The sequence below is a fragment of the Denticeps clupeoides genome, chromosome 16 (genome assembly GCF_900700375.1).
Source record: "Denticeps clupeoides chromosome 16, fDenClu1.1, whole genome shotgun sequence".
In the NCBI taxonomy this organism is placed as follows: domain Eukaryota; kingdom Metazoa; phylum Chordata; class Actinopteri; order Clupeiformes; family Denticipitidae; genus Denticeps; species Denticeps clupeoides.
In genome coordinates this window covers 777355-910268 of record NC_041722.1, presented here as the reverse complement: position 1 = coordinate 910268, position 132914 = coordinate 777355, and the positions used below count along the sequence as shown (strand labels likewise).

The 132914-nt window shown below is 41.6% G+C and overlaps 5 protein-coding genes and 1 pseudogene across 13 annotated transcripts in view; 2 read left to right on the top strand and 4 right to left on the bottom strand.

The window, feature by feature from the left end:
- pdpr (pyruvate dehydrogenase phosphatase regulatory subunit) overlaps positions 1–2873 on the top strand; it is a 13019-nt gene extending 10146 nt beyond the window's left edge. For both annotated transcript variants that reach the window (XM_028956962.1, XM_028956963.1), the window contains exons 18-19: positions 851–1247; positions 1347–2873. In XM_028956962.1, coding sequence (XP_028812795.1) covers positions 851–1243 — 393 coding nt within the window. In that variant the 3' untranslated portion in view covers positions 1244–1247; positions 1347–2873. The remainder of the gene's footprint in view (positions 1–850; positions 1248–1346) is intronic.
- Positions 2874–3982: 1109 nt separating this feature from the next.
- Positions 3983–13118, bottom strand: LOC114766238 (fibulin-7). 2 transcript variants are annotated; one of them, XM_028956903.1, is made up of 8 exons: positions 12771–13118; positions 7488–7626; positions 7024–7194; positions 6244–6369; positions 5042–5209; positions 4705–4842; positions 4493–4628; positions 3983–4379 (listed from the first exon to the last, which is right to left on the bottom strand). In XM_028956903.1, exons 1-8 carry the CDS (start codon positions 12837–12839, stop codon positions 4019–4021), a joined length of 1308 nt encoding a protein of 435 aa, XP_028812736.1. In that variant the 5' UTR covers positions 12840–13118; the 3' UTR covers positions 3983–4018. The 2 variants fall into 2 exon arrangements, with proteins under 2 accessions (XP_028812736.1, XP_028812737.1); XM_028956904.1 differs by lacking the exon at positions 7024–7194 and having other exon boundaries at positions 12771–13116.
- A 7840-nt stretch (positions 13119–20958) lies between these two features.
- On the bottom strand, positions 20959–26829 carry LOC114765880 (BTB/POZ domain-containing protein 10-like). 2 transcript variants are annotated; one of them, XM_028956385.1, is made up of 10 exons: positions 26490–26829; positions 25886–25906; positions 25675–25807; positions 24546–24742; positions 23257–23539; positions 23075–23177; positions 22337–22457; positions 22025–22222; positions 21816–21926; positions 20959–21739 (listed from the first exon to the last, which is right to left on the bottom strand). In XM_028956385.1, the coding sequence occupies exons 3-10, from the start codon at positions 25767–25769 to the stop codon at positions 21408–21410; spliced, it is 1440 nt and encodes a 479-aa protein (XP_028812218.1). In that variant the 5' UTR covers positions 25770–25807; positions 25886–25906; positions 26490–26829; the 3' UTR covers positions 20959–21407. The 2 variants fall into 2 exon arrangements, with proteins under 2 accessions (XP_028812218.1, XP_028812219.1); XM_028956386.1 differs by lacking the exons at positions 25886–25906; positions 26490–26829 and having other exon boundaries at positions 25665–25798.
- A 9533-nt stretch (positions 26830–36362) lies between these two features.
- Positions 36363–77826, bottom strand: LOC114766108 (transcriptional enhancer factor TEF-1-like). Of its 3 annotated transcripts, none has more exons than XM_028956723.1 (12): positions 77701–77826; positions 67793–68045; positions 62519–62583; positions 61415–61477; positions 60522–60656; positions 60253–60299; positions 59743–59789; positions 59545–59663; positions 59061–59234; positions 46768–46908; positions 46535–46687; positions 36363–39737 (listed from the first exon to the last, which is right to left on the bottom strand). In XM_028956723.1, exons 2-12 carry the CDS (start codon positions 67938–67940, stop codon positions 39624–39626), a joined length of 1206 nt encoding a protein of 401 aa, XP_028812556.1. In that variant the 5' UTR covers positions 67941–68045; positions 77701–77826; the 3' UTR covers positions 36363–39623. The 3 variants fall into 3 exon arrangements, with proteins under 3 accessions (XP_028812556.1, XP_028812555.1, XP_028812557.1); XM_028956722.1 differs by lacking the exon at positions 77701–77826 and adding an exon at positions 68178–68439 and having other exon boundaries at positions 39604–39737; XM_028956724.1 differs by lacking the exons at positions 67793–68045; positions 77701–77826 and adding an exon at positions 62877–62956 and having other exon boundaries at positions 39604–39737.
- Positions 77827–79923: 2097 nt separating this feature from the next.
- cnep1r1 (CTD nuclear envelope phosphatase 1 regulatory subunit 1) lies at positions 79924–81839 on the bottom strand. Of its 4 annotated transcripts, none has more exons than XM_028956763.1 (6): positions 81766–81839; positions 81160–81231; positions 80949–81022; positions 80457–80566; positions 80327–80381; positions 79924–80247 (listed from the first exon to the last, which is right to left on the bottom strand). In XM_028956763.1, exons 1-6 carry the CDS (start codon positions 81788–81790, stop codon positions 80206–80208), a joined length of 378 nt encoding a protein of 125 aa, XP_028812596.1. In that variant the 5' UTR covers positions 81791–81839; the 3' UTR covers positions 79924–80205. The 4 variants fall into 4 exon arrangements, with proteins under 4 accessions (XP_028812596.1, XP_028812595.1, XP_028812597.1 ...); XM_028956762.1 differs by lacking the exon at positions 81766–81839 and adding an exon at positions 81534–81756; XM_028956764.1 differs by lacking the exon at positions 81766–81839 and adding an exon at positions 81534–81756 and having other exon boundaries at positions 79924–80243.
- An 870-nt stretch (positions 81840–82709) lies between these two features.
- On the top strand, positions 82710–103944 carry LOC114766347 (uncharacterized; annotated as a pseudogene).
- The last annotated feature ends 28970 nt before the right edge of the window (positions 103945–132914 follow it).

Below are 132914 nucleotides of genomic sequence, written 5' to 3'. Positions count from 1 at the left end.
GGTATCCCCTAGATTGTTTGTGATTATTTATCAGTTGACCGCAATGTTTCTTCGAGAGCATGGGTTGACTTATGAGGACATATCATGTAGAGGTGTGAACCTTCACTGGTCTCACATTTCGATTTGATTCGCTTATGATTATCAGTGTCTCAATATGACCGAAGGTAAAGAACTGACTGACATTACAGTGACCTGTTCTATTGTAATAAAAATCAACAGTGAATAAGTAAATGTCAGGTTTTCTGTTTTTTTATCAACTCAGTCACAGCAAAGAAATTAGACGCTTTCTTTTGAAAAAGGTTACAGGTAATCACTTTGAAAGATCTAACTATAGACCTAATTTATATAGCAATAAATTATTTTATACCTTGCTGTAAATATTGTTTTATTATTAATTTTCCAATCAAAAATTGGAAAACAAATGCATATCAAAACAGTGAACAGCAATACTTCAGGATGGATGCTGATTATTAGAAATCATAGAGGCTCATGCCTCTTAATGGAGTCATTGAAATGTTGACTAAGAGGAACTCAACACTAAGAGAAACACAACACTTCTGTTTCAGTTGGGAAACGTGTTACTCTGTACGCAACAGTCATTGTCACTTTACTTGATCAAATTTTTTTGTGGCTGGGATGTTTCACACTCACTGAACCATCCTGCTCTGTTTTTCATGGTTTTATTAATAAAGCTCATCATTGGATATTTATTGTGATTTTATTATCAGTGTCTCTTTATTAGGAATACTGATGTTTTTGGATATGTATTGAAGTATAGGAAAATGTGTTATGCTAGTAATGTCCACTAGTGTTCTAAACATGTGTGTGTCCTGTTCATCCTATCATAAAGGATACAGACTTCCTGGGCTGTGACGCACTGGTACAGCAGCGCCAGGTGGGCGTGTCACGGCGGTTCATCATGCTGGTGCTGGAGGACCATGACACAGAGCTGGACTTGTGGCCTTGGTGGGGTGAGCCCATCTACCGTAATGGTCAGCTGGTGGGGGTGACAACCAGCAGCGCCTACAGCTACACCCTGGAGCGCCATGTCTGTCTGGGCTTTGTGAGTGCACCCTCAGGAGAGGTAGTCACCCCTGACTTTGTAAATCGTGGTGATTACGAGGTGGACATTGCTGGGCAGCGGTACCCAGCCAAGGCTAAGCTCTACCCCTTCAGCTCCCTCTTTGCCCAGCAACGGCGGCGCAAGGATGATATGGAACTCAGCAATTTTCAGGGAAAATGAACAGGTGTGTTCAGTTTTTCTCAGTGCAATAAGTACATAAGCAAATGATGGTGCTTTCGTCTCACTCCTGTCTCCACTTTTACTCTTGCATTTGTTTTTACAGAGGAAGATCAACTCCTCTCTTCATTACTGAGTATTTCACTTTTTAATAAACTCGAATAGAAGGGGACCTTTCTGAAAGGATGACAAGCCTAGCAGCGGCCCTCACTCACACAATCAGTTTGTTTCAGTTTAGGTTTTACATGTTGCTGAATACCGAAGATCATATCATATCATAGATTTCTGTTACTAGCCCTGACTGTTTTTGTGGCTCCTGTAAATTAATGGTGAGTGCAGAGTTGACCTCACCCTGATATACTGGATGTGATCATCACCAAAAAACATCTGCGACTAAATAGTTCTTCTCTGACCCTGTGATTCCTGAGCAGAACACAGTTTGAGAGCTCACTGTGGTGTATTAATTTCTTAGTCACACGATGGAAATAATTGATCAGTGTGGTAGTGATTCAGTTGAGGAACTGCTTATTCTCCCAAACCTGTTACCTTAATGGTTTGAGGATGCGGCCATAGCATCTGATCAGCTTTACACTACTACAGGATCTGCAGATCTTCTGCAACTCATGACTTTTACTACAAAGTTTCCATTGGGCTCTTCCTGGTTCTCTGGAGATTACCACAGGGACTGTACAAAGGGGATGTTCCCTTTTGCTTGAAATGTCTTTGTGCAATGATTTTGTGAGCATATGCAGATGATCATTGGGTAAACCCTGCTGGATCTGGATCTGTAGATGTGCCTGTTCTTTATGAACACCTTGCTGATGGTGGTGGTGGAGTCAGCTGTGGACTAATGCACGTGTATGCTAATTCTAACTGACTGCACCAGACTCATTGTTGCCCAGCAATTAACACAGATCTATACACACCTGTGTGTGTATGTGTGTGTGTGTGTGTGTGTGTGTGTGTGTGTGTATGTGTCATCTTTCCTGTAAGGACTTCTTGTCACAGCTTTAATGACTACAGTATGTTTGAAAGAACATCTGAAAGAACATCTGAAGTTCTCACACAATGGAGAGAATGCTTATTTTGTCTTGTATTTCTTCCCGCTAATGTTAACACTCCATGTTTTTTGATCTGTTGATAAAACAGGCATTGTGTTTTATATTATATTTCTCAGTTCAGTATACCCTGTACATGCAGTCCATTATAATGGATTCTGTGATATTTTTTAAATTTATTTATGAGATGATATTATTCACTCCTAGTTATGCTAGTGCTACAATAAGGCTTTTCTTGCACATCACTAATCTTTTCAAATTCAAATTGACTCCTTCCTTCAGCATGAATTAAAGTTGCACCTTGAACAAACTTGATTTTGTGCCTTAATTTGGAAAATGCACATGATTGCTGTGTAATCAGACTAAATTTTGTGCATCACAAATATGAATACTAAATAGATAGGAAGTCCTTATTCCAATATTTGATGTCATTGAAAACCGAATGCCCACTTTTACATGTTTAGTCTGACCATCTCTTTCCTGTAAGGTGTGTGACTGAACTCTTGTCTTGAACTCTTTGTAAATGTTCTCCTGTTGTGCAGGTGTGTTTTATTAAGAATAAATCTGAGACTAAACCCACAGGCTTCAGTGTTTCTGTGTACCACATGATGGTACTGTTGCTGCACTACATTCACACTTCTGTCATGTGGTCCATGTCCACAACCAGTGTCCTCCCCTTTTCCATTTATGCCCACTGACTCATGCTGTTGTTGTGAAGGTGGGAGAGGCTCTGGTTCTGTGCACTGGGAGGTGCGTAAAAGGCCTGGATGCCCACCATCACCACATCCTGTTTGCTTCATGCGGTGGGAGTACCTGTACCCCCTTTGAGAAGTAGGTGGGCACAACTGGTGCATTGTAGGTGCAGTGGTGGTTCTCACAAGCCTCCCATTGTGGCCCTCTCCCCCACAACCCACAATCACTGCCTATACCGACCATGACCAGTCCTGTCCTGCTTCTCACAGCCATCAGATCTTGCAGTCACCTCTGGTCATTCAGGGATTGATGGAGGTGTGACTGATTTGAGAACATTTCCATGCTTTTCCATGCTGATATCATGCCAGGTGGGATCACAAACCCTGGCTTGCAAGGATACAAATCTCTCAGTTCTTCTGACGCCTGAGAGGAAATGTGGTAGAGGGAGAGTGACGAACCTGATGAATAACTATTAACAGTGTTTGTGCAGGATGAAGACAGCAGCAACTTCATTCACTAATCTGGCTCCCACCTTCCCCCAGAAGCTGTGATGAAAAGGCTCTGCTGTTGAAAACTGAAAATGTGAAGAGCTAATTATGAAATAGTTGGAGCTGGAACTCTGTGCTACAGGTTTTTACATCAGACGAGCCCCATTAATTGAGAAGATAAATGTAAATTTGCATTTAAGGACTATCAGCAGTAATTTGCAGGGCAATCATGAAGATAAAACCACGTTTTTGTGAAATTATATACTAATGGATTCATCAGGCAGTTATAGTAACGTTTATTGTTTTTGAGATAAAGTGCCTGATCAGCAAGCACAAGCTCTAAACTGCTATTCTCAGGTCCCTGATCAGTAAAGCGCCTTGGTCCGATCCGGGCTTTCATAATATGATTAAGCTCTCAAAATGCCCCAAACACAGTCCTCCATTTCTGGCAGCATACGCATTCACAGACATATAGAAATAGAAATCTAGATCAGTCAAACAGAAAACCTACAGCTGCTTTTATTTTTTCTGAACTTCAATTAGAAGTCATACTGTGAAACAAAAACTGTGACCTTGGTGATGTAACGGGCCAGCTGGACCCGCTTCTCCAGCTCTGTCATCTCCACCTCAGCCTCAACCATGGCAGGACCTTGTATGGGACTGACCAGCAGCAGCTGGCCGGTCAGGCGGTCTGACCGCTGCACAGTGAAGTGACGGCGTGCGTGGCTGCCCAGCAGTGAAAATCGAAGTGTGTCACCAATCACGCGTACCGCTGACACGCGGAACATGACTCGTGGGGCCGACATGTTGGACACCACAGAGAGAAAGTGATGGGACACCGAGTTTGGGGCCTGGGAACAGGCCCTGCTATCCACTGGGCAGGGATTCCTCTCGCAGCGCCTATAGGACAGTAGGATAGCAGAGATGTACAAAGTCAGACTGTAATGTAACAATGCTGTATTGTGGTATTTTGACTAAATGAACATCAGTTATGATGATTGCTGCTCACTCACAAGGGGGAGGTTTTTGCGTAGGTGGCATTGCGAATACGTGGACAATACACACGGACGCACTGGAAGCCCCCATAGGTATTGATGCAGAGCTGATCCCTGGAGCAGTTGTGCTGTCTGGTCGCGCACTCATCAACATCTGGTTACCAGAGAGAGCAGAAGAGGTCAGTTCAACTGCTGTAATACCCTGACTATTTTATTCTCGCTGAATTCACCTTTGCAGTTGCGCCCATCGCGAGTCACGTTGTATCCAGAGGGGCAGCTACAGCGGTATCCCCCAGCCATATTCACACATGTGTGTAAGCACAAGCGGCCAGCCTGCCCCGTGTGGAAGAGCTCACATTCATCAATGTCTGAAATAAAACAGCTTCTGGGTGAAGAAGATCTTCACAGTGTGGGAATTCTCAGTTTAGCCGAATCCAGTGGTCCTGAATTTCTGACATACCTCTGATAATAACATCCACTCAATTTTACTAATGGTATCATGGCAGGTCACAATCTTAAGTAACTGCATTAAGAGTAGGATCGATTGAGACAGACTCATGGTCTGACCTGTACAGACAGTGGTGTCCCTTCCTGAGATGGTATAGCCGGGGTCACAGGTGCAGTGGGTTGTTCCCTGCACCTGGCTGCAGTGGGATGGGCGAATAGCTGGACTCAAAGTTGCCTGGGGAGATGAGGAGGCAGCTGACGAAGAGGTGTTTGTTATGGTGATGAAAACTGAAGGCAGAACAAAGACATGTTATGGAAAACGTACACACTGTTCCATGTGTATGTACACACCTACAGAGTTACGGAGACTAAGATGATGCCATTTTGAAGAATCCAATGCAAGAAACATATTTGTGAAGTGAAGTGAAGTTTGATGAATCTGGTTTTTCAGAGTCGCCTCATTTTACTTTCACAGCTGCACAGTCATCATCAAAAGCTGCTTCATGAGATTTTTATTTACATGAGTGAATGATAAGAGTTCAGCATAAACCTTCAGGACTGTTCGAAACCAACCCTGTTGTCAAACTTAAGGTGATCCAGGGAAGCCAAGAGTGTGAAATGCTGCCATCACAGCAAAAGCTATTAGGGTGGTAGCAGCCTAGTGGGTAACACTGCACTGTAACTGACCTATGAAGCAGAAGACCATGAAGTCACAGATTCAAACCCTAACTACTGCTGTGTCCCTGAGCAGGACACTAAACCATGAGTGTCCCCAAAATGACTGTCCTTGATTGTAAGTCACTCTGGATAAGGCTGTTCACTTTTTTTTCTTTATTACAGTAACCTCACGTGTGTTATTTCATAGTTGTCTTCAGTTTAGTTCTATAGTGTAAAAAAGGTGGTAGTAGCCTAGTGGGTAAGACACTCGCCTGTGAACCAGAAGACCCGGGTTCAAATCCCGCATACTACCATTGTGTCCCTGAGCAAGACACTTAACCTTAAGTTGCTCCAGGGAGACTGTCCCTGTAAATACTGATTGTAAGTCGCTCTGGATAAGGGTGTCTGATAAATACTGTAAATGTAAATGTAAAAAAAGACAAATGTTTCACTGGTAATGTAAACTCATCATGTACATGAAAGATATTTAATGAGCTAATGAGGAAAAAAGGACCTTAAAAATAACTGCAATATAACAAAGAGTGAAGAATTTAAGGGGGTCTGAATCCTTTCAATACCCACTGTGCGCCATGAATACAAAATATTTTCATTGAATACTCAAATGAAAGTATTTTGCTGATTGTTTACTGGACAGGTACACTTACATGTTGGCACTTGGGACTGGCAGGTGCTTCCACCCCATCCTTTGTCACATATGCAGACAAACCCATTGACTTCATTCTCACAGGTCCCACCATTCATACAGGGAAAGGAGGCGCACTCGTTGATATCTGGGGAGAGAGATTTCCCCCCTCATGTTAATAGAAATATTAGTTTGTTCCTCGGCAGTGTTAAATGTGCAACATGTGTATGCAACCAGCTTGTCTCATAATACCTCTGAGAAGGTGAATGGAGAGTATTAGTGTAGAGCTCACCCTGTAACTCCGCCCTGATTCTGAAGGTACCTCAATAAACACAGCCGTAGCCATTTTCCGGAGTTTTTGTAGAACAGTCGGGCTGATAGCAAATACAAACTTGTCTTTCAGTCTCTGTTCTGCTCCTCTCAGTAAACCTTCTTTCACGCTCATGTAGATTCCATCTCTTCAATATCAGATGGATCCGCCCTTATCTATCAACACAGGCCACCCAAATACACATTTAGTCCTCACTCTGCACCTTGCATTCTCCGACCCTCCTCCGACCCTGCTCGCCTGCTCCCTCCACCGCTGAAGGGTACAAGGAAGACATATTATCTGTCTTGGCCCCTAGGTGGTGGAATGAACTTCCTTTCGAGGTCAGAACAGCACTGTATTTTCAAATAACAGCTTAAGACCTTCCTCTTTAGAAAATATTTAGAGTAACTTGTAACTGTCTTATAGTCTGACTTATGTAACTGGTGTCAGAATTTCGAAATAAAACATTTATATAGAGGCGACATGACAAACCCCTGCACACTGGCTGCTGGCCGCTCCAGCTCAGGTTGGCCCTGCACTGTCGAGTCTCAGAACCCACCAGCTCAAAACCCAAATCACACAGGAAGTGAACCTCATGACCCGGATGATGAACTTTTCCCAGCTTCCTGCCACTGGCCGGGGCATCAATGTTAGGACAGGTGGCTGGAGGCAGTGAAAAAAATCACGTACAGCACATATTAAAAGATTGGAAATGTTTAGCCTGAACCTGTTTGATAGAATAAAAACAATTTAAATGATAATCTCAATATCACATTGTCTTTCAATGGTAACTGTTAAGATTCACAAACAAAAACAATAATGGCAGAACATGTATACAATATGTCATTGTTTGCATTGTACAGGGTACCTAAAATGTCCCAGTTCATTCAAAGATCTTTTAAAAATCTATCCATCTACTCTTCAGTGGTTCTCAGACCTGTCCTACCATCTCTTACCATTGGGTTTGGCAGACTGCAGAAGGCTGAGCTTTTTTCTCAGGGTGCGGAGGTTCTGGAGGTAAGACTCTTCATGGGCTGACAGCAACTTGTGGACCTGACGCAGGGAGCTCTGCATGTCCTGTTTACTGGGGCAGTCCTGCGGGCCAGTAGTACACTATCAGCATATTGATAGAGCAGTGTCAAATTTATAGTGTCAAATTTATGGTGAATGTCTGAGAAGTATACAGTTTCATAGAGGATTGTGCAATGAACCTGCTCAGTCATTGGGGAAACAACTGCAAAACTCACAAGGATCTCTTTCACAGAGCACCCAATCTGAACAAACAAAATGGCCATGAGTCCCAAAGCAGGAAGTGGACCAAGATCTCTACAAAGCAAAAACAATTGGAAGTGAATTGATTTTCATTATGAAGCACTGCAAGACAGCACACAGTGCACACAATGAAAAGTGTCCTCTGCTTTTAACCCGGGAAACTGAAAAGTTTTCTGTACATCCTGTCCAGATTGTCAAAAGCAGTTCAGAGGTTCAGGAGTGTTTGGTGACCATTAACCACCAAAGAGTTGGTATTACCATAATAATGAACCATAAACGTAGTCAGAGTATGGAGAGACAAATGGCAAGCTGCCCACACAGGCGCCATCTTGGACTAAAATTCGTATGGCTGTGACTAAGACTAATAAATACTAAAATTAAGACAAAGGGGACATGAACACACAACTAACTACAGGGAACGGTGATCACAGGAACAGCGAAGTGGTAAAAGACATCAATATCCGGATGCGGACCTGAGACAACGGGATACATTTATACACATGAACACAGAAGGAAACAATCTGGAAAACCATGCGATGCTGGGCAAACACATAAATTCCAGTTCAGAGCATGTATCCAGGGCACAGCGCAAAGTCAGGACTGTGACAACAACATCACTGGATTATTGTAACACTCTGTTTTCTGGTTTTTCTGCGGTTTTACTGACTAACTAGATGAACACTTTGGCAGCAAGATGGCATGGTGGTTAAATGGCTAAAGGAAGGTTAGCTAGGATCTAGAACCAAATGGCCCTGAGGGTAAAAGTTGCTCACGCAGTCTAACAATGCAGGCAATTACCACCTTGCAGTGCCACAATTATGGCAATTTGCATATACCCCAGAATGTTATGATGAGTGATCAGATGAATTTCAACGTCCCTCTTTGTCATGAGAATTAACTTAATTCCAAAAAAACATTTCCACTGAATTTCAGCCCTGCCACAAAAGGACCTGCTGAGATCATTTCAGTGATCCTCTTGTCACAGACATGGATATTGCTGCTTCTAAGGTTGCACCTAAATCAACCATTTATCAGATCATCAAAAACTTCAAGTACAGAGGTTCAAGTGTTGTGAAGAAGGCTTCAGGGTGCCTAAGAAAGTCCAGGACCATCTACTAAATGATTCAGCTGTGGGATCAGGGTGCCACCAGTGCAGAGCTTGCTCAGGAATGGCAGCAGGCAGGTGTGAGTGCATTTGCACGCACAGTGAGGCAAAGTCTTTTGAAGGATGGCCTGGTGTCAAGAAGTGCAGCAAAGAAGCCACTTCTCTCCAAAAAAAAACACTGACAGACTGATATTCTGCAAAAAGTACAGGGGTTGAACTGCTGAAGACTGGGGGAATGTAATTTTCTCTGATGAAGCCCCTTTCCTATTGTTTGGGGCTTGTGGAAAAAATTTTGTTCGGAGAAGAAAAGGTGAGCGTTACCATCAGTCCTGTCTCATGCCAACGATGTAGCATCCTGAGACACAGTGGTGGCAGTGGTGGCCTAGTAGTTAAGGAAGCAGCCCTGTAATCAGAAGGTTGCCGGTTCGAATCCCGATCTGCCAAGGTGCCACTGAGGTGCCACTGAGCAGTGTCCCCACACACTGCTCTCCAGGCGCCTGTCATGACTGCCCACTGCTCACTCGATTTGAAGAGTTCAATGCAGAGGACAAATTTTACTGTGTGCACCGTGTGCTGTGCTGCTGTGTATCACAAGTGACAATCACTTCACTTTCTCACTTCATGTGTGGGTCTTCTTCTCATCCAAATCAGTGGGCTTACTCACAATTTTGCCTAAAAACACAGCCATGAATAAAGAATGGTACCAATACATCCTCCAACAGCAAATTCTCCCAACCATCCAAGAACAGTTTGGTGAAAAACAATGTTTTTTCCAGCACAGTAGCGCACCGTATCAAAAGGCCAAAGTGAGAACTAAGTGGCTTGGGGAACAAAGCATTGAAATTTTGGGTCCATGGTCAGGAAACTCACCAGAACTTAATCAAATTGAGAACTTGTCCTCAAGAGGCAGATGGACAAACAAAAACCCACAAATTCTGACAAACTCTGAGCACTGATTATGATGGAATGGTTGCCATCAGTCGGGATTTGGCCTGACTCGTTACTAGTTTTCTAAGAACATCACTGTTTGCAGTGACACTATAGCATGACACTGACACGGTGGCAAGGGGTGTGTGTGACGGGCCGTGTGATAAGAAATGTAGTGCTTCAGCTACTGAGACCTAGTGTCCTAGTGGGAAAAGGAACAAATAAATCAATGTATTAACTCAAGCATGGTTTCAAGTTCAGTTCAAGTTCAAGTTCAAATTTTATATGCAGTGAAATGCTTTTAGCAACTCCTACAGACAAGATTATTGCAAATATTGCAAGTAAACAATGAACCAATATGCAAATATTGCAAACATAGCCAAATATTACACTTTTATGTCTTTAACCTAAAACATAAAATATATGTAACAGGTAGGGTGAAGGTGTGCAAATAGGTGGTATGCAAAAAGGTGTGCAAATAGCTGGAGTTAAAGTCAAAGTATAAAGTGACAAAGTATAACAAGGTAAACATGCAAGGATAAAAAGAGTTGAGAGTGACAGTTGTTGAGAGCTCGGACAGCCTGCGGGAAGAAGCTCCTCCTCATTCTCTCTGTGTAGGACTTCAGGGAGCTGAAGCGCTTCCCTGACCGCAGTAGAGAGAAGAGTCCATTGTTGGGGTGGGTGAGGTCCTTCACAATCTTCCTGGCCCTGGTGCAGCACCGTTTGCTGTAGATAGATTGAAGGTCAGGGAGCTTGGTACGGATGATGCGTTCGGCTGATCGAACCACCCTCTGTAGGGCTCGCCTGTCCTGCCTGGTGCTGTTGAGGTTGAGATGTTTCCTGTCAGGATGCTCTCTATGGTGCAGGAGTTCCTGAGCACCTTGGAGGGCAGTCTGAAATCTCTCAAGCGTCTGAGGTGGTAGAGATGCTGCCGGGCCTTTTTCACCACGGTGTTGATGTGACAGGACCATGACAGGTCCTGCGTGATGTTAACACCGAGGTAACGGAAGCTGTCCACTCTCTCCACTGGGCTCCTGTTGATGACAGGGGTCTGGTAGGTCCTCTCCTGCTTTGTACTGAAGTCCACTATTAACTCCTTTGTCTTGCTGACGTTCAGGTGGAGATTGTTCCTCTGGCACCAGTTCACCAGATTTCCAACCTCCTCCAGGTAGGCCGTCTCGTCGTTGTCGGAGATCAGGCCCACCACGACAATGTCGTCAGCAAACTTGATGATGGTGGTGGAGTTTGTAGTGGCTGTACAGTCGTATGTGTACAGAGAGTACATCAGGGGGCTCAGAACACAGCCCTGGGGGGCTCCAGTGCTGAGGGTGATGGAGGCTGAGACATGTTCGCCCATCCTTACTGCCTGTGGTCTCCCAATTAGGAAGTTGGAGATCCACTGACAGAGAGATGAGTCCCAGGTGCCCCACTTTGGTGGTGAGTGTGGAAGTGATTATTGTGTTAAATGCTGAACTGTAGTCAATGAAAAGCATTTTAACATAATTTCCCTTCCGAGTGTCCAGGTGGGTGAGTGCTGTGTGGAGGAGATTTTCTGCATTGTGCCCTGATACTATTGTATTGTATTCTCCTTTACACTGTATGTGATGCCTATTTGCAGTATGGCCCACACACACTTCACCATCACCTGAGTACTGATCACCAAATGATCACTCACCACACCTCCACTACAAAGCCCCAGTGCACTCATGTCCAAGCTTCATCTAGCAAGGTGCGTTAAGAGGCTGCTTCAGTGTGGACTTCCGCAACTCTGCCTCACTCGCTCCTGGTGCAGTGATCTGCTCACAGTAACTGCTCGAACTGTCATGGGCATCATCCTGGTTATTGTAGATTTACTTGTGTTTGATGGTGCTAATAAACTGATGGTTTTGCTGCTCCTGGGTTCATTGCCTTCGCTCATTCCCCACTACTGTCTTGGGGATTTCTATATTTTCTCTAAACAGAAATCACAATAAATATGATCCGTAGAGCTCTGTGAATACAGACATGCAATGCAGTTTGAAGTGTCTGCCAGGCCTTGTTTGTCTAACATGTTTTCACCAGTGGTGAATAACTCCATTGACTGACAGCTCAATCCTCATCTGGTCTTGTGACCTTCTGCAATTTCCTGAGTGCAGGCATTTGAATGAGCTCACCGGTGAGCTGTAAGGAACTCTGTTCATGAGGCTCCATGTTGCATGGATATAAAAGCAGTCCTTGTACTTGGCTGTGTGTGCAGCTGTAGGTAGAGTTGGTGGAAGCTGAAATGTCAGGATTATGAACTGCTCTCCATGCTTGGTAAACAGAACCCTGGTACAAGCTGTTTCGAAAGCATAAGGCCTGGTGACTCTTTACTACACTGGGTAGATTCCAGCAGTGGTGTTTTCAATAAGACATGGGAACGTATAGAATGTTAGAAATGTTATTTATCTTTTGTATTGCTAAGGCTTTGATCTATTTCCCCTTCTGGAACTTGGATTTAGCTGCGGGGCAAACCTTTAATAATCCAGCAGACGGTACAAACTGGACTCCATCTCTTTCCATTTGAATGTAGGAAAAGGATTTAATTAGTACTAAGATACAGTGCCAAAAGATAGTGCCATATCATGACATCACTGCTCATCACTGTCAAAATCTTACACAGCAGACAGCAGTTTTATATCTGCCCATAAGCAACAGAACAGTCTTCTGGAAAGTCTTGGTTGTTGAATATGAAGGGTTTAGTTACCTGTGAATTTACATTCCATTAAACAGGAGGCAACATAGAATCGGGATGCTGTGAGGGTCTGATTTTAGCGATACTTCTGCCTATACTTTCCACTCAGGTTGTATTGTTTTTGTTAATATTAGACTTGATGATTGACAAGTAATTCTGACCAGTGAGTTATATTCAGTTCAAATTTGAGACATCTGGCAATAATCTGTTTTTGTAACTCACCTGGTCACGCGCCACGCTCAGGTGACACGCGCTGACCAGCAGCATGACAGCTAAGCGCGCGCCCGTCATCCTACTGCTGCTGTCTGGACCAGATCAATACGCGGTGTCCGGAGGACGATGACCGAAGCGCGGTGTCCGGAGGACGATGACCGGAGCGCGATGACCGGAGCGCGGTGTCCGGAGGACGATGACCGGAGCGCGGTGTCCGGAGCGTCCGGTGGATGACAGACGAATGAGAGACGCAGCTCCGCGCGCAGCGGCCGCGGGACGTGGGACGTGGGACGTGGGAGACTCTCCTGCTGCTTGCTCGCACTTTTCTTCTTTTGCAGTTTTCCTTTTTTTGAACTCGATAAATGTCCACCCTCCATGAAAAGCTGCTCAGTTGTGGTACTCCTTCAAATAAAACCCGCCAACACACACACACACACACACACACACACACACACACACACACACACACACACACACACACACACACACACACACACACACACACACACACACACACACACACACACACACACACACACACACACACAGCACTGGAGCAAATGATGCTTTGTATTTCCGGGCCCAACTGGACAGAAGCCTAAAATACAGATTGGATGGAAAGGAATGTGGCCCATAGACACTGCTTACCACTGGTGGAGAGTAACGAAGCAAAGTACTTTATTGAAGTAGTTTTTCTGTAGTGAACCTGTACTTTACTAAATTATTTACATTTGTGGAGTCTTCTCTTCAAAACTAAGATGCGCCCATACCAAATTCACCAATCAAATTGCAGCACGCCTTTATTGATCTGCAGTAATCCAGTTTGCCAGAACATCCATGGCCTTATTTGAGAGATTGGTGTAGAAAAGAAGATGGACTGTTTAATTTTCAAATGTTTCTGTGCCTACCTAAACCCCATACGATTTAATCTGACAAGACTTCGCCATCTAATCTTAACAAAGGTATAGGCATGTATCAGTTCTGATGCAACTATCTGATCCCTAGTTTCTCAAGACAGTTAGCTAGATAGGCTGGGAAAACACCGCTACCCATAATGGCGTACCAGCATAAAGCTATTGTATCAATTTTAATTCGATGGCTGTGTTAGTTGTTTCAGTGTATTTATATGGTATGTTTTCAGTGTGCCAGATCCTAAATATTTAAGTATGGTACAAGAAGCTTTAAAGTGTTATAGTTTTGATAGAAATTATCATACACATGCAATTCCATTCATACGTTGCTCATAAAATCTGCTTCAATAACATATTAACACTATAATAGACTGGATTTTATAGTGTTTAATGCCACTTTTACTTACAGAAAGGATCACGATCAGTAAGGTAACTGAAGTGCATTGTGGGATCTGTAGATTGTGTGTTATCCCTGCTTCACTGGGCCATAATAATAGAGCTATATTAAATGATCTCCAAGGCCCGATGTGGCCCGTGGGTCACGAGTTTGACACTAATATGTTATATCGTGCATTGATTGGCTATAAAGGTGATGATCACCCAAAACCATTATATTGTGAATACAGTAGTAAATGAAAAACAAAATGTCCATTAGATTATTAAAAAAACTCAATATCAGTGGAAATTGGAAAAAGTACTGAAAATGTGATTACGTAAAAGTAGCTTTACTTTGCTTAACTTGTACTCAAGTAAAAGTACCAATCTAAAAATCTGCTTGAGTAACTGTAAAAAAATTACTTGTATAAAAACTGTAAAAAATTACTTACTAGAATTTACTTTGAGTAAAAGTTACTTCCAATTACTTGATGTAAAAAAGGACTAGTCATAAATCCAATACAGCACTAGTTGTTTTTATTCAAACAAACGGTATAAAAGTACGACCACCCTGTAAAACATTTTTAAGCACAGTTGGCTACAAAAGTACCAAATTCTGAATTGTATGGTCCAACTCAGACACTACAAATATAAAGAGAAAATAAATCCAGAATCAAACTATCCAAAGCTGTGAAAATGTTCTACAATGTCTTGTTAACAAACTTTTTTTTTGTTCTTTCTATAACAAACATATATATCATCAGTTGTATATAATAGATCAGTTATCTTTACTGACAAATGAGCACACTGACTTCTGATATAAGCACACCTTGTGCTGTGCTGCAGTGTATCACAATCACTTCAGTGTCACATTTCACTTTCATACAGTGCATCCGGAAAGTATTCACAGAATATTTTTGCACATCTTGTTATGTTGCAGCCTTAAATTCATTTTTTCCTCAGAATTCTACACACAATACCCCATAATGGCAATGTGAAAAATGGTTTACTTGAGGTTTTGCCAAATTTATTAAAAATAAAAAAACTGAGAAAGCACATAAGTATTCACAGCCTTTGCGATGAAACTGAGCTGAGCTCATTCTTCATGAGATCTTTCTGCAGCTTATTTGGAGACACCTGTGGAAAAAACACTTGATTTTACATTATTTGGAAAGGCACACACCTATATAAGGTCCCACAGTTGACAGTTCATATCAGAGCACAAACCAAGCATGAAGTTAAAGGAATTGTCTCCAGGCTCAAATCTGGGGAAGGTTACAGAAAAATATATGCTGTTTTCAAGGTCACAATGAGCACAGTGGGCTCCATCATCCATAAATAGAAGAAAGGACCAGGACTCTTCCTAGAGCTGGCCGGCCATCTAAACTGAGCAATCTGGGAAGAGGAGAACCTTCTAGAAGGACAACCATCTCTGCAGCAATCCACCAATCAGGCCTGTATGGTACAGTGGCCAGATGGAAACCACTGCTTAAAGGTCCCCTAATATATATATTTTTTTGTTTTTATTGGTCCCCTAATACTGTACCTCAAGTTTCTTTCTGAAATTCAGCCATGGTGCAGTCTGCAAACAAGGAGGAGAGAGGCGGGACAAGGGCGAGTGCGTCCAATCAAGGTGCAGGCAAAACTGAAGATAACCTTCTCTGGTCTTTGGTATTGTTGTGAATTTTTCCTTCGAGACCAGGAGAATTTTTTGGTTATCTTGAAGTAGAATTTTCTCTTTATTCAGATACTCACTGCTTGACAGTGTAAGTCATCAAAAATATTCGTCTAACTAAGACAGGGATACATTGAACTTTATATACATTTAGGGGTTGACGACCCCAAACAAACCATGCAAATGAAGTATTCAGGCACAGCAGCCTGCACCATTCACCATTCTTTCCCGCTCATGTAGATTCCTTCTCTACAATATCAGACGAATCCGCCCTTACCTGTCAACCCAGGCCACCCAACTACTGGTTCAGTCCTTAGTAATCTCACGACTGGACTACTGCAACTCCCTTCTAGCTGGTCTACCACTATGTACCATCCGACCTCTTCAACTCATACAAAATGCAGCAGCACGACTGATCTTCAACCTTCCCAAATTCTCCCACACCGCCCCTCTGCTACGTTCCCTCCACTGGCTCCCAGGAGCTGCACGCATCAGGTTCAAAATACTGATGCTGGCCTACAAAGCCAAACATGGAGCAGCACCATCCTACCTCACAGCCCTTATTACACCTCACACTGCACCTTGTCTACTCCGAGCCTCCAGTACTGCTCGCCTGGTCCCTCCATCTCTGAAGGTAAAAGGAAGCCATTCATCTAGACTCTTCTCTGTCTTGGCCCCTCGGTGGTGGAATGAACTTCCCCTCGAGGTCAGAACAGCTCAGTCACTGAGCACCTTCAAACGACAGCTCAAGACCTTCCTCTTTAAAGAATATTTAGATTAAATTGGAATTTTCTTGTTGTCGAACTTTGTGTACAGAATCTACAACAGAGTGAATTAAATAGATGTATTCATAGTTGGGGTCCTAGTGAACCGGAATTGATCTCTTCATCGATGGTAACTTGAAAGCACGTTGTAAGTCGCTCTGGATAAGGGCGTCTGCCAAATGCCGTAAATGTAATGTAAATGTAATTCACACCAGTCCTAATCCAATCATCAGTCCTATCAATCATTTGTCTGATGTCATCACATTTACCTTAAATGCAAAATACAATGTACAAAAATACAATTAGGTTTTCATATACTGCTATGTCAGTAAATAAGATCAGCATTTTTTATACAGGTTCTTAAATTTGTAATCTTACGGTGAAGCACGTTGGTGGCAGAATCATGCTGTGGGGATGTTTTTCACCTGCAGGAACTGGGAGACTAGACAGGACAGAGGGAAAGATGACTGCAGCAGTGTACAAAGACATTCTGCATGAAAACCTGCTCCAGAGCACTCTCAAACTCAGACTGGGGCAACGGTTCATCTTTCAACAGGACAATGACCATAAGCAAACAGCCAAGATATCAAAGAAGCTTCAGGACAACTCTGTGAATGTACTCAAGTCCAGACTTGAATCTGATTCAAGGTTCTGCAAAGAGGAATTCAAGGTTCTGCAAAGAGGAATGGGCCAAACTGGCCAAGGATAGGTGTGTCAAGTTTGTGGCATAATATTCAAAAAGCATTGAGCAAAGTCTGTGAATACTTACGTGATTTATCAGGTTTTTTATTTTTAATAAATTAGCCAAAACTCAAAAGTAAACTTGAATGTTGTCATTATTGGGTGTTGGTGGTGAAGACTATTCTACTTACTACCACGTGCTTTCATGCTGCATTCAATCTCTATCAGCAGTCTAAAACCGTCATTTGTGTCAAAAAAATTATGAATTTGTTCTAACATTAAATCAAAAGATTACTTATTCTGAGACTTACGCTCAGAGCATCGTTGTTTTCATTACAAGTATCAGAATAACCCAAAGAATTCCAGGATACCTTTTCATTGTGTCTTGTTTCATAGTAAGGCACTGCTGTCTGCAGTCTGAGGGCGTTTTAAAATGACCTATTTCAAAACATTTACTCACAAAAACTACTCAATTACAATAAAGTGAGTAAATGTCATTTGTTACTTTCCACCTCTGGTAATAAGCCAGTGTCTCGAGGGTGACTGTCCCAGTCACTACTGATTGTAAGTTGTTTCGGATAAGGGCATCTGAGAAATTACGTAAAAGTACATATATGATCATTTTAATAGTTATCAGTGGCAGAGTAATTAATGGCATTCCACTAAAAACTGATGTTAAAAAGTGGGGAAAAAACACCAAACAACAACCTGACAGCAAAAGAACATGAACAGGGCAGCTTTATACAGTCATACACAGGTGAAAACAATCAGGAACCCCAGAACCGGAGTAGCCTGGATCCTGACAGCATCTTATCAGTGCTTCTAAATGAAAACCAAATGAATAAACTTATTTTACCTCAGCTATTAAGAGCAGCACTGTTGTCAGAAGGCAGAGTAGAGTAAACAGTGATCAGCCGAGTGGCGTGAAGGATACAGTGATTTCTTGGCAGTAGGTAGATACAAGCAGCAAGTAATTACTGCAATAGATTGTTCATTAATAAACTGTTAATTCTATTTTGCAATGCCTCTGTATGTCCAGGTAACATCAGATGAGTTTATATACATTCCTAATAGTTAATGGAGTCGGATTAAAAAAGGTCAACACAATATCTTTCCTTCACCGTATTTTCTGTTGTTCACGTTCTATTTTACACTCTCCAGCAAAAGCACTGACAATGGGCACATGAACATCAGAACCAGACTCTGGACCAGTAGAAGAAGGTGTCCTGATTTGATGAATCATGTTGGAATCCTCACCTGGGGAGACCAAACACCAGGATGCACCAGCAGAGTCAGTGTCATCCTTAGGTCTTGCATTCATGTGGATATGACTTGTAGTCACTGCTGACATCACTGCTGACCAAGTCCACCTCATTAGGGATAGATAGTATTCCCTTTCAGCATGACGATGATAATGCATCTTCCATGCTGCAAAAATGATTTGAAGGACACAGCTTCACCTCTTGATTCTCCTTATCTCAGCCCAAGCATCATTCACAGAAACTGATATCAATGGCTTGGTACCAGACACCATAGCAGATACCTTCAGATGTCTAAGGAAGTCATAAAGTGTCATAAAGTGAAGTGAAGTGAAGTGATTGTCACATGTGATACACAGCAGCACAGCACACCGTGCACACAGTGAAATTTGTCCTCTGCATTTAACCCATCACCCTGAGTGAGCAGTGGGCAGCCATGACCGGCGCCCGGGGAGCAGTGTGTGGGGACGGTGCTTTGCTCAGTGGCACCTCAGTGGTACCTTGGCGGATCGGGATTCGAACCAGCAACCTTCTGATTACGGGGTCGCTTCCTTAACCGCTAGGCCACCACTGCCCCACTAAAGACCTCAAAAGGTCAGTGTGGATTTGGTGGCAAAGGTGGGACTTACAATACAATATTAGTGAAAGTGAAGTGATATTGTTATATGTTGTAGCTTTTGGGTGTTGATCAAGAAGAATTTCAAGCGCAATCCTCAAAAAAAGAGCAAATGCATAAATAACAAGCTGGTTCATGACCTGTAAGTTTAATTATATTTGAGATTTAAAAGACAGAAAGCAATGAGAAGCCATTGTGTTTTCACAGAAGAAGTGTTAAGTGACATTAAATTCATTGGTATTTTCAGGCCTACTCTGAGTCGACTAGTTATAAAATCTTGAACACAAACAGACTCTGCATCTGTGGAAATGCTCTGCCCTCTACAGGGAAATCAACAGCAGTCTGTGTGTGCTGGCCACAAAAAGTCAAAACGAGTGAGGTGAAGAGTTGAATTGAAGAGTGCAGAGTCCCCCTCTGACTGTACAAATATAGATAGATTTTTAGTTGGTAATTATCTGACCAGAGTTTGATGACAGAGATTTGCTGCTGCCTCTAAGCCTTCCGACTGTAACTTAACGTGCTACTTTGGCTATTTGGTGCACCGGAAAAACAAAAAAAGATGTGGCGGCACATATGATAAGGGGTGGTAGTAGCCTAGTGGGTAACACACTCGCCTATGAACCAGAAGACCCGGGTTCAAATCCCGCTTACTACCATTGTGTCCCTGAGCAAGACACTTAACCCTAAGTTGCTCCAAGGGGACTGTCCCCTGTAACTACTGGTTGTAAGTCGCTCTGGATAAGGGCGTCTGATAAATGCCTTAAATGTAAATGTAAAAATGATAACACAAAAGGGGGGGGGGGGGGGGGGACTTGTTTGCTTCTCTTACAACCAGCGGACTGTGGGTAGTGGCCTGGTCGAGAGGGGTGAATCGGTAATTGTAAATCATGTACATGGTACAATGCATGACACACAACCAAGCTGCGATTCGGCCATTATCGCATGAGTGCAAAATTGGCTCTAAAATCGCAGTTCATGCCCAACTTACTGGCTCATTTGCATACCAACAGTAATTGCACAGGGAAGGAGTGAACAAGAAGGGAAAATTGTGATCTAATTTGTACCTTTTCCAGTGGATTTTTCAGCTACTGTAGTAAAATAAAGTAGTAAATCTTGTCCTTTTTCAGTTTGTGGGTAATATTTTAATTTAGGGGAGAGGATGTTTGTCTGATAAATGCTGTAAATGTAAATGTAAAAATGTTTGTTTAAAGGGGCATTGCCCTATCTTGCCCCAGCATAGCACACATCCTGGTATAGATGCATGCGTGACAGTTTCATATGTGAATGTGTATGTGTTCACACGTGACACCTGGCATTCACACCAAAGAGTTCAATCTTTGTCTCATCAGACCAGAGAATTTTGTTTCTAGTGGTCTCAGAGACCTTCAGGTGCCTTTTGGCAAACTCCAGGCTGTCTGCCTCTGTAACCTTTTGTTTTTTCTCAAGACAATCTATGTCGGAGGTTTACAGACAATTTGTTTGACTTCATGTTTGGTTTATGCTCTGACATGAACTGTCAACTGTGGGAAATTATATAGACTGTGTGTCTTTCCAAGTAATGTCCATTCAACTGTTTTTTCCACAGGTGGACACCAATTAAGCGGCAGAAGCATCTCAAGGATGATAATTTTTTAGTATTTTCAATAGATTTGCCAAAACCTCAAGTAAACTGTTTTATGTTGTCATTATGGTGTGTTGTGTGTAGAATTCTAAGGAAAAAATGATTTACTACATAACAAAATGTAGAAAAAGAGATGCGCTGTGAAGAATTTCTGGATGCACTTTGTCAAACAAGCTCTGCCAGTTAAAGAACATGCCTGTCACAGATTCTTTTTGCCTGTCCTGGTCATGTAGCACAGAGGAATACAGTGTTACAGCACATGGTAAGGGACAACACCATCCTCTGACACAGCAGATTTAAGTTTTACACATTTTTATTTATACAATAAGAAGCTCTAGCACATCCTGACCACATACAGTATAAAGTTTGCAGGCAGGGAAAGAGGACTGCCATCAACTGGGGACTGAACTGACATCCCCATACACACTGGGAGCCCAAGCAGGAGATATTTAGGATACAGAGACATCAACACTCTTCACAAATATGCAAAATGAAGTACTATGTGCTGTTCTAAATAATAACAACAATAATTACAAAACAAGAGAATGTACCAAAGTTTTATTACAAACAGCTAGCAAAAAATAAAATCCTTTGGTCAAGTTGAATAGAAAAAGAGTCGTAAATAAAACAGTAGAGCTGTGAAGGGCTGTGCGGGTCGGGTGGCTAAGTGAGGAAAGTGCAGAAGGCAGTTCCATTAATGGCGCTGTGGTGTTCATGCAGCTGCATGCTGGGGACGGCGCTTTGTCACGGCACAGGTGACGGAGCGTCTGCTTCTGGTTCACTGCTGCTGTAATGGTGCGCGGCGGCGCTGGGCCCAGGATGGCTGGGCAGGATGTCCAGCTCATCCACCTGTGGGCCAGGGTGCAGCACGACCAGCTGGTCCTGCGGGATGTCTGCTGCAGCGGCTGCCAGGTTGGTGATGGACTTGCTTTTGACACACTGGAAGTCCACATGCCGACTCTTGCCTTCTTCCTTCTCCCAGGACATTCTGATGAATGGCCGCTGCACGTAGTTGTAGATAACCTCCGGTCGGCCTCCTGGCCGCTTCTTCACCTTCTCCTTGTAGGTGGGGTAGCCTGTTAAAGACAGTTATTCAATACTGTGGCTGATCTGTACCAGTCTGAACAAGAATAAGTTTGTATTTTTATTCACCTTCAATGCCCAATCTAATTTTCTTAAGTCCACGCTCCTTTAAAACAGATTTGGCAACGTCTCGGTTTTCAATGTATTTGAAGAAACGGTAGAGTTTTGTACTGTAAATGACTATGAATAAAAAGGAATAAAAAATGAACATACAGCAAATGTGCAAAAAGAAAAAAAAAAGGGGAAATAATAAAATAAAAAAAAATGAATGGTCTCACTCTGTGAATACTCCTCGCCCATCTGAGGTGGGTACTCCTCATCCCAGTCCACTATGTCGTCGTCTGTCAGTACCACAATGTGACATTCCCTCTCTCCGCTCTGAGCGCTGGCTACCATGAGAGGTAGCACCATCTCCTCCAGGTAGAACTCAAACTGCCGCCGCGCACCGTCATTTGACAGTTCATGCATCAGAGCACCTAACAAGTAGAAGACCATCACTTATTCAAGCTCGTTTCTGAAGCTCAAATCTGTCTTGTGGAGGTATAAACGCAGTCCAATCACACATTTCAGATTTAATCGCTGATACTCACTCAGGTCCCTGCATTTGATCGTGCTGTAGTCAAAAGTGATGCAGAGATAATCACAGGCTTCCCTCAGTTCAGGAATAGAGATGCCATCAGGACAGCGGATTACCCCGGATTTGTAATAATCCTGTCAGTTAAGACATGAAATTTAGAGGACATCCGTGTTGCACTTTTTACCATGTCACAAGTAGTGGTTGCTCTGAAATACCGCACACTACACTAACTTTAACACTACTAGTGGCTCATCACAAAGAAACAAACGAGCAGTGTGTGTGTGTGTGTGTGTGTGGGGGGGGGTGGTGGTGGTGGTGGTACATGCTCAAGTATAGCTGAGTGGCACCTTCACAGATTTGACAGATTATAACTCGCAATCTTCCAGTAACAAGTGTGCTTCCTTAACTGCTAGGTCACCACTGCCCTTTAGTGCTGCCCACAGAGACACAAGTGAGCAACCGATCTCTCAGGATACAAGCTTGGGTGAATGTGGTGAAAAGCAGCCATACTGAGCTTCCAAACCACTGAGGTTATGGGAATCTTCAGTCATGTTTTGGAACCCTTCTCTGTGTTCCTGCCTCCACAGGCCCTTCCTTCAAACTCAAGGCTGCACTGATTATGACATAGATGGCCAATTCTAGTCCAAATCAATCATGCCCTGAGTAACATTTTATGTGTCACAACATAGGGTCTGAAGATCAAGATATGAAGAAACATGAAAAAATAATAAGGTTTGAAAGTGAAACTGACCAGAATAGCTCTGAAGACAGTGGAGCTGATCCCTTCTGCAACCTCATACTCCCCTTTCTCATTGGGTCGTGTGAAGTTGTGTTCCCTCCCAGATCCAAACATCCTGAAAACAAAATGAGAATAATGGTTAGTACAAGTGACAGCCTAAATCTGGATGGTGAAAGATCACACTGCACACTCGCCTGCCCAGCATGGTGTTTGGCTGTGCGGTGAAAATATTGGGGTCCACCACAAAGCGAGTGCTGTCCACGATAAGCGTGACTTTCTCTGAAGTGCGGACAGTACGGCTGCTGCTCTCTTTGGAAGTGTCGTAGATGAACACCATCTCGCCAGTGCCCATGCACTTGAAGGTGCCCTCTGAGCTGGAAAGGCTGCTGGTACAGCTGCTGCCCACACCGCTGCTTGAGCCGCTGGGCGAGAGCCGCTGGGGCCGTGGGCTCCCTGGCCTGGAGCTGCTGTCCCTCTCTGCAGAATGGGAAACGTCACAGACATACTTAATGGTCCCCTGCCATTAATTAGTTTTCGCTTTTAAATAGGTCTTAGTGGTCCCCTAATGGTGGAATTCTCTAGGTGGGCAAAGCATGAGAAATGGGAGGTAACCTTTACCCTTATGACGACATAAGAGGACAAATTCCAGATCCGACCATCTGACCTGCCGCTCTCTAAACGGCAAGGCAGAATGACCAAAACACTCTTTACACCTATTGCCATTTCTAGCCACTCCAGGACCATGGTCAGGATAGTATTAATGTTAAATAATCTCACAACATCTCAGATGTTCATGTCAGAGGACCTTTAAAATCCCGATCCATAAATCTGTGACTGAATTTTATCATTATACGCCGAATACTGAGTAGGCGACACAGCCCTGACAGAATCCACTAGACATCTGAAATTATCTTCTGTGGAATCTGGCACCAAGCTGTCACTAGCAAATCCTTTCCGTTCTGCAAGTTCTGATGTGGTGCTTGGATTGTGGTGATTGGATTGAGATCTGGAGATTTAGGAAGCCATGTCAAAACCTCAAACAGTTTTGCATTGTGGCAGAATACAGTGATTGGTCTACAGGATAAGGAAACAGACTTGAGGATAAGGAAACCGTAACTGGAAGATTGCTGGTTCAAATCCTGACCCGCCAAGGAGGCACTGAGCAAGGTTTTGTCCCCACAAACTGTTCCCCGGGACTTTCATGGCTCCCTCAGGAGATGGGTTAAATGCAGAGACCACATTTCACTGTGTGCACTGGATGCTGTGCTGTAGTGACAACTAATCACTTTCACTAATTGTCCTGCTGAAAGAGTGCCCATTACCCTCAGTTTCCATGAATGGGTGAACCTGATCAACAATGTTTAGATAGGTGGAACATGTCTCGGCCAGATAGCTCCCAATCAGCATCATTGGCCAGCCTCATCCCTCCATGTGCATCAAAGACCTTGCCAAAAGGTCCCAGCACAACTTTTGCTTCACTCACCACTGTTGAGCTGGCGTGTGGGTGAGGTGATGTTGCGGATACAGGGTGTGAGCTGGCCTTCACTGCGTTCATGGGAGGAGTCTAGTGAACGGTCACTGGAGCGCCAGCGGTCTCTTGAGTGGTCACAACCTCCACCAGCACCATGAAAACTCATTTTCAGAAGGTCTGCTGTTTGCCCAGATGTGTACAGATGGGCCCTGTGGTGGACATTGACAAGGAATATGCACAAAACAAACAAAAAGATCTCATTACTATTTCATAAATAATGCTATATATCAAAATATGCCTGATAAATAAACCCCTGCCATTGAATCTATACCTATTGTAAATTCATCAATTAACAGCTTCCACTTTTCTTTTCTGTGAATTTTTGCACACTCATCCTGAAGAGCATGTGATTCAGGCACTTATATTGGATGAGAAGGTCAGGCTCACATCACTATTCCAGATCATCCAAAGGCTTTTATTCACTTGAAGGTTAATAAAGCTCTTCCATACAAAACTCACCAAACCTTGTCTTTCTGGACCTTGCTTTGTGCAATGAGTCATGCTGGAAGAGAAAAGGACCTTCCCCAAACTGAGCAGTGCAAATGTTTTGCAACTCAGAAGCATTAAGAATGTCCTTCTCTTCAACAGTGTCCAGTCACCCTTCTAATCCAGATACACAGAGAAGCGTGATTCAGTAGTATTGTTTATTTCCTGTCTGGGGTATGAACTATGACAGGGATGCCTGAGACAATCTTTAGATAAAGTGACACACGGACAGTTTTAGGGCTGATGACGCGTCTTTTGCATTCTTTTTTGGGCATTTACCACATTATGATGCATACACACGTTGAGCAGAAATCAGGCACAACCAGGTGAAAAATATACACACACAGTACCAAGTGACACACTGTGAATTAATCACCATTAATTGCAACCGATTGACATTGCGGGTTGATGCCACTCTGGATGCCAACAGCACTTGACATGGCCTAGCTTTTAGATGTCCATTTTTGGGATGTACATTTGTGAGAGCTAGTCTCTGGTGTCCTGTTTCAGAGCCCGCACATGCGGTCAACAGCACAATCAATATCATTTATTAATGTTAATACAGTTTCCACTCCTCACACTCACAGAAAGTCACCTTAAAGGTTCGCAAAGTTTTTGAAGGGGACTTCCTGCCTTTCTTTCCCAAATGTTGCTGCTGCTTGAATCATATGACTGGAGACGAGCTGCCATCACACATCAAGCCTACTTTCATCTGTTGGGTGGGTATTCTGTTGAGACATGAAAAAAGCACACTGTAGACACTAATCTACAATGAATAAAAACTAAACTGAAGGGCTGCTGCTTACCCAGATGTGTACAGATGGGCACTGTGGTGGACATGGACAAGAAATAGGCACAAAACAAAACAAATAATAAGATATTAATGGTTAATCAGAAACAGAATGATCTCATTATTATTTGATAAATAATGTCATATGGCAAAATATGCCTGATAAATAAACCCTAGTAATGCACCAATCATCAAGGAATAAAAACTAAACTGAACCAGACACAAGTGGTCTGCTGTCCAGAAATTATTGATTAAAGTAAATGACTACTATTATTAAGCAAAGAGTCTATCATTGTGTATAATTTATTGATAGAAAACACCGTGATTTATGACGTGAATGTATTATAACTCAGGAACATTGCATTTGCATGCCTGATTTATGATGATAAATTATATGATTTATGATATAGCATGAGAATATGTCAATCAAAACCACAAGAGCTATTCCACAACACAAAATAATAATATTGATGTACTCGAAACATGCTCGGAATAATGTACAAAATCGCTTTAAAGGATAAATGAAAAAGTAAAAGCGAACTTGACGAGCCTCTCAGCCACTTCTGCTAATTTTGTGTAAAACGAGTTTTACATTGAATATACAAACAATAAATGCTTACCTTCAGTTTCCCGTAACACGGACTGAGAAAGATATCCTTTTCTAAATAATAATCGTTTTATACGGCACACAGGCTATAAAAATACAGACAACAGTATCTCTGCATTTCCACCAAAACACCCGACTGATCGGCTTACAGGAAGTGATAGCGGAATTCTCGCTGAAATCACGCGATAGGACAGGAGCCGCGCGTCAGAGCACTTCAACATTAAATTCCATACCCATGTGTTGAGGAACGGGTACAAATGAACAGTAAATAAATTTCAAGGAGCTAGTGACACTTCTCGATAATGTTCAGAAGTAGCGAAGGGTGTGTTATTAATGTGTGTGTGTTTTAAAAATCGGTCATTTCCGATTACCAATACCAATATCTATTCCCTATTATTTGTTATTCATGGTAATAGTTGTCAAATAAAAGTCTGTGAGAATATTTTTACAACATTACTAGCCGTGAAAACATATAAGTATACTTTAATTTAATATTACAAAGATTAAAATCACAAAAATTGGTCCATAATTTCTTCTATTACCACTATTACTGTGTTATTTTCAGCTTGTTCACACAACATGGTGAATAAAAAAAAATCAACAAAAAAACATACAGTAACACTATATACATGTCAATCATAATCCCCAGACGAAAATTAAATAAATAAATAATTATATACACAAACATAAAAGACCCTACATATACACAGTATTTTTCAGATGTAAGAGCAGAATGTTTAATATGTGGAGTCTAGATGAAGTAAAGAGTTAGAATACAGCGTCCGGACCTCCTGTCCTTTCTGCAGATTGTTGGGTGATGTAGCAAGGATATTCTTCAGCTTCACCTGAAGCCAGTCCTGTCGCTCCAGCATCTGCTTGTGTTCTCCAACATTGTGCATAAGCTGCACCTCGCTGATTGACCGCTTTCTGATGTTCAAATGCATGTGAATATTTTTTATATTAACATTCACTTATGTCCCTACCATTATTTGTAACTACATATAAGTATAAAGTGCTGGATGTAAGGAACGATACTTTGTATCCTCTTTACATCATTTTAATTTCAACATTGCCATGCATAAAACATTATACATAGTGTACACTATCTTTGTACCTGAGAGGTTGTCCTCTGACATGCAAAGTGCTGCAGATATTACAGAGGAAAATGACGAGTAAAATTCTTTCTAGAACCTCTGTTGAAGTCATTGTGGTGACCTGTGAAAAATATATACTTTAGGTTTTATCTCAGAAGAAAATGGCAGTGAAAAGACTACACTTACCCGGTGGTAGGGTTATAGTTTCTTCATAGGTCAGGTCCTGAGAGTCGATCCGGATATTAGAGTAACTGTGGTCTTTTATATGGCAGCCTGTCCTGCTCATTGATGAGCAGGCCTGTAACCCATGGTGATGTCAGCTCTTGGTTTTACAGCAGAGGAATGTGCATGACGAAAGGCCAGCCGCTGTGTCCCTGACTTACTCCGCTTTCAACACCTCGGCCACAAGGACTCACTGATCATGCCGCTGAGGCACACAGGCCGGCAGAGCTCATCTCATCTGCATGATGCTGAGAGAGGTCACACACCACACACTATACTAAAATCATGCTCATTTAACAACTACTACCCCGAGAAGAGCTTGATGTGGGGCTGAGACTGGAGAGCATTGCAGTACGGTGAACAATTCAAATGCAAACCATGTGAAACTGCATGATTTATGGGAACTAAATAACCTTGTCACATAGGACACATTAGGTAACCATGTGAAGTTTGCTAAATGTGGAAAAGGAATGACTGTGTCATGACAGGGGCACCCAGGTCTCCAGTGCAGAAATAAATATGAATTGCTGAACCTTTCTTGTCTGAATGAAATCGTGTTGATTCATTTTTGTCTCATGGTACTTGGTACTTCCAAGCTGCTCTACTGGGTTTAAAGTCACCTGCTGTAGCAGAGAGGGCACGACTTCTAGAGTGGAAGATTGTGTACAGTAAAAACATGCAATAATGAAACTGTTCGGTATAAAATAGTAAGTGAAATATGTTGCATACTATTTCTAGAAACAGCCAAGGGGCAACCTTGCAAACACCACTAACCCGTGATCTGTGAGAAGAAGCTAAATCAAAAGCTACACATGTTAGGGTGACAAGACCAAGTTTTTGTCATTAGCTCATGCAGTCACAATGTTAGCCATGTCACCAATGGCATGTCCTGCAGCAGTAGTGAAGGAGAACTTGACAGGGATTTAGGCGAAGAACTGTTCACAAACCATTAATGGAGGTCACTGGCATGATACAATGATAACAGCCATGCTGAACACAAATCACACCAGCTTTTGGAAAGTTAAAGTTAACAAAATACCATTGGACAGTACTATTAACATTTCATATCTATATGGCATACTGTTCAGTAATCAAAACCCCACTATACAAACCCTCCAGAAAAACAATAGATTGAATACAGATACTTAGTATGCTGAAATCACTATAAATGTACTGGTCTTATTGGAACACTCTTTTTCAGACCCTTGATATAGTTGAGTGACCAGGTGCAAGAGAAACAGTGATAGTCTTAGAAAGAAGGGAGTGTGGAGGAAGTAAAGCAGGATGCCATGAGTGAACTGGGTGCATTAGAAGTCTCAAAAGAGAGCTGGATCTGAGATGTCCCTGACACTCAAATACTGCTAAGAATGACCCGGCCATCAGGCATCCAGAGACCTCCGGACAGTATAGGCATAGGTATCTGCACTGAGGGGACAGAGAGGGACAGGTGTAGGATGACAGAGACAAGAAGTCATGCCATGCCATGCCTCACCACGCCCTGCCTCGCCACATCACACCACACCACGTCTTCACTAATGAAAGTGAAAAATGAAAGTGAAGTGATTTTCATTGTGATACACAGCAAGCACAGCACACAGTACACACAACAAAATGTGTCCTCTGTTTTCAACCCATCACCTTGCTCAGTGGCACCTCGGGGGTTTGAGATTCGAACCAGTAACCTTCCGATGACGCGTCTGCTTCCTTAGTTGCTAGTTGCTGTGTTTTCTGTCTGTTCTCTCTCTCTCTCTCTCTCTCTCTCTCTCTCTCTCTCTCTCTCTCTCTCTCTCTCTCTCTCTCTCTCTCTATATATATATATATATATATATATATATATATATATATGGATAGATAGATAGCTATATGAACAAGTACAGGGGCAGTGGTGGCCTAGCGGTTAAGGAAGTGGCCCTGTAATCAGAAGGTTGCTGGTTCGAATCCTGATCTGCCAAGGTGCCACTGAGGTGCCGCTGAGCAAAGCACCGTCCCCACACACTGCTCCCCGGGCGCCTGTCATGGCTGCCCACTGCTCACTCAGGGTGATGGGTTAAATGCAGAGGACAAATTTCACTGTGTGCACGGTGTGCTGTGCTGCTGTGTATCACATGTGACAATCACTTCACTTTAAGTACAAACATAGTACATACAAATAGGCACATATGGTATCCACACACATACATGCTACAGAACAACGGATCAATGATAGCGCCAGTCTATTGCAGGTGCTATATCTTATTTAAAGTGAAGTGATTGTCAAGGTGATACACCGCACAGCACACAGTGCACACAAGGAAATGTGTCCTCTGCTTTTAACCCAACACCCTTGGTGAGCAGTGGGCAGCTCTGACAGGCGCCTGGGGAGCAGTGTGTGGGGACGGTGCTTTGCTCAGTGACACCTCAGTGGCACCTTGGTGAACCGGCAACCTTATATATTATATTTTATATCAAATAAAATACTCATTACTTAATCATTCATAGACAAGGGTAAAAAACTGTCCATACAGACAAAATAATAATTTTAGTCTGATGGAAAAATGATCATTTTAGCATGATGGAAGTGTGAATGGATTAGAAACAAGAATATAATGAATATATTTTTTGAATATATATTTTTAATGAAACGTTTTTATAAAGTGCTAACACATAATTCAATTACTAAACAAAAAGTTATGTCACCTCCATGTCACCTCGGGGCAATGGTGGCCTAGTGGTTAAGGAAGCGGCTCTGTAATCAGAAGGTTTGAATCCCGGTCTGCCAAGTTCCCACTGAGGTGCCACTAAGCAAAGCACCATCCCCACACACTGCTTCGTGGGCGCCTGTCATGGATGCCTAACGCTTACTAAGGGTGATGGTTAGAAACAGAGGACACATTTCGTTGTGTGCACCGTGTGCTTTGCTGCCGTGTTTCACAATGACAACAATTTCACTTTCATTTTCCATCAACAGTTCTGTCATATGGCCACTGGCCCAACAGGGGACACTTTTCTTCTATCATCTCGAGTGGAATGTGTTCACCTTATGTTGGTGTTTACAATTTTCTGAGCTGCATAAAGGATCCTAGTATCCCCCAGTCTTGGTTGGTCTTCTGTTGTGTTACCAAGTTTCTGTTCATCTAACTTTGCAAAGCAATATCATTGGATTTTCTGTTGGCCCTCAAATTATGTTTTTCCTTATATAAGTGAAAATATGTTGGACCAAAATTATTATAATTGTATTTTCCCCTTGTTTCATCTAAAGGAACTGATTTTCCATGCATCATCTTATATTTGTGAAGCATGAAAGTGATCCTGCAAGTAAAACACTGCAATATCCAGAAGAACGGAAGACAGGTGAGACATCTCAAGTGAATACTTTATAAAAATGGCAGCGACCCCCCTCAAGGCAAGTGTGATTTTATGCAGTAGTACAATATTACAGTAATTCTCATGCCAGTCTCAGGATACATGTAGAGGTAAGTAACAGTTTAATTGTGTATGTTATTAAAATAAATTGGACATTAGCATGAATGTTGCATGCATGGTGAGTTTGTATGTTTAACACTTTTTGAGATTAGGTGCAGCAGCAAACTGGCCTATAATTCTGCAGTTTATAATTCTTCCAGTTTATTCATAATAAAACATTTTCTAATCCTTTCTAATCCTTGATACATGTCAGATTAATTAATTAGACTATTCTATTAAATATACATTAGCATGCCAGGAGTGATGAAGTTGTTTCACTAAATAACTTTTTAATATTTGAAACACATTTGTACGTTTGCACTTATTAATGTTTAAAAGAAGGGTTTCTAAATTTACTTCAGTAATCTTTACCATAAATTCTCATGAAACTCAGAAGTGATTAGTACCCATTAAAGCATCCATCATCCATCGTGTGTCCCACAAGAAAAGAAGGCATGACGACCCTCTGCCCCGACGTGACAGCAGCATGATGGTTGCAGATTATTTGGATGCCTTTGACATTGGGTGGTCTGGTTGTACTACAGCACTATACCATGATGCAACATAGCAGAGGGGGGCCGACACATGAAACACAGCAGACACTTACCATACAAGCTCATAACATTTCTACTCCAGTGCTATGCTAAGAAATAGAAATTAATTTTGATATCTTTGATAGAAACAATACAATTAGAATTGGGATATAATATGTACTTATAATATGTACTATAATATGTAGTATTGTACCTGAAGAGCACAAGATGGTGCAAGTAGACAGAACGTCATTCCTTCTAATTATTAAAAACCTGGAGCCTGAAGCACGTACATCCTGTAAAAGAGAATTAATTAGGATTTTCAGAATGAATGCAAGAATCAGTGAAGAATGGCCTACAACATCCAGGCCAGTCTAGACCACAACGTGAAAACTCTAAAGTATAGGGTGGTAGGATGGTGTAGCAGAACTTGAACCTGGACTAAAATACTCAGTTATAGCTATGTGCTCAAAACTCCAGTTCCTGTTAGTATCCTGAAGCACATTATTAATGGATACTGTCATGGATCATTAAAAAAAAAAAAACATACATTCAGGATAATCTTAGTTTTACAGTCATTTCAATGCACCAAATTTCATTAAATGTAAATAATTTTGTCTTTTCAAGACAAAATGCAACAAAGTATGAATAGAATTAGTCATTATAATTTATTTTTTTGGTCAAAGAATGTTTTTTATGCACAGAAATAAGCACTTGACACTTGGTGACTACCAAGGAGTGTGTCCATAGGAGTGTGTGCCCTGTGTTACTGTGAAGAAATGGTGATGGACAGTGAGTGTGTGTGTGGGGATGTCAGCTTTAGGTATGGTGAAAATGAGGTTCACTTCTTTCAGTCATTATTTAAGATCCTCCTTATTTGTCTTTGTTTTAATTAATGTATGAAATTGACTGACAGAAGAGATTACACAAGAGATTTTCAAATATATTTAATTCAATATTGTGCACATATAAAATATCTAGAAACCTACAAAATATCAACCACCCCTGAAAGCATCAAAATATTACAACGCAAATACAAGACAATACACTGAGCATGTAGACATCACAAGTCTCTTCTCGGCCTGACTCCAAAGTTTCATTCCATCTGAAACTCTGAAAGACCTACTTCTGGATTTACAAAGAAACACAAACGGTACTTTAAAGCCAACATCTGCTAATGGGAATGGAAATGTACAGACACATAAATCAGGTCAACCACTGCTGCCACCTTCACTTTTTAATCCTTTACTACATTTCATTAGTGTGTGAGTACTGAGGACAAACTATAATTAATACAGTACACTTTGCTTTGCATACAACTACAAAAGCCATGTATAAAACAGAATGGTGTAACTTTTTACTCAACCCAACCCAAGTCCTTAAGGGGAATGCACTATAAGTCCAAGCCATTGTCGACAAAACTAGAATTAATTAATTATGGCCAGGTTGAATGTAGGTTCAAATGTTTACTGAGTGACAGAAAATGGCCTACAACACAATACCAGATAGCAGCTAGGAGTTAGAAAACCTATGTTTTAGTTGACTATGTCCGCTGTTAAATCTTTTTTTTTTTTTTGGTTGATCTGACCTAGTGCAACGTCTCACATTTCTGTTATCTGGTATATCCTTTATTTACAGGGGAATGATAGTTCACTCATTCACCAATAAAACTAACTGGAACCAAATGAATTCAAAGATGCAAAATCTTAAAGAATCTTGATTATTACTTTAATCTTCAGTAATGTGTTCTATATAAATCCAGTCTATATAATGGTGTAGAGTGCGAGAAGAAGGCAAAGAGGTGAGTTTAATTCTTTTTTTAACACTCTGCTTTAGTCTTTTCTAAGCTGGACACTGGAGAAAAGGCACTGTGGCTTGTGGTGTGCATGACACTCCAGAGTGGCTTTGATTTTGGTTTGTTCGCTTGCTGTAGTGTGTTAGTAGAGTGTTAATGTTCTTCACACTAAGGCACAGATCCATGTTAGGCAGAGAACTGAGTATTGGGCTGTTTCTACAGTGGAGAAGAAATTCCAGCTTAGAAAAGCAGCTCACAGCAGTAGTGTCATATTTTGGAATTCTTGCTGGAGTGTATTAAGGCTCAGAGTCACTGTAGGAAACAAAAACTAAGGAACTGTTGGCAGCACTACACACACACACACACACACACACACACACACACACACACACACACACACACACACACACACACACACACACACACACACACAAATACAACTTCAGAGAAATGAAGGAGTGTGATTAAGGCATGTCCCCATTCCTCACAAGGATTCCATTACCGTAATCTGACCACCTCCCTGCCAACATACCCACCAGGGCCTGACAGGGCACAAAGAGGGATGCATGAATTAGTGAGATATAAAAAAAAAAATCATATTAAATCAAGTGGGAAGAATTTTAACACAAGCACAGGCATTTTACATAAATATCCTACAAAAATACATACATATCATACAAACAATGATTATGATTATAACGTTATTAAGTAGAAAGAAAAGTTCAAGTGAAGTGATTGTCCATGTGATACACAGCACAGTTCACAGTACACACAACAAAATGTTTCCTGTGTTTTTAAGGCGCCCAGGGAGCAGTGTGTGGGGATGGTACTTTGCTCAGTGGCACTTCAGTGGTACCTTGGAGGCTCGGGATTCGAACCGGCAACCTTCTGATTACGGGGCCGCTTCCTTAAAACGCTAGGCCACCACTGAAAAACACTGTTCTGCAGACCTGACCATCAGACAGGAACAAGGCAAGTAGTTATACTACTGAACTACATGACCATTCAAAAGTTTGTCTTTGTTTTTAATATTGTTCATGTATAAATGACTGGTCGCTGATAATGTATGTTAATTATGGAATATCTGCATACATGTAGAGAGGAACTTTATCAGCAACAATTAATCTTGAGTTCCAATGGAATTACATTGTTTTCAATGATAATTAGAATTACCTCACCAAATAAACATTTAGATGACCAAGGTTTGTCAAGCTGTAATTACTATTTCTTTGCTGAAATAATAAAAGAAAAGACTATTTCTTATTAATTTTGAAGTATGTCTATTCAAATTTATTCATGTTTTTGTTGTACCTGGTGGCCAGCACTATGGCAGACATTTTGTATAGTTTGTATCATGACACATGTAAAATATACACAATGCTTATGTTCAGTAGCTTAATTTAAATTGTTGAAAGCTTCTGTATATGTCTGTGTGTACATCCTCCCCGAGCTCGCCTTAGCACACCCGCGTTACAGTTTGACAGGTGTACCGCCCCAGTCAAACTCCCCACCTGCCACTGTCCCTAGGGCGGGTTGCGCCCGGGGGGGTGCCCCATGCCCTTGACTCCAGAAATGAGTAAGCAGTGCAGTGAGTAAGTGAGGAAATGTTAAGAGTAGTGGTATTTCACTGGCGGTCCCGTAGTGCCTCTTATTCTACACCCCTCATGTCTCTTCACAGTGACAGACTAGAGTCAAGCTCAACAGGTCTTCTTTCCCCGCTGATTCCGCCAAGCCCATTCCCTTGGTTATGGTTTCGCTGTATGGTAGATAGGGACAGTGGGAATCTTGTTCATTCATTCATTCGCATCACTAATTAGATGACAAGGCTTTGGCTAGTTTATGTTGGAAAGATGTTTGATTCCGTCCTTTCTAGGTTATCATAGGCTGCCCATCAGTGTTGGCCATCCAGTGATGATAAAATAATCATCATGGATGAACGAGGGGGGAAGGGAGGCAGGGGGGAAAGGGGTAGGTGGGAGACAAAGCCAGCAGAATAGTCCACAGTGCAAGATGGAATTACACGGGGAGGCCAAAGTAACCCAGCTGGGAGGTCTGTGTCATTATTTAGGTTTATTCCAGTGCCAGTGCCCTCCGAACATGGCAAGCATATCGAGGGAGTACAGAAGGGCCCTTCTCGAGACCAGCTTTCCAAGGGCCTTCATCCTCCCTATGGTTACCCAAAGGAGTCGCAACACCAAGCTGTTCTGACTGTGCCATTTTCCCACAGTTTGGGTATTGGTGTAGTCGCGAACCTGCTGTTCAAGGTTCTGGTAGTAAACTAAAAATTTCACTGGCCGCGTTTGTGAGGGAGTGGGAATCAAATTCCCATTGCACAGTGACATTGACTACAATTGCAACGTCCTCTTGCACAAAAATCATGTCTGGCTTACGCAACTTGTTGTTGTGTTAGCCTCTGTTCTTTATGAGTCTCCCAGCCCAACTCTGGCCTTGTCAACACGGATGTAACAGATCTTTTTGTGACGTGCTATCCTCGCAGCTCCTCCTCGCAGTATATGGGAACAGGACTCGTACTTCGAGCTGCACTTCCGGCAGTGCAGCAAGGCCCCCCTTATACCTCGGTTGAGGCTTTCGCGGGTTGGCTACACGTTTGCCCTGAGCTGGAGAGCGGCAATGAAACGAACCAGAGGGTCACCACAGCCACCACCACCGTAACAACTACAGCTTCAGGGATCTTCAAATGGAGCAGTAACATCATAATGGACACGTAATGTAGACCATGACACTGGACTACACTCTGGACTTCTCCAACCCTACAACTTATTTAATTTTTTTTTTGTGTGTAGTTTTTCCACTGGTGCAGAAGGGTCAAGTGTGGGGGGTGTCAACTGTAGGGTTTGTCAAAGCCCATTGAGCCATACTGTATGTGAATTTGGGCTATTAAAGAAATAAATGTTGTTGTTGGATAGTTCACCCTCGGAGGTGGAGTTGAGATGTCTATTTCTGTTACAAGGCTGACTGTGTATAAGGGTCAGTCAGAGCAGGTGTAGTATCTGGTGTGCCCCCTGCTCTTTTCCAAGCCTTGTCATAACCTTCCTGTGCCTTTGACGACTCTTGCAGGGTCCTTGGATTGTGCAACTCTTTGAATTAGTCTTACTTGGATGGATGGGACAGAATCTGCCAAATTCAGGAGACCCATACCGCCGTCTCTTCCCCAGGAGTCTTCTCCAGGAATTTCGCTGTCTCTTCTCCAGGAGTCCATCACATGTCAAAAGTGCAAGACTCAGCCAAGCCTTTACCGCCCACTTGACCAGCCCGTCGAGCCTGGCAAGCCTCACAGATGTTTTGTTTGCGTGATCCGCTCTATGAGTTGATTAGCCTTGGCAGTGCATAGTCATTGAGGATCACCAGTTTCTGAGAGGGCTTCAGTGGTGCCTCATCGATTTGCCGGCTCCATTGCTGCAGCTGACATTTTGTGAATGGCTTGAAATACCTGTCCAAGGCCCTATCCTTACTCCCAGGTATTTCTCTGACTCCTCTGGACCAATCATGTGCAAATCCGCCCTATTGATTGTCCACGGTCAGCAGCTGTTAACCATGTTGTGTGTGGGTGTTAATAAGAAGCCGTGACACTTTTTGGCTTGCACAGTCAAGCCAGTCAACTTGCAGAATTTTTCCAGGATCGACAGATTGTGGGTCATGCCTTCCCAGCCTTTGCTCAAGAGAACAAGATTGTCCGCAAATTCGAGGGCCGCAACCTTCCAGCCTTCTGTTTGAAACCCACAGCCGTGGGTTCGAATGTCGCCAACAAGGGATCTATAGAAAGGTTGAAGAGTAGTGGAGACATTGGGTCGCCTTGCTTGACCCCAGTCTTGATGGTAATGTCTGGGGTCTTCTTGTTACCCACCTCAATCGAGGTGTGGCAACCCTCGTAGGAGTTCTGGATTACTCCAATTACGTGGCTGTCCAGCCCCTGTTGCCTCAGCACATCCACAATGTGGTCGTGCGATACCGAATTGAATGCTTTAGCAATGTTGATGAACACCACTGCTAGGGGTTTCCGTTCCCTTTTGTCTTGCTCCATGATGTACTTGAGAACCATTAAGTTCTCGGAGCAGCCCGGAGATTGGATAAACCCTTGCTGTTTTGAACAAACTATTGTCAGCACTGCCCCCAAGTGTGAAGGACCCCAAACCTCCATATTGAGTGGATGATTCTCACTTCTTCTTGTACACATTGTGTACTTCCGAAGAAGGAATTTGGCATCTATACATTGCCATCTAGGATGAGAGCTGCCAGTTATGCCCTATTCTTGAAATACTGGCACTGGTTTCTTCCAAATAGTGCCCTGCGTCTTGCTCTCTTCTTCATCCACTCGTAGGAAGTGTAGGTCCCACACTCCTTTTCATGCTTCCCCCTCACATAGTGTGTTCTCCTATCACAACGAGAGGCAGTCTTGGAAATTAACTTTGCAGTTACTTTCTCAATGGTTTCCTCAATACACCCACTGCCGTTTACCCAGCTCCTTAGGGCAGCTGCCAGCTCGCCCTCTTCCTCCACTTGAGTTGAACTGTATAGCCCAGCAGTTTCCCTTCTCAGGGAATCCGCTATCTCAGATGGAACCGAGATCACCTTCAGAGCGGTCATCAGGAAAGCAAGATGGTCCGCACCCACAGCTTGCCCGACTTCGGGAGCAGATGATTCGTGCAACTACCTCCTTTTTTCCGCAACTTGGATGTGGCTGTTGTTACCCAGTTCCGCAGCAATGAGCTTATTAATTGTTTTTGTGCCCTTATAGGTCACTTCAAGCTGGCAAAGTGGTGGCCTAGCGGTTAAGGAACGGTCACGTAATCAGAAGGTCCCAATCCACCAAGGTGCCACTGAGCAAAGCACCGTCCCCTACACATTGCTCCCTGGGCACCTGTCATGGCTTCCCACTGCTCACTCAGGGTGATGGGTTAAATGCAGAGGACACATTTCACTGTGTGCACCGTGTGTTGTGCTGCTGTGCATCACAAGTGACAATCACTTCACTTTCACTATTCATGGTGTTACCCTGATTCCTATGGATCTCATCTGGAACCCATATAGACCCACACAGAAAACTGGAGTTCTGTAGATCTTACAGTTGAACTGACATTCTGACATTTGTGGTTTCTGAAATTTGTCTCTTTGGAAAAAAAATTTAAATGAACAAGTTCACGCACGCACACACACAATGTTTAGGGAAAATGCACTAAAGTCACAAGGAAAGGCTAATATCCATACACAACAGGACTGGAGCTGGTTTTGAACTAATCTTCCACTATTTCATCAGACTACACCCTCTGGTAAGGGTTTAAGGCAACAAGGCATTACTGTGCTGGCTAGAGAACCCCATTCAGCACACAGTCAAGCTCAGTAAAGCCACAGATATTTGAATTCTGAAACTAGTGAGTGGTCTTTCACCATTCCACCAACAATTCACCTGGTTACTTCTGTATATCCTAAAAACACAGACGCACAGTAAAACTCACAGCTGCTACACTAACAACACACACTCCACTCCAGCAGCTCTTAAAGAGGCAAAGTCACATTCTCATACAAATGAACATGCTCCTAAAGGCCTGGACCAGACCACATTACCCAGATCCATGTATTCACTGCAAGCCAACTCCACTAAAATGGCTGTGTATTTTAGCAATAGGAGGGTAGAGATGTCCATCTTGCAAAATTATCTTCCATATTGTAATAAGTACATGCTGAATGTAGCTTTCTGGCTATATAATGATGGATGAAAACGGTTCTAGGCATACAGACAAACGCAAGAGTAGCATTGATGCAGGAACTGTTCCTCATATTTACCACCTCTTTTCATTAGAATATACGTGATGCTTCCCCTTTAAATGAACACATCTGCGTAGACTAGACTACGTTTTGCAGCAGAGTGAAGTTTGGCTGGTTCCAGCCACCAGAACTTGAATTCTCTGGTTCTATGGTTTCTCCAGATTTTTGGTGCTTTTAACTTTTACCTAATAGTGGAGTTTTATTCCATCGCTATGGCACACTGTATCCAGTAGATACGATGCAGAGCACCTAACAAATGCAGGCACTCTTTTTGAGTGTCACTCTTTCACCAGTCTGTAGATGTGGTGTTGGGCTCCGTGGTCACTGTTGGATACCTCAAACACACACGCCATGCAGAGCAGCGTCTCCTCTGTGTCTCTGTCACTGATCACCTGCAACCAACAGAAAAGGCGTTATATACACATATAAACACACACACATCCCCACATACACACGCCATGCAGAGCAACATCTTCTATGTGTCCCTGACCAGAGTCCCTCCAGGAATTTGTGAGATCAACTAATCCTTGCAAATTTTGCATGGTTGTGCCATTTTGTCAACTTGCCATAATGTCTGCAAAGAATACATAAAAATACACTAAATTGTTTTTGTGAGTGTGGAGTGGATAACTGCATTTCATCTGTACTTCAAATAGATATTTTACAATGTTTTACGCCAGTATTTCCATCTCTCAAGGTGACTGCTAGAATATTGCACAGTCAACGAGTGTCTGACACAGAAATGCAGCACACATGAAGAAAACATCTAAATATTCAATGCAGACTTTATTCCCCAAAGTCACTACACGTTACTGGCATAATGCACCTCATTGACAATTACTTCCACAGACCTTTTGACAAGTTGAATGGATTTATGCTGATCTTCTCACAGATGTTGTACCAAGCTGGCTTCCTCAAAAAAAGATGCTTGGAGTTCAAGTCAAGAAAGTAAGGGTGGCAACAGTGACGCCAGATTTATGTTCTGGATGGTGGAACCCCTGATGCCACTACAATTCTTTCATAGAGATGGAAGACACACTTTTACCCAACCTATACTTATGCTAACTTGCTAAATATGAACATTAAAAATGCATTTCTTACACCCATGTAGATAAGTGCAGACAAACAAATGCAGCATGTGCCAAGGCATGTTTGGTTTTCCCTTTGCCATCAAAACACATCCTGAAAACAGTGGAACAACAATACAGAGGGCAAACTCAACAAATACATGCCAGGGAAAAAATAATTTATCAACAAATAGTTCAGACCAGCCATCAGAGAGGTGAGAATGTGGCCACAGGAGGGCAATCTCTGAGAGATAGGAAAAAAAAAATCCAAAATAATGTATTAAACTAAATTAATATTAATTCATTTGAATTAAATAAGAATTATTTATCAATTATTATCAATCAGCAAGATTTCTGTCTCCCTATTGTATTTTATACAGGTAAGGAGCAGACATCAACTGGGAGCTTCTCAACTCGTTACCTGTATAAAAGACTCCAGTCCATAGTCCAGTTCATCAACCTATCCAGATTCCAAACTCTACACCATAGTCAAGACCAAAGAGCTTTCAAAGGATGTCAGAGAAAAGACTGTGGATCTACACAAACCTAGAATGGGCTACAAGACCATCGACATTATTTGCAAATGGAAGAACCATAAAATAACTTACAGTCTCAGTCGGTCTGGAGCTCCACGCAAGAAATTTAAATGATAATGACAATGGTATGGAACCAGCCCAAAAGTACTTGGGAAGATCTTTTCAATGATCTCAAGGCAGAAGAATAGTAAACATGAAAACACTACACTCTTTGGCATTAACTCAACTCTCCATCTTTGGAGGAACACCATTCCCACCAAACACGGAGGTGAACACTAGGGCAGCAACTATCGAATATTTTTGGAATCGAATGTTTTTCATCGATTAATCGGAAATCATACTTTTGCGTTTTTAAACAACTCTGTCAATAGTGCGTTATTCAACATGAAAATCCTCTTAGAAAAAGGGGTTTACCCCCTGCTATAGCCCATCTGAGAATAAAGAGAAAAAAAAAGTATAAAAATGTACAAAATAGTATAAAGAAAATATAAACAATTAAAAAACAATTACTAATAAATCCAACTTAAACAATACAGTTCAGTTTCCAGTTGTATCCACATGAGGTATAATGTTTTGGTAGAATGTTTGTCTTTGTGCAATGTTTTGTGCAAAATAGAGAGCAAGAGAGAGAGAGAGAGAGAAAGAGAATTTGTCTTAGTCCATGTGTGTGCAATGCATGTGCAAGCCTGCGCCGCTGTGATGCACTGAGGGGAAGAAAAAAAAAAAAAAAAACATTGCGCAACAAATGCTATAAACTCGCCCAAAAGTAAATCTATATGCTAATTAGGGCTGCATGATTTGAAGAAAATACATATTGCAATTATTGAGATCAATACTGCAATATGCGATTGCGATATGATAAAGGGCACTTGCTTATATATCAATGAAAAGTCACATACAAATTACTAATAGTGAAATGTTTAATTTCAAAGTGAAACATACAAACTACTTATAACAACTTGAAATGCCCAGTGCTTAATACAATATTCTACAAAATTAAATAAATCACAAAAAACTCTGGTAATGCTAAACAACCGTTTTGATTATATTTGGCCATTATAAAATCCTGTATTATAGTTCTTACGTTTAACCAAAACGTTGTTTGGAGGCTGACTTGAACACAGGGATGCATAGCTTTGCTAGCTTAGCTAAGGTTAACATTTATAAACTGAGGTGAATTTCTTTAGGGAAACCTTAAAAGTTTGAGAAGAGTTAACTAAACAGTTAACTAAACAGCTAAGAACAGTCTAATGCAATAGTTAATGCCTAATGCAATAGTTAATGCCTAATGCATTTTTATGCACTTCTCTCCATAGACATGTATATGCTGAATTCGACTGAAGTGAGACTTCAGTCAGCTCGCAAACTTTGAGAGAATGAGTGATATGTTGCCAATTCAATCCATGTACTAATAATTTAAATCGCAGCTTTTTGCGTTCATGTAATCGCACAGACTGACATCGCGATTACGATAGCGATTAGATTAATCATGCAGCTATAATGCTAATGAATGTAGGTTTGTCCATCTGTTGCATTTATTACCACCTAATGTAAGGGGAAGGCGTGTTTTGAGATGTAACCTATCAGTGTGTGTGTGTGTGTGTGTGTGTGTGTGTGTCATGCGGGAAGGATGAATTATATGAGTGAGAGCTCATGCCTTATCATGCCTCATCACTATCGACTCATAACACAAATAATTACAAGTAATGTACGTTCTAAGAAGCACTAATGTTAGTTAGCAATCATAAAAATACGAAACCTTGTAGAAGCTCTGAGTTCGCTTGGAAAAGTGCGGTTCATGTGAGGATTTGTTCAGTTAAGGTTCTGTTGTATTTTAAGTACATTTGTGGTAAGCCAGGTCCGTTTTACAGTGTGTATACACTGCACTACGTTGTCCACCTTACGCAACGTACAATGGTCCCACACTTCAGACATTTTATGCCTTTTACTCACACTGTTATCTTCATTTTCTGCCAATAAATTGCACCTCCTTAAATCTTTGAAATGCGCATCATTTAAAACAGTCCGTGTAAAACAATGATTCCGGTGCTGCACAGCTCCGCACTGCGTAGCTCTTCAGGCGTGATACAATAATAGATAGACTTTGGTGACGAATTAAACGAAGCCTCGAGGCAAAGAATTTTCCTTGAATATTTTTTGAAATCGAATCATTAGGGTTTATTCGAATAATCGTTTCAGCCCTAGTGGACACATTATGCTTTGGGAACAGCACAACTGCACCACAACAAAGGGAGGATGGATGGGGCCATGTGCAGTCAAATCTTGTGTGAAAAACCACAAATCATTAATGACTAATACAGATGTAAAGAGGAGCTGTACAAAATCCCCCCTGAAGTAGGGGAGGATTAAGACCACTCACGGTGGACCACACTAAACAGCGGTGCTTAATCTAGATCTTCTGCTAATCCTAATATGAACATACTTAATTTATCCAGGTGAATGCAAAATAGCCACAATTTAAAAGTTAAGGCATATTACAAGCAGGCATGCCAAAAAAGGGAGCCAAAGATAAATGCAAAATTCTGTTACGTGAAGAAAAAGTGTCAAGATCCAACCTTGAGGAGGGACACTTTCTCAAACCGGCGGAAGCGAGTAATACAGCCCCCACAGGCAACACTAGAAAACCCTCTACCATTAACAGGTTATACAGTCATTTAAACAAGATTTCCATACCAAGATGGATGGAGTATTGTCAGAAATAAAAAAAAAATGTCCAAGATAATATCAAAGAATGCAGCAGACATATCACCAAGGCAGAGCAGCGCATTTCAACGGCTGAAGGCAACATTAACAAGCCGCAGGGCATTGTGGGAAAAACTTCAGAAAACTGTACAATTTCTGAACAGTAAAGTGGACAACCTGGAATGCAGGAGCTGTCGCAACAACATGTGTATCCTTGGTGTACCTGAGAAAGATGAAGGCACAGAAACATGCGTGTTCATGAAGTAATGGATCTCGGACAAGTTGAACATAGTCCCACTTCCACGCTGGACAATAACCAGCCAAAAAGTATTTAAAAACTTTTATTAAATCCTTAATCCAGAATATAATAATGATTCCTAGACAAACTTAAGATTCCTAATATTTATGAGGGAAACAAGCAGGGTGGCCTGGATAAGCATCTAAGTACAGATGAGATATTAGAGGCCATAGCTGCATTGAAGTTGGGAAAAACAGCAGGACCAGATGGTCTTCCAATTGATTAATTGATTATTCCTCTTTACTAGGGGTGTAACAATATATTGCAGTACAATATTTCGCGATGCTAAAATGTTACGATACGTAGCATAGAGTGTTGGCGATACATTTGCGATATGACGGCAGTTTAATCCTATTGGTTGACCTACTCTGCAACAGCGTTGCGTGTGCTTTCATCGCAGCCGCAGAAATCGCTTGAACATTAGTAGGTCAACATGAGTTCGGCTGAAAATGAAATTGAAGATGCCCCGTCTTCTTATAAGTCCATTGTCTGGTTTTCCAGTCACGCGACAGGACGACGGTAAATAAATTAGACAAAACACAAACTGTTTGTAAACACTAAAACAAGGATGCCAAACACAGCATCAAACACTTCGAATATGATGTGCCATTTAACAACAACAATCTCCTGCATCACAACAACAAACTCCTGCAAACTCCTGCGACAAAAAGGGTTAGGGTACTGGAGCCCATATTCCGTCACGCCCGCACTTCAGTCAAGAGGTAGTTCCAGCGCTGTACCGTGAAGCTAAGGCAAAGGCGATCGATGGTCTGAACAAAGCAGAGAATGTGGCAATTACAACTCGCGGGCTTGTCAGAGCTATAATCACGGCGCATATTATTACCACGGAGTGGGAAATGAAAAGACTCGCCCGCTTTTTGAGTCGCACACTGGGTCTAACATAGTTGAAGTTTTACAAGAGTGGGAGCTTGATGGAGCTCCTCATAGTACTGCAGTTGTTACTGACAATGCACGCAACATGGAGGCGGCAGTGAGAGAAGCCGGGTTGTCACTGCATATTAAGTGTTTCAATCTGTTATTTAAACTTTTGTTCAAAATATCGTGATACATATCTCGTCTCGTGAACCCAGTATCGAGATACGTACCGTATCATGACCTGGGCATATCGTTACACCCATACTCTTTACAAGATGTACATAGAATATTTGGAGAATGCTTATTTGCCCCCTTCAATTAGAGAATATTTGATTATTCTGCCCCCAAAACCAAGTAAATCTAACACAAAATACAAAAACGTGTGACCTATAAGTTTAATAAACTGATACAAAAATTAGCTAGAAGGAGTGCTTCCTGACATTGTAGAGGTATGATCAAAATGGGTTTATAAAAAGAAGACGGGTTTCTCAATGTAACACGTGTGCTCAAAATTCTATTCAATGAAAAGGGAGAACAGGACACTGCTCTTCTTTTGCTGGGCGTGGAAAAGGCCTTCAATAGGGTTGAATGGACCTAACTTCATGACGTTATGTCATGTTATGTGGCAAAAAGGTTTGCTGTGTCTGTCAGTGTAGTGCTAACAGGAGACAGGCCAGTACATCAGGAGACGTGGTGAATGCCTTTGGAGGGCAACAACCCAGTTTGCAGGACCACTACCTCCGACTTTGTGTTGGAGGAACAGGAGAAGCACTGCCAGAACCTGCAAAATTACCTCCAATAGGCAACAAATGTGCATGTGTCTGCTCAAACGGTCAGAAACAGACTCCATTAGGGTGGTATGAGGGCTTGGCATCCACAGGTGGGGGTTATGCTAACAGCCCAGCACGTTTGGCATTTGCCAATGAAAACCAAGCTTGCCCTGTACTCTTCACAAGAGGTTCACACTGTGCACATGTGAGCCTGGAGATGCCATGGAGAATGTTCTGCTGCCTGCAACATCCTTCAGCATAACAAGTTTGGCTGTGGCTCAGTAATGGTGTGGGTGGCCCTTCTGTGGGGGCCACACAGCTCAGAGCTTACCAGAGGTAGCCACAAACACATCTCAGGATTCACTGATTTCCCTCAAGATGACTTTGAAGCCTACTTCAACCACCTGGGTCCAGCAGCAGCTTCAGTGTGTGCAGTGACTGATCTAGACATGTTCTGAGATGGATTGGAAGAGAGGTTTCCTGATCTCAGTCTCTTGGCCAGAAGATTCAAAAACATTATTATGAACTCAGATGATGCTAAATGAAGCAACAGTTTTTACAAGCTGGTGTTTCCAGCCAAAGAAGATCAGTCACAAACAACAATCTTCTTGTACCACAGCCAATGCCTTCCCAGTAGAGAGGATTGCAAGGAAGACTCAGAGGAGAACATTGGAGAGATTGAACTGGCTTCAAACATTTCCGATGAAATATGATAATTTCCAATTAAGAAATATGGTGTCAGGAGTTCTCAGGATAATAAGTGTGAAACTTCGTTATGATAAATGTAAACAGAATACAATTTTTGTAGGTTTGTTTTGCAACATTATAGAACAAGAGCCAAAACATCTCAACTTTCACTGCAACTTTTTCAAAAGCCATCAGGCAACAATCAGGCAGAATTTGTGAAATCCTGAAGGGACCGACTGACTGCAGCCCTACCAATAGGATGGTGAAGTTCTCCAGCACACTGTTCATCATGTACTTCTCAGGCAGGTGCTTGAGCTTGTGGATGAAGTTGATCATGTATTCACACATGGGAGAACGTCTGATCCTGTAGATGAAGCGTCCATTCTCAACACATGGATACTCTGTCTGAAGGGTGGAGGTGAGAACAGAATGTTCAGAGAGTTGACGTTTTGAATGCACTCTTATAGTACAATAAGAAGACTTACCTCTACCTTCTCCACCACCTGCTTGCCAAAAGAGCAGACCTTGGTGGAGCAGGTAATGGTCATGTTCTCTGAACTCTCATACTGGCTGCTCACACCATAGAAGGATCCAGTCTCCTCCTGGATACTGCAGTTCAAGTCAGCCTGCAGGACAAAGCAAATGGATTCAATGGATTGAAGTGTTATGGCCTTGTATTAGTTATATGGGTCCTATAGTCCACCGGCTCTAGTCATTGGCGACTCTATAGTTCGAAACGTGAGGATACCGGCACCAGCGAATAAAATCCTGTGTTTTCCTGGAGCCAGAGCGCCCGACATCCGCGCAAATTTAAAATCGCTGGCAAAAAATAACCGCAGGTACTCTAGTATAGCGATTCACGTCGGCGTTAACGACGTCCGGCTACGGCAGTAGGAAATAACTAAAGATAATTTTATAGAGATGCTTGAACTGGCTAAAACGATGTCGGATACAGTAATCTGCTCTGGCCCATTACCGCAGTTTCGGCGTAGCGACGAGACCTGTAGCTGCTCCTCGATATAAATCGCTGGTTGTCGGAGTGGTGACCAAAAAATAAAGTGGGTTTTATTAATAACTGGCCAATATTTAGGGGGAAGCCTGGTCTTTTTGGGCGAGATGGCATCCACCCCAACTGGGCAGGTGCCACTCAGTTGTCTAAAAAATTGGCTCATAGTCTTAGAACCAAAAAACAAAACTGACTCGCCAGAGCCGAGACCAGGCAGCAGACAGACCAGCTAAACAGAGTGTCTGCCATTTGCGTAGAGCCGGCACCCAGCGTGTACAATATTGACACTGTGTCTGTACCTCGCTCTATTAAAACAAGATATTCTACAAGAAACATTAATAAAACTCATAAATATGCTGACACTGTGTCTGTTCCACGGACTGGGCGGGGTGTCTGTTTCGGGAACTTACTACCCGTTACTATCACTCCTTCTGAACCTACCACCAGCACCCCCAACATAAGAATAGGATTATTAAATGTTAGATCCCTTACACCTAAAACGCTCATTGTCAATGAAATGATTACAGATCAGGGGTTCGATGTACTGTGCCTGACCGAAACTTGGTTAAAACAAAATGAATTTGTAGCATTGAACGAGTCTAGTCCTCCTGGATACAGCTATGTACACCAACCTCGCTTAACTGGAAGAGGAGGTGGCGTCGCAGTAATTTATAAGGATAACCTCGGTATTACTCATAAACCCGGACAAGGATTTAACTCTTTTGAGATTCTACATACCAATATAACTCATGTAGTCTCACAAAATAAAAATCCTAAATTCATTCCATTGATTATTATTTATAGACCCCCTGGACCTTATTCTGAGTTTCTTAGTGAATTTACAGATTTTGTCTCCAACTTAGTTGTATCAGTGGATAAAGCCCTAATTGTCGGCGACATTAACATCCACTGTGATAAATTAGAAGACTCACTAAGAACAGCATTCCTGTCTTTATTAGACTCAGTTGGAGTTAACCAACATGTAACAGGACCTACTCACGAAGGTGGTCACACACTCGATCTTGTGTTGACCTTCGGTTTAAATATAGAAGATATAGTTACTCTTCCGCAATCTGAAATGGTCTCAGATCATTTCCTCATCGCTTTTAAAATATGTATCAAACACAACAAACTCAATCCCCCTCGTTATAGAGACAAACGGACAATTACATCAAGTACGGCACAGAGGTTATTAATACCTTACCAGATTTATCAACGCTGATAAACTCACCGTCAGACCCCGCTGAACTTGACCAAGCGACCAAATGTCTAGAATTAACACTGCGTAGTACGTTATATATAGTCGCTCCCCTCAAAAGGAAGATAGTAAGAGATAAAAACTTAATTCCTTGGTATAATGATCACACGCGCTCGCTTAAGAAGACCGACCGGAAATTAGAACGCAAATGGCGTCAAAGTAAATTAAACATATTCCGAATAGCTTGGAAGGAGAGCCTACTTAACTATAAGAAGGCACTTAGCGCGGCTCGATCAACGTATCTGTCCTCGTTAATAGACAAAAACAAAAATAATTCCTGTTTAAAACTATAGCCAAACTAACCAGAAATAAGACAGAAATGGATGCGACCACTCAATATAATCATAGTAGCGATGATTATGAATTTCTTTAATACGAAAATTGTCGCAAGTAGAGAGAAGATTAAAAGCACAACAAATAGCTCCGCCGATATTTCCATGGAAAATAATCTTCTAATAGACCACCGATTAGAACGATTCAACCCTATTAAAGAGCATGAATTAATCAAATTAATCTCATCATCAAATCAATGTACTTGCGCTTTGGATCCGATTCCAACAAGGCTCCTTAAGCAAATAGCACCCAATGTTATAAATTCTATCCTCAAAATTGTTAACTCGTCGCTTAGCACCGGCCACGTACCAAGTTCGTTCAAGGTAGCAGTCATTAGACCCCTGATTAAAAAGCCGGATCTTGATCGCAGTCAGCTTTCAAATTATAGACCGATATCCAACCTTCCGTTCATATCAAAAATCTTAGAAAAAGTTGTAGCCCAGCAGCTGAGCACATACCTAGACTGTAACAATATCCACGAAGTATATCAATCAGGATTTAGACCTCATCATAGCACTGAGACAGCGCTGGTTAAAGTGGTTAATGACCTGCTGTTGGCCTCTGATCAGGGGCGCATCTCGCTGCTTGTCCTGCTTGATCTGAGTGCAGCGTTTGACACTATCGATCACGCTATTCTCCTTGCCAGGTTAGAGAATGTTATCGGGATTAAGGGAAAAGCCCTTGAATGGTTCAGATCATATTTGACCAACCGATATCAGTTTGTGGACATCAATGGTGTTTCGTCTTCACATAGTAAAGTAGAGTTTGGTGTTCCACAAGGTTCTGTCCTAGGTCCGTTACTTTTTTCTCTATACATGTTACCTTTAGGCGACGTCATCCGCAAACACGGTATTAGCTTTCATTGCTACGCTGACGACACACAGCTGTATCTGTCAGCAATGCCAGACCAGAGGCAGCAGCTAAACAAAATAGAGAATTGTCTGAAGGACATTAGACAGTGGATGCTCACCAACTTTCTCCTGTTAAACCCTGACAAGACAGAAGCGCTTGTAATTGGGCCTCAAGCAGCCAGGCATAAACTGGCTGACTACACAATAACCCTGGATAGCCTTTCTATCTTACCGAGTATTGAAGTGAAGGATCTAGGTGTCATCATTGATGCAGGTCTCTCATTCAGTTCGCACGTAGATAATCTCACTAGAATAGCATTCTTTCACCTTAGAAATATTGCGAAAATAAGAAATATCATTTCAATGCATGATGCAGAAAAGTTGGTCTATGCATTTATTACATCAAGGTTAGATTACTGCAATGCATTATTGTCTGGATGCTCTAGTAGGTGCATGAGTAAACTCCAGCTAGTACAGAATGCTGCAGCCAGAGTTCTAACCAGAACCAGGAAATTTGACCACATCACCCCAGTCTTACAATCACTGCACTGGTTACCCATCAAATTTAGGATTGGCTACAAAATCCTACTTTTAATCTATAAAGCTCTAAATGGTCTCGCCCCACAGTACCTGAGTGAACTTTTGGTTCCTTACGAACCGCCACGCCCCCTTCGATCAATGGGTGCGGGGTCACTACTGGTACCAAAGGTGCAGAAGGTCACAGCTGGGAGCAGATCCTTCTCCTATAGAACTCCGCAGTTGTGGAACAGCTTGCCTGTCAGTGTCCGGGATTCAGACACAGTCTCAGTGTTTAAATCCAATCTCAAAACCTATCTGTTTTCACTGGCTTTTTGCTAAAGTCCTAGACACTCATTTCACTTGACTTTGACGCAGTGTCAATTATAAAGGCCAGTTTATCACAGACAAAGTTAAATTCACCAGTTAGGCTGTCCTAGTTAGGGTACCGGGCCACTGTAGCACCAATATACCATTATAACCACATATTTCAGTATCGATCGTACAGTGCAACCGTCTGCCGCTGCTTCTGTTTGTTTTTCTCCGAGACACGGAATCAAGCACCCAGACTACTGGCAGACCCCAGTGAAGAGACCAGCAAATAAATCCTGGTTCCTGACAACTGCTTTACAAGGACAAAACATGAAACAAACCAGAGGGTCACCACAGCCACCACCACCATTACAACTACAGCTTCAGGGATCTTCAAATGGACCAGTAACATCATTACGGACACGTAATCTAGACCATGACACTGAATACATCCTGGACTTCTCCAACCCTACAACCGTAGGACTTATCATTATATCATATCCAACCCTGCACTGACACCATTTGCAGGCTCACTCTACCCTGGAAGGGGGTCCCTCTCTGTATCACTCCTTCCCAAGGTTTCTTCCTTTCTTTTTTTCTCTCTCCTAGAGTTTTTTTGTTTGGAGTTTTTCCTTGTGTGCAGAAGGGTCAAGTGTGGGGGGTGTCAACTGTAGGGCCTGTCAAAGCCCATTGAGACATACTGTATGTGATTTTGGGCTATATAAGAAATAAATGTTGTTGTTGTTGTTATGTATATGCTGTTCTGTAGAGGTGTAAACCTTCACTTGATATTGATACATCATAATGCATGCCATAAATGTTCTACATGGTCATATGATATTTCCAAATTCAAGAGTTAAGATCACTAACACCTGTGTGGACACTTTGATTTGCTACAATGAGCAGAAAGATGGTTGCCTGTATCCACTAGTAACTTTTCAAAACAAAATGTCTAATTTCTGCAGCAACAGAAGGTAAAGAATTGAACTGACACTATTGTTCTACTGTAATACAAATCAACAGTGAATAAGTAAATGTCAGTTTTTCAGTGTTTTATCACTGAAATTAGTTTTCTTTTGATTACAGGCAATCACGTTGAAAGAGAATAATACCAAGATTCTGTTCAAAGCCTCTAATGTCAAGATGAAATTAAATAACATTTGTAATTGTAAACAATTTGATGTAACTACAGACCTGATTTGTGTCATTTAATGTGTCATACCTTGCAATTAACATTACTTTTTTATAATTAATTCAGGTAAAAATTAGTGAACAGTTGCAATGTCAAAACATTTATTCAAATAACAGTGAACAGCAATACTGAGTGTAAAAAATGCAGATGTTATTGTGAGATTTTATTTCAAAACTGAATTCTTTACAGAATTCAACTGAATTAAACTAAACATCCATGTTCACATGACCCTGATGGGACTATTTAGACTGTGTACAGATTGAGAACTGTACACTGTGTGGATGCTTTGATATGCTACAGTGAGCAGAAAAGTGGTCTGTGTTCAGTCCATGCTCCCCTGACTGCAAAAAACGGCAGGAAAATGGCTGGTTCAGACGTCCATGGTGTCAGGTGAGGGCAGACTGAACACAGACAGTTTTCATGCTTATTGTAGAAAATCACTTTCTGACTGAATGCCCTGCACTTGCCATTTGTGTATCTTCATGTGTAGCGTGAAACTCCGATCCGGAGTAGTGCTGTACTCTGTAGATCAGGCCAACACAGTCACTACCGGCACTACTTTTTAACAAGAATTTTTAAACTGCCGGCAGAAAATCACCAAGCAACATCATTATGATATGATTGATTATGTTCTGCACTGCCTCGATGCAATATCGTCCACGTCTGCATCGCGATGCATCAATTACAGTGGGGTAAAAAAGTATTTAGTCAGCCACCAATTGTGCAATTGTGCAACCTCAGTCACACTCCAAACTCCACTATGGCCAAGACCAAAGAGCTGTGTAAGGACACCAGAAACAAAATTGTAGACCTGCACAAGGCTGGGAAGACTGAATCTGCAATAGATAAGCAGCTTGGTGTGAAGAAATCAACTGTGGGAGCAGTATTAGAAAATGGAAGACATACAAGACCACTGTTAATTTCTCTCGATCTGGGGCTCCACGCAACATCTCACCCCGTGGGGTCAAAATGATTACAAGAACGGTGATCAAAAATCCCAGAACCACACGGGGGGACCTAGTGAATGACCCGCAGAGAGCTGGGACAAAGTAACAAAGGCTACAATCAGTAACACACTACGCCGCCAGGGACTCAAATGCTGCAGTGCCAGATGTGTTCCCCTGCTTAAGCCAGTACATGTCCAGGCCCGTCTGAAGTTTGCTAGAGAGCATCTGGATGATCCAGAAGAGAATTGGGAGAATGTGATATGGTCCAATGAAACCAAAATAGATCTTTTTGGTAAAAACTCTACTTGTCGTGGTTGGAGAAGAAAGAATGCGGAGTTGCATCCAAAGAACACCTTACCTACTGTGAAGTATGGGGGTTGTTTTTCTGCAAAAGGACCCGGACGACTGATCCGTGTAAAGGAAAGAATGAATGGGGCCATGTATCGTGAGATTTTAAGTGAAAACCTCCTTCCATCAGCAAGGGCATTGAAGATGAAACATGGCTGGTTCTTTCAGCATGACAATGATCCCAAACAAACCGCCCGGGCCACAAAGGAGTGGCTTCGTAAGAAGCATTTCAAGGTTCTGGAGTGGCCTAGCCAGTCTCCAGATCTCAACCCCATAGAAAATCTTTGGAAGGAGTTATGTGTCTGTGTTACCCAGCGACAGCCCCAAAACATCACTGCTCTAGAGGAGATCTGCATGGAAGAATGGGCCAAAATACCAGCAACAGTGTGTGAAAACCTTGTGAAGACTTACAGAAAACGTTTGACCTCCGTCATTGCCAACAAAGGGTATATAACAAAGTATTGAGATGAACTTTTGTTAGTGACCAAATGCTAATTTTCCACCATAATTTGCAAATACATTTTTTAAAAACCAGAGGATGTGATTTTCTGGATTTTTTTCTCATTTTGTGCCTCATAGTTGAGGTTTACCTATGATGAAAATTACAGGCCTCTCTCATCTTTTTAAGTGGTAGAACCTGCACAATTGGTGACTGACTTTTTTGCCATACTGTATACGATTAATTTCAACACCTGTACTGTACTGTTCCTTCAAACAGAGCAGTAATGAAACATGGACGATGAATGTAGAAGCTTTGAATTTAGAACTTTGTGAGTGTGATTTCTAGCCAGATAAAGCTTTGCTTAAATTTTTCACTTGTCCAGCAATTCTCTGGAGGATGAATCCCATAAATAAAAGAAAATGCCACGTTTTCAAATAAAGTGCAAAGGATTCTGCTATCAAACGACTGGGCAGAACAGAAGCAGACAACAGGAATAACCTGCTAGTCCCAGAAATGAAAATTTCTATCCGAAGTGCCGTTTCAGAGGAACCACAAAGGTTCCCAAGTGAATTTCTGTTTTCCATGTATCCTTTTGGACAGTGAAGCATTTCTTTTCTGAAAACACTGACGTCCCAAATCTCCAACCTGACCTATAACCCCAAATGTGTCATACATAAAACAATATTGGATAACATGTTGCTGCAGCACAACCACAAACTTCAAGAACTCCTCTCTACACTGCACATTTAAAACAACATTTGAGCCATTCTCTGCATCTCTGTGTGGATGACAACATTTCAGAAAATGCTCCTGTGAGTATGCAGTTTTTTTTTTTAGAAAATTACAACACGTTTTCAAGAAAAGCATTATTGTGTGGACAGGATCTCAGTCACCAGCATTCATTAAACTCAGTAATGATACTCATGCAAATAAAACAAGCTGCATGAGCTGGTATGACTGCCCTGTAGAAGGAGGCAGGGCTGTTTTAAACTGGACACTTAACTGCACAGACAGGCACAACCAGGCAGGTGCTCAATAAAACACGGCCATGTACAAGAAGGGACCTTCTATCATTCTATATCCATAGCTTATCCTTAAAATAACACATGCAATCTTACATTATACTCAACATGTACACTCCACAGCATCTCCCTCATCCATAGTAACCATGGCTTTTCTGCTTGACAAGAGCTGTGGAACTCCCCACTTTCAGGCTCAAGTTGAAAATGTGTTCTATCACCCCACACAGTTGGACCAGACCTGATGACCCTTGAGCTGATGCCTTCTGGACCTCCTGCCTTTTTGGCTTTAATCCTCTTCAGTTCCATCCTGACCTGGGTGGTTGAGAGAGACAGGCTGGAGCCTTGTGCTGGATATTTACTTGATGCTGTGGTTGAAGATGAGGAGCAGTGAGTAGGGTGCATGGATGTGTTAAGTGGCTGAGCTGACTGAGGTGGACCAGCAGTAGGGGTGGGGGTTTCAGCAGCCGATGTTGAAGACTGCATTCTGGATTAATCAAACCTGTTAAAGAAGTGATTCATTTCATTTGCCCACCTCACATTCCCCACTGAAAGAGAGATTTGATCTTTGTGGCCTGAGATTGTGTCTCTAAGCAAGACACCTAACCCTAAGTTGCTCCAGGAAGACTGTCACTGACTGTAAATCGCTCTGGATTAGGGCGACTGATAAATGGTGTAAATGTAAGGCCTCTACATACTCCAATCATTGGACATTGTTGTGCAGAATCTGGATTTGAAGGACTGGAGTAATCCAGGGTTTGTTGTTGGAAAAGTACCGCATAGTCCTGGTGGGTACGGTGTTATCCACACAGTGTTTAATGTAGTCCGTGATACAGGTGACAAGTCTGTTGATATCCTCCCCATGGTCTAAACAAAGCACTTCCCACAGAGTAGACTCAAAACACTCCTTAAGAGCCTCCTCGCTCTCCCCTGTCTTGTGCGGATGACTGGCGGTTCCCTGTGCACTAAGGGCTCGTACACAGGGACAAGGTGCACCAGGTTGTGGTTCTGATCTTCCCAGGGGAGGGAGGGGTGATGAACAGTAAGCATCTTTTGTGTTATCATACAGTAAGTCCAATGTTTTATTGTCTCTGGTGGGGCACGTCACATACTGGGTGAAGGTGGGTAGTGTAGAGTCCAGTGATGCATGATTAAAATCCCCCGATATGGAGATTGAGTCTTTAGTCTGCTGACTAGAGAGTGGAAAGTCTCAGGCTGCCTCCATGTTGGTCGAGGGGGGGGGCATACACTGTTATCGTGATAACAGTGTAAGAATTTCCAGGGAAGGTAGTATGGATGCATGCCAATGGCTAACAGTTCAATGTCTCTGCTGCAGAGTTGTTCTTTCACAGTGATGTGCCCAAGGTTACACCATCTGTCATTCACAAACACTGACAGTCCCCCTCTTTTCCTCTTACCGCTCTCCCTCGTCCTGTCCACCCGCAGTAGCTGAAATCCAATGCTGTGGACAGTGCCACACTCGTGTCCGGAGTTTTCTCAACCTCAAGGTCTCCTGCACTCATCGCTATTCTCTGTCTAAACTGAACACTTTAAAATTTACTGTTCAATAAGAAGCTGATTAATCAGTACCATATACACACCATATACAATATCTTGAAATTCAAAAGAAACATAAAGCTCCTTTTATAACTTGAACATGCACTGGGGAAGTCACCGGAAAGTCGATTGTTTGAATCCTCAACTGCCTGGTGTTACGTCCTGGTATATTGGGGTGTGTTTCTGTTCTGTGTTTTGTGTTGTTTGCAGGTGCCTGGTGGTTGTAAATTGAGCCCACCTGTACCTGCTGTGGGACAAACAGAATAAAAAGGAGCCTCAGTCTCCTTTTTTGGGGCTGCGCTTGCCGTGCCATCCACCCACCCGCCTTCCTACCCTTTCCCTTTGACATCACTTCCGGTTTCCCCTGCACTTCCCCTAGGAGGCGACGCAACTTGTTGTGTCGGCCTGCTTCGGTGTTTGTCTGTTTTTCTCTGTTTTCCTGTTTTGTTTGCCGTTATTCGTTGTAATTCGTTTTGTATGTATTTCTTCTTTATTTATATATTTAGTTGTTAATAAAATACTTGTTAAAATTATCCGTTTCGTCTTAGTAGGGTTACGTTTGTGTCCTTTCTTTTGTTACAGGCCGGAGCCCCTAGACCGGTTCGTAACACTGGGTACCACTAAGGTGGCATAGAGCAAGGTACCGTCCCCACAGACTGCTCCCCAGGGTGCCTTTCATGGCTGCCCACTGCTCCCTCATGGGATGGGATAATAGCAGAGGACACATTTCACTGTGTGCACTGGGTGCTGTGCTGTGGTGTGTTGCATGTGACAACTAATCACTTTCAAATAATCAGGGATTATCCACAGGGTAATGCAACATCATCGCCTTTATAGCACAATAACACATACACATTAGATTAAAAGAGAAGGGTGGGTCTACACCAGAGGATCTACTGAGCTTTACTGTCATACCAGTCAAGGATCTCACTGACAGTAAATATATGCATTCAAGCACGTGTGCACACACACAGAGACAAAAGACAAACACAAGTCAAATACAGATATACACAGAATGGCAGAATGGCTGAAGCATTAATGGCTGACTCCTTAATCACACAGATATACAGAGATGAAGGGTAGAATGTAGGTCTGAGAAGATGAAGGGTATGTAAGACTGCAAATATTGAATATTTTGGTTTCAGAGTATTTGTTCTAGATTTTTTCAAGAAGTACAAAAGTACTTGGATAAATCATACTTTTGTATTTTTAAACAACTATTAATAGTGTGTTATGAAACATGAAAGGCCTCTTAAAATGAGCAAGCAATTTGCTGTTATTCCTCACAAAGTTCATTAGATCAAAGCTTGATAGAACTAAGCCCATTTAATCAGCCTTTCTGTGAAACATTTGTGATGTACATGAAAAAAATCTATGAAGTACAACTTCACAAACATAGGTTAACCTCTTTGTCCTAAGATTTATTTTGATAAAAAAAAAAAAAAAAACACCTACCAAAACAAAAAATAATGTTTCAGATTTTTTTTGCCTCTACAATACTGCTGTAAATAATTTCAGTGTATAAGTTCCAATGCCCACAATTTTTTAAATAATATTATTCCGCTTGCTCAAAGTCAACTCAGGCTCATAATGCTCCACTGTACTGATGACAGTTATCGGATCATAAACTCATTGAGGAGTTAAATAAAAGCCCGCCCACACTGATTGGTTTGCTTTGCAAATTCGGTCATCTTTAATAAACACGCTCTCTCTACTCATTTCTTCCATTTTATAGATCGTGAAAAAATGCCTCGCCCTATAACACAGACTACAAATCAGTTAGCGATCATGAAAATATGATACCTTGTAGAAGCTCAGAGTCTGCTTGGAGAATTGCAGTTCACGCAAGGATCCTTTTTAAGCACACTAGGGCTGCTACTATCGAATATTATGGATTAATCGAGTAATCAGATAAATCATACTTTTGCGTTTTAAACAACTCTATCAATAGTGTGTTATGCAACATGAAAATTCCCTCAAAATGAGCAACCAATTAGCTGTAATTCCTCACAAAAAAGGGTTTTTCTATTAGATCAAAGCTTAAAACCTTTGGGTTACTGGCTCAGAACTAAGCCCATTTAATCAACCTTTCTGTGAAACATTAATGAATGTAGATTTGTCCATCTGTTGCATTTATTATTTCTACCTTATGTATGGGGAAGGCTTTTTGAGATGTAACCTATCCGAGTGTTTGTGTGTGTGGCACGTGCGTGTGGTGTATTTGCTCTCTTGCTACTTATCATGCCTCGTCACTATCAACTCATAACACAAATAATGTTTGTTCTAAGAAGCGCTAATGTTAGTTAGCAATCCTAAAAATACGATACCTTGTAGAAGCTCTGAGTGTGCTTGGAGGATTTGTTCGATTAAGGGGCTGTAGTATTGACAAAGTACTATTATGGTAAACCAGGTCCATTTTACAGTGTATAAACTGTACTACGTTGTCCACCTTACGCAGCGTAAAATTGTCACACACTTAGACATTTTATGCCTTTTATGCATTTCTTTGAGATGCGTGTCAGTTAAAACAGTCTGTGTAAAACAATGATTCAGGTGCTGCGCAGCTCCGCACTGCGTAGCTCTGCAGGCGTGATACAATAATAGACGGATTTTGGTGACTAATTAAACGAAGCCTCGAGGCAAAGAATTTTCCTTGAACATTTTTTTGTAATCGAATCATTCGAGTTATTTGAATAATCATTTCAGCCCTAAAGCACATCAAAATCTTAAATATCTGCCACTGCCATAGAGTGTAAAATAATTTGCCCCGCATTAAAACTTTGACATGTGCTTCAGTTAAAACAGTCCGGTGCTCTACAATAGCTTACAAAGTGGGAGTGATATGATAAAGTGAGTGATATACAACTTTAGTTACTAATTAAACAAAGGCTCGCGGCAAAAAATTTACCTTGAATATTTTTTGTATTCTAATCATTTGAGTTGCTCGAATACTCGTTTCAGCCATAGTAGAATGTATAGCAGCCAGGCAGCACTCACCCAGAACTTGATCAGGAAGAAGGCATTCTGGGGACCCTTTTCAAAGAGCTCCTTCAATCCTCCCTTCTTTTCCGGGAATTTGTCGTAAACTTGGCGGATATCCACTGACTCTAGCGCGCTGTTGCTGTGGGACTGGCTGCCCTGGCCCATGTGCACAAAGAGGTGCTTGTTGTACTGGAGGTGCAAAAGAAGTCTTACAACCACAAAAGCACTTCTTTCTTACATGTTGCATATAATAAAATTGTATTACATATACTCTTCTAACATCAATAACATCTAAATGATAATCAACCTCAATGCGTACCTGTACCCAGAACTTGCCATTAGTTTGTACATCACAGTGTCCATTCTGTCAGCAGTGTGGCATGTGCATGAGAACAGTCAAGGTGCTGCTTCTGCTCTGCTTCCTGTCTTTATTTAGACTCTAGAAGTGTAAGTGTGCTGTGTACTGGAGGTTGTGTTTGGGCTGGCTACAGTGACTTACGGAATCAGGGTCCCTTTGCTGCTCCAGTAAGGCAGAAAACTCCACCAGTCTGAGTTTGGTTGTGCCAATTGAGTGGCTCTGCCAAGATGGATCCACTGTTGTGACTGCCGTCCCATAACCTAACACCAACCCCAACATGGACCAATCAGATCCAGTTTTCATCTTATTCAATAATGAGCACAAACTCTGCACACTTACTGGACGTGTTATTTAGGACTGCAGGCTGGCGATTAAAGGGTTTAATGCTGAAATAAAAACAGTGATAAGACAAGATGTGTACAACCATGACTGGTTTTTACACAGAATTACCAAAAGTTAATGTGAAGTGATTGTCATTGTTTTACACTGCACAGCACATGGTGCACATAACAAAATGTGTCCTCTGCTTTTAACCCATCACCCTTAGTGAGTAAGTGGGCAGCCTGCCATGGCTGGACATCACTGTGTGCACCATGTGCTGTGCTGCTGTGTATCACATGTGACAATCACTTCACTTTATTATGACAGGCACCCGAGGAGCACTGTGTGGGGACGGTGCTTTGCTCAGTGGCACCTCAGTGGCACCTTGGCAGTTCAGGATTCGAACTGGCAACCTTCTGATTACGGGACCGCTTCCTTAACCGCTAGGCACCACTGCCCCAGAACAGGGAACACTTGGTTTAAACATCTTGAGAGGCTTTTTGAGTGACAGGCAATGATTTTACTTACTCCTGCGATGATCCTGGCTGCCCAGCGTTTATCATGCCCTGCCAAAGCTGATTAATTAGAAATAAACATCAAATACTCATACCCACACCAAGATTATCAATGTGAATATTCTATCAATTGTATTTATCCTAATCACTTCTAATATGTACACTCGAGACACATCAAAGTGAAGGTTAAAAAAAAAAAAAAAAAAATGTTGCTGATTTCAGAATTTTGGTCTGCAGGGTGATCTTGAGAAATACTCATCATGTTTCTAGAGAGTGGCTCACCTCTCTCACCCCGGTAAAGAGAGGTCGTGGGACACTGGCCAGGCCCAGCTTACTGTGGAAGGCTGTAGCAGAGACAATCTGGGCAGAAGATATGGAGGCCATGCTCTGGAGGGCTTTGTCCTTCACTGTGTGGTCCTTCAGCAACAAGAACAATAGGAAGGGTAATAGCAGTCAGCACACTTACACAACACTCAAGATTCAAGAGAGATTTATGTGTCAGAACAGTATACAATATTATGCATTACACAAGAATTGACAAAAGAAAAAGGCTGTTTTTTTTTTTTTTTAACTAAAACTAAAACTTAAATACCTGTACACACAAAAAACGTTCTGTACACTGAACAAGGACAAATTGGACAACATAATGTAAGATGCTTGTAAGTGGCTGTGCATTTGTACATTGGACTGATTCAGTGGACTGGTTTGAACTTGGGTGTCACAGTCACTGTTCCACCACCGGGCCGCCAGAGGGCACCACGGAAGGAATCTGTTAGGCCCAATATAAACACTATAAAAGGACAACAAAAACAACAACAAAACATTGTGAACTCATACACCGACTAAGCCTTTGCTACTCATCGTTTACCCTTTTTGACCTGACTCTGTTTTGGAATCCAATGTTTTCGACCACTTCTTACATTTCGTCCTTGATTCTCACCACTCCTCTGAAAGCCCATTCAACCCTGAAGAACCCTGCGCCTGTCAAGCACGTCTACGTCCTGCTGCATCAGTCTGCTTGCTTCTCAGACCGGCCCGGGCGCCGCAGAAAAGCCGCAGCCCCCACTATGCTACCACACACACACACACACACACACACACACACACACACACACACACACACACACACACACACACACACACACACAAACACAAACACACAAACACACAGATACCTTGAGCTTGGAATGAAACTCGCGAGATTTCCTTCTGGCCAGAACCTGAATGTGACTGGACACCTGTAGGGAGGGGAGGGAGAGACTAAGTAACAATCTGTAACCATGGCAATAATAAGTCCATTCTGCAACATGGCAAAAAAAGAAATACAAATACCAGCATTCTTGCTAAGACTGTGTGTGACTAGACACCTCCATTATATTAAACTAACAGGAAACAGAAAGATGAAAAAATAAATGAATAAAAATGTTATACAAAATGAAAATGTCCATTTTGCCTGCTGTCATGGCTACTTGTGTGGGCTGTTTAAAGAAGACCCAGGCCTGCTGCACATCAGCACAAAGCTGATGTGATGGGTTGTGTGTGGAATGAGTAGGTCCCCACCCCTCCCATGGGAGAGAGAAAGAAACGCAGGGATGAGGCAAGAATCGCCACTCACTGTGCATATGTGGGAGGAGCACTGTTGTCTTCAGTGTGTATCAAATGTGTGTTGGGTGCATGAAATGTTCTTCTGACACTTTTCTTAAAAGCTAGTTCCACATGCAACTTCTTCCATTACATGAAAAACACTACAGGAGTCTTGGAGGAAGCCATGCTTTCCCTTCCACACACATAAAAAGGCATTACTCCAGATTCCTTGTTATTACTGGCCATCTAAGTATTGTGACATATAGAAATTCAAAATTACTAGAAGGATCACAATTACTACAAAAATCACAATGATTAGAATGAAATAAAACTAAAACGAAAATTACAAATCAATAGATATACAATCTATTGAGATTGTGCTTCAAAGTAGACCAACGTAGATTCAGACTAGTGTAATGATTTATTTGTAATAAATTATTACAAGAAGTGCAGAATGAGAGTGAACACGCAGTTCCAAAAGTCAAATTCACATCTGAAAACATACTAAACAGAGCATGTGTAAAAACACACTATCTAGCAAAAACCAGTCCCTGACTGGTTACTGAATCACCAGATATGAAGAATATACAGGACTGCATTCAATAAAATAAAAAAATAAAAAAAATGTAAAAAATCACTGACAAATGTATACTCGTTCATTTAAGTACAGCACAACAAACAGACATGTGTCTTACCTGTTTCCTAGTCCTGGTCTTCCCAGTCCGAAGCTTAATATAACGCGCGATTAACTCATTCCGACCTGACCACACACAGAGAGAGAGAGATAGAGAGAGAGAGAGTGTAAGTGAGTGAGTGAGTGAGTGAGAGAGACTAGCATTACTGACAGCATTTCATTCATATGGAGCTTCATAAAACCTCCCCATCATATTTTTCCACATTTTTTACACACACACACACACACACACACACACACACACACACACACACACAAATAACACTAGGGTTCATACAGGAATGACTTATTAAGTCAGGAATGACCATCAGTTCATTCCTCACAGTAACGTCAGAGAAATGTATCGAATGCATCCTTACAATCCATTCAGCCTCAGCATGGTTGCAATCGATCTCCAGCTGACCGTGACTTGCTGATGATAAAAGCTGGGCTCATGGCCGACAGACCACTGATGTAATCGGACATGAAGAAGAGCGCTGAGATGAAAGTGTAAATCTCTTACACACAACACATAAAAAGCTGCGGCTCACTGACCCTGCTGCAGGAATCCACCAGCCAGACTTCATAAATCACCAACAAACTCACACACAAAGGCATATGGACTAAATCAATATTTTCAATCTCTCAGGATCAATGCAACATTTGAACATGAAGATGTGGATGGTAGCTTGTATCTACAGTATGTGTAAATAAAAAAAAAAAAAAAAACATTTAACGAACGGCTCCATCTGATCTCCATCAGAGCTGGATGGCCCCTGGCATTCACACATTAGAGTAGCACCTGGTGGTCCTGACAGAAATATGGTTACCAGAACAAAACCCACTGTGAAGGTGTGTCTAGCACAGCATGTGTGTTGAGACGCCCAACATAATCCTGATCTTTCGCGTTAGTCTCACAGTGAAACATGGAAATAAGTTATTCAAGACCTAGAAAATGTGTGGTTTGGAAACAATGTGTGGTTTTAAGGGAATGGTGTATGTGTGCCCAATGGTGGGCTCCGGATTAAGGGGCTATGGACAGATTCAAGATTCAGTGAGTGAGTGAGGGTTGTTCTTTTGAAATTAAAGATTGAACATCCTAGTCTTCCAGTTCTGTGTCTCCTCTCCTCTCATCCTTCAGGTCAACATCATGGTGAGTGAACTACTGCATTATTTTTACAATATGATACATATTTGCTCCCCTTGAATACTTTACATACCATGATGAATGAATGTTAAAATACAAGACAAAGGACTGCACAATGAAAACGAAAAACAGATCTACAAACACTAAACCTGGATGCAAACACCACCTGGTAAAAAAAAAAAAAGATAAAGAACAGTGCATCATAATTGGAAATGTCTGGCCAGTGTGAGAGAGCTCTGCAGTGCCCTGACACTCACACACAACAAAGCGGGGATTATTGTAGAGGTGTGTGGTGGCTGCGGCTCTGAGTGAATGCAGCCAGGATGATGGGGGCCTGAGCAGACCCCTGAATTCCTCATTATTCCCCCAGCGGGGAGCTGCGGCTCTGCGCCGTCTTCACAAATCCAGCGCCACGGCAGCAGGCGGGAGCTGGTCTCACTCATTACAGCTAACTCAACTCAGATCTGCCCGCAAACTAAGTAGCACTTAGTGCCCCACCCAGCAAAGCTCCATACCCATCTACACAGTGGAGATGGCGGCTGAATCTTGGCTAAATTTTAATGTATGGAGTAGTCATATATCTTACTGTACCATTTATTTGGTTACTTTATTTGAGCATTCATTAGTAAAAACTGCTATAAAAATCTATGTCCATAGTTACTTAAAAACCTTGGTATGATTGAGAATGAAATAAAATAAATAGAAGATAGCAAGTTACCTTCCTGTCACTGCAGAATTCCATATTAAGTAATGGGAAATAAATTTGCACAGCCGCCAAAAACCAGCAGATTCCTGTTTTCTGACAGAAGAGTTGTTATGCTGCATGAAGCAGGGAAGAGACCACAAAAGGCTGTAAAAAGGTTCAGCATGGATTATAAACTATGCCAGGACGTAGGAAGGGAACCGACAACATGCAGAAAATAGTATGGCGAGGGGGTTGGGGCAGTGGTGGCCTAGCGGTTAAGGAAGTGGCCCTGAATGCTGAAGGTTCGAATCCCGGTCCGTCAAGGTGACACTGAGCAAAGCACCTTCCCCACACACTGCTCCCTGGGCACCTGTCATGGCTGCCCACTGCTCTCCAAGGGTGATGGTTAAAAGCAGAGGACACATTTCATTGTGTGCACCATGTGCTGTGCTGCAGTGTATCACAATGACAATCACTTCAATTTCATTTTCGGCTTCAATATGGCAACTTGATTTACAAGTAGACCAGGAACTGAGTGACTAGTATGCATAAGAGGGTGACATGATAGCAGCCAACTTTAGAAATAATCTTCAAGATAACCTGCTCCAGGGTGCTCTGGAAATCAAACTGGTGTGACAATTATTTTTCCAACATGACAATGACCCAAGCACACAGCCAAAATAACAACAGCTTCAGAAGCACTCTGTGAATGCCCTTAAGTGTAGACTTGAATCCAACCAAAAATATATTGGAAAGACCTCAAATTGTCTGTCTACTAGGACTGTCCACCCAACCTGAGCTTGAGAGGATCTGCAGGAATAAATGGGAGAAAATCCACCAAAATAGCTGTGCCAAACTCTAGGAGGTAAACACGAGAAGACTTGAGGCTGTGATTGCAGACCAAGGTGAATCAACTAAATTTTAAACCATGGGTGTGAACATTGGCAAGAGAAAAATGTTTCTAAAAAGCTGTTCTTGTCTTGCCATTATAGACTACTGTGTGTAGAATTTTAATAAGCAACTATATTTACATCTATTTCAGAATAACAAAAGCAAATGTGGAAAAAGGGGTGTGAATACTTTTTGGTGGCACTGCATACTTGGAATAGATTTACAGTTCAAAACGCACAACAGCGTTTTAAATTGTCACTTCATAAAGGATTGTTGTCCCATTTGTCCTTGTTCAGTGTACAGAAAGTTTTTTTATTTTTTTTTGTCTGGTCAGTCTTGAGCACAGTGCAGAATAACAGATCTTGTGCCGTCTCAGAATTAGTCCCTGCAATATGCCACCACCAGCTGACAAAGAAAAAAAAGCTCTGGCCATTTTAAAGCCATTCATATAAACATTAGAATAACCCACAAAAATTAGACAATGTTTTGAACTGTGAGGGAGTTGCTATAGCAACTGCTGCAAATGGGCTCTACTGAGCTCGGGAAGTAGGGCCTAAGGGCACTTAAGATGGAATCTGACAAGAAATGGCCCAGGGCTGCTGGTTTACACAACCAGCTTTGCACAAAATCTCACCCTGGACCTTAAAACATTAATGTGTGTGTTAATGTGCATGTGAGTATTTATTTTCTAGACTAAAAACTAAAAGAGCAGTGTGTCATCGCATTGCTGGCTCAGGGGCAGAACTGCTTTTTTGGGGTCCTGGTTAATGTTTATGTAGACTGACTTTTCCTGAATCCTCCAGAAAGTTCTTACTCTGGAGTATGCAATGTTTTTGATTTACTGATGAACCATGGACTTACAGTTTGAAAGTGAAGTGATTGTAATACACTGCAGCACATGACAAAAAGTATCCTCTGCATTTAACCCTGCATCACGCTTGGTAAGCAGTGGGCAACCATGAAAGGCCTCCGGGGAGAAAGGTGTGGGGACGTTTCGTTGTCAGTTCTTACAGGCTAGGCCACCACTGCCCCTGGTTTGAAACAAATCAGTTTTGTGAAATAAAATGATTCAAACTGTCAGAACTAATACGTCTAATATAGAGTAGGTCCCATTTCAGACCTGTCCTGTTGAGGAGTGGACATGAAAGTATGCTGTGGTTTCTGGTAATCCTGTGTCACACCTCAGTTTACCTGGACAGGCAGGTGAAGCAGGTTGACATGTTTCATATGTGTCCTGATCCTGGGCATCGTGTCATTTTGTTTACTCACTAACCGACCACAGTATGTGAGAACTCAGGGCTGTGTGTCAGACACGGTTGTCTGCAGTACGGGGGCCCCGCAGGGAACGGTTCTGGGGCCATTCCTCTTCACCATTTACACTGCAGACTTCTCCTACAACTCCACCAACTGCTTCCTGCAGAGGTTCTCTGATGACTCTGCAATAGTCGGCCTCATCACTGATGGGGATGACAGGGAGTACAAAGAACTGACAAGGGACATTGTGGACTGGTGCCAGCAGAACTACCTCCAGATCGACACTGGAAAACCCAAGGATCTGTTGGTAGACTTCCACAGGCACAAACATCCTCCACTGCAACCACTGGACATCCAGGGTATGGCCATTGAGGCTGTGGAGAGCTACAGGTACCTTGGTGCTCATCTAAAGAACAAACTGGATTGGACTCACACCACTAATGCACTTTATAAAAAAGGGCAGCGGAGGCTGAACCTGCTGCGGAGGAGTACAGGGGCCACTCCTGAAGACATTTTATGACTCTGTAGTGGCATCGGCCATCTTTTACGGCGTGGTCGGCTGGGGCAACAGCATCTCTTCTGGGGACAGGAAGCGACTGAACAGGCTGATCCGGAGGGTCAGCTCTGTTCTAGGATGCCCTCTGGACCCAGTGGAGGTGGTGAGTGACAGGGTGACAGGAGAATGTTGGCAAAGCTGTTGGACAAAATCTCCCACCCCATGCAGGAAACTCTGACAGCACTGAGCAGCTCCTTCAGTGGCAGGCTACTGCACCCACGGTGTGGGAAGGAGAGGTTCAGAAGGTCTTTTCTTCCAACCGCTGTCAGACTCTATAACAACGACCTCACGGTTGGCCACACACACACACACCAAATACACCAAATGCAATGGGGCAGGGTGCATTATACTGCTGAAAATGATCACTGCCATCAGAAGTGAGCCAAGATGTGACGTTGACTTCACGGCTTAAGAGATGAGACGAGAGCATCCTTCCATTTACATAAACACAAGAAACTTTGTTTACAGTTTGTTAAAACTTTACAGTTTTTATTCTGCAAACAAATGTGCATACAGAATAAGAAATGTAAAAGAAAATATATATTATATATTTGCATGATCACAAGTAAATAATATGCAATAATAACTAAGATAATGAACATGGTTTTTTTTTGTACAGCCTACTGATCTCCCTTAAATGGTCATCTCCTGCCTCCACTGGTGTGTGGAAATGTCTGGATATTTGACAGCTGCATCATTTTTGTAGTTTCATCTTCTGTACTTCCTGTTATTTGGGAAAGATCAAATCCCTACAGAAACATACCATACATCTTGCCCTCATCAGAGAGGATGATCTTGCGGCGCCCGCAGGGTGGGTAGATGGCAAGGGCCTCCTGGAAGCTCTGCTCGATGTCGGGGCTCCACACACCTTCAGCATCACTGTCCATGGGCTTGTCAGCAGAGTCACTCATTCTGTCCAGGTCATCGGCAGGACTTTCGCTGCCGCTCCAGCTGCTGGCCTCAATGATGGCGACTGGGACCTCCAAGCCAAAGCCTGGAGCACACTCTGTAGAAACCTTGCGTAAAAGAGGGACAACAGATTGAAACTCAACATAATCCCAGAACTCATGCACCACCTTCTGTAGAATTTCCACAAAAAAGGGAAATGTGAATAAGCACACAAACTTCATACAGAAACCTCTACACACCTTTTCCACAGAGACATGCCTCTAGTTGGTGTGTTTGGCGCGAGCTGGTATTACTTCCAAGGACTTCCTGAATTACGGAATCAATCACCTAAATTCACCGCAACGTAAATTACGGCTCCCTCGCTAATCCCATGTGCAGTATGTGAACGAACTCAGTAGTGAGAATTTCACCTGTGGAAATTGTAGGTGAATTGTCGAAATGACGGAGAAAATAGCCGAGCTAGAGGAGCGCATCTGAAATTTATATTTAATTAGGGAAACAGAAGTCTTAATCGACTCTTTTCTAGTCCCAGTCAGCCGGTGAGTGTCTACCCCGGCGCCGGTACCAGTAGCGCCCTCCGGACAGCAGGGCAGTTGGGTGACGGCTCGGTGTAAATCACGCAAGCGAGCTTCCGTGGCGACCCGCCGAGCTCCCCCACCACCTGGGCACCACACACCGGTCCACGTTCCGCTTCTCCCGCTTCTCCCCCCTCAGCGAGGCATCCGCTGGGTCCTACAGTCCACCGGCTCTAGTCAACGTGAGGATACCGGCACCAGAAAACAAAACCCTGTGTTTTCCTGGAGCCAGAGCGCCCGACATCCGCGCAAATTTAAAAGCGCTGGCAAAAATAACCGCAGGTACTCCAGTATAGCTATTCACGTCGGCGCTAACGACGTCCGGCTACGCCAGTCGGAAATAACTAAAGATAATTTTATAGAGATGCTTGAATTGGCTAAAACGATGTCGGATACAGTAATCTGCTCTGGCCCATTACCGCAGTTTCGGCGTAGCGACGAGACCTGTAGCTGCTCCTCGATATAAATCGCTGGTTGTCGCAGTGGTGTCCAAAAAATAAAGTGGGTTTTATTAATAACTGGCCAATATTTAGGGGGAAGCCTGGTCTTTTTGGGCGAGATGGTTATCCAACATATAACATGACCTACTCATGAAGGTGGTCACACGTTCGATCTCGTACTGACCTTCGGTTTAAATATAGAAGATACAGTTATTCTTCCGCAATCTGAAATGATCTCAGATCATTTCCTCATCACTTTTAAAATATGTCTCAGACACAATAAACTCACCCCCCATCGTTATAGAGACAAACGGACAATTACATCAAGTACGGCACAGAGGTTTATTAATACCTTACCAGATTTAACAAGGCTGATAAACTCACCGTCAGACCCCGCTGAACTCGACCAAGCGACCAAATGTCTGGAATTAACACTGCGTAGTACGTTAGATATAGTCGCTCCCCTCAAAAGGAGAGTAAGCGATAAAAACTTAATTCCTTGGTATAAACTTAATTCCTTGGTATAATGATCACACTCGCTCGCTTAAGAAGACCGCCTGGAAATTAGAACGTAAATGGCGTCGAAGTAAATGAAATAGCAGAATAGCTTGGAAGGAGATCCTACTTAACTATAATACGGCTCTTAGCGCGGCTCGATCAACGTATCTGTCCTCGTTAATAGACAAAAACAAAAATAATCCCGGATTCCTATTTAACACTAGCCAAACTAACCAGGAATAAGTCAGAAACAGATACTACCACTCAATATCATAGTAGCGATGATTTTATGAATTTCTTTAATACTAAAATAGTCACGAATAGAGATAAGATTAAAAGCACAACAAATAGCTCCGCTGATATTTCTATGGAAAATAATCTTCAAATAGCTGACCACCGATTAGAACGCTTCAACCTTATTAAAGAGCATGAACTAATTAAACTAATCTCGTCGTCAAATCAATGTACTTGCGCTTTGGATCCGATTCCAACAAAGTTCCTTAAACAAGTAGCACCCGATATTATAAATTCTACCCTCAAAATTGTTAACTCGTCACTTAGCACCGGCCACGAACCAAGTTTGTTCAAGGTAGCAGTCATTAGACCCCTGATTAAAAAGCCTGATCTTGATCGCAGTCAGCTTTCAAATTATAGACCGATATCAAACCTTAGATCAAAAATCTTCGAAAAAGTCGTAGCCCAGCAGCTGAGCGTGAACCTAGACAGCAACAATATCCACAAAGTATATTAATCGGGATTTAGACCTCATCATAGCACTGAGACAGCGCTGGTTAAAGTGGTTAATGACCTGCTGTTGGCCTCTGATCAGGGACGCATCTCTCTGCTTGTCCTTCTTGATCTGAGTGCAGCGTTTGACACTCGATCACGCTATTCTCCTTGCCAGGTTAGAGAATGTTGTTGGGATTAATGAAACAGCCCTTGTATGGTTCAGATCATATCTGACCAATCGGTATCAGTTTGTGGACATCAATGGTGATTCGTCTTCACATAGTAAAATAGAGTTTGGTGTTCCACAAGGTTCTGTCCTAGGTCCGTTACTTTTTTCCCTATACATGTTACCTTTAGGCGACGTCATCCGCAAACACGGTATTGGCTTTCATTGCCAGATCAGAGCTGAACAAAATAGAGAATTGTCTGAAGGACATTAGACACCAACTTTCTTCTGTTAAACCCTAACAAGACAGAAGCTCTCTTACTTGGGCCTCAAACAGCCAGACATAAGCTGGCTGACTAAACCATCACCCTGGATAGATAATGTCACTAGAATAGCATTCTTTCACCTTAGAAATATTGCGAAAATAAGAAATATCATTTCAATGCATGATGCAGAAAAGTTGGTCCATGCATTTATTACATCAAGGTTAGATTACTGCAACGCATTACGGTCTGGATGCTCTAGTAGGTGCATGAGTAAACTCCAGCTAGTTCAGAATGCTGCAGCCAGAGTTCTAACTAGAACTAGGAAATTTGACCACATCACCCCAGTCTTACAATCACTGCACTGGTTACCCATCAAATTTAGGATTGACTACAAAATCCTACTTTTGACCAATAAAGCTCTAAATGGTCTCGCCCCGCAATACCTGAGTGAATTTTTAGTTCTTTATGACCCGCCACGTCACAGCTGGGAGCAGATCCTTCTCCTATAGAGCTCCGCAGTTGTGGAACAGCTTGCCTGTCAGTGTCCGGGACTCAGACACAATCTCAAAATCTGTTTTCTCTGGCTTTTTGTTTAAGTAGACACTCATTTCACTTCACTTTGACACAGTGTCAATTATAAATGTTAGACACAGACAGTGTTAAATTCACCCTAGTTAGGCTGTCCTAGTTAGGGTACCGGTCCACTGTAGCACCAATATACCGCTATAACCACATATTTCAGTATCAGTACGATGCCACCGTCTGCCGTTGCTTCTGTTTGTTTTCTCAGAGACACGGAATCAAGCCCAGACTACTGGCAGATCCCAGTGAAGAGACCAGCAGATTAATCCTGGTTCCTGACAACTGCTAAACAAGGACATAGCATGAAACGAACCAGAGGGTCACCACCACCACCACTGTAACATCTACAGCTTCAGGGATCTTCAAGTGGACCAGCAACACCATAATGGACAAGTACTGTAGACCATGACACTGGACTACATTCTGGACTTACAACTGTAGGACTTATTATTATATCATCCCCAACCCTGCACTGACACCATTTGCAGGCTCACTCTACCCTGGAAGGGGGTCCCTCTCTGTATCACTCCTTCCCAACGTTTCTTCCTTTCTTTTTTTCTCTCTCCTAGAGTTTTTTTTTGTGGAGTTTTTCCTTGTGTGCAGAAAAGTAAAGTGTGGAGGTGTCAACTGTAGGGCCTGTCAAAGCCCATTGAAACATACTGTATGTGATTTTGGGCTATATAAGAAATAAATGTTGTTGTTGTTGTTGTAGTTCCAACTGCTTCCTCCCGGAGATACACTTTTTTGCAAGTGGTGATTAAATGGTGTCTGTTAGGAGGTGGGTTGAAATCCAATACTGCTCCCCAGGCACCTTTCATTGCTGCTCACTGCTCACTAAGGGTGATGGTTTAAACGCATACACATGAGCTGTTTATCACAACAACAAAATTTTTGCCTTTCACTTTAGCCCAGATACAACCACACACTTATATGTTATTGTCCCCATGGGGATGTTTGACTTGCTTGACCAATCAACACACATAGACATGCAACAGCACCAAAAAAAACTGCAGCTATTTCATAAACCTCTTTAAAATCACTGTTTCCTGGCTGACTGTTTCCTGAGTGCAGATAGCTGACACAGCAAAACTCCACCACACAATTCCAGCTACAGCTACACCCACACTGCTCCACAGCTGGTCAGCACATACAGCAATGAACAACAACCCACATATTCACTCAAGAGTCTCACCAACAGCTTGCAGAGAACATACATCTCCCTTTACAAATACTTTGGAGTAACATGCTACAAGCCAATCAGAATGGTATTTTATTTATCATAAAGATGTGTTATTTTTCAACATTTTAAATAAGATAAGGGATATATATATATATATTGCACATAAGAATTGAATAAGTGTTTTTTAGTTTACATAGTGTGTGCAGCTACAAGGACTTTAATGTAAAATCTGACTGTAGTTGGAAGGAAGAACCTTCTCAATCCCTCATTCCCAACTTGTGGATGCAGGAGTCTGATGCTGAAGGTGCTGGTCACTGTCAACCGCCACAGCAGGTATAGCCTGCTTTGCATATTTTAGTAGAGGGCATGTGTTGTATGAGTCCAGTGTGGTTTATTGTTCAGCTGAACAACAAAATCCCTTTAGCTCTGCACAGCCTCAAAATGAGAGAAGCTTGCTTGATATAAGATAAGGCTGGGCTATGTTCAACTGTCTTTTTAATGAGAAGGTTTAGGGAACACACTATCATCTGTAAGATGGTTAGAGACGTTTATTTGCTCCACAGGACACCCAAACTGTTGCATTTACTGTAAAAGGATGGCTATGGCACACACGGTTATAAAAAAAATACAATTATTCAACATTACATGCTTTTATTTGTGAATTCATGGCATGAGGCAAATTTAATATTAAAATATAAAGAATAAAGAAGGGCTGTCAAAATGAATGCATTAATCGCTCTGATTAATTTAAACTACTTTGATTCGTTTCATGTTTATGGATTAAGCCTAGTCCTACACTAAAAGCTTTTTTGAATGGATAAATTAATTCTCTTTTAGCCTAGGCTTACAGGAAACTAACCCTGTAAGATGTTCAAATAATTTAATGCAATTAATGCAGATGTATTTTGTTTACTTCTTGTGTAGGTCTGATCTCTGGCACAAATGTGAAATAGATGGAGATGGAAGATGAAGGAGGTTTAGATTATTTAGTTATTAAGTTATTTAACAGAGACACAAGATAGACTAATGACAGACTATAAATTACAGCATTGCACAACAATGTTTTCATTTGAAGAGAAATGAAAGCAATAAAGTTTTTAAATAATTCTTCAGTGTAAGCCTGAAAGACCTCTGACCCATCAACAGACCACCAGCACCTGCTGTCCATAACCCAGAATGACACAGGGAGCAAGAATTCTAATTAGTGCCAAGGATGCCAGCAGCAGGAATGGGACCTGAAGCCGGTATGCAGCAGGTCAATGCCATGAAAATGGTCTGAGATGCAGGGGAGGAAGCAGGCAGAAAATTGACAACTTATCCACAAGACCACATAAACCACTCTGTCAGGCACTGGAATCCAAGTGAAATGTATATACTGTTTTCACCAATCAATCCTGAGTTGGGACTGACACAGCTCCTATATTGTGGTGTTTTCACCACACTGAGAGTTTTTTTTACCATTCATGACACAGGTCTCATGAATTCACCAGGGTGAACAGAATGTGAGGAAGTAACAGTGTTATTTACATGTGATATTTACAACATATGATATACAGGTATTTATGTGATGCAGTGATATTTACTGGAAGTGTTTTCTGTTCATGGTGTCCTGCAGCGCCAGTCCATTCATCTGAGGTGATATGACGGCTGTCCAACTGGACAGCAGAGTTGCTGGCATCCAGAAGTGTGAGCAGAAATTTGAAGTTCAAAAACATATTACTTTAAAGCCCGTCTCAAAGGGAAAAGGATACGGAGAGAGCTTATTGTTAATTTTCATATTTGCTGATTATAGCAGGGTTGAATATTGCTTGGATTTAAAGTCTTTTCACAAAAAAACTAGATCTGAATATCAGAAACAAAAGTAAGTTGCCTACAGAAAAAAACAGTGTGTTCAGCTGAACAGAACTGAAGTGTCTTGACATTTGATTAAATTTTCAATCAAAAAATCAATCATTCATTCATCGGTGAGAACAAGTGAGTTTTTTTTTTTTTAGGAGTTTTTTTCTTTTGATCACTTTCACAAGAATGTAAATTAGCTGATGCTTATTCACAACCGCAGCTGTAGCTGTAGGGCTGCATGGTATATTATTCAGGTAACAGGTAACAAAAGGTTTTTTACTTACTGTCATAAGTACATTTTTTGAGACAATATTTGTTTCTCTAAATATTTGTCATTATAGCTGAGATATTTACCTTTATTTTATTAGTAGACTACAGGAGTACGGACAAAGCATTATTATCTTGTTCAGTAACTCACTGTTTAAAAACTGCTTGCCCACAAGACCACAAAAACCACTCGGTCAGGCACTGGAATCCAAGGCTTCTAAAATCATGGTACCAGTTTCACCAATTGCTTCAGAGATGGGACTGACACAGTAAAAAAAAGAACAGACAGAAGCCATTTCTGATTTGCCCCCCTACACACACACACACACACACACACACACACACACACACACACACACACACACACACACACACAGGAATTGAGACAATTGAGGCACTCGAAAAAAACTTGGCAAATGTTGTCGATTCTTGCAGCATGTTTACTTGCTGGTCCATTTCTATCAGGACACCCCCATGTTAATTTTCTTTGAGTCACATTTTAATCTGGCCAGTTGACATGAGTGACTATTTTCCTCTCCAGAGTTTCTGAAATAGTTTTTTTGTTTGTTTCTTACAAAATTTGTCTTCATGTGTATTATGACAATTATGTCAGAATTTTGGCCTCAATTATAAATAAATGACTACACACCTGTCAATAAAATGGAGGAAAAAAACATGCAGATAGTACAAAGGCTGCCTGAACTTCAGTCCACATCACCCCGATGTTCAAAGACCTCAAATGTAGGGTGTAGTAGCCTAGTGGACTGGTAGTAGCCTAGTAGGTAACACACTCGGCTATTAACCAGAAGACCCAGGTCCCTGTAATTACTGAATGTAACTACTAAAAACTGGTATGGAGAAGTGACTTGTTTGGGGAAATTCCCTAATTAACCTTCAGAACAAAAAGACCTGTTTCTTTCCTACAGCATTATAATATTTATTTAAATCAGGCACTGCCTCCTATTATTCTAGGCTATCTAGAGCTTTAAGTCATAGAACACAAACACTCCAACAATATTATAAAATGAAATAGGCCGTTTATCTAGCTGTAAATACCAGAGCATCTCTCTCTTCACACACTCTTCATGCTGACAATACCTTGAAACAATGGAGCCACTTTAGACTGCTTTACAATTAGAAATTATTTGTGAGAAGCTTCAGCAAACTGTACTCCTACGCATGATAATGATCAAATCAGCAGATTATTAATAATATGAATAATGTTAATGGACCATTTCAGCATTTGCTGTTCCAGCAGAGTAGTTTGAAAGACCCCTCACAGCGTGGACATCATGCATGTGAACGTCTGCCCCAGAGCCATACAACACTGACTGACTGACTGAACCTGTGACATTTCCACTCCAAGTGCATAATATTGATCATCTGGTTATAGCAGCAATATGTGAACATTGTTCTTGGAGTTGATGTGTTGGAAAAACGTTGTGAATTCTAGATGTTGGGTCATAGCTTTTTCAAAACTGCAGCTGTTGTGAGATTATCCTTTTCTGCAGCGGACCTACCAAAAATAATGGCACGAATGAAAACTGATGACCTGGCAACAGTGTTACTTCTGGCCAAGTTTCACCGATGCACATGCGAGCATAGGGTGCCCATGTTGTCTGATCCAGTAGGAGAACTACTGTAGCTAAAATTCTTGATCAAAATAATCCTGGTTGAGAAAGAAAACAGAACACATGACAGTGTGCAGCTCAGACTGGCAAGGGTCACCAGGCTGATCCATATCCCTGCCAGAACTGGACCACGGAGTAAAGGAAGAAGGTGTCCTGATCTCATGAATCACAGGAAGTACTAGAAGCACATTCCCTGTTGGCACGTTCCCTGACAGTGTTCAGTGTTCCCTGGTGGCAGTTTCAGCAGGATGGTGCCCGCTTCATCTCGGCAGAAATGGTTTGAGAATGGTTTAATGAACACAAGGTTTGAGGTGTTGACAGGTTCACTAGACCTTAATCCAACCAATTTGGCAATTGAACTTTTGGCTTTGGAAAAAGCAGTTTGATCCTTACAACTTACAGGACCTGCTGATGTCTTAATACACAGCTTACAGTCAGAGGTCTAGTAGTCATATTCATGCAGCACACGCATGAATATTATAAAAAAAAAACAAAAAAAAAACAATACACCTCCTAGCCAAGCACAAGTGGTGTAATCACGAAAATATCCCGGTGGTGGTAGCCTAGTGGGTAATACACTCGCATATGAACCAGAAGACCCAGGTTCAAATCCCACTTACCACCATTGTGTCCCTGAGCAAGACACTTAACCCTAACTTGCTCCAGGGGGGGACTGTCCCTGTAACTACAGATTGTAAGTCGCTCTGGATAAGGGCATCTGATAAATGCTGTAAATGTATCCTTAACTGAATCTATTTTCAATTCAACCGTGACCTTGTGAATCACAACTCAATTCTTCTTTTCATCTCCTGCTTTGTGAGCATCCATTTTTCGATTTTTTCAGAATGATGTCTGCTGATTTCAGAGATTTGGAGTTTAAGGTTTGAGGAGTCCAAGAATTTATACAGATTTGAAGACCATGAACATTAACTTCAGCTGTATCTTCTGATCACTAATTACCACACCGGCCATTTTAAGCTTTTCCACATTGCTGCAGAAACCCGGCTCATTCCCCATTTCATTCCAGCCTTTTCACATATGGGCTTCTCCCACAGTCAGTCCATGGGCTGTTACTGGGATGATGGGATGGATGCATAAAAAGACAACATATTTTTGTATTTACTTGTTACACTGTCCTCACCCTTCTGGTGAGTACTCAGAATAAACAGAAGGACAGAAGCTCAAGTCTTTACTTGCAGACAGTCCCATGGCCTACAACAGAATCAGTCACAGCCATGCATCTTTTTTTGCACCTTCCAGCATTGTGGCCTGAAGGGAAACCATTTGAAATCGGGCACAGAGAACTCCACTGGAGGTAAGGACCGTCTGATCCTTCTGAGCAGCAACAGTGAAGAATGTGGATGTCAAGGAACACGTGGCTGAAACGAGAAGGTCCTACAAATGCAAGTGCACGGGAATAAGTCGTGGGTAGGAGGTGCTGCGCAGACTCTACTTACTGCACGTACAGTAAAAACAGTAAAACCCGCGCGCAACAGGTTTGACAACAGCAGCGCCGAGAAACGAAGCAGAGCCGCCGGGTCACCACACACAGTCGGACAGAGGGGACAGAGGGGACAGAGGGGACTCACCTCACAGCCACGCTTCGCTCGCGCTTCCGTGGACGGGAATCCGCGATGCACGACAACGATGCAAGGAATGTTGGGAATGAGAGCAGGAATGAGATGAACGCGCGGCTCCGGGGCGGGGCCACATGACGTCACTCGGAATTCGCCAGGCGGATATGGGAGGGGGCACGCACACGAGGATGACATCACAGGACACGTGGAGATGTAGCGTGGCAAAGTTCACCATGAGAAGAAAACAAGACCTCGTAAAACGAATAGATGTTGATAAGAATACAAACAATAATCTCATAACAAAAATACCATATTATAGCAATTAGAATTGCTTCTGAAAGATGGAAGAATACACAAACGTTTTTTTTTTTATTTGATCTCTTACATCTTTATTGCTCCTAGTGAACTGGATTATTATAAACATCATTTTGGGTCACAAATTCCATCTTCAAAATGTTGAATGCTGCTATGATCACAGCAACACAGGGCTCGGTGAACAACCCCAAAAAACAGAGGAACTCATCGTGGACATCCACCGCTGAGAGCATTCTGAGGTGCGGTACATGGATCAGCCTTCCAAATCTAACACAGGCAGTTCTTCCTGATGATAAACGTGTTAAGATGCTAACGTGTTATAGTCACTTTTGGTTTTAAAATATATTTTGAATGAACTCTGTATGGTCTAAAAAAAACATTTTTTTTATATAAATTCATGAAATTTTATTAAATCAGATTTCAATCACCTCAAGTTCAATAATTTGCAAACTGGTTTAATTTAGCAAAAATTGCAGGAGGACCACATAAAAATGGTATATTCCCTACATAAAACAATGTCGTTTTTTATTGTACAGCTAATAAAAATATCTTGTATTTAACACATTAAACACTGCATTTTTTTAATAACATTACATACTTTTTTGTGCACCTGACTGAGATCACAGAATACGCATTCAGCTGCAAAAAAATACTTAAAAAATTCAATCACTTGGATATTGGCCCATTGCTGCCATGTTTGAGACTTGAATTTAACAGGCAAAATTTTGCAGACTAAAATGAAAAATCATCCCAATATAATGTTTTACTTCATATGACCTATTTATTTCAGTTGTTATATGTTGTATGCCGCTCCTAAATTCTTTGTATGTCTTTTTACACACAAACCAATCTTGGTTTCCCTGAAACCAATCTTAGTTTTACACATCATCTTGATTTCCCTGAAATAATATTTTTTTACAAACCAAAGCAATAGTTTCTTGTTTCTTTTTTTATTTATTTGACCATGCTTTCACTGAATACACAAAATTTCAAACCCACACTGTGCCGATACCTGTCACCCTTAAGATCCTAGTGGGTAACACACTTCCCTATGAATCAGAAGACCCACTTACTACCATGATTTCTCTAGGCAAGACATCTGACCCTGAGTGTCTCCAGGGGGACTGTCCCTGTCACTACTGATTGTAATGCACTTTGGATAAGGGCATCTGATAAATGCCATATATGTAAATGTTATTATTTTTTCATCTTTTGGCTTTCACCCAGAATAGAACACATTACAGGTACAGGATGTCTTCATTAAGTGTTTCTTTGTCTAATTGTTATTGTCGTTCTTGTCTTTGGTCTATTTCATTTGTTTATTTATTAATGAAAGTTAGATTTTATTAAACTGGGGAACACGCCCACCCAGAGAAAAAGTGCACATAAATGGCTAAAATGTCTTCCCTTCACCAGAGTTGTTGCGTTGTATCCACATAAAGTTGTCTGTGGAAGAAATTCCATGGCCAAACATCTATTTAAAAAAAAAAAAAACTTTACAACATAAGAAACAGCCAGACATGCATAAACATAGGAAACCAATTTTGGGTTAAAGTTAAAGTGAAGGTCACATGTGATACACGGCAGCACAGCACACAGTGCACACAGTGTAATTTGTCCTCTGCATTTATCCCATCACCCTGACTGAGCAGTGGGCAGCCATGACAGACGCCCGGGGAGCAGTGTGTGGGGACGGTGCTTTGCTCAGTGGCACCTCAGTGGCACCATGGCGGATCGGGATTCGAACCGCCAACCTTCTGATTACGGGGCCGCTTCCTTAACCACTAGGCCACCACTGGGTGTTGTTTCGTGCGTTGTTGGTAAAGGGATTTGTATCTTTTGTGTAAAATGAATGTTCTCTGGCTTTCATTATGTGAAAACTCAAATTTAGTGCTACCTCTTTATAAAACACACAGAAAATGAAGGCTTTATCTGTTTATTTTCATCAGTTAATTTCTGACTACTGCCAACAATCCTCATCAGATATCACACCAAATGTAAATGTTTATTTGAATGAATTAAAACCTATATAATATATACAGAGGTTTGCCTTAAAACAGCAAAAAAGTTATTTTTTAAACAAATTATATATGAGCACAGCACAAAACTTGACAATTTGTTAGCCACTGGTTAACATTAACAACCGTAACAAAGCCTGCCTCAGTCAGATGAAAAAAACTAAAACGAAACTAATGAAAAAGACTACTGAACATGTGGTCGAGGTTTTAAAATGAGTTTTCCTGTCTGGGGGGAAAAAACAAGAAAGAATAATTAGGAAAAAAACAACAACAAAAAAATTAAGTTTTGGGTTGCTTCTACTTACGTCATCACATGACATGTTGTACTCTGCCAACACTGTACGGCAGCGAGCTGCAATGCTGAATCGCAGTCAAGGAAAACATGACACAACAAAAGAAAGGTGGCAAACACATAGCAGGGCTCAAAAAGGATACATGGAAGGTGCTACAACTCTCTTGTGTATTCCAGCAAAAAACAAACCAATAAGGGTAATGCAGCTGATTGTGAAAAAAGGATGATTCCAAAGAGATGAGAAAAATGACACCTATGAAGAGGCAGATTAGACACAAATGCTGAGGCTGGCATACATTAAAAAAATATACACTTCAACTCTTGAATAATGTGAAAGTAAAGTGATTGTCATTGTTTCACACAGAGTAAATTATCTTTACTATCTTTTAGTCTAAGAATTGCTTTAATCTATGATTGGTAAATTGGCCATAAGGTTTAGCCTTAGTTAATCCCTATTTTCTGGGGAAAATTGCCTTTAGAGTGTTGTAGTATGACGTAGTATGAAGTTCCTCAAATTATGTCACAGTTTTACTGCTTTATGTACATAATAAAGTGGCTAATGAGCATTTACTAGGTTAGAAATAAAAGATAATGCACAAGCTGCGCCCAGACAAGGAAACTGGTCACAAGTTTACCTTTTGTGTATCTGGATCAATCAGCCAGTTCCAGGCTCCGGTGGCCGTACAGACAGACACGACAATCAGAATCACTAGTAACAAGAGGTTATTTTTTATTAGAAATAATAAATCTATACCTACTAATATTGCATCTAAACATTCCACAGCATTATAAATAACATAGATGTGAATAGTCATAGTGTCACAATCTTGCTTCCATGTAACTTACTACGCCAGCGGCCAGTAGCAGGCTGAAGACAGGAGACATATTCAGTCAGTCTTCGTTCAAAGGCCTTCAGGTCTTGATAAACAGAAAATATAAAGCCAACGTCAGAAATACACTGTAATAACAATAAAACATAAACCATTCATAATTACATTCTCAATACGCATTCAAAATATGTATAACTATAAAAAAAGGAGTTATGAACCTTGTGGAAAAATAGCATTCTTTATGTAATGAGCGTTCAAGTATGTAATAATCTGGATAAAGATAATATTGTGATTAATAAAATGTGAATGATCAAATTAATATCAGTACTTTAGTGTATATGAGTCCACTCGCGTTGACAGCCTATTAAAAACGAGGGTTGGACTTGGTACCTCTGCTGATATTGTCGGTCCTGTCCTGTCCTGTCCTGTCCGTCATACTCAGCTGGACAAACTGTTGTTCGTACTACTTTATACTGACCCTTCCAGACTGAAACACGCCGCGGAACTAAATGCTAACGCTGCTCAAAACTGAAACAATAACTAAACAATAACACTTGCTGAAACGCAACACAAATCGTTATTAAATATTGTAATTACGCGTTTAAAAAAGAAAAAGCTGTACCTTCGGCCTGCTCAAGTGAATTCATGCCTCCGTCAACGACCAGGAAGCGTCCAGGCGTCCTGCACCTGCGCAGAAGACCTCGGAACTGATTGGCCGATGGAAGGAACTTCCTTCCTATTGGTGCCTGTGGTCGCATGCTTATGACGTTGGGTGTCATGCCGCCTAGATGGAAAGTGTTTTTTTTTCTAACGCTTGAATAACGTTATTATGTAGAGCCTTACAGCTGACGTGTGTTTCGCCACTACACTTCCAATAGTAAACAAATAACCCAAATGTCCATAACTTTTATTCTGATCTGCAAATATACTGTGATCTGTTTAATCAAATAACTTTAATCAAACAACTACTAATTGCATAAATATATTTTTGTATACTGTATGGTTCTGTAGTTATCCAAGATAAATACAATTTATAGGCATTTTTAGTACAAATGTGCCCATTTATAATTATAATTGTATATTTAAAACAAGCTTTTAGTAATCAAGGACAGATTTTTTTTCACAATTGTAATGCAAATTTACCTTATTACAAGAACATATACCCTCCTGAGTCCTGGAAGAATTTTTTTTTTGGTATTTAGATTTTTTTTAGACAAGTTAAGTGCTGTGAACAAAAGAAACATTTTTTTTTCCAAAAAAAAATGTATTTAGTTTTATTTTTACCATATGTCCTCTGCAGTGGACAGCGGGTCTTTTTAAATCACAGTTCATCATAGATTCATATAAAAAAACATTAAAAACTGCTAAATTCAGGAATCTTATTTAGACATGGAAAAAGCTTGTACAATGTAGCAATTGAACTTTTGTTTACTATGCCAGAAAACAGTTTTTTCCTTTGGCAATGCACAGAAACACATTGCATTTGATGCATTTCACATAGGTTTTGCCATTACATCCACCTCTCCGGCACCGTGATCCATGGGCTGCCTCCACCATCTTGGGCATATGGACAGCCCAATATTTTTTCAGGCTGTCACTGGGCTGTGGCTCCACACTTCGCCTCCTCTTAGGGGGAGTGTACTCATCATTAGTGCTGACATCACTGACCACCTCATCAAACTCTTGACCTCGTCCCCACTGGGCTTGGGCAATAAGATCTTCAACCAGGAGCAATCTGAACTCAAAATACTGCAGCCTATCCTTCTCCAGTCTCCCACTCATCTCATGATCTACCCTGTACTCAATCCAGCTGTTAGTGGCAGCCAGATCAAAGAAATGCAGAAAGGTAAGGACAGTCCATTTTCTTGTAGGGCTAGACATTGGGTAGAAGTTGATCATTCGGTCACACAGATCAACTCCGCCCATGTTAGTGTTGTACTTAGTCACAACAGCAGGTCAAGATACATTAAGATGCCGCTTCTCTTTGGAAGACCATCTCATGCAGTTGTCCTGGGGCTCTATTCCATGGACAGTGGAGGCCAAGAGGACTGCCTTATTGTCCTGCCATTTAATCACTGCAATCTCTGATGGCTTTCTGACAACCATGCACCAGATGCACCTCTTCCTTTTTTTTTTACTTGACTCTTTGACTTGCACTGTTTTGGGATTCGGTTTTTCGTGATGGTCCCTGTTCCCTGGAGACCACTAGCTTTCAGTGCATCTAGCAGTTTGACAGAACTGAAAAATCTGTCAAAGTATAAGTGTGTTCCTCGTGGAAGAGTCTGTGCTATCCGAATGACAGCATTCCCTCTGATTCCCAGGTGATGGTCAGTGAACGTGTTCTTGCCCTTAAAAACCTCAAAGTCCAGCACCAGACCACTTGGACTGGCAAGCACAAAGGCTTGCACAATCCTTTCAACCTTACTCATCCCCTGGCTTTCTGTTTTGTGAACAATGGTCATAATGAGAGTTAGTGAGTCCTGCTGTCCTGTCCAGAGGACACTGAATACAAGTTGGGTTTTCGAAGGGTTAATTTTACTTCACATGTTTGAAATCTTATTAAAATTAAGTTAAGACTATCATAATAAAGAAATAATTAGATTTTTGACAGCACAGACATATTTTCTATGAAATAATTAGCATTTACCTCTCCTAGTGCCATAAAATGTGGCTGATGCAATGCTGGCAATTTTGAAAAGGCAGTACATGTGCTCAGTAAACCCCTCACCCTTTCTAGTGACATCATTAGAAAGCCCAGGACCTCTCCTAGGCAGTACAGTAGGACTGAATTAGGTTAGTCAAATGCCATTTAAAATAAAATGACTAAAATCATGTCCTCTACAGAGGAGAAAAACGATGTGTCGGGATTCAGGAGGATACAGCTCATTTAGATTTAAAGTCAGTGCTTTAATTCACATTAATTCCAAAATTTTAATGCTGTGCATTTAGATAATGTTTACTGCCCAAACATACATGGAAGTATACTTTTGTTTTGCATACATATTATTCTACACTAGTTTTTCACTAGTTATGACAAGGTGCATGGTAGGGGAGGGAATCGGCAAGGACCCCACGATACAATACTATCCCAATACTTGGGCCATGAAATGACATAATATTGCAATGCTGCAATATGTAAATGATGATTATATTTTCACTGAAAATGTAAAAACTGAGCTGAAATGCAAGATGCTGTATATCACACTATGACTAGTTTCTTATTTTATTCTTATTGTGCTTATTCTGTTTCAATGAGTTGCGGTACAATAACACCTCATCCATGCTAAGGCATCAGTGCATCGAGGAAACTGGAGCTTTACCCAGACAAAGTAAGTAATTGCAATATTACAATTTGTCAATTTTGAGACCAATTATTTCTATTAGAACACATAGTAACATGATATGTGGCATCCTCTTAGGGAGCAAACTATGGCACCATTTAGACACCAGGGTGTGAACAGAAGTAATGTGACCGGAAGACAAGAAAGAGAAATGACTTGAATCACAACCCAACTGACCAGAATAACATAATTTGTGTTTGTCTGTTTATTTATTGTTTGTTTGTAATAAACGGTATGTGAATTGCGTTGTTTAGGGTTTCTGCTCCCTTTTGCCATTTGCTATGTCCCTGACCCTAGACCAGGGACGTAACATCTTGCTCTTGCATTTTTGTGTACGTCTGCATTTTCTGTTCCATGTGAAAGGGTGTTTTCAAAGGATGGAGTAAAAGAAAAAAAAGCAATCGCATAAAATCAAACCTGTGGAGTAACTGTTATGTATGAGGGGCCGTTTAGGAAATATTTCAGACTTTTGTTACACAAACACATGCGAAACACACACACATTCTGACGAGCATGCATTTATACTACTAAAAACTTGCACACACACATATGAAACACTAGCACAGATACATGTGAAAAGCACACACACACATATGAAACGCTCACACAGATACAGGTGAAAATCATGCACACACACATATGAAATGCTCACACAGGTACATGTGAAAAGCACACTCACACATATGAAACGCTCACACAGATACAGGTGAAAATCACGCACACACACATATGAAATGCTCACACAGGTACATGTGAAAAGCACTTCACTATATCCGGAAGTCATTTTACTATATCCGGAAGGTGGTTCTATGGATTCTATTTTGGTGACCCGATTAAAAAAGCGGTAATTGTGACTTCCGGGCAAGATGGCGGACTGAGCACACGTTCGTTTTAGTGCGCTGCTGTCACGTTCGTCTAGTTTATATTATTTTTATGTTTTTTTTTCACCCTTGCACGGTTAGTTTTGTTTTATATTAGTTATGTATAAGACACAAAAAAAGCAAGAGAAGGTCCAGTCTCCCAAAGAAGATAGGACAAATGAGAAAACGAAAGTTGTAAAGGACCACGAATACGCATCGGACATGGAGACTGAAAGAAGTGGAAGTGGAAAACGACCTCTAGATTCGGCAGAATTGCCTCAAACTCCTTCAAAAGGAGCTCACGCTCATAAAATAACAAGACAAGACACAACAATTGAAGACCTACTGGAAGCCATTCAAGCGCTACATCAGAGATTCGACACCCAAGATGAGAAGATGGCGGACACAAAACAAGGTAATGATCAGCAACCTTACCAGAGCTCTAGAATTGAATGCGGCTGAAGTGAAAGATTGTAAGGAGAAGGTGGCTGCTATGTAGTCAGAGGTGTCCATTCTGCGCAAGGAAGGTTCTAAACTCCAAGAGGATGCAAGGGAACTGGATTGATATAAACGATCCAGAGGGATGAAGGAGGACGTGATTCAACTCCTGGGGAAGGTGGCTCCAGAATTGGCTGAGAAAATGGATGAATGTGTTGATACGGTTCATCGGCTGGGCAGGAAGGAGGAAAACCGAACCCGCCGGGTTATTGTACAGTTTACCAAACAGCAGTACAGAGATGGCATATGGAAGATGACTAAAACGTCTCCAGTTTGCGAGTCAACTGGAGGATCTAACGAAGAAGGGCCGCCTGGAGAGAGAGAAACTGTGGCCCCAGATACTTCAAGCGAGGGAGGCAGGAGACCGGGTGTACTACCGCGGCCCGTTTGGATACATAAATGGCCGTCGCATTTATGAGAAGAACTAAAGACAGAAAAGTATTAGTAGTGATTAAAATATACTTTATGTCAAAAATGATTGATGACATATCGGCAAATGTCACACACACACACACACACACACACACAAACACACACACACACACACAGACCAAAACAGAAACCTTATTTAAATGATATATGTTTTAAAAGTGTTTCTAGTTAAAGAAAAACTATTTTGCTTTCAAACAAAGTTGATTTCATACCACTACTGCTAAATAAACGAATTGTAATGCTGTTTTATGAATAATCCATTCTTCAAAGTTGTCTATTCTATGGTTTTCAGATGATATGTCACACAAAATGTTAACAGACTATAATTTCTATTTAGTTGAACAGTGCACAGAGAGATATATGGATAAGCCTGTGAATTACCCATTTTTAACAACTTCTGTTTTTTTCTACAAAAATATATATATATTTTTTTCAAGATTCTTTTCAGAAAATAAAATCCTACATTTATTAACAATGTTAATTTCCTCTGAAACTATCCCAGCTTGTGACCGCTCCTCATTGGCAGTAACAAGGTCTTCACCACCCAGCAGATAACCAACTACTATTTAGTGCTCGCTTGAAACTGATGTTTGCAAAAATGACCATTGTTGGTGTTTTACGACCCCTCATATCAATGACACAGACCCACAGTTCACACACACTTAGACTATCTTTTAAAATAGAAACCTTGTTTTTCACTCAAGGATTGAAAAACACATACTAAACAAAATACTAATTTTAATACAACGCAAACACTGTTCATATACTTACTGAATATGTTTATCCCATCAGTCATTTTCCAAGAGATACATCACATAATGGTATGTAGGAAGCATCACACCATTGACACAGGACATAACCTGTTCACACACACACACACACACACACACACAAACAGACTTTTCCATGCCAAAATAAAACTAATCATAATGCTGATTTGTGAACAAACCGTTCTCCAAAGGTGTCTCATCTTTGGTTTTCAGAAGATATGCCGCACAAAAACGTTAACAAACTATAATTTCTATTTAATGAACCTCACACAGACTTCTGTTTATCAAACTGATATATTTATGAACATTGAAAAAACTTTTCAACATTCTTTTTAATCATGTTTTTCCACTATGGATTATGTAATGATAATATTGAAAAATATACCTACACACTTTCTAACCACTTTTTAATATAGTTCACATCAGACATATATATAGACATGATTTTTTATATTATTATCAAGTAACTTCAAATAAATTTCTCATGTTAACAATTTCATATTTTCTGAAATCGTATCAAGGATGTGATTTTTAGGGAGGGGGCTTGCAACTTTAGGGCTTTAATATCAAAGAATTTAAAGTTTCATTTATTTGTATATTTTTTTCTACAGTATATTTGTATTTTTTTATCCTTCTGATGCTGAAGTGCTTCATTGTTTGTAGATTTTCTATCTGTATGATTGATTCCCGCTGGTCATATTATTAGGTAGACCTCGTTAGTACTCGGGTGGACCACCTTATGTCTTTAGAACCACCTTATTCTTCATGGCATAGCCTCAAAAAGGTGTGGAAATATTCCTCAGATACATTGGTCCATACAGACATGATAGCATCATGTAGCTGCGGCCGATTTGTCTGCTGGTTGTCTATGATATCCGAAGCCAATATCCGAAGGTGTTCTGTTTGGATTGAGACCTGGTGAATGTAGAGTATAGCGAACTCAATGTCATGTTCAAGTAACTAGTCTGAGATGGTTTGAGCTTTGTGACTTGGTGTATTATGCTGTATTTAAGTAGCCATCAAAAAGGGGGTACACTGTGGTAATAAGGGGATGACATGTCAGCAGCAATACTAATTTATGTGTACATCTATGGTTTTTATCAGACAGCCTTATCCAGAGTGACTTACAATCGGTAGTTACATGGACAATACCCCCCCCTGAGAGATCCAGGGTTGGATGCATCCATGCTTACATGTTGATTACACCACATTTTGACCCTACCAACTGAATGTTAAATTGTTTTGATAATTCTCCAGTCTTCAGTTTTCTAGTTAATAAAGTACTTTTTGCATTTACTGTCAATATTACTCTTCCACAAATAACTTAAAAATTCTAAAGATCCTTCAATACAAATCAGATATTTTAAACTTGATGTGACAATGACAAAATGCACTTTAAACCTGACCACCACATATCTTTTTAAACACAAGACAATATATGTTTTAATGCAACCCAGCAACACTACTTCATGGCCATTTACAAGAACCCTCTAAGGTGTCAGTGCTGAACTGTTTGGTTGAAAAACTTAACCCCCCCCCCCCCCCCCAAAAAAAAAAAAAAAACAAAATCCACCAATAATTGGCTAACAATTGGCATAAACATATGAGGTGCTGCTTTTCTAAAGCTTGCAAAAAAACAAACACTAGGTTTACTAAATAATGAGGTCTTATCAGGTCTTATCAGTGAACAATACCGAGATAATTATTATAAAAATTATTATAAAAATGCATGAATTAATTATTCCTCACACTCATACTGTACTTGGAGAAAATGGAATGTTTTGTGGTAACGTTTGGCACTGTTACGCGCTATATTACGCACACTTGTGCTTGCTCTGGAACGGGCAGATCAGACAGCCGTGTATACATTTATTTTAACAAAGTAACTGTATTCTGATTATCACTCATTTAAACGGTACATGCATTCCGTCACTCCCCGACACTGTCCACATACATTGGTTGTTCTGACATTCTGAGTCTGCCCTTTATCCTGTGACATCAACAAGGCTTTTTGTCTACACAACTGTTGCTAACCGGATCTTTTCTCTTTTTCAGACCTGGTAAACCCTACATATGGTTGTGCATGACAGTAGATCACCAGTTTTTAAAAACTCCAACCGTGTCTCGTCCAAAACCACTTAAATATTCTTTTACCCCCATTCTAATGACTGGTTTGGACTTCAGAAAATTGTTTTCACCACGTCTTGATGCCTAAATGCAAATCTGATATAATCTGGCAGATGAGCTGTTTGTGTTAAACTACATGTAAAAGGAAAGGCCAGGTTGTATTTAACAGCACTGTTTAACCCCACTTAAATCCAATTAGACGAGTACAAATTGTATTATACTGAATACATAAAAACTATATGCAATCACAATAATAAACATAACCAGTAAAAAAATCCATAACCTGATTGAAACTGAAGGGAATTGATTTGTGGTTATGGGTCAGAAACCCTTGTTTGCAAGCACAGAGGTCAAACGTTTCTTGTAGTTGATGACCAAGTTTGCACACATTTTAGGAGGAATTTTGGTCCACTCCTCTTTGCAGATCATCTCTAAATCACTAGGTTTCGAGGCTGTCTCTGTGCAACTTTGAGCTTCAGCTCCCTCCATAGGTTTTCTATTGGAATAAATATCTCTTGGAATAAAGAGATTGACTAGGCCACTCCATGACCTTAATGTGCTTCTTTTTGAGTGACACCTTTGTTGCCTTTGCTGTATGTTTTGGGTCATTGTCGTGCTGGAACACCCATCCATGACCCATTGTCAATTTCCCCGCAGAGGGAAGGAGGTTGTCGCTCAGGATTTTACGATATATGGCTCCGTCCATTTTCCCGTTGATTCGGTGAAGCTGTCCTGTGCCCTTAGCCGAAAAACATCCCCAAAGCAAAATGTTTCCACCTCCATGCTTGACAGTGGGGACGGTGTTTTGGGGTCATAGGCAGCATTTTTCTTCCTCCAAACACTGCGAGTTGAGTTAATGCCAAAGAGCTCAATTTTGGTCTCATCTGACCACAGCACCTTCTCCCAGTCACTCTCTGAATCATTCAGGTGTTCATTGGCAAACTTCAGACGGGCCTGCACATGTGCCTTCTTGAGCAGGGGGACCTTGTGAGCACTGCAGGATTTTAATCCATTGTGGTGTAATGTGTTTCCAATGGTTTTCTTGGTGACTGTGGTCCAGCTACTTTGAGGTCATTAACTTACTCCTCCCGTGTAGATCTAGGATGATTTCTCACCTTTCTCAGAATCATTGAGACCCCATGAGGTGAGATCTTGCGTGGAGCCCCAGACCGAGGTCGATTGATGGTCATTTTCTTCACTGTTTAATGTAGTTTTGCCACTAAGTATTAAGTCTTTTTTCCTTTTGATGTGCTATCTGTCACTGTTAAAATAAACCTACCATTAAAATGATACTGTTCTGAGACTTTTCATTTCTTTGTCATTGGACAAACTTACAAAATCAGCGAGGGGTCAAATAATTATTTCCTCCACTGTATGTATATATAATTTATTTAGATCTCTCTCCATCCTCTGTTATGTGAGCTGACGCTGACTTCAATTCTCCTTGAATACCCTGAATAGCACATAGTAAACATCAAATCATGATGTAAAGTCCTCTTTTATCGTGTGAATGGCATATCCACAACCTTATCAGAGCTTTCTATCTGTGCTGGACTGAAAGAGGCATCTGCTTTAATAATTTTCAATGGCTGTTAACAGCATTTAGATATTATTTCAGTTTACACACAGATGTGGCTACTCATTCATTTTAGGGTCGTCCACCTATTCTTTTTCAGATGAGAGACCTCTGTCTGGCTAGGACTTAGAAGTGCATTTTGTTTGACTTATTTCTCCTTTTAATATTATACATTGTGGTGATATTGTGGATTGGTAAATACATTTATTTACGAGTTTATATTTTGCTGAACGTTTTTTTGCATTGTAGGAATTAGTTTAGGATAAAAGTATTTGATTCTGGTTGTTTTATCAGCATTAAGCAGACTGAAGAATCCACTGGTGCTGCCCCCCCCACCCCCCTGGGTGCCACTCGAAAGATGGCCATTTTCTTCACTGTTTAATGTAGTTTCTGACCCATAACCACAAATCAATTCCCTTCAGTTTCAATCAGGTTATGGATTTTTTACTGGTTATGTTTATTATTGTGATTGCATATAGTTTTTATGTATTCAGTATAATACAATTTGTACTCGTCTAATTGGATTTAAGTGGGGTTAAACAGTGCTGTTAAATACAACCTGGCCTTTCCTTTTACATGTAGGTTAACACAAACAGCTCATCTGCCAGATTATATCAGATTTGCATTTAGGCATCTAGACGTGGTGAAAACAATTTTCTGAAGTCCAAACCAGTCATTAGAATGGGGGTAAAAGAATATTTAAGTGGTTTTGGATGAGACACGGTTGGAGTTTTTAAAAACTGGTGATCTACTGTCATGCACAACCATATGTAGGGTTTACCAGGTCTGAAAAAGAGAAAAGATCCGGTTAGCAACAGTTGTGTAGACAAAAAGCCTTGTTGATGTCACAGGATAAAGGGCAGACTCAGAATGTCAGAACAACCAATGTATGTGGACAGTGTCGGGGAGTGACGGAATGCATGTACCGTTTAAATGAGTGATAATCAGAATACAGTTACTTTGTTAAAATAAATGTATTACACGGCTGTCTGATCTGCGCTGCCACCAGGACGACCATCTGCCCGTTCCAGAGCAAGCACAAGTGTGCGTAATAGTGCGCGTAACAGTGCCAAACGTTACCACAAAACATTCCATTTTCTCCAAGTACAGTATGAGTGCGAGGAATAATTAATTCATGCATTTTTATAATAATTTTTATAATAATTATCTCGGTATTGTTCACTGATAAGACCTGATAAGACCTCATTATTTAGTAAACTTAGTGTTTGTTTTTTTGCAAGCTTTAGAAAAGCAGCACCTCATATGTTTATGTCAATTGTTAGCCAATTATTGGTGGATTTTTTTTTTTTGGGGGGGGGTTAAGTTTTTTAACCAAACAGTTCAGCACTGACACCTTAGAGGGTTCTTGTAAATGGCCATGAAGTAGTGTTGCTGGGTTGCATTAAAACATATATTGTCTTGTGTTTAAAAAGATATGTGGTGGTCAGGTTTAAAGTGCATTTTGTCATTGTCACATCAAGTTTAAAATATCTGATTTGTATTGAAGGATCTTTAGTATTTTTAAGTTATTTGTGGAAGAGTAATATTGACAGTAAATGCCAAAAAGTATATTTAATTTTTTTTTTATTCTACTTTATTAACTAGAAAACTGAAGACTGGAGAATTATCAAAACAATTTAACATTCAGTTGGTAGGGTCAAAATGTGGGGTAATCAACATGTAAGCATGGATGCATCCAACCCTGGATCTCTCGGGGGGGGGGGGGGGGGGGGGGGGGTATTGTCCATGTAACTACCGATTGTAAGTCACTCTGGATAAGACTGTCTGATAAAAACCATAGATGTACACATAAATTAGTATTGCTGCTGACATGTCATCCCCTTATTACCACAGTGTACCCCCTTTTTGATGGCTACTTAAATACAGCATAATACACCAAGTCACAAAGCTCAAACCATCTCAGACTAGTTACTTGAACATGACATTGAGTTCGCTATACTCTACATTCACCAGGTCTCAATCCAAACAGAACACCTTCGGATATTGGCTTCGGATATCATAGACAACCAGCAGACAAATCGGCCGCAGCTACATGATGCTATCATGTCTGTATGGACCAATGTATCTGAGGAATATTTCCACACCTTTTTGAGGCTAAGACATAAGGTGGTCCACCCGAGTACTAACGAGGTCTACCTAATAATATGACCAGCGAGAATCAGTCATACAGATAGAAAATCTACAAACAATGAAGCACTTCAGCATCAGAAGGATAAAAAAATACAAATATACTGTAGAAAAAAATATACAAATAAATGAAACTTTAAATTCTTTGATATTAAAGCCCTAAAGTTGCAAGCCCCCTCCCTAAAAATCACATCCTTGATACGATTTCAGAAAATATGAAATTGTTAACATGAGAAATTTATTTGAAGTTACTTAATAATAATATAAAAAATCATGTCTATATATATGTCTGATGTGAACTATATTAAAAAGTGGTTAGAAAGTGTGTAGGTATATTTTTCAATATTATCATTACATAATCCATAGTGGAAAAACATGATTAAAAAGAATGTTGAAAAGTTTTTTCAATGTTCATAAATATATCAGTTTGATAAACAGAAGTCTGTGTGAGGTTCATTAAATAGAAATTATAGTTTGTTAACGTTTTTGTGCGTCATATCTTCTGAAAACCAAAGATGAGACACCTTTGGAGAACGGTTTGTTCACAAATCAGCATTATGATTAGTTTTATTTTGGCATGGAAAAGTCTGTTTGTGTGTGTGTGTGTGTGTGTGTGTGTGAACAGGTTATGTCCTGTGTCAATGGTGTGATGCTTCCTACATACCATTATGTGATGTATCTCTTGGAAAATGACTGATGGGATAAACATATTCAGTAAGTATATGAACAGTGTTTGCGTTGTATTAAAATTAGTATTTTGTTAGTATGTGTTTTTCAATCCTTGAGTGAAAAACAAGGTTTCTATTTTAAAAGATAGTCTAAGTGTGTGTGAACTGTGGGTCTGTGTCATTGATATGAGGGGTCGTAAAACACCAACAATGGTCATTTTTGCAAACATCAGTTTCAAGCGAGCACTAAATAGTAGTTGGTTATCTGCTGGGTGGTGAAGACCTTGTTACTGCCAATGAGGAGCGGTCACAAGCTGGGATAGTTTCAGAGGAAATTAACATTGTTAATAAATGTAGGATTTTATTTTCTGAAAAGAATCTTGGAAAAAAATGTTCATGTTCATAAATATATCAGTTTGATAAACAAAAGTCTGTGTATGGTTCAACTAAATAAAAATTATAGTTTATTAACGTTTTGTGTGTCATATCATCTGAAAACCATAAATGAAATACCTCTGGCTTGTTCATAAAACAGCGTGACGATTAGTTTTATTTTAGCAAGGAAAAGAAAAAGTCTGTTGTGTGTGTGTGTGTGTGTGTGTGTGTCAATCATACAAATAGTAAATATACGACAGTGAAGCCCTTCAGCATCAGAAGGTTAAAAAAATACAAATATACTGTAGAAAAAAATAACTGAAACTTTAAATTCTTGATATCATAGCCCTAAAAGTCGCAACCCCCCTCTCTAAAAATCACACCCCTTGATATGATTTTAGAAAATATGATTTTAATTGTTAACATGAGAAATTTATTTGAAGTTACTTGATAATAATATTAAAAGTAATGTCTAAAATATATATATGTCTGATGTGAACTACAACAACTACATAAAGTGGTTAGAAGTGTGTAGGTTTATTTTTCAATATTATCATTACATAATCCAAAGTGGACAAAAAAAAAAAAAAAAAAACATGATTAAAAAGAATAGTGGTTTTCAACGTTTTAAAGTAGGATTTGAGAAGTTTTTTCATGTTCATATATATATCAGTTTGATAAACAAAATCTGTGTGTGTTTCAATTAAATAGAAATTATAGTTTGTTAATATTTCTGTGAGAAAGGTTTGTTCATAAAACAGTGTTATGATTAGTTTTATTTTAGCAAGAAAAAGAAAAAGTCTGTGTGTGTGTGTGTGTGTGTGCGTGCCAGTGATGTGATGCCTCCTACATACCATTGTGTGATGTATCTTTTGGAAAAATGACTGAATGTGTTGTATATTTAAGATAAGTATTGTGTTTAAACTTGTTAACTAGAAATCCTTTTAAACCATATATCATTAAAATATGGTTTTAAAATAGTCTAAGTGTGTGTGAACTGTGGGTCTGTGTCATTGATATGAGGGGTCGTAAAAGACCAACAATGGTCATTTTTGCAAACATTAGTTTCAAGCGAGCACTAAATAGTAGTTGGTTATCTGCTGGGTGGTGAAGACCTTGTTACTGCCAATGAGGAGCGGTCACAAGCTGGGATAGTTTCAGAGGAAATTAACATTGTTAATAAATGTAGGATTTTATTTTCTGAAGAGAATCTTGAAAAAAAAAAATATTTCTGGAGAAAAAAACAGAAGTTGTTAAAAATAGGTAATTCACAGGCTTATCCACATATCTCTCTGTGCACTGTTCAACTAAATAGAAATTATAGTCTGTTAACATTTTGTGTGACATATCATCTGAAAACCATAGAATAGACAACTTTGAAGAATGGATTATTCATAAAACAGCATTACAATTCGTTTATTTAGCAGTAGTGGTATGAAATCAACTTCTATTGTAAATCTATTGTAAGTCGCTTTGGATAAAAGCGTCTGCTAAATAAAGTAAAGTAAAGTAAAGTAAAGTAAAGTAACTTTGTTTGAAAGCAAAATAGTTTTTCTTTAACTAGAAACAGTTTTAAAACATATATCATTTAAACAAGGTTTCTGTTTTAAAAGAAATTCTAAGGGTGTGAAAGTCTAAGGGTGAGCACGAGCGCGTGTGTGTGTGACATTTGTAAGGCCACGCGTTGATTCAGTGTTTGCGAGAATGGTGGTTAGATGGGTCCTAGACCATGGAGATGACCCTAGTTGTAAACAATTGGTAAGATTAGGGTGTTAAAGATTGTTAGAGGATGTGCTAGGATCTGCGTGTGTGTGGGTCAGGGAAATCATAAAAGGGTTTCATTTATTTTAGCAGTAGGGGTATGAAATTAACTTTGTTTGAAAAGCTGTATAGTTAACATACCCTAGAACACGAAGCCTTTCACATTTTTCTTTAACTAGAAACACTTTTAAAACATATATCATTTAAATAAGGTTTCTGTTTTGGTCTGTGTGTGTGTGTGTGTGTGTGTGTGTGACATTTGTAAGGACACATATTGATTCAGTGTTTGCGAGAAAGGTGTAGAGGTATACCGGGTTATGACCTATCCCACAGCAACCATAGTTTGTAAACAATTGATAAGACATCTGTTTTTTTAAAGCTTGTCTAAGTAGTTATATGACATCTATGAATGTGAGAGGATGTGCGGGTGTCCATGGGGGAGAAATGAGGATAAATAAATTACGCGCAGGGTGTCCAGTGGAGAAGGTAGAAGGCTAGGACGTCATAAAATACGCGCTGGGTGTCCGGTGGAGAAGGGGAGAAGGTAGAAGGGTAGGTGGTCATAAATCACACGCTTTTTCCTTATGCTGATATGTCATCAATCATTTTTGACATAAAGTATATTTAATCACTACTAGTATTCTATTAAAGATATCGCTAAATGAGGACATTAAGGGTGTAATTTGTTGTTTAGAAACTGGAGGAACGTTCACCCTATTCATTTCTACTTAGTAAGAAGACAGCTAAGTACGTTTTGCTTTATTATTATAAAAACTGTTATTTTATACTGTTATAAAGCTGTTATTTTTGTATTTGTTCTATTTTTTTTTTAACTGTTACTGTTTGAACAATATAGTTAATGCTTAAAACAAATTTGTCATTTATTTCTTTGAATGCAAGAGGACTTAAGGACAAAGAGAACAGGAAAGCGTAATTTTTCTTTTTTCCACACTGCACTCTGCTGCAAGAAACTCACTCGTGTGACACTGACGCCACCTTCTGGTCAAACCAGTGGGGAGAGAAGATCTGGTTTAGCCATGGTTCTAATTGCTCTGGTGGTGTAGCCATCTGTTTTATTTGATGTCCTGGAAATGTTGTTGCCTCCAAAGCTGATGTGTTCGGTCACTGAATAGTAGTTGTGTTAAATGTTGAAGGATATTTCATCATAATGTTTATGGGTACACGAATTAGAATGAAAATAAGTTGATATTGTCAAAATTGACAGATGTTATTTCTGAATTTAAGGACACTTATAACTCAAACTTTATTGTGGTAGGTGGTGATTATAAGCTGACACCAGATGACCGTTTGGGCAGATTACTCTCCCTGTGACGTCTAGAAGGACAGCGATCATTCTAGACGTCACAGGGAGAGTTTGAATCCTACTATATTCGAATTTTATTCGAATAATCAGCACCCTGATTATTCCCACCTGTTCTTCATCACAGGTAAGTGGTGGTAATCATGGGTGCTTAGCGGGATAATGACTTCTGATCGGTGATTGGTTAGTTCAGCGGTAATGGGTCTGTCCACTCCTCTTTATAACCAGCCGGTCCCTTTAGTCCTGCGTTCGGTCTCCCTCACACAACCTGAGGTCATTGCCGCACGGCATGCTGTCCTTAACGGCAATGACCGTGAACCCCCACAGTAGGACTGGAACTTGACTCTCCCCTCTGGACTCGCTACAGCTCCCAGGTCTCCCCTTCTCTCCTGCTCTCTCACTCTCTCCGTGTGTGTTTGTAGCCTGTATTCCCTGTGCAGAATTCCCGTATGCTGTTCTTCCCAGGCGACGTACCGGTGCGTGAGTGGCGCAACAAGTAAAGACTCTCACGCTGGACTATGAACATCTGGTAGAAGATGATTGCGTCATTTTCTTTTTGGATATCTATAAAGCCTTCAGTGTTGAGCACCCATTTGTAAGAATGGACCTCACAGGGAGCCTGCTTTTGCCTTGCATAACAGATGTCTGCAGGGGGAAGTGTGACTTTCCTGTGTCGATGGTTGTGCGTGAAGATTCGCCACCTCTGTTTTACATGCCTTGTCTGACTGTTATGTGTGAAGTATCAGCCGTCAGGACCGCCCACCCTCTTCTTCTTCCCCAAATGGGAGGCACCGGGGACGTGACATCAGAAATAACAGGTTCTGATTGGTCAGTGACAACTTCCTGTAGGCCAGTGACTACTTCCTGTAGGCCAGGGGTATAAAAGTCTGCTCACATGTGGAAAAAGGGACCTCTGAGCTTCTTGCTCACGGGGTATTCCATCGGATGCCGGAAGGCTTCTGAGCCTTTCTCTCCCCCTCTTTCTCTTCTCCCTCTTTACTCTTTCTTCTCATTTTTACTTTCTCTGTAACCTTGGTACCTTTTTACATTCAATATTCACATGTAACTACAATAATTATTTACCGGTGTTAATAAATTAGAAACTGTTCATTTTTAACCTCTGTTGTGCCATGCCTCTTTCTGCCAGGTAACATCAAATTGGAGTGGTTGAATACAGTGCTTTGTGTGGAGGGAGATTTTTTTTTTTTTTTTTTTTTTTTTTTTTTTTTTTTTTTTTTTTTTTTTTTTTTTTTTTCTACACTCTATTCTCTTCTCCCACACCACATGGTCTTTGTTTTTACACATTCATTATAAAAACATTGGAATGCTTTGGGGAACAAAAAAAATTATTATAAAAGTGATTCAGATGCTTTACACAGATATTAACAGCTTAGTATCTTTATGCTCTGGAACATCTAAACGTTTTGAAATAACAAGAGGAATCCGCCAAGGATGTCCTGTTTCACCTCTTCTGTTCATTATTGTGGCAGAACTGTTGGCAATTTTCATGAACAATTCAAATATTGAACCATTAAATGTGATGGGGAAACTCTTTGATCATTCAACTAGCAGATGACACGGCCCTGCTCTTAAATCTATTGCAAATTTCAAGGGTATTGAAGGATATACAAAAGTTTTCTGAAGCCTCTGGCTTACATTTGAATAAGAAAGCATGTGAAACTCAAACTATTCATGATCATCCCTTTGATACTGTGTGTGGTATTCCAATTAAAAAAATAGGTTAAATATTTAGGAATTAATCTCAAAAAATAAAAAGCTAATAGAAACCTCAAATATTGAAAATAAAATCCAAAAAACAAGGTTTTAGCGGTTTACCTAACTCTGACATCTTGCCTCACAATAGATCTATTGATCAGATGCAACTTGTTGTCTTATGTAGGGAACAGGACTTTAAGTATTTTGGCGTAAATAACGTTTTTGCTCCCCTGATTGACTACCTCATAATTCTGGAGCAGAGAGGTGTAGTCACATCTGATTGCATTGTACTAAAGGGCTCTTTGGTTGCCATTGCAGGAGACAACCTGGGATCCCATTCTATTGGGGGATTCTTGGAGAACTTCAGTCGGTCTACTTATTTTTGTCACTACTGTGAGGTGTGTAGAGGTGATTTTCTGACTAATCCTATATCGCTTGGTACCAAACGAACAGCCCAATCATACGCAAGTAATTTGCAAGAGCAGGAAACTACTGCCACTGACTCTGTATGCGGCATCAAGTTTGACTCCTTTCAATCAGCTTTCACATTTCCGTGTTTGCCAGCCTGGCCTACCACCATGTCTAGGCCATGACTTATTTGAGGGAGTCATAGCTCATGACCTTCCTTTTATATATTATATAACCTGCAGTTAAACAGGTGCAAGAACCAGTTCAGGATGTCAAGGACAAACCAGCAGACCTCTCTCCCAGCAGCGACAAGCTCAGTGGGCATGCAGTTCAGAACTGGTGTTTGCTTAACTTCTCCCACTCATGGTGGGTGACAGGATTAAAGATCCCTGCGAAAATGAGGTGGCAAATCATTTTGCAGCTGAGGGAGATTGTTGAGCTCATCTGTGCACCGGTCATTACAGAGGGCCAGGTTGCATATCTTAAAGTCCTCATAGAGGAGTACATAGACAACAGGACAAGGCTTTTCCCCAATGCCCCCCTCAGACCAAAGCACCATTATCTGTGCCACTATCCATCTTTCATCATTCACTTTGGCCCACTTATTCGCCTATGGACACTCCGATTTGAGAGTAAACATGCATTTTTTTAAAACAGAAAATTGCACAATTTAAGAATTTGTGCAAAACTCTCTAGCAGAGAGACACCAAGTTCTACAAGCATGCTTGAGTGTGGGAAACTTGTTCCCTCCACGTGTTCAAGCAGAGAAGGGGACTGATTTTCATGTTGACTATTAGAATGACAGGATCAGGGCATAGTCAAAGGCACAGATTACAGAAGGGGGATGTACATTTTTCTAGAGAACAGTGATGAAGGGCTTCTTATGGGGAAGATTATGCTAGTTATTGTTCATAATTCAGTCTATTTTGTCTCAGAGAAACATACTTTTGTAAAGTTATGTGACACAGGTGTGTACTGTGACCTAGGAGTGGCCCAAGAGAATTATGTGTGCATTAAGCAGGAAGATCTACTGGACTACTATCCTCTTTCAGCATACAACGTGTATGATCAGTCCCTTATTGCTCTCCACCATTCTTTCCCATTCACGTCTCTCTTCTGGCAATGGTCTTTCTTCTTTTTCCACTCTGTCACGTGAGCAGGGAGGAAAGTGAGGATACAGGATACGTGAGGAGAGACGTGAGTAGTAGAGCAGGCTATGTAGTCATAGCAAACAAAGGTTTTTTTATTTTGTTAGTTGATTGATTTTGTTAGTTGATTTTGTCTTTAATTTGCTTTGTTGATTGAACAGACTATAGTAGGAAATATGCATTGCCATGTAGGCATGGCAAAAATGAAAAATTAGTGTTTTATAATTCACTACTTAATGGGACTAGGTCAAGGAAGCTGTGTGGTCATACCTGCCTGGTCTCCCTGATGACCTTCTTACCACCATGCTGGATGAGCTTGGGGTCAAGTCTATTGAAGATCTGACCTTGGTGGAGAGGTATCTGGTGAAATACCTCAAACCTATCCAAAGGGCATAGGTTAGGGCATCAAGGACTGTAAATTCATCTGTTCACCGATTACACTTTTTCACTCTTTCATGTCACTGAACTAGGGCCTTAGAACATTGGCACAACTGGTAGACAATAGACTTTGTATAACTGTCGTCCCAAGATCACACGTTTGTTACCTGTCAGATACTATTGGATGAAGTGATTAATCTCAGGTGTGCAGCACAGCTTATAGACCTTATTCATGTGTGAGTTATTTGTTCAGTGTGATGTAATGGGTTGGGGAAATGTATAATAGGCATAACAAATAATAATTGGAATTACAAACTCCTCAAAACTGGGCTGTTTTTTCACATCTGGAAATAAATAGACGGGAATGCAGCTGATGCTTATTACTTGCATGCATTTCCAAACTTAATAACAATAGCAGTGAAAAACAATCAGACCCTGTTATGATTTTGTAATTCCAATAGTGTATTGGCCTGTTATTTTAACTATGGTTTAAGTGGCATTATCAGAGCAATTAGTCAATGGACACTTCTGCGTTCTCCCCACCCATTATGTCACATTCGAACAAATGGCACTTCCGTGAATGTATTCAAATTGCTTCATCCAATAGTGCTGACAGGAAACCAATGTGTGTGCTTCCTCCAGGAAGTACTGGAGCAGGACTACAATTAAGCACACAGTCTATTGACCCATAGCCCTACATCTTGCCCTATCTTATTTAATAAATTGTTTTTGTGCCTTCTAGGACTTGTTACTCTTAATACGGAGTTGGTCTCTTCTCCTGATCCAAGGGCTCCAAGTTCCCCAACTCCAAGTTCTCCAAACACAACATTCCAGTCTCCAAATCAACTGTTGCCCAGCCCTCCAATCACTGCCCCAAGCATGTCAAGCGCTTCACCGCCTGGCGTACCATGGCATGTTGACTTTCGTCTCAACTGGGACTAGGTGTCATCAGCCATTTGACTTAGAGTGGAAAAACCATTGCCAGACCAAATGATGCAGCACTACTGCAACCAAACCAGAGCCATGTGCCACAGCGTTTTGAGAAACATTGTCAGGTAAGGATGCGACTATTATCAATATTAGCTGTGAGTTAATCCCCAGCCCCACCCCCTTCAACTGTTTGTAACTTTCACTGATTCATTCCCTGTAACAAGGGTGCAAAAGTGAAGACTTTGTAAACATGGTTTGTTTAAACAGAGGTAGTATATTCAAGAAAACCATACTAATTCACATGTTTTTATGCTGTGATATCCTAGTGTTGAATACCGTAAAAAGAAGTACTCCACAATGCAGTCGTAGTGGAAAGGGAGTAATGGTTGTAAGTGCAGTCAACATTCTTTACTGCTAAATGCACACAGCTAAAATAAATACCAAATATAATTACACTGTGATATCAGTCACGTCTGGTGATCCGTCCAGAGTGTACCTCACCTTTCTCCCGTAAGTCGGCTGGGAAATGCTCCAGCTCCCCCACGACCCTCACGGATAAGCGGTTGGGAAAATGAATGAAATTTATAGTAGCATCGTGCATGTAGAAGTAAAGAATGTTAACCGAACATATAATCCTTACTCCCTTTCCACTACGATTCCACTTCGAGTACTTCTTTTTACGGTTTGCAACACTAGGATATAATCTAGAAGATGTCATTAAACTAATCATTATGAAGCTAAGTGAGATATGAAGTTTGACTAATCATTGGTAAAACAAGTGAGATGATCGGAGGTAATGTGTAACGTTAGACGAAAACGGAGCACAGTAATGTTGTTAAAGAACATCTTAATCTATCATTCAAGTCTGTTTGCTAATTATATTTACTTTAGATGACCGTTATGAATTTAACAGAAAACCGAAAATACAAAACCGCTGGACATGACTATCTCTTGACAGACTGACCACGCACACCATACAATGAAACTTTTTTTTTTTTTTTTCAAATCTTCGGATCACGTGCGTACCGAACCGTGGAGAGGGATTGGTTCGGATCACGGATCAACAGTGATCCATTGCACCACTAATTGTTACCCTGTGATGCCCGCTCCTAGGGGTGTCAGGTGGGGCCCAGCAGATTTGCCAGAGGGGGAGACCGAGGCAACGTTGGAGAATATGAAGAGGGATCTGCTGAACATCTACTCAGGCATGCCATCTACTGTCTTTTTAAGTAATTTTGTTTAGACTTTAGTAATTGGGCATGTGTGTTGGGCGGCTACAAGACCAATTTGTTACTTGGGTACTAACAATACATTTGTATGTCTGTAAACACAGAGGAAGGAATGAGTGGGGCAGAGAGAGCAGAACCAATGATGGAAAAGACATACGTCATCCTGCGGAAATAACTTAACAAAGTGCCTGCTGCAGTGGTCTCTGAGATTAAACCGGAATGGCCATTTCTCTTCTCTCAGAAATGGCTATTCTCACACTTTGGCCTCCTGACGGACGTCGATGTCCTTCAGAAGCTACAGGAGGCAATTAGTCGACGAGGACAGACCATCCTGGATTACTGTGCAACACTGGACAACCCCAAGATCCGTGATGTTCTGGCCTGCTATGATGCAGACTCTGACAAGGCTGCCTGCATCCTGCTGCTCCTAATGTTGTACTTATTCAAATATTTAAAATGCAAAATGAGTGATTTATGAACATTTACCTTGCATTAATTATTTATCCTAAATCCATGCTATTTACTATATTACAGGTATGTGCCACTGCTGTGGACGTCAATACTGCAGAACTCCCCAGCACCCCCTGCTTGATCATTCAAGGTAATGTTACTTTGATCTAGTATCGACATTTCTAAATCATTATTTTGGTTTCATTCTATAAATCTGTGACCATAATAAATAATTTTAATTATAATAAGAATTATATTTGTATAGCCCTTTGTATCTTAAGCAGATCACAAAGTGCTCATAACACATATTGTTGTATCTGTTCATTTCAGGTGACATGATGAAGCCCTCTGGATGGCTTTTGTCCATCGAGGGACATGTCGTGATGGGCCCACAGCATTTCTTTTTTCACGGAATAGCTGCTTTCTTCAGCAGCTGTTACGTCTTCAACCTTGAGTATCCTGCCGCTGGATCGTCGACACTGGAGTTAATTCAAAGGTATTTTATAAAGATCACATTTAATCTTGTAATTCACATTATAGTACAGGCTTCCAACGGACTACAATGAACCCTCATGTGAGCAACCTTTTGAGGAAACTTATTGACTTTGTGTGGGCATCCTTTTTTTTTTTTTTTTTGCAGCGGTAGTAGTCAGGCTCAGTTTTGAGTAGCCTTGTTTTTTCTCTAATTTTTCAAGACAACTTTGCACTACAAGATTTTACACAATGCTGTTGCGTGTGGACTCATTATGTTTGAGATTGAGAGGAGCGCCTGACCCGTTTACGACATTCCTTCATCACTCTCTCCCTTGCTCTCTTATCTTGCCATTAAGGCCTCATTCCCATCCCGTCCATTACTGTTATTGTGACACAGCTATGTGAATAGTAGTGAGACGGGTAGTTGAATTGCAAGTTTGCACAATTTTTCTGCATTTTAAGTGTACTGTAATGTACCTGTACATTGAAAATATTATTATTTTTTTAATAAATATGCCATTGGGTTAACATTGACTTTACCTCTGATTTGTTTGTTGGGGGGAGGGGGTTAATTGTACAATGATTGTAAATTCACAGTAAATGGAAGCTTTATCTGCATTACTTTTACAGTAAGTTGGACTATTTTAGCATGACTTCCACAGTGTACATTGTAAATTCACAGTAAATTGTCAACTTGTACATTACTTTCACAGTACACACTGTAAAAGTACAGGGCATTGTTGTAATGATGTACAGCAAAAGGTTGTAATTGTACTGTACAGTAATGTACTGTAATATCACAGTAATTGCTTTGTCAAGCTGTGGAGTTACAATATGCATTGTAATATCGCAGATATAAAATTACAGTAAATTGCTGTAATCCTTACTGTGAAAGTCATGCAAAATTTATTGTAAATTCGAAAAAAATTTAGTGTAAGAGACCTTTTCACCTGTGTGTGTTTTCATATGTGTGCGAGTTTTCAGTAGTATAAATGCATGCTTGTCAGTTTCTCGTGTGTTTCACATGTGTTTGTAACAAAAGTCTGAAATATTTCCTAAACTGCCCCTCATAGTTATGTCAGACTAAAAGTTAATCTCCTCTGTTTGGTACATTGTCCAAGCTACACTAGCATACACAACTTGCCATATCATACTACCAGGTTGTGAAAATTCACATAAAATACACTCAAACAGTTTTATACACACACAGGTCCTTCTGGGAAAAAAAAAGCATATTGTGATAAAGTTCATTATTTCCTGTAATGTACTGATAAACATTAGACTTTCATATTTTAGATTCATTACACACAACTGAAGGTAGTTCAAGCCTCTTATTGTTTTAATATTGATTTTGGCATACAGCTCATGAAAACCCAAAGTTCCTATCTCAAAAAATGAGCATATCATAAAGTTTCTCTAAACGAGCTATTAACCTAATCAACTAATTAACTCAACACCTGCAAAAGATTCCTGAGGCTTTTAAAAACTCCCAGCCTGGTTCATTACTCAAAAACACATTCATTGGTAAGACTGCCGACCTGACTGCTGTCCAGAAGGCCATCATTGACACTCTCAAGCAAGAGGGTAAGACACAAAGAAATTTCTGAACAGATAGGCTGTTCCCAGAGTGCTGTATCAAGGCACCTCAGTGGGAAGGAAAAAGTGTGGCAGAAAACGCTGCACAACGAGAAGAGTGTTACATATGCACATGGGCAGTGTGCGTTTTGTGTGTGTTCCAGGTTGTGGGTGTTGCTGTAAGGGATTCTGGGTATACGGAAATAAAAGAGAAAAGAAGCAGACCGCGTGTCGAGAGTCCGCGTGGTTATTCGCAAATAGCAAACATAACATTTGGCGACGAGGATGGAGTTTTTTTCTACCTCCTCCACCTCCTTTTCTTGCTTTGCCCGGCGAGCCACCGGTGCCCTGGGACCGCTGGTTTGAATCCTTTTCGACGTATCTCACGGCCGTCGGCCTCGCGGATTCTCCAGACCAGCATCTGCGAGCCTTGCTGCTCCATAACCTGGGCACGGAAGGGCAACGGATCTTCAGGACCCTGGGAGCCGACACAACGTACGCGGACGGCGTCGCAAAATTGGCCGCGCATTTCGCCGCCCCACAGAGCGTTATCCTGCACCAGAGGAGGCAGCAACCGGGCGAGTCGGCTCATCATTACGTGACGGACCTGCGGGGGCTGGCGAGTTTCTGTAATTTTGGAACAATGGAAGACGAGTTCATTCGGGATCAATTGGCAGAGCATAAAAAACAATCCCAGAATCCGCGAAAAGTTACTTATGTCCTCGGACGACCTCACGCTCGCCAAAGCTGTGGAACTGGCTTTTCAGATGGAGTCAGCAGCCGAATTAGCATCTCGCCTGGCGCCGGTACCCTCTCTTCAGCCCGCAGTGCCCACACTTACTGTCCAGCCGCCTGCGCTCCGGGACGACACACCTGACCACGGCCTCCCCGTAAACTATGCCGTTCAGCCGCATCCGGCCGCCCTCAGAGGCCATCTTCTCCAGCGCCACCTACTACTATTCACTCTGTTACTGCAGCATCTCCCCCATTTAAAACGTGTGTGGTGCGGCTGGACGGTGTTCCACTGCTGCTGGATACAGGGGCTTCACGCTCCTTGCTGAACCTGTCCACTGTCAAGCAGTTTTTTTCCCATCATACCCTCCACCCTGACTGTGAGCTCCTGAGTGGGTATGGGAATTCCAAAATAGACATAGTAGGCACAGTTTCCCTACCACTTCAGTATCAGAGTGTAACTTTACCGTCTTTTACTTTTCACGTCTCGCGCCACGGGGCTAACCTAATGGGTCTGGACTTGTTCAGCAGTCTGGACTTTTCACTGCTGGATGTGGACGGTGCCACCATTCTCACGGTGGGCTCACCCTGGCAGCAACGCTGGCCCTCTCTGTTCACTGGCCTGGGCTGCCTCACCGCATTTAACCACTAGCCCTTGCTCAAACCAGACGTGCGACCGGTCATTCAGCCATTGCGCCGCCTTCCTCTGGCTCTTCGTGATGAAGTCACTGCGGAACTCAACAACCTGCTCGAGCTGGGCATAATTGAGCGGATTGATGCTTCACCCTGGGTCTGGAGAGGGCATCACACCCTTAAATTCTAACGTGGAGGCTGTTCTACGTCTCCCTGAGCCCTCCAGCCCAGCCCAGTTCGCATCCTTTCTTGGAATGACTGCATACTACTTGCGTTTTCTCCCTCAATACTCTGCCACTACAGCCCCTTTGCGTGCGCTTCTGAAAACCGGAGCCCCATGGTGCTGGCACGGAAGAAGTCCGGGACTCTTCGGCCGTGCGTGCATCTAAGGTCGGTCAACACAGCTGTTGTCAATCTTACGCTGAATGGGGACAAACGTGTCTTCACTGTGCCAGCGGTCGATTTTGTGGGCTTTCGCCTGTCTGGAGAGGGCATCACACCCTTAAATTCTAACGTGGAGGCTGTTCTACGTCTCCCTGAGCCCTCCAGCCCAGCCCAGTTCGCATCCTTTCTTGGAATGACTGCATACTACTTGCGTTTTCTCCCTCAATTCTCCCTCAAGCCGTCATCCCTGGCAGCCTACAACCTCGCATCCTGGCCATGGCTCATGAGGGACACCTAGGCATCATAAAAGTCAAGCAGCGCTGCCGTGACAGGGTGTGGTGGCCTGGGATCGACAGGGATATTGAATTTGCGGTGAAGGACTGCTCGGCCTGTCTCGTCAGTGGAAAGACGGGCCCTCCCACACCTCCACCACTGCAACCTGTGCAGTGGCTGGCCGGGCCATGGCAGCACGTTCAGCTGGATATCTGTGGGCCATTTCAGGGGGTCCCATATCATCAGCGTTTTCTAGTGGTTGCCTATGACCTGTACTCAAAATGGCCCGAGATCTCCTCCACAGGCTCGGTCACGTCCCAGGCGGCCATGGAGTTCCTCGACTGTCTGTTCTCAAGGTGGGGCCTTCCCAACACCATTACAACAGACAATGGGCCTCAGTTCACCTCCATGGATTTTCAGACATTCCTCGGGGACAGGGGGATTCGACACACACTCACTGCTTTCTACCACCCAGAGGCTAACGGTGGCGTGGAAAGGTTTAACCAGACCTTGAAGAACGGTGTTCGGGCTCACCTGGCCGATGGCTTGGTCTTTGCCTCAGCCCTGCAGCGCACCCTGCTTCATTACAGATCATCTCTCCATTCCACCACTGGCGTCTCCCCAGCTCTCCTCATGCTGGGTAGGGAGCTGCAGCTTCCATTAGACCGGCTGCGGCCACAGCCTCGTCCGCTTACTGCAGCGGCCCTGTGTCACAGGGTTTCGGCTTCTCAGCGCCGGATGAAGCAGTCCTTTGATCACCGACGGAAGGTGACACCTTCCTGTCTGGCAGTCCATGATTGGGTCAGGGTTCGTCTGCCTCACCGGGACAACAAGTTCTTTTCCTTTTGGTCTGAACCAGTGCAGATTACGGGGCGGCTGGGCTTGGCCACTTTCCGCCTGGCTGATGGTACGAAGTGGCATGCGAGCCGGCTCAAGAAGGTGTCACTGCTCACCCCCGTAGACCCTTACTCCATGGCTAGTGACTTGGACCTAGTGGAGGACCTACCCGATGATACACGGAACTGTCCAGTGGAGGCTGGAGGCCGGGCGAGCGCAGCTTCACCACACCCTGTCCGTGTCCGCTGTAGACCGGCTTACCTCAAAGACTATGTGACTGAATAGCACACCACGTAGTTAAGGCATAGCTACAGGTGCTGCATTTCCCAGGTCAAGCCACTTTTGAACCAGAAACAGCGGCAGAAGCGTGTGACCTGGGCTACAGAGAAGCAGCACTGGACTGTTGCTCAGTGGTCCAAAGTACTTTTTTCGGATGAAATCAATCGGAAATCAAGGTGCCAGATTCTGGAAAAAAAAAAAAAGTGAAGTGATTGTCACATGTGATACACAGCAGCACAGCACACGGTGCACACAGTGAAATTTGTCCTCTGCATTTATCCCATCACCCTGAGTGATGGGATAAATTTATCCCATCACCCATGGAGGAAGACTGGGCAGAGGGAAATGTCAAAATGCCTGAAGTTCAGTTTCAAGTACCCACAGTCAGTGATGGTCTGGGGTGCCATGTCAGCTGCTGGTGTTGGTCCACTGTGTATTATCAAGGGCAGGGTCGATGCAGCTAGCTATCAGGAGATTTTGGAGCACTTCATGCTTCCATCTGCTGAAAAGCTTTATGGAGATGAAAGATTTCATTTTTCAGCACAACCTGGCACCTGCTCACAGTGCCAAAACCACTGGTAAATGGTTTACTGACCATGGTATTACTGTGCTCAATTGGCCTGCCAACTCTCCTGACCTGAACCCCATAGAGAATCTGTGGGATATTGTGAAGAGAAAGTTGAGACACGCAAGACCCAACACTCTGGATGAGCTTAAGGCCGCTATCAAAGCATCCTGGGCCTCAGCAGTGCCACAGGCTGATTGCCTCCTGCAGTTATTGTTTGTATAAATTCAGACCCTAAGTAAGTAATAAATGGACTTAAAATGTTGTGGAAATTATAAAGCTCATCTCTCAAAAAGAAGCTAAGAGCTTCAAGAGCCATGAATTCTAACACACTTTTTATCCACTGCAATATGCTAGGACTTTTTTCTGACACCCACATTAATGAAATACAACAACCACATTTATTTTTATATAGCCCAAAATCACATACACTATGTCTCAATAGGCTTGGACAGGTCCTACAGTTGACACCCCCCACACTTGACCCTTGTGCACACAAGGAAAAACTCCACACAAAAAAAGAAGGGAAGAAAACTTGGGAAGGAGTGATACAGAGAGGGGACCCACTTCCAGGGTAGATTGAGCCTGCAAGTGGTGTCAGTGCAGGGTTTGTGATTGTTTGTCCAGTGAGAGAAAAAGGCCTACAGTTGTAGAAGTGAAGTCCAAAGTGTAGTCCGGTGTCATTGTGTACATTACGTGTCCATTATGATGCTACTGGTCCCTTTGAAAATCTCTGAAGCTTTAGGTGTTATGGTGGTTGTGGCTGTGGTGACCCTCTGGTTTGTTTCAGTAATCATTTAGCAGTTGTCAGGAACCAGGATTTATCTGCTGGTCTCTTCACTGGAGTCTGCCAGTAGTCTGAGCACTTGATTCCGTGTCTTGGAGAGAACAAACAGAAGCAGCAACAGTCGGTGGCATACTGAAATATGTAGTAATAATAGTATATTGGTGCTACAGTGACCCGGTACCCTAACTAGGACAGCCTAACTAGGGTGAATTTAACACTGTCTGTGCAGGTGACTGTAATAAAGTGGACTTAATAATTGACACTGTGTATGGGACTTTACCAGATGGCCAGTGAAAACAGATTTTCATTTTAAATTTAAACACTGAGAAGACAGAAGACACAGGTTCAAATCCCACTTACTACCATTGTGTCCCTGAGCAATACACTTAACCCTAAGTTGCTCCAGGGGGACTGTCCCTGTAACTACTGATTGTAAGTCGCTCTGGATAAGGGCTTCTGATAAATGCAAATATAAATGTCTGTTGCACCTGTGGCGGGTCGTAAATGACTTAAAGTTCACTCAGGTACGGCGGAGTGAGACCATTTAGAGCTTTATAGGTCAAAAGTAGGATTTTGTAGTCAATCCTAAATTTGAGGGGTAACCAGTGCAGTGATTGTAAGACTGGGGTGATGTGGTCATATTTCCTAGTTCTAGTTAGAACTCTGGCTGCAGCATTCTGTACTAGCTGGAGTTTACTCATGCATCTACTAGAGCATCCAGACCATAATGCGCTGCAGTAATCTAACCTTGATGTAATAAATGCATGGACCAACTTTTCTGCATCGTGACATTTTTGCAATATTTCTAAGGTGAAAGAATTCTATCCTAGTGATATTATCTACATGCAAATCGAATGAGAGACCTGCATCAATGAGGACATTGATGCTACCCAGAGTTATGATGTAGTCAGCCAGCTTATGCCTGGCTGCTTTAGGCCCAAGTACAAGAGCTTCAGTCTTATCAGGGTTTAACAAAAGAAAGTTGGTCAGCATCCACTGTCTAATGTCCTTCAGACAATTCTCTATTCTGTTCAGCTGCTGCCTCTCGTCTGCACTCAGATCAAGCAGGACAAGCAGAGAGATGCGTCCCTGATCAGAGGCCAACAGCAGGTCATTAAACACTTTAACCTGCGCTGTCTCAGTGCTATGATGAGGTCTAAATCCCAATTGATATACTTCATAGATATTGTTGCTGTCTAGGCATGCACTCAGCTGCTGGGCTATGACCTTTTCTAAAAATTTTTATATAAACGGAAGGTTTGATATCGGTCTATAATTTGAAAGCTGACTGCGATTAAATTATTAGACCCCTTTTTAATCAGGGGTCTAATGACTGCTACCTTGAACGAACTTGGTAAGTGGCCGGTGCTAAGCGACGAGATGGGATATATCACATCATGTTTAAGGAAAGTGGATCCAATGTACAAGTACATTGATTTGATGATTTACATTTACAGCATTTATCAGACGCCCTTATCCAGAGCGACTTACAATCAGTAGTTACAGGGACAGTCCCCCCTGGAGAAACTTAGGGTTAAGTGTCTTGCTTAGGGACACAATGGTAGTAAGTGGGATTTGAACCTGGGTCTTCTGGTTCATAGGCGAGTGTGTTACTCACTAGGCTACTACCACCCTAATGAGATTAGTTTAACTAATGAGATTAGTTTAATTAATTCATGCTCTTTAAGAAGGTTGAAGCGTCCTAATCGGTGGTCTGCTATTTGAAGATTATTTTCCGTAGTAATATCAACGGAGCTGTTTTCTTCTTTTTTAACCTATCACCCTTTGTGACCAGTTGGCAGTCGTGACAGGCTGCAGTGTGTGGGGACGGTGCTTTGCTCAGTGGCACCTCAGTGGCACCTTGGCAGATCGGGATTCGAACCGGCAACCTTCTGATTATGGGGTCACTTCCTTAATCGCTAGGCCAAAATTCTGTGTACCACCTTAAATGTAATTAACTTAATCCTTGCATTAATTGAACTAGAGTATATGTTTTGTTGACAAATCACCCAAGCTTCCTCAGTGATCACCATTCCTAATTCATCAACCCATGCCTGTTTGAATGAATCGAATGATGCTGCTCTGTGGCCCTGCAATAGCTTGTAAATGACTAACACAATGTCTCATAAGGTGTCTCATAAGTGTCTCATAAGGGTTTATTAAAAGCATGTTAAAAGCAGCTCCAAAAGACTTTTGCTCAATTTTACTCAAATTAGCCGCTAGGTAGTACAAGTCAAACTGAGGAAGAATGAAAAAACCCTCCTCCTAATCTTTACAAACAGGCTTCCTGGCAAATCTAGGTTGTTTAGATATAAGAGAGTTTAGCTTCCTGGAGTACCTATGGGAAATGCACATTGGGTTGGCCTGAAATAAATACAAAAACCTGGGCAGTACAACCATTAATTGCATTGCATTAATTGCATTGATACGGCCTATGGTAGAGATGGGCAAGGTTTTCCAAAAACCTATGTTCCTCTTAAACTGTTGTATTTTCAAAAAAGTAACCAGTTGTAGTACTTTGTGATTATAATACCCAGACTGGTAAATTAATCTGAAACTTTTTTAAAGGGGGTAGAGTAGATGAAGGATTTATCTACTATTGGAGAGAGGGGCCTGTCCCAGCTGGATCCTCATGCCTTCCAGGGGGCTCTGTGGCGCTCCGCCCCTCTGGAGGTGGACCTCCTTACCGGCTACTGGAGGACCCAGCTCCGTCGCTTACCCACCCACCCTCCCCTCACGAGGAGCCCCTAACCTGAACTGCACCCCCCCCCCCCCAAAAAAAAAAAAAAAAAAAAAAAAAACTTTAGGGGAGCACCACCTGGCTCAACTTAGGGGTACTTTGGACTCGTCCTCCTTGTGCCGGACTGGCGCAGTCGGGTCAGGAGCTTCCTCCCTGGGGTTCGGCTCTGCTTCTGGGTGGCCATCTGGTGGACACAAAGAGGGGAAGTGGGGGCGACATATGGACACAACAAATATACGCACACACACACGCACAGAGAGACAGACAGACAGACTCTCTGGGCTCTACGGGACCTCCTCGGGGGGCACAGGCAGGATCACGGCGTGACCCTCTCGCCGCCTGCCAGTGATGGGTCTTCTAGCACAGGATCCTGACTGCCGCTGTCTGACAGGTGATGTCTCCAGCTGCAGCCAATCCTAGATTTATCAACAAGAAGCTTTAAAAATCATAATTGAATTGAATCGGGAGACAAGTGACGGTTTACATCTCTACAAGGAAATGCACAGATTCTTGGCTTGAATAGTGTTTTCCACTTTTTCAACATTTTTGAAACTCTTCAACTCTTCAAAAAAATCTCAAAGAAATTAGTTAAATGCACCTAAATATCTCATCATTATGCCAATAACTGGACCAACCTACCAGTCCTTTTGCATCTGAAAACTGCAGAACTTTATTTGAGCGTTCACAAATTTGTCTGGGTCCACATCTCTGATGAAAAGTTTCAGTAATCATGAGAAGAATGGCATCTTCATCAAGCTGGAGCCCATAAGTCTATTCCAGAGGTGAAAAGTAACAAATTACATTTACTGTTACTGTAATGAGTAGTGAGTAATTTGAGTAATAAGTTTAAGTCATCTTCTGTTTTAATGTTACAACAAATTCACATTGACACAAACAATGACAATTTGGTGGTAGTAGGTAGGGTGGTAGTAGCCTAGTGGGTATCACACTCGCCTCTGAACCAGAAGACCCAGGTTGAAATCCCACTTACTACCATTGTGTCCCTGAGCAAGACACTCTAAGTTGCTCCAGGGGAACTGTCCCTGTAACTACTGATCAGTCACTCTGGATAAGGGCATCTGATAAATGCAGTAAATGGAATTTGATGCTGAGTGTCTGTAGTCTAAACCTTTAGCCTTTTTTTCAACACCTGTCTAGAACAAGTAGTCTCAGTCATATTTCTTTACCAGGGTTACCCCGCTAGGGCAGTGATGGCCTAGCGGTTAAGGATGCGACCTGTAATCAGAAGGTTGCTGGTTGGAATCCTGAAGCGCCAATGTGCCACTGAGGTGCCAGTGAGCAAAGCACCGTCCCCACACACTGCTCCCTGGGCACCTGTCATAGCTTCCCACTGCTCACTAAGGGTGATGGTGTCACGACCGCTTGCTGACGGGGGAAGGAAGCGCAGAGGCAGGATATGCTGGGAAGGGGGTTTTTATTATAAATGAACATGGTGGCTCAGAACGCAAACAGAAAACTCATGTTCACGCACAGTTCATGAAAATGCAGGAGCTTCCGAAGGGGCGGAAATCTTCGGCATTTATGCGCCGTCAGGATTGGTCACAGGTGATGAGCCCAGCTGCAGTCAATCCTGACAGATGGGTTAAATGCAGAGGACACATTTCGTGGGGTGCACCGTGTGCTGTGTATCACAATGACAATTACTTCACTTTCACTTTACTTAATGCTGTGCGTATCATATTAGAGACATGCATTTCTCATTGAACTCATTGAATTAACATGAGATATAAGTTTTGCCAATATAGCTCACCAAGCTATATGTCAAACTGTGTGGAATGTGTCCAGAATTCCTGTCGCAGAGCATGAATAGTTCTGCACAGAAAAAAATAACAACGGCTGTGATGTGGTGGTGGCCAGGATTAGGCGTGAGGTGGCCACAGCCACCCCCCATCGCTGCCACTGTAGATCAGGATGCCAGGAATAGAACTCCTCCACAGCCTCCTCAGGAAGAACAATCTCCTGACTGGCTTCTTGATTGGGTGCTTGTGGAGCAGCCTGCAGCTGTTACACACAGGGCCTGCTCCACAGCTGAGCTGGAGGGGAGTTAGTGTCCTTCATACATGTCCATGGTATACCTGAGTAGTACAGTGACATGAATACATTGAGATTTTTTGTGAAGATTTACTGATTTTGCTACCTTAAAATGGACCATATATGTTTCCTGGATGAACAGATAATGGATTTACGGTAAACTACACCTGTGGGGATTTTTTGGTCTTTTCATTGATATTGAGTGATCAATAGCAGGTAATAAATTATGCTAAGATAAATAATGCTAACCTAATTTCTCAACCAGAAGCTACGAACTAAATTAAACAGTTATCAAATCTAAACAGTAATACCAAACTATTAACGATAGTAACAAAACAGAAAAAATAGTTAGTCTTTAAAAAGGCTTTTGGGGTAAAAAGTTGAATTTGTTGTCTGAAGGAATCAGCAATAAAGAAAATGCAACAGTCACTTTCTGTGTTGTCTAGCAGCTGTCTGTTAAAGATATCTTTACATGTGTAAGAAGTTGAATCCAACCCCCCCTTCTCACCGGCAGGTTCCCCGTTGCCCACATGATGCAGGAGAACACATGTACACACATATGTAAGAGACTTTATGACGCGGTTGTGCCGCAGTCCCCCTCAGCCCTTAAAATATGTGTAACTCATTTCACTTAGGTCAACCACAGTAACTGCATGTAAACAGCGCTCCCTGTTTCATGGCCTGTTTTTTTAAGTTGTCTATAATAACGCTGGCCCACCAAACAACTATACAAACAAATGTTTTCTGCTCCCCACCTCCAGTTTGACTGTGGGTCAGGTGCTGTATTTGTATCCATCTATCGACAGGGAGCACCAAAATTTCAGTCGAAGGGGAGGGAATACTGGTTTGTTTTGGGGCTACCATATTTGTAGGGCGGAGACATACAAAGAAGTTGTCACCTATTGAAAGGGTAAACAGGGAGTTGGTATGGGGGATTTCTTTGTTATATTTGATTCTTGCAGGTGAGGTGATTTATGTGCCTGCTGATTAAGTCCCCTCGGTCCCAGCCTCATTTGGGGTTTTGTGTCCATGTAGTCTGGAGTGATAAAAAGGGGGAGACTCAGTTCAGTTGGGTAAGAGAGGGGGGAGTACTACCTTGTTATGCTGTCGGCATTGTACACCGGTAACCTTGTGTAATGAACTTTTTTTGTTTGCTTACGACACTTTTTGTTTGTGATTTAGTTTAGACTTTTTTGCCTTGTTTTCGCTCCTTCGTTTAAGTGTTTATTTTCTTTTGTTTGCACATTGAGGAAAAATGAAATCCTGGGTTCCTGGTACAGCAGTAGTGTGCTGCCATGTGTTTTCCCACACCACATCACAGTCCAGGGGTCTACCCACAACATGTAACAGCACTTAGCAGCCAATCAGGATACACATATTTAAACAAACATTTTCTTCATTCATAATTGCACCTTTGCACTTTAGAACTGAAAATTAAGATTTTTTTAATACTTGTTTAATATATTTGTGAATAGCCAAATTAATAACATGTATTGTTAAAAAAAAAATAAAATAAGCCTTTACCAACTCAGTTTTATTTATTTAGTTATTTATTTAATTTTACGGTTAACTAAAACTGTTAGACGTAGTTTCATTACCTCATTTTCGTTCATCTACTTTAAAATACCTACTTTTTAATGCTTAAAAGAGGGAAAGAACATTTTAGGCATTCTTTTTTGCAATTATTTCTTCTGTCCACTAGATAGTGTTAAAGATTACTATGTCCCTCATTTACAAGGTCAGAACTATTAGGTACTTTAGTGTAAAAAAAATCATTCACAGAAAAAATGTATTGAACATTTAAACATTGAAATCATAGCTTTAAAAAGTCGCAAAATCATTCTGGACATTTTTATGTCAATATGTGTATGTGGCTTTTGGACACACACACACACACACATACACACGCACATACACGCATACACATACACACATGCACATACACTCATGCACATTCACATACAGAGCACTAACTGTCTGTCACAGAAGCCACACATAATTGGAATGCTAATTTTGGAGTGACGGATCAGATGGACTTGGTGGTAAATACGTACAAGGTTATGTGAGTGATCTTTGTAAATGGTCCCTGCAGGTAAATTGGGAAGCGTCTTCTTTGTCCCCTTTATGAGTTATTTTGCTAGTATTTTAAGTAGAGGTGGGCATAGATTAATTTTCTTAATCTATATTAATCTAGGGTAAAAAAAAAATCTATATTAATCTAGAGTAAGCAAAATTAATCTAGATTAATCTAGATTCTAGATTAATCTACATTAATCTAGATTAAAATGGCTCATTTGAATTCTGCCGAAGGCATTCAGAATATGTGTGCTACCCAAATAATGACATTTGCATCACAAATTACTTGAGAAAGCTGTTCTATTATCATAATTGGAGATGAAAATAAAATATGTACTTGTACTTACTTATGTAAGATGTACTTGTGTTTACCAACTGTTTATTCAGTTAAATAGCTGCATCCATGTTACTACGTCACGTTTGATGTGGTCATTTCACAGTTCGAAGACTCATTCTCGCCCCATACAGAGCAATTCGGCTAGGTATACATCCACGCTAAAATATCAAGGTGAAAGTCATCATAGTGTAGCGGTTCTTCTTCTGCGTTGTGTAACTTTTTGATTTCATTTTTTGAACCACAAATAATGAGCTGACACCCAAGAGATTTTCTGTGCAAAGTGTATTCTGTACAAAAAGCAAGGTCGCGTCAGAACATCGCGTCACACGCGTCTTTCTGCATCTCTCTCTACAATATACAGTATTAAAAGAACATAAAAAAATTATTCACAAAATAACACACATGCAAAATATTCCTAATATGTACATAAATTAAAATGAAAGAAATAACTTTTTGCACACAAACCCCACGCACCTCTCACAGCTCACGCCATGTGTCCAAGAGACCTGAACCGGGTCTCAAAAACAAAATAAAAGTCTTTAGGAAATAAGAAACTAAAAGACACAAGAAAGAAGAAATATACTTATAAATCTAGTGTAACCATTTAATTCCGGCACAATAGCTTGCGTAATATAGGCCCAGCTCCCAACCCAACTTTGTGAATAGATTAACGGCGATATTTTTTTTATCGCCCAATAAGAGTCTCACGTTAACGCAGTACGTTAACGCCGATAACGGCCCACTACTAATTTTAAGACAATCACCCTGTCAGTAGTCTCTGTTTTAACTTATCTAGCTGCCCATCCCATGACAAGTGGTTTGTTTTGGAGTGTGGCATGGCTCTTTTACATACTGAGTACAGGGAGTGCAGAATTATTAGGCAAGTTGTATTTTTGAGGAATAATTTTATTCTTGAACAACAACCATGTTCTCAATGAACCCAAAAAACTCATTAATATCAAAGCTGAATGTTTTTGGAAGTAGTTTTTAGTTTGTTTTTATTTTTAGCTATTTTAGGGGGATATCTGTGTGTGCAGGTGACTATTACTGTGCATAATTATTAGGCAACTTAACAAAAAACAAATAAAAACATTATATACCCAATTATTTATTTTTACCAGTGAAACCAATATAACATCTCCACATTACCAATTATACATTTCTGACATTCAAAAACAAAATAAAAACAAATCAGCGACCAGTATAGCCACCTTTCTTTGCAAGGACACTCAAAAGCCTGCCATCCATGGATTCTGTCAGTGTTTTGATCTGTTCACCATCAACATTGCGTGCAGCAGCAACCACAGCCTCCCAGACACTGTTCAGAGAGGTGTACTGTTTTCCCTCCTTGTAAATCTCACATTTGATGATGGACCACAGGTTCTCAATGGGGTTCAGATCAGGTGAACAAGGAGGCCATGTCATTAGTTTTTCTTCTTTTATACCCTTTCTTGCCAGCCACGCTGTGGAGTACTTGGACGCGTGTGATGGAGCATTGTCCTGCATGAAAATCATGTTTTTCTTGAAGGATGCAGACTTCTTCCTGTACCACTGCTTGAAGAAGGTGTCTTCCAGAAACTGGCAGTAGGACTGGGAGTTGAGCTTGACTCCATCCTCAACCCAAAAAGGCCCCACAAGCTCATCTTTGATGATACCAGCCCAAACAGTACTCCACCTCCACCTTGCTGGCATCTGAGTCGGACTGGAGTCGGATCCATCTGGCCCATCAAGACTCACTCTCATTTCATCAGTCCATAAAACCTTAGAAAAATCAGTCTATTTCTTGGCCCAGTCTTGACGTTACAGCTTGTGTGTCTTGTTCAGTGGTGGTCGTCTTTCAGCCTTTCTTACCTTGGCCATGTCTCTGAGTATTGCACACCTTGTGCTTTTGGGAACTCCAGTGATGTTGCAGCTCTGAAATATGGCCCAACTGGTGGCAAGTGGCATCTTGGCAGCTGCACGCTTGGTTTTTCTCAGTTCATGGGCAGTTATTTTGTGCCTTGGTTTTTCCACACGCTTCTTGCGACCCTGTTGACTATTTTGAATGAGACGCTTGATTGTTTGATGATCACGCTTCAGAAGCTTTGCAATTTAAGAGTACTGCATCCCTCTGCAAGATATCTCACTATTTTTGACTTTTCTGAGCCCTGAGTCCTTCTTTTGACCCATTTTGCCAAAGGAAAGGAAGTTGCCTAATAATTATGCACACCTGATATAGGGTGTTGATGTCATTAGACCACACCCCTTCTCATTACAGAGATGCACATCACCTAATATGCTTAAGTGGTAGTAGGCTTTCGAGCCTATACAGCTTGGAGTAAGACAACATGCATGAAGAGGATGATGTGGACAAAATACTCATTTGCCTAATAATTCTGCACTCCCTGTATAAATGAACGGCAGTTTTGGATACAAGTATACAAGTACACGAATATGCGGCTGTCAGGAGCTGCGCTGGGGTGCGAATTCGCAGCCTTCCCTGAAGAGCTGGGTCTGGGTTGTTGGAAGGTGGTTATAACGGTTTACCACAATGTTGTAGTACTTGAGCTTGAAGGGCTCCCTAGTTCTAGCTTCCGTGTAAACCATTTGTTCAAAACAGCTTGGTCGGGGGGTCGTGAGCGGAATCAGGAACAGATACAGGACTAAAATCTATACAATCAAAACCAGTGTAACAAGCAATGCATAGATGAAGGAGGCCTGGTCTGCTGACCCCTGGTCTAATGGATATTATTTGGGATTTCAAGTTAGCCTGGATTTCATTTCTAATTCTACTTATTTGATATGTTTATGATTTACTGTTAAATGTAGTTAAAAGTTTGAATGGACGTTGAATTTTGAAGGACAAAATTATTTACCATCTGAAGGCAACATTCGTCATCATTCATCCCAGGGGCAGCTTTCTAGAGCTGGTAATGCAATAGCAAGCTGGTAATAAACATCTACACCATCCAAGATTCTAGATTTTTATGTGTCACATGAATAGTTATAGCTGTACAACATGCAGTGAAATGCATCCTAAACCACACTGTTTCTGCTGGGCATAGTTAAAAAATAACATAAGAAAATAAATAGAATAGAACAAGGGGGAAAATAAAACAGAATAAGGCAAGTACAAAAAGTAAGCAAGCTAAAATGCATGCAAATATTTATGTTTGAGGAAAACATAAGACACAGACAGACATCACTGGGTGGATGCCATTGATGCTGCATTGACAGTATCTAACAGGATGGAATGTAAAGTAAAATCAAATAAAATACAACAGTTAGTTACATCGCGTTAATTCCAATTTGAAGTGGATTGTGCATTGATTGTGAAATAACCAGAGACGTGGTGAGATGAACAGACATCAGTGAACATTCAGATGGTCTGGATGTGAGGTGTGGTGGCATGTCCTGGTCCAGCATCCTTATGGCCTGAAGATAAAAACTCCTCCTTAGGAAGCATCCAGGCCAGGACTGAGAAACTATGTCGTTTGGATGTATTTTGTCCTAAATAACTTTAATGGACCGGGTCCTGTATCTCCTGGTTTAAATGTCCTGCAGAGATTGAGAGGTGACCTGTCACCTATATCCTACTTTATATTTATACTACTATAGCCTATATCCTACTTTATAAAAAAATGTCTATTTTGAAGACCTGAGTCCCTGTTTCTCACATCACATCTGTAGGTTTGGGGTTCCTCCTCTGACCCACCTGTATAAAAAAGAGACGCCTGTTGTATTTTTCGCCTTGATAAAAGAGTTAAACAGCAAACCTCTTTGATTAAAGATTTGCTTGTTGCACAGGCATTCTTTAGGCTTCTTTGGTGTATTCTCATCTCTCTTTGCTGCATTGTCCCTGGTCTGCTCCTTCTGATCAGACAATACAGAGTGGCCTTTCTCCAGTGAAGAGGTCCGGATAACGGCAATCTCACTTAGATCGCTGTTCCTGATGCAGCAGACATAAAAAAAGCAGCCTCTGTGGAAAAACCATAAAAAAATTAAATTATTTTCCTTATTTTAGTGCCCTAAAAGTAGATAACTTAAAATCTGTTGACCATAAATAATTAAGAGGTGTTACTGAGAGTGGTATGCTGTAAATGATGGAAAGTGATCAAAGTGGGAAATATTTATGCAAGCCATGCATTAGAAAATGTATGAAAATGTTTTTTTTCGAATTAGTATGAATAGAGCATTAGGTTTAGGTGGTAGTAGCCTAGTGGGTAACACACTCGCACTATGATCCAGAAGACCCAGGTTCAAATCCCACTTACTACCATTGTGTCCCTGAGCAAGACACTTAACCCTAAATTGCTCCAGGTAGACTGTCCCTGTAACTACTGATTGTAAGTCGCTCTGGATAAGGGTGTCTGATAAATGCTGTAAATGTAAATTTGTCACACTGGGCATGCTGGTTTGGATTTCTATTCTCTATTATTAATAAAATCTTTCACACCAAAACACATTTGGTGTATACTTGTGTTGTCCTCGACTATTTATTATTCTTTGATGATCTGAAACATTTAAATGTGACTAACATGGTAAACAGAAAGAACTCAGAGTAACACTTTTTCACACCACTGTATTTATTATTCGTATTGTGATTATGTAATTATGTGGGGGGGGGGGATTTTGACTCCCGTGTTGCCAGCTTTTATGCTGGGCCGCTGCCTCTCAGCGCCTAAACACACAGATATGTAACCATGTCTGTTACATAATCCAAACTACATATATTCTGACACATACACACACAGATTAAACAGGCAAGATACTTCTCCGGCAGATTGCTTTTAAACAGCTTTGTAGAATAATGTCAGAAATTATGAATTAGAGCTAAACATGAGCCTCATGCTTTTTTCAGTCTCACGATCAGAGATGATTTCGTTTCCACAGACCAGCATCTCCAAAGACTTTATCCGAAAGGGTTATTATTACTGGCTAATAATGTATAATTCTGCTGTTTGACATTCTTGTTTAGGGGCTGAAATACACATCCTCATATACTGTATGCATGAAATATTTCTGTAGTAGCCCCTACCTGCGTATGAAATTAAGAAATGTACTTGTACTAAAATTAAACCTATTAAGCCAATCAGTGTCTCACAGCAACTCAATATCCCCACATCAAAAGTCACAGCAAATGTGAGACTTTTAGCCCAGTAGGATGAACTTGCACAGCTGTGAGAATGGAGAAGAGAGTGGAAAACCAGCAGCCGCACTTTACCAAACTTCTAGTGTTATAAAACAACAGTGCTCCCCTTCTTCATGTTCATGAAGCTAAAGAGGACCTACAGCAGAAAAAGCAGAATAGTTCAGTAAAAAGTGCTGCTGGTGGGTCTGTGGTGCAGCAATCAGGCCAAAGATGCAAGTCAACTGTGAACACAAATGTAAAGTACTAATAATGGCCAAATAGTGCAGAGCATCCACCATAAACACATGGTCAGCAATAAGTGGAAAAAGGTGAAAGTGATTGCTTTTGTCATTGTGATTCACAACTAAATGTGTCCTCTGCATTTAACCCTGCATCACTCTTAGTGAGCAGTGGGTAGCCATGATACCATACCAGAACAGATACCAAGGGTGGTCTAGTGGGTAAGACCGAGGATCAAATGCCACCAACTAACAAAGTGTCCCTAAGCAAGACACTTATACCTGTTATGCTCCAGAGGGACTGTCGCTGTCACTAATGATTGTCACTCTGGATAAGGTCTGATAAATGTTGTGCTTACGCAATGTAAGTACAGCATAAAAATATTGAAGTTAACGGATAATTACAGTTTTTACCATGTAAAATCACAAAATAGCAATTTAAAAAGTGCTTGTCACATGCATCCCAAGTGGCTGGATTCCAAAATTCAGGTAATAACACCTGATAAATGAAACTTTAAAAAAAAGTCAAGTTAAGAATTGGAGGCAGTTTTCATAACAGTAAAGACTGTGTTGCAGAATGCATGATTGTATGATTTACATTTGAATTACATATGTGTGTGTTTGGGGTAAATTTGGCTGATGAACTTTGCTCTCTTGGCCAGCAGCCTTGCTTCTCTGCCTGTGGGTTTTCTCTGCCTGTCATCTATGAGGAGGACCTCATCCTCTTTCAAATACATCACTCCTTTTCTCTCAATTGTCCACACAAAATGGGCTGGATTAGGCTAAATGAGGTTGACACAGTTTTGGAAATCAAGGCATGCATTGAGAACTTCCTGAGAACTTCCTTAACTGCTAGGTCACCACTGCCCCATAAGAGGAAAGTAACAGAGCATAGTTTTGATAAATCGACCTTTGGGTTATGGGTCCGGCATGCTTCCACTGCGCCACTCTGCTACTCAACACCCCAAATGGCACTTGAACCCACAATCCCTGGCTTAGGAGGCCAGTGTCTTATCCATTAGGCCACTGAGACTGCTTTAGGGCAGCACGAAAAACCTCACTGACCACTGTTGTCTTGTCATGGCCACCTTTCCCGCTGATCACAGTGATTGGATTGGCACAGATCATCTCAGCAGGTCTGGCTCCAAGTCCTCAGGCTGATCATCTGGATTGGACACCTCATTTCTCTGGCTAGACTCTTTTATTAAGGTATCAGGTACTTTATGTAGCACAGTTTGTATGCATTTCATGTCAGTATGTAACTTTGTTCAATTGTTTAAATGTATCACCAGGTTCCGGAGAAACGTTATTTCGTTTCACTATGTACTGTCTAACATAGCTGAAATGACGATAAAACCAACTTCAACTTCAACTGAGGCCCTGCATTGATCTTAATGCGATCACCACGAAGAACAGGTACTCCTCCCATTTCTAATTCGAACTACTAACAGATGCTACAATCTTCACAAAACTGAATGTGTTTCATTTCATTTGGATACGGAGGATACAAATGGATGACCGACTTCTTGGTCTAATGGCCAAATGACTCCTTGTGTTCATGGACTGCTTCCCCAAGTCGGCCTGGTGTCTCCCTACGGTGGCACAAACCGCATACGTTGTTCGACAGCATGACCCGCATATCTCCTGTCCAACAAGAGCCCATCTCGTATCTCTGGCAATGGTTTTGAAAACAACTCTGGGTGTCTGTCAGCCAGGAATCCAGGCAGACCGAGTGTATCAATTAGAAGCTGGGGAAATATCTCTGGTGGTACTGTTCTGCCTGTCCCACCACCTGGTCCAAACACCTACTCCATGTCGAACGGGCTAAACCCGACCACGAGACCATGGTGCCGACCTGCCTTTCTGTTCCATCCTGGAGATGCTCTCATACATACAATGTACATACAGCTCCTAAATACACTGCCTGTTCATTGTTTACTTTAAGTCTAGTGCTTCTAGCCGTCTTTGAGATTTTGTCTGATCTTCATTTACGATCGCCTGGCCCTCTTACTGGATTTACATCTATTTTCTATGCCCTGAATGTTGCCAACCCATTGATCTATCCACGACCTTGAGAATCTCTTACACATGATCCACAGAGGTGAATGATCCATGCTGTCCCAGCCATCTTCCACTATACCATGAACTATGTCTCCTTGGGCATACAGCTACCAGCCATGGAGACATCTCCTCCCTAGCCCCACGTCACTGCACACTCCGCCCTAGTGACCCATGCTGCCTTACCTGCTGTAGCATTCCTAAAATCTTAACAATGCATCTTGCTGAGAAATACCATTAAGAAGGTCTATGCGCTTCAGTTCAGGTACAAGCAGTCTTTTTTCAATGGCATTGTGCAGACTTAATTTTGTAACCCCTGCGAGGGAAGATAGGAGGTGAAGATAATGAAGCTCCACAGAAAAGGTGAGCCCAATCAGGTCCGCACATCAGAAATGCAATGCTTTATTTACTCCCCCTACTTCCTGGTTCCCAAAAAGAACAGAGGTCTGAGACCGATATTAGATTTAAGGAGGCTGAACAAACACAATGACCTTTTCACATGCTTACAGTCAGCAAGCTACTGGAATGCATGAGGGAGGGAGACTGGTGCACCATATTTGCCTATTTCCATGTGACGATTGTGGCAAGGCACAGGAAATATCTCAAGTTTGTCTTTCAGGGGTGGTTCTATGAGTACACAAGGTTGCCATTCGGCTATGTGCTGGCTTCACAAATTGTGTATGGAGGCTGCCGTGGAGCTCCTGAGGAAGCAGGGCATTTGAACAGTCACATAATGGCAACATTTAAAACATGGTGTAAGTGTTTTTTGTTCTTGTGGATGATTACAGTTAAAAATCTAACAACCACACATGCATCGTGTTTTACCCTGTATTCCGCTGCAATTGATTCCTGAGGTGCATGTTTCTGCTGCTGTGGCCGTGTTCTAATGATCATGAGCCATCTGGTTCATTAGAATTGGATCAATTATGTTTAATCGTCAACATCATTGCCCCGTGAGAGCTGATGCTCTGCACACCTGCCTTGCTGGGTGACATTGCGGTTCTATGCCTGTGAACAAAATTCAATAACTTTTTTTAATTTATGAATACAAACTACCTCCACCCCCGGGGTACACTTTCTTGCAGGTGCGGGTGCAACCGCGCACATGTTATTCTGTCACAATATGAGGTTGCTGCTCAGTTTATACTGTCGTCCGGCCCCTGGTGGTTGGTTATGTAAATGTAAATATAGCTGACGACCATCTTCATTTAATCATGGCAACCAAAATTGATGATCTAATAAATGGTTGATTTATGTGCAATCGTAGTAGCAGAGATATCCTTGCCTGTGAAGCCCTTTTTATGTTACTTAATGATAACTGCACATGTTTTCTTGACGGTAACCATGGTAAACAGAAAAAGAACAATGATTTCAAGCATCACCCTCCTTTTTAAAGCCTCCAGTCTACAATTCTAACTCAATCAGCAGGACAGAATGAACTCCAGCCTTGTGCTCCTCAACACTCTCACTTGTGTTAATGAGAGGATCAACAACAACATTTATTTTTTATATAGCCTATAATCACATACAGGATGTCTCAATGGACTTTGCCAGACGAATGCAGATGAAACCACCCACACTTGACCCTTCTGCACACAAGGAAAAGGGAGGAAAAACTCCAAGGTAAAGGGAGCCTACAAAAAATGCCAAGGTAAAGGGAGCCTGCAGTTGGTGTCAGTGCAGGGTTGGAAATTTATCCGTTTAAAGAAAAATGCCCATTATAATGCTACTGGTCCATATGAAGATCCCTGGAACTGTAGCTATTATGGTGGTGGTGGCTCTGGTGACCCTCTGGTATATTTCATGCTGGGTCATCTCGTCAGAAGCTCATTACCAGGAACCAGGATCTAGAGTAACTCAGTGAGAGACCGATTAGACATGGATGGCTGGGACCAAGTGGTTTTGTAGATGTCTGTTTACAACCATGAGTGCAACTCATGGACAAACTAGGTGAATATTTAGCACAGCCTAGGACAGCCTAGGTGAGATGAGCATTATAGTATTTGTAAGTATTAACTGTTATGGAATGCTTGGTTAAAAAGATGTCTTTAGGCTGGACTTATTAACACTGTATCTGAGTTCCGAACATTAGTAGAAAGGCAGTTACAAAGCAGGGGAGCTCTGTAGCAGAAAGCTTGTCCACCTGCTGAGAATTTGTTAGTTCTCTGTACCAGTAAGAGCCTGGAGTCTTGTGAATGTAATTCTCGTGTAGGGGAGTACTCTGTTAACATATCACTCAGAGAATCAGGGACCAGTCTATGTTGAGCTTTGTATGTTAGTAAAAGTCCATGCAAGATTTTAACGCTAGCCAATGCAGTGAGGACAGAATTGGTGCAGAGTGGACACGCCTGTGGCGGTGAATGCCTTTGTCTACCCTCGGTGGACGGATGGCCTCCTGTACGTATTTCCGTCATGCAGCTCATGCAACGAGAAAGAGAAGACTGTGCAGAGGTGATTGGTCTCTGGACCTGATGCGGATGCTGATAGCCCTATCCCAGCTGGTGCCAGACCTAGGGAGTGCAGTGGCAACATGCCCATTGCTCAACGGACCTTTGATGGCGTGGCGCATGAGCAAGACAGCCTAGCTCTCATCAGCCTTGCAGACTCCATACACTACAGAGTGCCAGAGCAACACCCGGTGGCCTAAATTAAATGTAAAAAAATATATCATTTTTAGTGTCCCTGCAGTGGAACAATATCATCAGCATGTAAAATATTCTGATGTTATGCTGTATATTTTTTTTCCCCTGACAGTTTTCATGTCTATGTTACTTCTGTAGCAATGTCAACCTTGGTGGCACACCTTTTGAAATAGGTCACATGATTGTTCTTACATTGCATTTGTACAAACTTCATTGCACTGACACTTTGACCAGTCTGTTTATACTGTTTCTGTACTGTCTTCTACTGTTTTATACAGTTATTACCTAAACTGATTGTCCTTAACTCTTCCTTTATCTTTATTTACTTGTTATACTTTGCACTACAGTTTTGCATTATTTGGCTGCAGTGTCTTATTTGTTTTATTGGCTTGACCAAATGTGCACAGTCATGACTAATCTATACCTGGCCTTGATTGCAGTGAGCTATTGCACTATATAGGCCAATAACCAACCTCCCTTTTATATCCCAAAACGTAGGTTGTAGCTCAACAGCTGTGTGTGTACCTAATATTTATGTAAAGTAACAACAACAACAACAACAACAACATTTATTTCTTATGTAGCCCAAGATCACATACAGTATGTCTCAATGGGCTTTGACAGGCCCTACAGTTGACACCCCCCACGCCTGACCCTTCTGCACACAAGGAAAAACTCCACAGAAAAAAAACTCTAGGAGAGAGAACAAAAGAAAGGAAGAAACCTTGGGAAGGAGTGATACAGAGAGGGACCCCTTCCAGGAGAGAGTGAGCCTGCACATGGTGTCAGTGCAGGGCTGTTGATGATTTGTACAATATAATAATAAGTCCTACAGTTGTAGGGTTGGAGAAGTCCAGAATGTAGTCCAGTGTCAGGGTCTAGATTACGTGTCCGTAATGATGTTACTGGTCCATTTGAAGATCCCTGAAGCTGTGGTTGTAACAGTGGTGGTGGCTGTGGTGATCCTCTTCGTTTCATGCTATGTCCTCGTTTAGCAGTTGTCAGGAACCAGGATTTATCTTCTGGTCTCTTCACTGGGGTCTGCCAGTAGTCTGGGCGCTTGATTCTGTGTCTCAGAGAAAACAAACAGAAGCAGCGGCAGACGGTGGCATCTTATGACCGATAATGAAATATGTGGTAATAGTAGTATATTGGTGCTACAGTGGCCCAGTACCCTAACTAGGACAGCCTAACTAGGATGAATTCAACACTGTCTGTGTCTAACAAGTGGACTGTGTGATAAACTGGACTTTATAATTGACACTGTGTCAAAGTGAAGTGAAATGAGTGTCTAGGACTTTAACAAAAAGCCAGAGAAAACAAATAGGTTTTGAGATTGGATTTAAACACTGAGGCTGTGTCTGAGTCCCGGACACTGACAGGCAAGCTGTTCCGCAACTGCGGAGCTCTATAGGAGAAGGATCTGCTCCCAGCTGTGACCTTCTGCACCTTTGGTACCAGTAGTGACCCCGCACCCATTGATCGAAGGGCGTGTGGCGGGTCTTAAAGAACTAAAAGTTCACTCAGGTATTGCGGGGTGAGACCATTTAGAGCTTTATAGGTCAAAATTAGGACTATTTTGCTATATAGGAAAAGTGGGCTATTTTGTAGTCAATCCTAAATTTGATGGTAACCAGTGCAGTGATTGTAAGACTGGGGTGATGTGGTCAAATTTCCTAGTTCTAGTTAGAACTCTGGCTGCAGCATTCTGTACTAGCTGGAGTTTACTCATGCACCTACTAGAGCATCCAGACAGTAATGCATTGCAGTAATCTAACCATCATGTAATAAATGCATGGACCAACTTTTCTGCATCATGCATTGAAATGATATTTCATATTTTCACAATATTTTTTTTTTGGTAAAATAATGCTATTCTAGTGACATTATCTACGTGCAAATTGAATGAGAGACCTGCATCAATGATGACACCTAGATCCTTCACTTCAATACTCGGTGAGATAGAAAGGCTATCCAGGGTTATGGTGTAGTCAGCCAGCTTACGCCTGGCTACTTGAGGCCCAAGTACGAGAGCTTCTGTTTTGTCAGGGTTTAACAGAAGAAACTTGGTGAGCATCCACTGTCTAATGTCCTTCAGACAATTCTCTATTTTGTTCAGCTGCTGCCTCTGATCTGGCATTGCTGATAAATACAACTGTGTGTCATCAGCGTAGCAATGAAAGCTAATACCGTGTTTGCGGATGACGTCACCTAAAGGTAACATGTATAGGGAAAAAAGTAACGGACCTAGGACAGAACCTTGTGGAACACCAAACTCAACTTTACTATGTGAAGACGAAACACCATTGATGTCCACAAACTGATACCGGTTGTCAGATATGATCTGGACCATACAAGGGCTGTTCCCTTAATCCCAACAACATTCTCTAACCTGGCAAGGAAAATAGCGTGATCGATAGTGTTAAACGCTGCACTCAGGTCAAGCAGGACAAACAGCGAGATGCGTCCCTGATCAGAGGCAACAGCAGGTCATTAACCTATGATAATATAGAGTGATAGTATCTGTTTCTGTCTTATTCCTGGTTAGTTTGGCTATAGTGTTAAACAGGAATATTTTTGTTTTTGTCTATTAACAAGGACAGATATGTCGATCAAGCCGCGCTAAGAGCCTTCTTATAGTCAAGTAGGCTCTCCTTCCAATCTATTCGGAATACGTTTAATTTACTTCGACGCCATTAATGGTCTTCTTAAGCAAGCGAGTGTGATCATTATACCAAGGAATTAAGTTATCTCTTACTATCTTCCTTTTTAATAAAGTACATGTAGACTTCATCATAGTACTATGACACAGTGTTAGTAACGTGGTTAATAACTGGCCTCTTATCAGGGCTGCGTCTCACTACTAGTCCTGCTTGACATTAGTGCAGCGTTTGATACTATTGATCACGCTATTGTCTTTGACAGAGAATGTTGTGGGGATTAAGGGATAGGTCTGTCATGGTTCTTAGAAGTGAAGTGATTGTCACTTGTGATAAACAGCAGCACAGTACACGGTGCACACAGTGAAATGTGTCCTCTGCATTTAACCCATCACCCTGAGTGAACAGTGGGCAGCCATGACAGGTGCCTGGGGAGCAGTGTGTGGGGACGGCACCTCAGTGGCACCTTGGTGGATCGGGACCTTTTGACTACGGGGCCGCTTCCTTAACCGCTAGACCACCACTGTGCTAAATAGTCATATTTGGGTCATATTTGACTGATCAGTTTGTAGACATGGGGTCTCATTAACATGCCATGCCGATGACACACAGTTGCATTTACCAGCTATGCCAGACGAGAGGCAGTGGATGTTCACCAACTTTCTTTTGCTAAACCCTGATAAGAAAAAAGCTCTTGTAGTTGGGCCTCATGCAGCCAGACGTATGCTGTCTGACTACATCATAACTCTGGACAGCCTTTCTATCTGACCAAGAAAAAAGTAAAGGAAGTAATTTACTTCAACGCCATTTACGTTGTAATGTCTGGGTCTCAGGTCTCTCATTCGATTCGAAATATGATCCCAATACACAAACTTTGGTCCACTCCTTTATTACATCAAGGTTACATTACTGCAACACATGACTGTCTTGATGCTGTAGTAGGTGCATGAGTAAACTCCAGCTAGTTCAGAATACCGCAGTGCAACATCCCAATCTTTCATTCATTGCACTGGCTACCCTTCAAATTTAGGATTGACTAAAAAAGTTCTGCTCCGCTGCTTGGTTGCCATCTTTTGAACACCAAGAAGGGAAGTAGAGGCAACATACGGACACAAAACATACACAAATACACACACCCAGAGACAGACGAAACAGAGGGTCATCTGGCTCTGTAACAGGGCTCTCCGGGACCTCCCCTGGAAGTGGGGTTGGGAGAGCGGGAGGCAGGACCCTCAAGCCACTCACCCAGTGCTGGCCCCTCCCTTACATATGCAACCAGCAGATGGTGCTGGTATGGAAGGCAGGCAGCTGGGTGTGTTTGTGTAGGTGGTTATGGGTTCGTGTTCGGTGGAGGCAGCAGCAGGTAGCTCCTTCAGGGAGTTGGGAGGCGGGATTGTGGAGCTGGTTCCGGTTGCTGCCTGGGAGAATGGGCACTCTCTGCAGCTGGCAGGGGCGCTGGTGCTGGTTGGCGACTCCCCGTTGCTTGTTGCACCAGCTTACCCCCGCGTCGTCATCTTCCTTCTCCTGGGCTGACGGGGGTAAGAAGTGCAGAAACGGAACATTCGTGCAACTGTGATTTTTTCAACAAAGGAAAATGCGACTCGAGGGCCAAAACTGGAGAATAAACATAAGAACGAATAAATATAAACCTGCAGGCATGTGTGTCACAGTGTTGCAGTGGGTCTGCTGCCCAACAGGTCCTTATAACAGGGCTCCAGCCATGTATGCCTAATCAGCTGCCACCTGTCATTGGCTGGAACCCTGGTGTCAAACTGATTGGTGCCAGCTGTGTCCCCAGTTGTCCCCAGCCGTGACAAAGGGTGCTGGGAGCAGATCTTCTCTTATAGAGCTCCACAGTTGTGGAATGGCTTGCCAGGGTTCAGAGACAGTCACAGTATTTTAATCTAAACTGAACTCGCATATATTCACTCTTGCCTTGTGTTAATGCTGGTAAAAAAAATCTCAGACACAGTGTAAATGATCAAGTACAGTTTAAAGCATGTGCTTCAAACACAGACAGTGTTCATTTTACCTTAGTTAGTCTGTCCTAACAGTTAGTGCCACCATTGGACTAGTGTACCAGTTGTACAATGCCCCCATTTGCTGCTGTTTCTGTTTGTTCTTGCTGAGGCACAGAATCAATTGCCCAGACCACCTCCAGAATCAAATGATGAGACCACCAGAGAGATACAGTTGTGGGCATGGACTTAGTTATGACTTAGTGCTAACCCGGTGTTAACAGTAGCACTTCAGTGATGTCCATTGCATGTTCTTGCTACACCGGAAAAAATATGAGTGGTTTCTTTACATAATATGGATTAGAACACTAGTTATTCACTGTATAGTCTCTTCATAACACAACTGTTGGCCTCAAACACATTAAGAAGGAAATTTTAATTAAGGCATAGCCATTAATTAAAAAACAAGTAATAGAGGGCACAACAGCTTCCAAACGCATAGCTAATTATTTTGATAAAAGTTTTAAGTCCACACATAGTAAACTAATAGGTAGCTTGAACACAGCAATGGGTCCTGTTTTTTTCTTCAAAATTGGAGATAGAGGCCTGATTAAGTGTTTAAGCCATTTAAGCAATATTTCAAACAGAATAGGTGCTAATCATAGATAATCTTGTAAAAATCCATTAGAAAACCATCCAGACCTGCACACCAAATGGTGGCACCAAAGCTCTTCCAACCTCTGAACAGAGACCAGATCAACTTTGGTCAAATCTAGTAATTGAAAAAAGCTCACATTAAGATGGACAAGCCTCAATCTCTGAAGTATGTAAAGCAGAATAAAACTGGTTAAAATGTTCATTACTTTCCAATGGATCAGTTGTTGTCCAAACTGTTTGACTGGTACTGTATATGTGTGCCACGTGTTGCAATGAGCCACGTGTTGTGTTTGTAGATTGACCCTGGGGTCTTCTTGGTGGCCTTGACATGTGAGCAGGTTCACCTCAGTCCGTTTATAATTCATGGGATTTATGAAGTGTCCACAACATTTCACCCAGTTGCTGACAGACTGACACCTGGGTGAAACTTTGTGGAAGTTTAATATTTAACTCACTGAGAGCTTCAGCTTTAAATAATTTTCACATGTTGAAAATCTCATTTAAAATACTAATTTAGAAGTAGCAGATATATTGTAAAACAACTGTGATTTTTTTATTTGCCTGTAT

What these genes read in the sequence shown, in the direction of transcription:
- LOC114766238 (XM_028956903.1), bottom strand. Translation starts at nt 12,839, where the DNA reads ATGACGGGCGCGCGCTTAGCTGTCATGCTGCTGGTCAGCGCGTGTCAC. An exon ending in TGAGCGTGGCGCGTGACCAG is followed by an intron (nt 7,627 to 12,770) that starts GTGAGTTACAAA and finishes ACTGGCCCGCAG; the next exon opens with GACTGCCCCAGTAAACAGGA. An exon ending in TACGCAAAAACCTCCCCCTT is followed by an intron (nt 4,380 to 4,492) that starts GTGAGTGAGCAG and finishes ACTGTCCTATAG; the next exon opens with GCGCTGCGAGAGGAATCCCT.
- LOC114765880 (XM_028956385.1), bottom strand. Translation starts at nt 25,769, where the DNA reads ATGGCAGCTCGTCTCCAGTCATATGATTCAAGCAGCAGCAACATTTGG. An exon ending in AAACTTTGCGAACCTTTAAG is followed by an intron (nt 24,743 to 25,674) that starts GTGACTTTCTGT and finishes TGTCCACCACAG; the next exon opens with GGCCCATCTGTACACATCTG. An exon ending in CCAAACACCATGCTGGGCAG is followed by an intron (nt 23,178 to 23,256) that starts GCGAGTGTGCAG and finishes TTTTGTTTTCAG; the next exon opens with GATGTTTGGATCTGGGAGGG.
- LOC114766108 (XM_028956723.1), bottom strand. Translation starts at nt 67,940, where the DNA reads ATGAGTGACTCTGCTGACAAGCCCATGGACAGTGATGCTGAAGGTGTG. An exon ending in TCTTTACCGGGGTGAGAGAG is followed by an intron (nt 60,300 to 60,521) that starts GTGAGCCACTCT and finishes CTAATTAATCAG; the next exon opens with CTTTGGCAGGGCATGATAAA. An exon ending in AGAACTTCACCATCCTATTG is followed by an intron (nt 39,738 to 46,534) that starts GTAGGGCTGCAG and finishes TGTTGGTTGCAG; the next exon opens with GTGATCAGTGACAGAGACAC.
- cnep1r1 (XM_028956762.1), bottom strand. Translation starts at nt 81,579, where the DNA reads ATGACGGACAGGACAGGACAGGACAGGACCGACAATATCAGCAGAG. An exon ending in TGCTACTGGCCGCTGGCGTA is followed by an intron (nt 81,023 to 81,159) that starts GTAAGTTACATG and finishes TCTTGTTACTAG; the next exon opens with TGATTCTGATTGTCGTGTCT. An exon ending in TTGATCCAGATACACAAAAG is followed by an intron (nt 80,567 to 80,948) that starts GTAAACTTGTGA and finishes GCCTCTTCATAG; the next exon opens with GTGTCATTTTTCTCATCTCT.